General features: G+C 40.7%; 3 protein-coding genes and 1 non-coding gene across 4 annotated transcripts; 1 reads left to right on the plus strand and 3 right to left on the minus strand.

Annotated features, from left to right (window-relative positions):
- Positions 1 to 10,970: 10,970 nt before the first annotated feature.
- Positions 10,971 to 21,816, minus strand: LOC127028983 (myotubularin-related protein 12-like). Its single transcript, XM_050914664.1, has 7 exons — positions 21,695 to 21,816; positions 21,442 to 21,566; positions 17,231 to 17,309; positions 15,497 to 15,567; positions 14,681 to 14,707; positions 13,062 to 13,252; positions 10,971 to 11,574 (listed from the first exon to the last, which is right to left on the minus strand). The coding sequence occupies exons 1-7, from the start codon at positions 21,814 to 21,816 to the stop codon at positions 10,999 to 11,001; spliced, it is 1,191 nt and encodes a 396-aa protein (XP_050770621.1). The 3' UTR covers positions 10,971 to 10,998.
- Positions 21,817 to 35,178: 13,362 nt separating this feature from the next.
- Positions 35,179 to 79,415, minus strand: LOC127028984 (zinc finger RNA-binding protein-like). The gene is made up of 20 exons (XM_050914665.1): positions 79,379 to 79,415; positions 79,006 to 79,090; positions 64,687 to 64,969; positions 62,096 to 62,240; positions 60,506 to 60,724; positions 59,003 to 59,250; positions 57,803 to 57,994; positions 54,710 to 54,995; positions 53,578 to 53,771; positions 51,605 to 51,724; positions 50,479 to 50,624; positions 49,949 to 50,111; positions 48,068 to 48,273; positions 47,675 to 47,825; positions 45,991 to 46,132; positions 40,866 to 40,963; positions 39,936 to 40,031; positions 36,774 to 36,885; positions 36,566 to 36,663; positions 35,179 to 35,727 (listed from the first exon to the last, which is right to left on the minus strand). The coding sequence occupies exons 1-20, from the start codon at positions 79,413 to 79,415 to the stop codon at positions 35,548 to 35,550; spliced, it is 3,201 nt and encodes a 1,066-aa protein (XP_050770622.1). The 3' UTR covers positions 35,179 to 35,547.
- On the minus strand, positions 67,006 to 67,142 carry LOC127028991 (small nucleolar RNA SNORA66). Its single transcript, XR_007768104.1, has one exon. It is a non-coding gene; the product is annotated as a small nucleolar RNA SNORA66 (small nucleolar RNA).
- Positions 79,416 to 89,566: 10,151 nt separating the features above from the next.
- Positions 89,567 to 103,671, plus strand: LOC127028987 (activated RNA polymerase II transcriptional coactivator p15-like). Its single transcript, XM_050914668.1, has 4 exons — positions 89,567 to 89,638; positions 91,416 to 91,535; positions 97,608 to 97,716; positions 100,169 to 103,671. Exons 1-4 carry the CDS (start codon positions 89,567 to 89,569, stop codon positions 100,246 to 100,248), a joined length of 381 nt encoding a protein of 126 aa, XP_050770625.1. The 3' UTR covers positions 100,249 to 103,671.
- Positions 103,672 to 144,179: the final 40,508 nt, after the last annotated feature.

Genomic DNA, 144,179 nt, shown 5'->3' on the forward strand with positions numbered 1-144,179 from the left:
TAATCTCTTCTCAGTCTTCGTAACAAGTTTAAAACTGACACTTTAAAGTCAAACTTACCTCCCAAGCAAGCCTCTCTGGGACTCAGAACTGTTTGCAGTCTCTACCACGTTCTTCTAACACAGCCTGAACAGCCTCATTTCTACTCCCTTTGTATTCAATGTGGAGGTGCCCTCCCAAAAAATTGTTTCTCCAGCTCAACTTTTCAAGTGTATACTGGGCAGTAAATAATGCATATGAAGTTTCCAGCTACAGACTAGAATGAAGGTAATCTCTGGTGTGACAAAAGTAACCCATCATAAGACTGTCCTGGTTTCGGCTGGGACAGAGTTAATTTTCTTCTTAGTAGCTGCTACAGTGCTGGGTTTTGGATTTAGGGTGAGAATGATGTTGATAACACGCTGATGGTTTAGTTGTTGCTAAGGAGCGCTTATCTTAAGCCAAGGACTTTCCAGTCTCCCATGCTCTGCCAGCAAGCAGGTGTGCAAGAAGCTGGGAGGGAGCATGGCCAGGGCAGCTGACCCCAACTAGCCAAAGGGCTATTCCATGCCATGGAACCTCATGCCCAGTATATAAACAGGGGGGAGTTGGCCGGGAGGGGCGGATCGCGGCTCGGGAACTAACTGGGCATCGGTCAACGAGTGGTGAGCAATTGCATTGTGCACCACTTGCTTTGTATAGTTTAATTCTTTTAGTATTGCTATTGTCATATTATTATTATTATCATTATCATTGTTTTTCCTTCCTTTCTGTCCTATTAAACTGTCTTTATCTCAACTCACGAGGTTTTTTTTTTTCCTGATTCTCTCCCCCATCCCAGGGGTGGGGGGGCAGTGAACGAGCGGCTGCGTGGTGCTTAGCTGCCGGCTGGGGTGAAACCACGACAGTCCTTTTTGGCGCCCAACGTGGGGCTCGACGGGTTGAGATAACGACAAATCTGACTGGAATGTGTTAGAACAAATTTGTTATAAACATTCATTATATTAGTTCAATAGTTGCTGGTCACAATGTTGATGTATTTGCTCTCAAAGTTGGTGCACTTGTTCTTAAAGGTGCGTTATGTGATACCTTACTTGCAGTATATGCTCCCTGCTGTGCTGTTTATCACCCGTGGGAACTGGGCCAGAGTTATCATGGTGTTCTACTTTGTAACACTGGCTTATGATACGATAGAATTGCTGGTCGTGGAACTAATCTGGTATTTGTACTCAGCATTGCCGTCACCTCCGTACTTCGGGAGCCGTCTATCAGAAACTATTAATAATTACACCTTGGACCTTTTCTCATCGGAGAGCCAAGCCACAGGGGAGACACATTTCTTCACCTTCCCCTTCTCCTCCAGGCAAATTACAGTGGCTCTTGAGAATTTTGAATATCCTTGGGATGTTCAAACCAGCATGTTCCTATTGTTATGTCTCCTGAATGTGTTCCAGGCCTTGTTTAAGGTTAAACAACTGTTTAAGAATACCTTTCGGAAATCTGCCCCGAGGCTTAATAACCATGGGTGGCAAGGCATGTGGGAGAATATGGGCAGGTATCTAGAGAACTTCTCACCTCCAATGGTTTGGAACTTCACTCCCGAACAACTACAGGACCCTGATAAAATGATAGATTATCTGAAAGGAAAATGCTGTGGCGATTCCAAAGAGGCACAACTTATCGCACTGTGCTGGGCCCTGGCTAGTATCTACCAAACACTGCTCGATACTGTGCAGCACCCTCAGGGGGAAGGGAGGGAAAACAGACCGACAGATACTGCAGCTACTCCAGCCCCCACAACAGACACTGCAGCTACTGCAACCCTAGCGACAGGCAAGGCGGCTACTCCAGCCCCGACAACAGACACTGCGGCTACTCCAACCCCTGCGACAGGCACTGCGGCTACTCCGACCCCTGCAACAGGCGCTGCAGCTACTCCGACCCCTGCGACAGGCGCTGCGGCTACTCCGACCCCCACGACAGGTGCTGCGGCTGAACCAGAGAACCAACCTGTGCCGGTATCAGTCGCCCCTATACAGAAGAAGAAATATACAAAAAAATCAGCTCGTGTAGCGAAGGATGAAGATGAACCAGGGCCATCACGAGAACAGGAGGAAGAGGCAGAACCAGAGGTAATCACCCGATCTCTATCCCTGAGTGAGCTGCGGGATATGCGAAAAGATTTCAGCCGTCATCCAGGTGAGCACATTATCACCTGGCTGCTCCGCTGCTGGGACAATGGGGCTAGTAGCCTGGAATTAGAGGGTAGGGAAGCCAAGCAGCTGGGATCCCTTTCTAGGGAAGGGGGCATTGACAAGGCGATTGGAAAAGGGACACAAGCCCTCAGCCTCTGGAGGCGACTCCTGTCAGGTGTGAAGGAAAGGTACCCCTTCAAGGAAGACGTTATATGTCACCCAGGCAAGTGGACCACCATGGAAAGAGGTATTCAGTACCTGAGGGAATTAGCCGTGCTAGAGATGATTTTTTATGACCTGGACAGTTTACAATTACCCAAAGATCCAGATGAAGTTCAATGCACATGACCCATGTGGCGGAAGTTTGTACGGAGCGCACCATCATCGTATGCCAACCCATTGGCAGTACTAACTTGGAAAGACGAAGAGGCACCGACAGTGGATGAAATGGCTCGCCAACTCCGGCAATATGAAGAAAATCTCTCTTCATCCCTACGAGCCTGTGTCTCGGCTGTGGAAAAACTGTCCGAAAAGTCCGAAGAACTGATCGAACTGATCAAAACCTCCTACTCCCCACCTGTACAGACCAATATCTCAGCTATTAGGAGTGAGCGTTCCTCTGATCAAGAGAGAGAATATAGAAGGTATACACCACGGGGTACCCTGTGGTTTTACCTGCGTGACCACGGAGAGGACATGAGGAAGTGGGATAGAAAACCCACCTCGGTCCTAGATGCACGGGTACGTGAATTGAAAGGAAAAACAACCAGAAAAGGGGATTCTTCCAGGAAAGATGCCGCTCCGGTTTCCAGACAAAGTAGAAGGGCTTCTGACCCTCTTGAAGGGACCTCTAAGTCATTTTTACAAGAAGTGAGTAACAAATACTCTGACCAGGACTAGAGGGGCCCTGCCTCCAGCCAGGCGGAGGAAGGGGACAACCGGGTTTACTGGACTGTGTGGATCCGATGGCCTGGCACATCAGACCCACAGGAGTACAAGGCTCTAGTGGACACCGGGGCACAGTGTACTCTAATGCCATCAAGCTATAAAGGGGCAGAACCCATCTGTATTTCTGGGGTGACAGGGGGATCCCAACAGCTCACTGTATTGGAGGCTGAAGTGAGCCTAACTGGGAATGAGTGGCAGAAACACCCCATTGTGACTGGCCCAGAGGCCCCATGCATCCTTGGCATAGGTTATCTCCGGAGAGGGTATTTCAAGGACCCAACGGGGTACCGGCGGGCCTTTGGTATGGCTGCCTTGGAGACGGAGGGAATTGAACAGTTGTCCACCTTGCCCGGTCTCTCGGAGGACCCTTCGGTTGTGGGGTTGCTGAGGGTCAAAGAACAACGGGTGCCGATCGCTACCACAACGGTGCACCGGCGGCAATATCGCACCAGCCGAGACTCCCTGATTCCCATCCATACGCTGATTCGTCGACTGGAGAGCCAAGGGGTGATCAGCAGGACTCGCTCACCCTTTAACAGCCCCATTTGGCCAGTGCGAAAGTCTAACGGAGAGCGGAGACTAACAGTAGGCTATCGTGGCCTGAATGAAGTCACGCCGCCGCTGAGTGCGGCCGTGCCAGGCATGCTGGAACTTCAATACGAACTGGAGTCAAAGGCAGCCAAGTGGTACGCCACAACTGATATCGCTAATGCATTTTTCTCAATCCCTTTGGCAGCAGAGTGCCGGCCGCAGTTTGCTTTCGCTTGGAGGGGCGTCCAGTACACCTGGAATCGACCGCCCAGGGGTGGAAACACAGCCCCACCATTTGCCATGGACTGATCCAGACTGCACTGGAACAGGGTGAAGCTCCGGAACACCTGCAGTACATTGATGACATCATCGTGTGGGGCAACACAGCAGAAGAAGTTTTTGAGAAAGGGGAGAAAATAATCCAAATCCTTCTGAAAGCCGGTTTTGCCATAAAACAGAGTAAGGTGAAGGGACCCGCACAGGAGATCCAGTTTTTAGGAATGAAATGGCAAGATGGACGTCGTCACATCCCAATGGATGTGATCAACAAAATAGCAGCTACGTCTCCACCGACTAGTAAACAGGAAACGCAAGCTTTCTTAGGGGTTGTGGGTTTTTGGAGAATGCACATTCCAAATTACAGTCTGATTGTAAGCCCTCTCTATCAAGTGACCCGGAAGAGGAACGATTTCAAATGGGGCCCTGAGCAACAACAAGCCTTTGAACAGATTAAACGGGAGACAGTTCATGCAGTAGCCCTTGGGCCGGTCCGGGCAGGACCAGATGAGAAAAATGTGCTCTACACCGCAGCCGGGGAGAATGGCCCTACCTGGAGTCTCTGGCAGAAAGCACCCGGGGAGACCCGAGGCCGACCCCTAGGGTTTTGGAGTCGGGGATATCGGGGATCTGAGGCCCGCTATACTCCAACTGAAAAGGAGATACTGGCAGCATATGAAGGAGTTCGAGCTGCCTCGGAAGCGGTTGGTACTGAAGCACAGCTCCTGTTAGCACCCCGACTGCCGGTGCTGGGCTGGGTGTTCAAAGGGAAGGTTCCCTTCTACACATCATGCAACTGATGCCACCTGGAGTAAGTGGGTTGCACTGATCACACAACGAAGTCGACCAGGAAACCCCAGGCGCCCGGGAATTTTGGAAGTGATCACGGACTGGCCAGAAGGCAAAGATGTTGGAATATCGCCAGAGGAGGAGGTGACGCGTGCTGAAGAGGCCCCACTGTATAATAAACTGCCAGAAAGTGAGAGGCAATATGCCCTGTTCACTGATGGGTCCTGTCGCATTGTGGGAAAGCATCGGAGGTGGAAGGCGGCTGTATGGAGTCCTATATGACAAGCAACCACCGGCTGGCTGGGAACATATCCCGTGCCCCATGCCACCGCCCGGAACGCTATCCTGGGCCTTGAGAAGCAAGTCTTATGGCGACATGGCACCCCAGAAAGGATCGAGTCAGACAAGGGGACTCATTTCCGAAACCACCTCATAGACACCTGGGCCAAAGAGCACGGCACTGAGTGGGTATATCACATCCCCTGTCATGCCTCCGGGAAAATCGAGCGATACAATGGGTTGTTAAAGACTACATTGAGAGCAATGGGGGCTGGGACCTTCAGACATTGGGACACACATCTAGCAAAGGCCCCCTGGTTAGTCAACACTAGAGGATCTGCCAATCGGGCTGGCCCCGCCCAATCAGAACTTTTACGGGCTGTAGAAGGGGATAACGTCCCTGTGGCGCACATGAAAAATATGCTAGGGAAAACAGTCTGGGTCACTCCTGCCTCAGGCAAAGGCAAACCCATTCGTGGGATCGCTTTTGCTCAAGGGCCTGGGTGCACTTGGTGGGTGATGCGGAAGGATGGGGAAGTCCGATGTGTGCCTCAAGGGGATTTGGTTTTAGGTGAGAACAGCCAATAGATTAAATGGTATGATGTTGATTGCTAAATAACCCTGCCACCGTGTGTCGTCACTGCTATAGTTGCTATATCAATGGTATTACAGGAAGAATCACCCAAATTAATGAAGGATGAACTTTGATAAAACCGAGCGAAGCGCAGTAGTGATGGAACCAGGACTGACTGCAGCATGCAACAATCCAACACCACACACCATCCTCCTGCTGCGCCCAATGTCACCCGCCCGCCGCACCACACCGAAGCCCGATCCTGCTCTGCCGACTGAGCGGACTTTGCACCATCCCTCCTGCCCAGACAGACTGTTATGACAGATGGAGCCCAAAGTCATGGACTGAATGAACTCAACAGACATTGGATAGAGATGGCCCATAGACCGCGGGAATGATATCTGTGTGTATATATTAGAAGACAGGAAAGGTGATGGTGATTAATTGGAAATGTATTGGAAAGTGTGGGATCTGGGCATAACGTAAATGGTATAGAATAAGGGGTGGATATTGTCCCGGTTTCGGCTGGGACAGAGTTAACTCTCTTCTTAGTACCTGGTACAGTGCTGGGTTTTGGATTTAGTGTGAGAATGATGTTGATAACACGCTGATGGTTTAGTTGTTGCTAAGGAGCGCTTATCTTAAGCCAAGGACTTTCCAGTTTCCCATGCTCTGCCAGCAAGCAGGTGTGCAAGAAGCTGGGAGGCAGCAGAGCCGGGGCAGCTGACTTGAACTAGCCAAAGGGGTATTCCATACCATGGAACGTCATGCCCAGTATATAAACAGGGGGAGTTGGCCGGGAGGGGCGGATCGCGGCTCGGGAACTAACTGGGCATCGGTCAACGAGTGGTGAGCAATTGCATTGTGCACCACTTGCTTTGTATAGTTTAATTCTTTTAGTATTGCTATTGTCATATTATTATTATTATCATTATCATTGTTTTTCATTCCTTTCTGTCCTATTAAACTGTCTTTATCTCAACTCACGAGTTTTTTTTTCCTGATTCTCTCCCCCATCCCAGGGGTGGGGGGGCAGTGAGCGAGCGGCTGCGTGGTGCTTAGCTGCCGGCTGGGGTTAAACCACGACAGACATCCACTACAGAAAGTATACTACTACCTGCTGAAGAATTTATGCTTCCATGCTTTGAGCATGAATAGAAAAAGCTTTAGCTGGAGCAAGAGATCAGGAGGCCAAGTTGGCTGTAAGTACCTTTATAAAGTACATGTTTACATTCCGATATGGTATACATCAATGGCTGAAAATTTTCACTACAGTGAATGCAGTCTTAAATCAAAGCCAAGCGGTCAAAGTACACTCACTGATCTTTAGAAGATGTGGGTGAGGCAGAGGCACACCTTGTGTTACAACATGTCCCAGCACTTCACAGCTGCATAAGTTATTACTGTATGAGACTTCAAGAACAAGTCTGTCACAGTCTTGTAACATTCTCTTTAGGAAATATGCAAAGTGGCATGATTTTTGAAGGTGTGATTTGTGCTAGTGCTGTTTTCATGCAGATGCTAGTAACTTGTAATATCTGGAAAAAAATTAGATGTTTTTCATTTGTACTCTATGGTTTACTGTGACAATCTCCCAATCCATGCTCAATACACATTTGGTTTGAGAAATACTCTGCTGTAGTAATTTCAAGAAGTTGCTTAGTTTAATACTGTAAGAACAGCATTCCCCCTTGAAATGAGGGAAAGACAAGTACATTGCTAAGACTGACATAAACAGTGTTTAATAAACCCCAAATACTGACATTCAGCAGACACTTTCTAGACCACCTTAGTAACTTCCCATAATCATCCTACTACATTGCACTGAACTTTCCTCTTTCCTGAACTGACAGCACCTCTCCAATAAGCATAGCCAGGTCAAAACTGCACAGCTTCCTCCTCATTACAGTCTGTAAATACCCAGTATATAACTAGAAAAGCCTTGTGTATTGGGTTTGCGTGGCAAGGTTTTGGTAGCGGGGGGGCTACAGGGGTGGCTTCTGTGAGAAGATGCCGGAAGCTTCCCCTATGTCCGATGGAGCCAGTGCCAGCTGGTTCCAGGATGGACCCACCGCTGGCCAAGGCCGAGCCCATCAGCGATGGTGGTAGCGCCTCTGGGATAACAGATTTAAGAAAGGGAAAAAGTTACTGCGCAGCAGCAACTGCAGCTGGGAGAGAGGAGTGAGAAGATGTGAGAGGAACAACTCTGCAGACACCAAGGTCAGGGAAGAAGGAGGGGGAGGAGGTGCTCCAGGCGCTGGAGCAGAGATTCCCCTGCAGCCTGTGGTGAAGACCATGGTGAGGCAGGCTGTCCCCCTGCAGCCCATGGAGGTCCACGGTGGAGCAGATATCCACCTGCAGCCTGTGGAGGACCCCACGCCGGAGCAGGGGGATGCCCGAAGGACGCTGTGACCCCGTGGGAAGCCCGCGCTGGAGCAGGCTCCTGGCAGGACCTGTGGCCCCATGGAGAGGGGAGCCCAGGCTGGAGCAGGTTTGCTGGCAGGACTTGTGACCCCATGGGGGACCCATGCTGGAGCAGTCTGTTCCTGAAGGACTGCACCCCGTGGAAGGGACCCATGCTGGAGCAGTTCGGGAAGAACTGCAGCCCGTGGGAAGGACTCACATTGGAGAAGTTCATGGAGGACTGTCTCCCGTGGGAGGGACCCCATGCTGGAGCAGGGGAAGAGTGTGAGTCCTCCTCCCCCTGAGGAGGAAGGAGCAGCAGAGACAACGTGTGATGAACTGACCCAAACCCCCATTCCCCGTCCCCTGCGTCGCTCGGGGGGAGGAGGTAGAGAAAATCGGGAGTAAAGTTAAGCCCGGGAAGAAGGGAGGGGTGGGGGAAAGGTGTTTTTAAGATTTGGTTTTATTTCTCATTATCCTGCTCTAATTTGACTAGCAATAAATTAAACTAGTTTTTCCCCAAGTCGAGTCTGTTTTGCCGGTGAAGGTAATTGGTGAGTGATCTCCCTGTCCTTATCTCGACCCACGAGCCTTTCGTTATATTTTCTCTCCCCTGTCCAGCTGAGGAGGGGAGTGAGGGAGCGGCTTTGGTGGGCACCTGGCAGCCAGCCAGGGTCAACCCGCCACACCTTGTCACTGCAGATTATAGTTTGCTATGATTTAAAGCATCATTTGCAAAATATGAGCTTAAACATACATTCTCATTTCATTACAAATACGTTGAAGTATATTTTATTGACAGTCTCCAAACAGCCCACTAGAGAGAAATAACAGTATTAAAAAAAAACCCACAACAACAACAACCTGTAAAGCTTCTAGCTTGCATTCAGTGTAAAAACTTGGAGATATAAACAGAAGCCTGGAGTAAAAATATTAAGTACATTTCCAATCCCACAGTGCAGAAAACCAATAACAATGGTATTTACATTAGAGGTGTTCCCATATTCAATTCCATATATATATTTCTCCTCTATATAAACTTCTGATAACTTATGTACAAATAAGATGTCCAACATCTGTTCTTTAATATAAATATGTAATCTTAATGACTGAAACGTTACAACAGTTTGATCAAAAGTATAGAAAAATCCATTTAATATTTTAATAGTTTTTCTAATGGAAGTGTTTAAAAAACCTTTGAACCCAAATGACCTTAGAATGACAGGCGTTTCTTCCCCATAAAAATGCATTGCTCATTCAACATGCAAAGTATTATTGCATACATGAGTCACTTGAATTACAATAATAAAGTCTGAAGGACATGTGCTGGACAGCCCATTCTAGCAAGTGCTAGCTGTAAGATCATACATATCACAGAAGAAAGCATAAGTGCTAGTGCATTTTTAAATAAAATGCTACAAACTCAAGTATTGTCCTCGCACTACTAAGACTTAAGGCAATCAAGAGTCAAGAAGCTTCAGTTTGGCATAGAGTTGCATTAAGCTCTCCCCCTTGCCCCATTAATACATTTATTCTAACATGTTAATTTATTTTGAGGTCTGATGATAAATTTTTGCTATACATATTAACTACAATTCAGTGTGAAGTGATCCATTTTAATATACCTGACTACACTGAGCTGATTTAATTTAAGCAACAGTTTCTCCACCACCTGAATTTTCCAGCATGGATTTCTAAATTGGTATGAGAATAGAGAAAGTATTCAATGTCTACCCTCACTGTAACCGATGTTATGACTTGCATCCATTCTTGGGGCATTCTAGAATTTAAGGGTTCAAAATAGATTTGACAGTCAAATAATATTCAACTTTACAAAGGACAATTATTTGCAGTAAAAATACTTTGTGTATGTTTATATATACAGTAGATCAAAGTCAACAGGCATTTCTTTATGGCTTTTTTCACTGAGGTACTGTTATAACATCCAGCAACAGGATGCAAGTGTTCATATGGTATGAACACCACATTCATAAGCTGTACCACCAACTCATGACAAGTGGCAACAGACTGCAAATCCAGCTTCATTGTAGGATTACAGAAAAAAAAAAAAAAGTCTTCCCTTCTATGTGGAGGGTTTCAGTGCAAGCTACAGAAAGCTTCAAAGGCAACTGGCATAAATGGGGAAGTCAGAATGAAAATCTCACTCTATTAAAAGGAGAAAAAATACTCATGGCAAATTAGAGTCTCACAGTTGGGCCATTTCTTACAATTAACGGCAAACATTTGGGACTTAATATTCCAAGACAGCAAGGGCATATAGCACAGCAGCCACACAATAAGACTTGTAATGCGTAGTTAAGCTCTTGCATCCGATCCTTAAGTTAAGCACATACACAGGCTTAGAGCAGCCAAGCTGCTATTATAATACCACACAAGGTGAAGTTCCACAAGCCAAAAGATGAACACTGTCAGAAAAGATGAGGTTGACAAGCACATAACTTCAGTTGATGCCACAGTAGACAGAAAACCCCTGGTGACCACAAATTTATTCCTCAGCTGTAAAAAGCTTATTTTTAAATGCACATTTAGTTGCACCTTCCCCTGTTTATTTTACATGGGGGGGAATGCAGATGCATTAACAGTTCCTAGTCACAGTACTTCCAATCCTAGTATTCTTAACATAAGGGGAAGAGGGTTTATGTTAAAATAGTGATTGTTGCTGTATGTATTTAGTATTCCACCTTTAAATCAGAAAAGAATGTGGTGTTTTCTTTTTTTTTTTTGAACAAAGTTTCCATATGGCTACTCCAGCCTAGACTTCTGTTTTTATTACATCTATGCTAAAAATGTGTTTCTGCAATAAATACTGTTAAGAGTGAAATGGAAGTTCAAAATATGCTCAGTTAATCATGGCAAGTAGTTCTTTCCAACCAAGATTTTTTTTAACCTCACAAACCCATTAAACAGGCTGCAGATGCTCAAGTGAGTTCCTTATATTAGGATACAGCACAACATGTAAAACTCAGCTTAGCCACATACAATTCATACTTTAATTTATATACACTTTATGACATATCACCACTTAGATCAACAAATTCATCATCCCTCTTGACCAAGTCATCTTCATCTTCCAAGTCTTTCCAGGTGCTAGTGGGTAAAGCTGGTTTGATAGACTGTCTCTTAAGTAAAGCAAATGGAAACAAGGATGACAAACAGGCAGAATTTCTCAGCATTGGAACAGCATGTACATCTCCGGAAATAGCTTGACTATGTTCTTCATTCATTTTCACCTGCAAGCTTTGCACTTCCTCCATCAAGTCTGAAATCTTGGCAGCTGTGGCTATTGTACCACCACCATGAAGCTGGGCCTCAGGAATCCATTGTAAATACCGTTGTGCCCAGACTTTGATTTCAGGGCCATCAATGCGAGGTAACAGAAGACTGTGATAGTCAACAGGTTTACTATGCCAGCTATCATAAAATTCCCTGAAGCTATTAGGAGGTTCATCTGAAGAATTTATAAACTTACCAATTCTTTTACCCAGAACGTTTTTAATTAAATGATCTGTTTCCTCCCTGAAAAATCCTCTCTTCGGGGAAGATTTTGTTTGTGTCAATGGCAAAGAAAGTTGCCGTTGATGCTTTAAGAGGAAAGAAAGGAAAAATATACTGAGATAAATACTGATGGGACTTTAGAAAACATCTTAAAAGAAGAAAAAAAAACATAACTTGTATTCAGAAAATACTTACAAGCAAAAGTCACTTAAACACAGCCACTGCTTTGTTATATAGTCTAAAACTGTTACTCTTCAATAGCTAATACACCAAATACTTCACACAGCATAATTAGTATTCCAAGATACCTTCCCTGCACTGTAACTATAGCAATGAAGTAACAATGAATAAAGCATTTTTCTTTGAAAAAGGAGAATTCTTTGCATGCATTCAAGTATTAGACTTCCATGTTTAGTTTAAGCTAGCCACACAAGTCAAGGAGCGCTTGATTTAGAAGTTTTTATCCAATGCTTCCTCATTGCTTTCTACCACATAATAGTTCCCTGATTAATGCTGTAGATCATACTGACAGTGTCTCACCTGAGAATGCTTTGTACAGAAGAGAATTTAACCAACAAAACAGGGAGATTACAATCGAAAAAGGCTACCCCAAACAAAACTTTTCTTACTGAATTTGTGCTACTTTCCAGTAATGAGGTGGTCCACTCATAATCCTCCATACTCTGGACAGTTGGGTTTTTTTGTTGTTGGTGGTGGTTCCCCCTCCACCTGCCCCTCAGCACAGGAAAGACATGGACCTGTTGGAGCGAGTCCAGAGGAGGGCCATGAAGATGATCAGGGGGCTGGAGCACCTCTCCTATGAGGACAGGCTGAGAGAGTTGGGGTTGTTCAGCCTGGAGAAGAGAAGGCTCTGGGGAGACCTTATAGCAGCCTTCCAGTACCTAAAGGGGGCCTACAAGAAAGGCGGAGAGGGACTTTTTACAAGGGCATGTAGTGATAGGACAAGGGGCAATGGTTTTAAACTGAAAGAGGGAAGATTCAGACTAGATATAAGGAAGAAATTGTTTACAATGAGGGTGGTGAGACACTGGCACAGGTTGCCCAGAGAGGTGGGAGATGCCCCATCCCTGGAAACATTCAGGGTCAGGTTGGACAGGGCTCTGAGCAACCTGATCTAGTAGAAGATGTCCCTGCCCATGGCAGGGGGGTTGGACTAGATGACCTTTATCTTATCAGATTAAGTACCTAACCTTAGAACAACAAAATAAACTCACTTCAAACATGTCAGTGCAACTCACCTGGATGGTAAGTCCCATGAGGAAGTTATCACTACACTTGCACAAAAGTACGAAGAAAAAAGAAAAAAAACAACACACACACAAACAAAAAACTTAAGTTCACAGCTATGCACAGTAACTGTAAAACAGTGATTTATAACTGAGGTGGGTGCAAATTGCATTCTTAAGACCCAGGCGAGTCTGAGATGTACATGTATTTTGTCAATTAAAACTTTGCACCAATGCTTCCACTGTAAGTACGTTTGAAGTATGACTGAGTTGTGCAAAATATATTTATCATTTAAAAAATACAAGTTAAGCAGCACATATCTTACTTTCAATCGTGCAGTTTTCCATTGACTTTTATCTGGTTTTGGCTTCTCTGCATAAAGAGGGTTGTTCAGGAAATCCTGGGCCTTGGGGTCAAACTGCACAGACCAGTCCCACACAGTAAGAAATCTGAAAGGACCGCTTTGTGTCTTGAGGCTTTCACCAGTCTGCCAAAACAAACAGGTCACATTTAAGACTGCTAGAAAAGAATTCTGACCAAGTCAAGGTGAAATTAAGAAATTGGCTTTTCATAGAAGAGGCCACAGAGTTGCAACGACACTACTCATGATTTCTATATGTTCAATAGCTGAACAACATTATTAGATGCAAGTGAGTACAGACATGAAGGCTATCTATATAGTATTCTATCTATATAGTATTCTATATAGTATCTCTGTAACTTCTATCTATATAGTATTCTCTGTAACTTCAGACAGTATTTCATTTCAACAGTGCAATTAGACAGCACCAAGAATGCCTTTGTGGTGGGTTGACCCTGGCTGGCTGCCAGGTGCCCACCAAAGCTGCTCTCTCACTCCCCCTCCTCAGCTGGACAGGGGAGAGAAAATATAAGAAAAGGCTCGTGGGTCGAGATAAGGACAGGGAGATCACTCAGCAATTACCGTCACAGGCAAAACAGACTCGACTTGGGGAAAAATTAGTTTAATTTATTACTAGTCAAATCAGAGCAGGATAATGAGAAATAAAACCAAATCTTAAAAACACCTTCCCCCACCCCTCCCTTCTTCCCGGGCTTAACTTTACTCCCGATTTTCTCTACCTCCTCCCCCTCCGAGCAGCGCAGGGGGACGGGGAATGGGGGTTGTGGTCAGTTCATCACATGTTGTCTCTGCCGCTCCTTCCTCCTCAGGGGGAGGACTCCTCACACTCTTCCCCTGCTCCAGCGTGGGGTCCCTCCCACAGGAGACAGTCCTCCACGAGCTTCTCCAATGTGAGTCCTTCCCACGGGCTGCAGTTCTTCCCGAACTGCTCCAGCGTGGGTCCCATCCACGGGGTGCAGTCCTTCAGGAACAGACTGCTCCAGCGTGGGTCCCCCATGGGGTCACAAGCCCTGCCAGCAAACCTGCTCCAGCCTGGGCTCCTCTCTCCACGGGGTCACAGGTCCTGCCAGGAGCCTGCTCCAGTGCAGGCTTCCCACGGGGTCACAGTCTCCTTCGGGCACATCCCCCTGCTCCGGCGTGGGGTCCTCCCCGGGCTGCAGGTGGATATCTGCTCCACCTTGGACCTCCATGGGCTGCAGGGGGACAGCCTGCCCCACCATGGTCTTCCCCACGGGCTGCAGGGGAATCTCTGCTCCGGCGCCTGGAGCACCTCCTCCCCCTCCTTCTTCCCTGACCTTGGTGTCGGCAGAGCTGTTCCTCTCACATCTTCTCACTCCTCTCTCCCAGCTGCTGTTGTGCAGGTTTTTTCCCCCCTTCTTAAATCTGTTATCCCAGAGGCGCTACCACCGTCGCTGATGGGCTCGGCCTTGGCCAGCGGCGGGTCCATCTTGGAGCCAGCTGGCATTGGCTCTATCCGACATAGGGAAAGCTTCTGGCATCTTCTCACAGAAGCCACCCCTGTAGCCCCCCACTACCAAAACCTTGCCACGCAAACCCAATACAACAGCACAGATCAGTAGTACTCTCTTCTACAGAAGAGAACAGAAACCACATTGTCTACTAAGCCATTCCTAAAATTTTGGGTAAGAAAGCAAAGTATTGCTAGCTTCACATAAACAAACAAAATTGTATTTCAAGCTCAGAGAAGCTCACAATTTCTTACAAGTGTTATACCATCAGAGAGAAGTTAATCCATGTTTCCAATACTTCTTTTTGTGAAAACTTAAGGTTTCTTGTACACTTATACTAGGATAATACTTTGACAATAAAGCCGCAAAAAGCAAACTTTTACTACAACAACCTTGATGCCTACACCCTTCAGTCTCCCACAGTCTGCCCCTCTTGCCCCATGCTACCAGGCTAGTTATCCACCCTTACCCTTCCTATCCTGCATGCATCTTTTCACAAGGTGTGAAATTGCCTCCTCATGCAACATGCATTCTTCACCCTTCAGGTGCCTTCTAGAAACATCTCCTCCCCATACTAGGTTTCTCAAATGGCAGTGTGTGTGTGTGGGGAAAAAGAAAAAACAACACCAAACCTAAATCACTAATTCAAAAATAGCTTAATGGTTAACATTAAGTTTGGTTTTCCATGTGATTACTTAATCTAGGAAAATAAACTGCTCTATGTGTACAATAAGCATATTCTTTCATGTATTTTTAATAAAGAGACTTCATAGTATTCAGTGTGTATCTAGAACATAAAAATATCCTTTCAGAAAAGTTTTCATGCTCCATATTCTGCAGCTTAAGCTACATCTAAAGAAATTAAAAAAATATATATATACATATAGGATAATCTCATGAAATTCTTACCTATAAGGAGAACGTTTGTATGCTGTCTTTCCAGACACTCAGCAACTTCTATTGCTTTCTTCAAGACTTGCCTGTTGTGGTACAGGAAAAGATAAGCAAACATTTTCATAGCATTTTTACGGTTAAGTTTCTTACATTAGTGTGTCCCCTAAAAGTGGTTAGAACTTCAGACTACTGAAACTTGCCTAGTCCTTTAAAACAACAAAAATCATGCTCAACTTCTGTAAATGAATAATAAGTGTTTAGCCTCAAGAGCAAACTTTCAAGAAGTATCTTTATTTGTCCATTATTCATGCATTTCCAGTTGTTATCTTTGTACATTTGTAATACAATACTTTATTATGGATCAATACCAGCCATCACACACACTAAAGTATTACAATTGCTAAGAGCCAGATCTTTATCCTGGAAAGAGTCAACATCACCACACTTATGTTCTAATCAACTACATGGTATATTTCTCCCATAATCTGGTTTTGAGAGGCAGAGGGAAGGATCAGCAATCAGATCTTGTAAACATGCAGACAAAATTTATTCAGAGATTATCATTACACAAGGGAGACTGAGTGGAATTAAAAGTCACAAACCCAGATGTAACACTGTTGGTTTCCAGACCTAACTCTTCATAAAGTTTGTATTTTCAGCAAAAGTTTGCACACAAACTAGGATTCTTGCAACTGCTTAGGTCACTAATAGAAGCTGACAGTTTATTTCGTAAGTATGGAGTTGTCAGATTCTTTGTTCTAGCATCTAGAATAGCTGAGAAGGCATTCCTACTGACTGCAAGAGCCAAGAAGAGGCTGATCCAGGAAGCAACTGGATCCAAGCATGGAAATGACCAGTCTCAAAACAACATAAGGCTAGGAACTTGGGCTGGCATTTAAACTACTTGTAATCTTGGTTATGTCAATGCATTTCTCAACATATGATCTTCGCTAGAACCTCTCATTCAACATACATTTACATTCTGGAATAAGGAATGAATAACTATCAGTATTTATTGATTGTTATTCAGACTAGAAAGAATTGAAGCTGACTGCAGAAAACTGCAGCAGCACTTCATGGTAACAAGCTAATCACAGAATAAACTGGCAAACAGAGCTAGCATAAAGTAACACTGAAAAATAAAAACCCTCAACATTCCACTATAACAAGCCTTAAGTTAGCCAACACCATACCAATACTTACTCACTGTGGACTGCTGAGATAAGAAAAAAGAACTTGAGGAACAATCAGGAGAGGAAGGGGACAAAACTGAGAACAACTGTCTTCTAAATCTTTGGTAGGCTAACATCTCGAATACTGCAGTTCATCCCATCCTAAAGGGTATTGCAGAAGTAGAGAGTACAGAGAAGAATGGCAAGGCTAGTCAGAGACACAGAATAGGTTTCATGCAAGAAACAAATAAGATTCTTCAGTTTGGAAAGAAGGTGACTAAGTGCAGGAGGGAAATTACTGGATCTATAGTTTTAATAGGTTTGCTGGAAGAGTTGTAGTTGGAAAGATCTGCTGCTTCTCACATCCTTTAATGCGGGAGGCTTAACACAATTCTGCGCTGTAAAAATACTGTCTCAAGTTGTAGAAATAAGAGATATAAATGGGACCATAAGCCTGTCTTAATTTTTTTCCTACTGGAGGTAAAGAATGTCTTCATATTTCAAGAAACTAGCTAGAAAACCCATTACAAATGCATTTAACAGCAATTTGAAACCCGGACAGTTAGATATAGCAAACCTGATTATCTCTAGCCAGTTTGTGCTCTCCAATAATGAAAACCATTTCACATCAGTTGCCCAGAAGTCTGTATTATTATCTGCAAAAAAAACCCCAACAAAACCAAAAATTGGTTTACTCACATATATAGTGCTACTTAATAGTCATCCATTGTATTACCCTTCAGTTATGAAGGATTATAAGACAGCCAATACCAAGGAGTCAGTAAATCCTAATCACTGTTAAAGTCAACACCTTATAACTAAATGAGGAAGTAAAGTAGTCCTACAAACACCAGTAAAGTTTTGTAGCACCACAGACTTTTAGAAAAAGTATGCTGTAGGTTCATAGCAACCAAACCAAGTAAATAAATCTGCTGACAAAATGGGAAAGGAAAAGAAAAGGTTTAATCAGAGGAGATGGAATTCTTACTTCCAAGTTTCACTTGCCTTAACTCTAAAGCATGATCTAAAGCTTAACATAAGAAGGAGGCTGGATTTTGAAACTCATTACTATTAGAGTCAGAAACACAAATGGGTTTTAGAAGGGGGTTACACAAATTTATGGGATGTAAGAATACCTGAAAAAGTTTTAAACAGTTTTCACTGCAACTGAAGAGAAGCATTAAAATACATCAAAAAAGGGAATAACTAAGATAAACCAGGAGGCCAGTGCAATACTACAAAGTCATTAAACTGTTATAAATTTCACTAGGATTTTTGTAGCCGGTTGTCCTGGTTTCAGCTGGGATAGAGTTAATTTTCTTCTTAGTAGCTGGTACAGTGCTGGGTTTTGGATTTGGTGTGAGAATGATGTTGATAACACGCTGATGGTTTAGTTGTTGCTAAGGAGCGCTTATCTTAAGCCAAGGACTTTCCAGTTTCCCATGCTCTGCCAGCAAGCAGGTGTGCAAGAAGCTGGGAGGGAGCATGGCCAGGGCAGCTGACCCCAACTAGCCAAAGGGCTATTCCATGCCATGGAACCTCATGCCCAGTATATAAACTGGGGGGAGTTGGCCGGGAGGCGCAGATCACGGCTCGGGCATCGGTCAGCGGGTGGTGAGCAATTGCATTGTGCATCACTAGGGTTTTTTCCTTTTTTTTTCCCCTCTTCTTTTTTTGTTATATTCCTTTTCATTACTATTATTATTATTATTATTATATTTCATTATTACTATTGTTAGTATTATATTTTACTTTAGTTATTAAACTGTTCTTATCTCAACCCACAAGTTTTACCTTCTTTCCCGATTCTCCTCCCCATCCCACTGGGAGTGGGGGGGAATGAAGGAGCAGCTGCGTGGTGCTTGGCTGCTGGCTGGGGTTAAACCATGACACTGGTTAAATGCAACCTAAATCTCTATTGCTTTTATTTCTATCAAAGCCAGTATTCAGAAACTGGAAAACTCTCAAGCTGATATGGTCAATTAAAACCAGAACAGATCACCTTTCCTGCATAAGACATAAACCTTGAAGCCCAAGGTCTACGACAGTTCTACTACTGAGAAACAACTGAGATATACCACACTTCCTCCCTTCCCTACCCTACAGCTTGCATCTATGATTCTCAAGTGCACAAGCATATATCTATTGATTTTGTTCCTGTAGCTGTTCTGCCTCCATGCCTGCTCATGCCCCCCATTCTGTTCATTACACATTTAAAAAAAAAAAAGTCTTTCTTTCCCTGATTCATTTCACCCTGGCCACAGAAACAAGTTCTCCACAACTTAAGCATTAGAATGCATCTTCAAAGCTCCCTAGTCAGTTCTGTTTACATTAGATGTAGTTTTCTCCAATCTTTTCTGATTAACATCTTCAAATTCACTTCCAACCTTTAAGTATGATACCCTTTAAAGTACATACATTACAGCACTTCTAGTAAGATACCCTTTACTCCCCAGTTCACCCTCTTTCCATGAGTTTTAGAATATTCCCTTGTACCCAAATCTCATGTTCCATTTAGCCTGCCATCACTATTTGAAAGACCTCTGTCCATTCTGAACCAAGGCAAAATTATAGTACCAATTTCCAGTCCTTTAAAACCACCCAAAACCCATGATACCTGTCTTTTTTTCCTGTAGAAATAACAGGCTTTCACCCATAGCAATGACATTTATATTCCATACTGAAGTGTTCTTTAGTTCTCTTACATTACAAACAGCATAGAACTCAGTTTTACTCCAAAAAGTTGAGTAGCCACATTGAGTGTGGCTGTTTGTTTGTTCTGTTCAATTGTGCTGATTAGACTCAACCACTTGTATGCAGACCTCTATAAACAATTGCTTGGTCTAGCAGTTCTCCCCCAGCCAAAGTCATCTCCAAGTCAAAACAGGAACTTCTTTTTAAAGGCACAACAAAACACTTCCAGCTTGTTTTACCCCTTAATCAAGGTATTTTGCTTAATAACATCACAATAGAGAGAAAGCTTTCCCTTCCTCCCTATCTTCTAGGACAATGAAGAAATACTCCACTAGGATTTGAAAACTGAAATGTTTAAGTCTCATTTAAGGCATGTGGGGAAATGGCAAACACTGAGACTTGTGAGCAGTCTAGCAAAATCAGCATCTGCCTTTGTAACATTTCAAATAAGAGGAACAATTTAAGAGGATCCAAACTTTCCCCATCAAAAATCCTCTTTCAAGCAGCTACCTACTATTGTGGTTTCTACTTTACTTAATGAGGATTTTTATAACTGAAACTTCTTTTCAGTTTGGGCATGTATTCAGGAAATTTAAGTCACACTGAAAGTTACCCAAATCAAATTAACTAGGCATGTATAGAACAAAAAATAATGGTTAATGTGTTCAGGCTTTGAAGAATAGTTGTAAGGTAGTCAATTCCTGTAAGATCTTAATACTTCTGCAAGAAGTTACCTGAATGGTTTTCTCAGACTGCTAGTGCATAGTGCTATAGTCTACTAACAAAGCTTATTTAAAATGCTGTAAGACAAAAACACTTACTGGAATGCAGTTTTAACATATTCCCTTTTGTTTCAAGTAATGACAGACAGTAATACAATTACACCATTGAAATACACAGCGTTTCCTGAGAGATGTTAAATGACTTAAATTCAAGCTTTGGCCTTTTTCCTATAGGAGGATAAGTTACCAGAATCTACATGAAAATACAGGTAATTATTTTTAGCTCCTAAGTAGTATGAAAGATTAACTGTGGATTTGACAGTGTATTCTAGAAAAAATCCTCAATGTGAAACTCTGCCAAATACCTCATATATCCTAGACTTCTCTTCAGCATCACCAAAATCTTTACTGCATATTTACCAGAAGCCATTCATACTAATTTGCAATCAACATCAGTTTACCAGCTAAATTCCAAGTATAAAACCAATATGACTTAGATACTGTCTGTAGGCTACACTGCAAATATACAGTTCCTCAGTGATTATCAGTTCCATTATGTCCAACGTCAATAGCCATAGGTGAACTGCCCCAGTGTTCAGCATGCCACCAAACAGGTTATTGCAACATTTACCCTCATTATCTTGTAGAAGACCCACTGTCCAAAACAGCCTAATGGCACGCTGTACAGTTGCAAGGTGGCGTGGAGCCTTTTTTCTGCCAAGAGGTGAGGTCAAAGTACTGTTTCATGACAGCAAAATAGTTAAGGAGTCCCAGAAAAGAGCTTGAAAGCCTAGATTATACTTTCACATGGCTCCCATTTTTATTCCTTTTAAGTGGACTTGCTATTTACAGTAGTTAAGTTTAGCTCTACAGCCAGAGTGACAGAATTTTAAGCAAGCTCACACTTCATGTTTTGAGATGTGACAAATTTGTAACAAAAGCTAAGGCAAAAAATAATTAGCATTTAGCCTCAACTCTTGACATAGCCCAAAGGCTTAAAAAAACCCTTAACACTTAACATTCAATTTCAATGGACAAGAGAAGACTGAAAAATCTCTCACATAAGTTTCAATCCAGTTAATTTATTCCAACTAACATTTAAACTCCAATCATAGTCACTCTCTTTAAAAGTCATTTTCAGATACTGAGATTGCTTAGCAAGAGGTAGTAAGTCTAAGAACTACAAATCTCCATTAACGTGCCAGTCATAAGCACAGTCTTCAGTTACATATTTAAAAGTCTGCTTTTAACCACAGTCAAAAGCAAGACACCAATCAAGACAAGGACTGCATTCATGAGACAAAACAGCATTGTTATGCTTTGCATCTCAGTCACTTTAGAGATGAAAGACTACTTTAAAAGTTTGACTTACCTATCAAAAACAGCTGCTTAAATCTTGTGTACACAGTCTGGATATCTTTCAGAGATGGAAGGCTGCTTGACAAGTCATCCGTCTTCAGGAGTTCATAGGGAGGTTTGCTAATTGTCTTATAGATTCTAAATCAAATCATCAAGAGATTAAAGCCTTCTGCTTCACAAGTCAAATAATGCACCAACTATTATCTCTGAAGACAAAGTTAATAGGCATGGTTTGGGAAACAGCTGTAAGACCAAAAGATATATACCCTGGAAAGCTGATGACCTCCATGCATTTTGAAATACTGGCTGGAAGCTTGCCTACAAGCTTCTGCTTATGACAAGTTTTGCTGCTCTTAACTGTTTCACCGATAAAGTGATATTCATGCATATTTGCACAGTTATGAATATTACAAGCATTACTTGATTTTTACTACTGCTTCTTTAGTAAGTATTGTCTTCACTACACACACCAAAATTACTTTACTAGCTATTTAAAAGTGAATCCAGAAAGAGGAGATGGATAGAAACACCCAAACCTCCCAGCAGACACTTATAATTTTTCTTGACTTTTACCAACCAAATTACATTCTGATACCTAGCTGCCAGGTTTGCTCATAAAACACGTGAGTAAAAGAAAGAAGAAACAATTTGGACTCAAACAAGACAGTATACCTGCCTTATACTTCCCTAAATATCTGCTAATTTTTTCTCTAGGAGGGGAGAAAAAAAATACCAGGCCCGATGAAGCTTTGGTTTGCACCCAGAATGTCCCCCCTCATTCAGGCTCCAGAGCTCAGATGAGCATCAGCTTAGTAAATACCTCTCTTGTCATGTTGGCTTTTTATTGTCAAGATTTGGGAAAAGCTGTTCTAGCTCATACTTCAGAAGTGAAGCCTTGCAGGCACTTGCCCAGTATACGACAAAGTATTTTGTTTCCTGTATGTTGTAGCACAGAAGCCTGCTTTAAGTGAGAACTACAGGAGTCCACATCAGAAATGCAGATCACTAGACCAACTGGAGGATGCGTCAGATAAGAGAATTGAGGGAAAGCAATCATTTGTCAATTATGATACTTCTTCCAAATTGAAGTAAAAAATTTGTTCTAGGAGATCTGGCTCTAAACAAGCCTTTTCAATAAAAGAAGCTGTTAATTGTAAACATCTGCTGTGTGGTTGAGTTCAGACTACTATTACAATGGCATGTTAACACACTCTTATGGACAATTTGTAGCTATATTTTTAAATATTAGTGGTTAACCACCAGTACTCCATAGCAAAGAAAACCACCAATACTGCCCCAAGTTCAGATGGCCACAGACAAGGGATCAGAATATCAGCTGATACCTTGTTACAGCTTACTGCTAGTTTTACTTACTTTCACATTATGAAATAGCATTAAGAGCTACAAATCATGTAAACTTCCACATTTCCAGGGGAAACATTAGAGAATCTGAGGGAAGGGTCAAAAGCCTCTCCCATGCAAGTATAATTAATTTTAAAAACAAAAGAGGTTTTTAAGAGCCTAATCAAGCTATCACCTGTTAACTCTGTGTGATTAACAGGCTCTCCATCTATGAGGAACAAGGAGCTAACTGTGAAGCAGTACAAACTGTACATACTGGCCTGATCTAATAGCTTGCTGCTAAGAGAGAAGTTCTCTCCAGGACATCCAATAAGTTAAAAAGCCAGGGGGAAAAAAAAATAAAAAAGCAACAAGTCATTGCCATAACTCCCAGCCAGGCAGCTGAGCTCTTCCCCTTATGTTAACTTTGGCATTTTTCAGACTGCTGAGCTAATTCAGCTCACTAACTCAGCTGAAACAAAGTGCTGCCTGCCATCACATCTGAAAGCAGCAGTAGTGAACTGCTAGACTGTCTCAGCCATTTTAGGTCACTTTATCTAAAGTCATTTAAGAACACAAATCTAGTTCTGAGAAGACAGCAGTCTGTGGAGATTTAACACTCAGCTTGCAAGTTCATGTTTAGAGATGAAGAGTCTGGACTTCACCTACATGCAAACACTATTGAGCCCATCAGTTAATGATACTTTAACTGTACTTAAGACCTACAGGGTTTGGTGCTGCTTTACTTAATAATATGCCACAGTTTGTACAGAGATTCATCTGATATTGTCGTGGTTTAACCCCAGCCAGCAACTCAGCACCACGCAGCCGCTTCCCCCTTCCCCCTCCCAGTGGGGTGAGGAGGAGGAAAGAGGGGAAAAAAAAAAAGTAAAACTCGTGGGTTGAGATAAGAACAGTTTAATAACTAAAGTAAAATATAATACTAACAATAGTAATAATGAAATATAATAATAATAATAGTAATGAAAAGGAATATAACAAAAAAAGGAAGGGGGGGGGAAGAAAAAAACCACTGATGCACAATGCAATTGCTCACCACCCGCTGACCGATGCCCAGTTAGTTCCCGAGCCGCGATCCGCCCCTCCCGGCCAACTCCCCCCAGTTTATATACTGGGCATGAGGTTCCATGGTATGGAATAGCCCTTTGGCTAGTTGGGGTCAGCTGCCCTGGCCATGCTCCCTCCCAGCTTCTTGCACACCTGCTTGCTGGCAGAGCATGGGAAACTGGAAAGTCCTTGGCTTAAGATAAGCGCTCCTTAGCAACAACTAAACCATCAGCGTGTTATCAACATCATTCTCACACTAAATCCAAAACCCAGCACTGTACCAGGTACTAAGAAGAGAGTTAACTCTGTCCCAGCCGAAACCGGGACAATATCCACCCCTTATTCTATACCATTTACGTTATGCCCAGATCCCACACTTTCCAATACATTTCCAATTAATCACCACCACTTTTCCTGTCTTCTAATATATACACACAGATATCATTCCCGCGGTCTATGGGCCATCTCTATCCAATGTCTGTTGAGTTCATTCAGTCCATGACTTTGGGCTCCATCTGTCATAACAGTCTGTCTGGGCAGGAGGGATGGTGCAAAGTCCGCTCAGTCGGCAGAGCAGGATCGGGCTTCGGTGTGGTGCGGCGGGCGGGTGACATTGGGCGCAGCAGGAGGATGGTGTGTGGTGTTGGATTGTTGCATGCTGCAGTCAGTCCTGGTTCCATCACTACTGCGCTTCGCTCGGTTTTATCAAAGTTCATCCTTCATTAATTTGGGTGATTCTTCCTGTAATACCATTGATATAGCAACTATAGCAGTGACGACACACGGTGGCAGGGTTATTTAGCAATCAACATCATACCATTTAATCTATTGGCTGTTCTCACCTAAAACCAAATCCCCTTGAGGCACACATCGGACTTCCCCATCCTTCCGCATCACCCACCAAGTGCACCCAGGCCCTTGAGCAAAAGCGATCCCACGAATGGGTTTGCCTTTGCCTGAGGCAGGAGTGACCCAGACTGTTTTCCCTAGCATATTTTTCATGTGCGCCACAGGGACGTTATCCCCTTCTACAGCCCGTAAAAGTTCTGATTGGGCGGGGCCAGCCCGATTGGCAGATCCTCTAGTGTTGACTAACCAGGGGGCCTTTGCTAGATGTGTGTCCCAATGTCTGAAGGTCCCAGCCCCCATTGCTCTCAATGTAGTCTTTAACAACCCATTGTATCGCTCGATTTTCCCGGAGGCATGACAGGGGATGTGATATACCCACTCAGTGCCGTGCTCTTTGGCCCAGGTGTCTATGAGGTGGTTTCGGAAATGAGTCCCCTTGTCTGACTCGATCCTTTCTGGGGTGCCATGTCGCCATAAGACTTGCTTCTCAAGGCCCAGGATAGCGTTCCGGGCGGTGGCATGGGGCACGGGATATGTTCCCAGCCAGCCGGTGGTTGCTTGTCATATAGGACTCCATACAGCCGCCTTCCACCTCCGATGCTTTCCCACAATGCGACAGGACCCATCAGTGAACAGGGCATATTGCCTCTCACTTTCTGGCAGTTTATTATACAGTGGGGCCTCTTCAGCACGCGTCACCTCCTCCTCTGGCGATATTCCAACATCTTTGCCTTCTGGCCAGTCCGTGATCACTTCCAAAATTCCCGGGCGCCTGGGGTTTCCTGGTCGACTTCGTTGTGTGATCAGTGCAACCCACTTACTCCAGGTGGCATCAGTTGCATGATGTGTAGAAGGGAACCTTCCCTTTGAACACCCAGCCCAGCACCGGCAGTCGGGGTGCTAACAGGAGCTGTGCTTCAGTACCAACCGCTTCCGAGGCAGCTCGAACTCCTTCATATGCTGCCAGTATCTCCTTTTCAGTTGGAGTATAGCGGGCCTCAGATCCCCGATATCCCCGACTCCAAAACCCTAGGGGTCGGCCTCGGGTCTCCCCGGGTGCTTTCTGCCAGAGACTCCAGGTAGGGCCATTCTCCCCGGCTGCGGTGTAGAGCACATTTTTCTCATCTGGTCCTGCCCGGACCGGCCCAAGGGCTACTGCATGAACTGTCTCCCGTTTAATCTGTTCAAAGGCTTGTTGTTGCTCAGGGCCCCATTTGAAATCGTTCCTCTTCCGGGTCACTTGATAGAGAGGGCTTACAATCAGACTGTAATTTGGAATGTGCATTCTCCAAAAACCCACAACCCCTAAGAAAGCTTGCGTTTCCTGTTTACTAGTCGGTGGAGACGTAGCTGCTATTTTGTTGATCACATCCATTGGGATGTGACGACGTCCATCTTGCCATTTCATTCCTAAAAACTGGATCTCCTGTGCGGGTCCCTTCACCTTACTCTGTTTTATGGCAAAACCGGCTTTCAGAAGGATTTGGATTATTTTCTCCCCTTTCTCAAAAACGTCTTCTGCTGTGTTGCCCCACACGATGATGTCATCAATGTACTGCAGGTGTTCCGGAGCTTCACCCTGTTCCAGTGCAGTCTGGATCAGTCCATGGCAAATGGTGGGGCTGTGTTTCTGCCCCTGGGGCATTGACAAAGTGATTGGAAAAAAGACACAAGCCCTCAGCCTCTGGAGGCGACTCCTGTCAGGTGTGAGGGAAAGGTATCCCTTCAAGGAAGATGTTGTATGTCACCCAGGCAAGTGGACCACCATGGAGAGAGGTATCCAGTACCTGAGGGAATTAGCTGTGCGGGAGATGGTTTATTATGACCCAGACAATGGGCAGTTACCCACAGATCCAGACGAAGTCCAATGTGCACGACCCATGTGGCGGAAGTTTACACAGAGCGCACCATTGTCCTATGCCAATGTATTGGCAGTAATGGACTGGAAAGACGAGGAGGGACCAACAGTAGATGAATTGGCTCGCCGACTTCGGCAATACGAAGAAAGTCTCACTTCCTCCCTCGTCGTGGCTGTGGAGAAACTGCCAGACATAATAGCAGAGAAACTGTCCCAAGAGTTCCAGCGATTTGAGGATAAGTTCTGCCTCCCACCTGTACGGACCAATATCTCAGCTATTAGGAATAAGCTTCCCTCTGCTCAAGAGAGAGGAGATAGAAGGTACACACCACGGGGTACCCTGTGGTCTTACCTGCGTGACCACGGAGAGGATATGATGAAGTGGGATGGAAAACCTACCTCGGTCCTAGATGCACGGGTACGTGAACTGCAAGGAAAAACAAACACAAATGAGGGTTCTTTCAGGACAGCTGGGTGGTGGAAAAAGCTGCCAAGGGGTCCTTGCTGGAGTTACTGGGTGGCCCTGATTCTTTCTGCCCAAGTAACTTCTCCAAACATAATGTGGATGGAAAGTCCTTGGGGAAGATTTCCAGCTATCCATCACCAGCTAGGAGTCTGGTCCATCTAGCTAAATAGCTGTTCCTCATAGGACTCTTCCTACTGGCCATGAGGACTCCTGCTCTAGGAGGAGAGAAGCCAGTGAGAACCATCCAGCATCTGAGTCACACGGTACAGGACAGGCAGGTTCCAGTGTATCCATAGGGAGAAATACTTGGTATTAGGCCTAGACAGTAGCCTCTTCTCTTTGTAAAGTACGTATAGAGACTTGAAGCTTTTGCTAGCGATGTCCTGTCTCTTCTGTTCTTTCCTTTAGCGGTGAAAATTGTATCTAGCATGACTGAAGTAAAATGTGTTTGTTTTACTTTGCCTACCAGGCCCTTGACATATTCTTGCCTTTGATTTCCTAATGAAAAATGCACGTGTGACTCACTAATCATGTATCTGGGGTATTGACAGAAGCCATCCAGCTAAATGCTCATGCTGTCATCCTCAGTTCCCATACAGTTGCTGTAACTAAAAATTGCAGCCCAGATAATTTAAGAAACAGGCACAAACCCACCCATTAAAGAAAGCTACGTGCTCTTTAGTAGAAACTAATGGTAAAACACAAATGTGAGTCTAGAGGCTGGCTTTAGCTTCCCATTTTTGTCCCTGACTCCAAAAAGACCTTTGTCTAAGCAAGGTAAACCTTTATTTGGCTAAGACAAATGAATCTTTGAAGCAGCAAACTTTATAGAAGCAGCAAATCTTGTTAAAGAAATCTCATAAAACCATGTATTCTTCCCTGTTAGCAACTGTCTTTGATTTGCTAGAACATTTTTCTCCAGAATTGTTGTGGTTTTCGGTTCCAGGCCTTTGGAAAGTTTCTTGACCAAACTTTCTAGAATTAAAACATGTTCATGCTGATGCCTGCACGGGAGTTTGGCACACCTGAATGTCGGATGGGTATTTTGAAACGTTCGTCTTGGGGACTCCAGAACCCACCTGTGCTTCCAGAACTCCAGAACGTTTTTCCAGGGAAATAAATTATTTTAAATCTTCTGTTCTTGTCTGATGCGTGGGTGACATTTGTAGAGGGACTGTTCCTCAGGGAGAATACATAAAACAGCAGAGGGTTGGTGGAAGTTTCTTGTGTGGACTTTGTTCCAAGCCCTTGGCTTTCAGGTCTGTTTTCTCTCACTCTGCTTCATTGCTCCTTGGGAAACACTTCAGCCCTGGCTACTTCTGTAATACAAGCTCTGAATTGGTGTCACAGCTTGTAAATTAACACATCTTATGCCTTTGGATATGCTGGAGAACATGCTGGGGACGTTAGTTAAAGCATCCAGAATCCTGGTTTATGATTTACCACTGCCATATGAGGAATGCTTATCCTGAATCTATTACCCTGAAATCATCCCTGGCAGCAGGAGAGGCAGACAACACAGCTGCAAGAATTTTCGTAAGAAATGGATGCAAGAAAGCAAAAATGCACACTATCTCCTCACACAAGAATTATATCTGAAACATCTTTCTTCTCCTGTTCCCAATGATTTGCCAGATATACTCTTCTGACACATTTTCTCAAGTCTTTCTTTATAACCTTTTTCTCAGGTTGCCTTCCTCAGCAGGAATCGTTACCTGGGAGAACTTCTATAGCTCATTTCTTCTTTGCAGCCCCCCAGTGAGTCTGGACAAATTGAATCTCTCTTCTCCCTTCTCCTATGTCTACTCTCTGAAACGTTTAATTTCTTTACCCCAAAAAGTATTTACTTTTAATTTATTAATGAAATAATCCTAATTGTGTTTTTAACCACTGCGCTCTTCTTATGCAGTAGCAGAGATTTTATATTGGATTTTGCTGCCATGGCAACTTTACTGCATCAGGGGCTTGGTTTTTTGGTGGTGTTCGTTTGTTTTTTTGTTTTTTTAAGTGCATCCTTTGGCAATAGAGAGGAACGCTGGAGTAGCTCAAACATCACCTTTTTCACTTTGTGCTTGTCACAGCAATGTGAAAATTAACTCTGCCTTTCCAAATGGAAGCTGCTGCTAACGACACAGCGCTCTCTGCTGTTGTAAGCAGACAGATTCGTTTCAAATATCAGCCCAGCTGAGCCTGTTGATTTGCTGCATAAAACTGCACTTTTTTTTGGCTGTGCAGCATTTTGATTTCCAAGTGTTTGGAGATGTGTGCTCACAGACTCTCCAACATTCTCCTCTTCATTCAAATGTAACGGAGCAAGGCATGAACACTAGATGTACAGTTTTGTCTGTTAAGTAGGATAGATGCATTAAAGATCAGTCCCTTCTCTTTATCTTTCACTTCACCTTTCCTCCCAGCTCATTTGCAGTGACATTTCATGTAACATTTACAAGCACCACAGCTCTGCTGCCCTAAATCATTTCAGTCTCAACCTCCTAAATCACCTGGCACTTCTTTTTTCTTCTATGTTTTTGTGGAGCACTGCAGTTGCTGCATGTGTGGCTGTTGTGGAAGGTGGCAAAGCTGAGCTACATGAGCATGCGGACCACACCCGAACGAGATGTAAACAGCACATGGCAATAATGGGATAAGATTGTGAGGCTATAACAGCACAGGAATGGATATAAGTTATAGAGGCTGTTAATATGTTTTGGAGAGCTTTAAGGACTTTGTTTAGCTGCTTAAAAGTAGTCATTCATGATAAAGCAGAACTCATAGCTTGCTTAATGCTTACCTATTCCCTGATTCAAGCCCCACGTTGGGCACCACAAAGGACTATGGTGGGTTGGCCTTGGCTGGCTGCCAGGTGCCCACCAAGCCGCTCTATCACTCACCCTCTCAAGGGGAGAGAAAATAAGATGGAAAAGAACTCGTGGGTCGAGATAAGGACAGGGAGATCACTCAGCAATTACCGGCACAGGTAAAACAGACTCGACTTGGGGAAATTAATTACCAATCAAATCAGAGTAGGATAATGAGAAATAAGAACAAATCTTAAAAACACCTTCCCCCACCCCTCCCTTCTTCCTGGGCTCAACTTCACTCCCAATTTCTCTACCTCCTCCTCCCCCCAAGCAGTGCAGGGGGACAGGGAATGGGGGTTGCAGTCATGACGTTCATCACGCATTCTCTCTGCTGCTCCTTCCTCCTCATGCTCTTCCTCTGCTCCAGCAGCGTGGGGTCCCACCCATGGGAGAGTCCTCCACAAACTTCTCCAACATAGGTCCCACCCACGGGCTGCAGTTCTTCCCGAACTGCTCCAGCATGGGTCCCTTCCACGGGGTGCAGTCCTTCAGGAACAGACTGCTCCAGCGTGGGTCCCCCATGGGGTCACAAGTCCTGCCAGCAAATCTGCTCCAGCCTGGGCTCCTCTCTCCACGGGGTCACAGGTCCTGCCAGGAGCCTGCTCCAGCATGGGCTCTCCATGGGGTCACAGCCTCCTTTGGGCATCCCCCTGCTCTGGCGTGGGGTCCTCCACGGGCTGCAGGTGGATATCTGCTCCACCGTGGACCTCCATGGGCTGCAGGGGGACAGCCTGCCTCACCATGGTCTTCCCCATGGGCTGCAGGGGAATCTCTGCTCTGGCGCCTGGAGCACCTCCTCCCCCTCCTTCCCTGACCTTGGTGTCTGCAGAGTTGTTCCTCTCACATCTTCTCACTCCTCTCTCCCAGCTGCTGTTGTGCAGGTTTTTTTCCCCCTTCTTAAATCTGTTATCCCAGAGGCGCTACCACCGTCGCTGATGGGCTCGGCCTTGGCCAGCGGCGGGTCCGTCTTGGAGCTGGCTGGCACTGGCTCTGTCTGACATGGGGGCAGCTTCTGGCATCTTCTCACAGAAGCCACCCCTGTAGCCCCCCCACTACCAAAACCTTGCCATGCAAACCCATTACAAAGGGGCTGGCAGATATGGGCCTGGGCCTCTGAGAAACCTGTCCTCCTTTTTTTGGCGGGGGGGGGGGGGGGGGGGGGGGGGGGGGGGGGGGGGGGGGGGGGGGGGGGGGGGGGGGAAGAGGAGCCTATAAAATGGCAGTAAATCCCTGTATTCAGGCACCTTCATCTCTCCCATATTGTTCTCACATTGTTAGCAATGCAGCTCAGCTTACTGTCTTACTAAGAAAACATTAATTTGTGTAACTAGCAAATTAATGACAAATCTAAATGTGTGCCAGAAGTTAAGTCTGTGATAAGGGTGTCTTACATATTCTGGACAGAACTCTTCCTAATCATATGCATACATATATGCATGCAATTAATACAAACATGATGCAGCATGTAGAAAAGGAAAGTGAAAAGCTTACATAAGGAGCAAGGTTTGTGATTCTCATGTAGAAACAAGAGGCTTTTTGTCTCCCTTTTAAAGTAACCTTTTACTGTAGAAAGTGTGATTTGTTTTCTCTTTGTCAGCTATTCCATTCCAAAATCTTTGGGGTTTTTTAAATATAGGAAACTTCAAAAATCCATAGAGGTTTCTTGATACCATTCTATGTTTCTTTGGATTTAGGATATCAACCTGAAATAGGATTGATGTAGAATATATGTGAAAGTATTTAAGCTAGGCTGAGCCTCTAAAAGCTGATAGGCTTTAAACTATCCTGCAATAAACGAATCACTGGCTTCAGAATAAATATTAATGGCCCTGGCTTTGCAAAATAGTTTAAGAAAACACACATATTAAAGATGACAACCCTTAATGAGGACCTTTGCTAATGCAGATATGTTAAGGCTATGTTAAGTGGGAAAGTGTGCACTGTGCAGGATAAAAATCCCCAGCAATAACTGCCAACCAGGTATCCATGAAAAACAATGAACTTTACCCTGTTAGGAACTTTACACTTGCCACATATTATTAGGGCAGCATTTCTTAAAATGCAAACTCTAAAACATCAGAAAGCAGTCCAATAACCATAAATTTTCTCAATACTAGGAATACATATACAACATTTGCACATTTTCATAAATCCAAATGAGAAAATGGAACAAAATGGGAGAGTACAAATTAACAGATATTAACAGAATTAAGCCTGATTTTTATTTGGATGTAAATCAAAACCATTGTGATAACACTGTAGATGACACTCCTTGGATTTTTTTTTTTTCTTCCTCAAAAGACTAGGTGTCTTTCATTTTAAAAAGGCTGAGGAATACCACACTGCAGGAAAAGAGAACTCTTGAGAAGATTTATAAAAGAATCTCAGAAGAAATTTAATTTGCTAGCCTTTTTGGCTAGGAAAGCTCTTTGGCTTACAGCTTTCAGAGGAAAAACACCAAACAAACAAAAACACACAACACCCCCACCCCCCCAAAAAAAAAAAAACCAAACCAGAATGAACACAGATGTTTTGGTTGAATCTATCACTGTACTTTGTAAACCTACGATGCAAGTGGAAAAAAAAAAAAAAAAGATTGCAAATTATGCCTCCTAATTTCTTTTTTTTTCTTCTATTACTAGTGCTATGCTGATAAAATCTATTTGGGTAGTCCAAACAAGTCTTAATTGTTTAAATAAAGAAATTAATTTGGCATTGTGTGAATACTTAACAGACTAATCATCAGCAGATATTCAACAAGCAACAAGAACGTTAAATATTTCTACAACAATTTGTATGCATATTTAAAGTTGATTTCAAGTCTCAGAAAGTTACTAGGTACAGTAATTTTAAGTACTATTAAATCACTTCTGAGTAGTGAAATAGGTCTAAAAATAGAAGCAGCAAATGAACCCATCACATTCAATAGCTCTATAAGATTAACAGTTCATATAGAATTTTATAATAGGGCAAGAAGTTGATGGACTGTGTCCAACAGTCTTGCATTTCTACCAATGCCTCTATACAGGAACACATGTGAAACCACACTGCTCACAGACAGGACATACTTAAAAACTAGGCAGACAAGTCAAAGCTTGAAAAAGCTTCAAAACAAAACAGCTCTCTTTTTACCAAATTGTTCCTCTAAAGTGAGCACTGAGGGGAAAATTCTTGCTGTGTACATTTCTCTTTTGTGTATTATGACTATAGTGTCTGGCACTGAGATTTAACACACCAGCATTGCTGAATAAAAAAGGCAAACACTGCTTATTAGTAAATCACTAGCATTATCACATAGGATATTAAAATTATTACTTGTTTGTAAATTGATTACTTGGTCTTAGTTTTGTCTTCCTAAGCGCACAATGTAATATTTAAAATCAAAGCTAGCTCTGTACTTTTTAAAACCTTGTTTTTCCATTCTTAGCTTAACAAGAGTCAGAAGTTACGTAGTTAAAATAGCCTGTTAAAATGGGCAGGAAAAACAGAAACAAACTGCAAATTCACTCTTCACCACACAGCGCAAAAATCATGGTCACAGCTTCATATTTAATGTGGAATCACTTTAAGTATACAATAGTTCAAGAGATCCAGAAACTGGTTAAGAGTTAAAAGCCAGTAGAACAAAAATACAGGAAATCCAAAATACATCTTTGACCTTTTTAATCCTAAATTTTAGGGTCACATGCCTGAATAGACAAGTTTGCTTTATGAGGAAAGAAACTTTGGTATGGAGTTGAACTAGCCACATGAATAGCACCTGTAGCTTTCAAAAGAAATAGTAATGGCTAACTAGACACCATGGCAGCAAGATATCCTCTTAAAAAAAGACTAAGAACAAGCACATGCTTGGAGCTATGCATCAAGGCTGGACAACAGAAACTAGTGTAATCTTTTTTTAAAGTAATTTTAAAGCGCACATTAATTATTGTATTTCTGATGCTGAAATTGGTAAGAAATCTTTCCTACAATGAGAAAGCTTTCCTTTTATTTGCTAACCACTAATAACCACTCCTTTTAAAATTGCAATCTGATGCTTGAAGAACACTGTATTAAAATTTTTCTTTAAGACTCCCTCTATTTTTCTAAAATATTGTATTTTTATTCCACAGGCCCATGCTGTCAGCAGTAGGTGTTGCAAACAAAAACATCCCCCTACTCCAAGAGCTATTTATTAAAAAGGTCAAAGATTTTTTCAACCTCAAAATGGAACAAAAGGGTTTTTTTAATAAATTGTACCAGAAATAACAAATGATCTTTGTAATGTGTGCAACAAAGCATAACACACATTGAACAGAATGAGTGAAACTTCAGTTTCCAGTGTATAATGAATTTTAGTAATTTAATACATTTTAGTTTTTATTTGCATATTCCACCGTAGTGCTGTGACAACAAATCACACCTATGTACCAGAGCATACATCAACAGTATGATGTAACTTTACTACACCACTGCTATATTTAGCTTTTTGAAAGAGACATAAGCATACACTATGGCCACATCAAATAATTTTCTGGTTTTTTTTTTTTTTCTTCGATAACCTTCACTTTTTCAGTAATACTTCACTTTTTAAAATTTGAATTATTGAAAAAAAAAATCACAGAAAGTTTATACAGGAATAGCTATAAGGAATAACCTCACAGGCACTGATATAACAAACATTTATTTTAAGGGCTGAGAGACATTAATATCCTATCGACAAAGTTGACTGAAAAGAATGACTAACTTTGTCTAAATGGGAAATGCCCGCTTCTGCTCGTATGTTGAGAAAAGAAATTCAGAAAGTTATTTTTTGGCCTTGCTATGTCACAAAGTCAATCATACAAAGACCTACGCATTTAACCTAAAGTGATAGTTTTAAAAGTCCTTCTATTAAAAACAAAAACATCATGCAAAACTTTGATCAATTATGTAATTGCTTTAAAAATGTTGCAAGACCATACTGTATATATTAGCTTTTATACTGCTAATGCACAACTAACAGCAATCTTGATTAGATTAACACAAATTTGTCTTAATTACACCGTTATATCACACTAAGGAGACAAATGCCACAAGATTGGCAAAAACATTTAATTCTGAGCACTCAAATGGCAGGATAATTACGTGTTGTAATCCCTTCACATTTAGGAAAAAAAACCCCCATACTCCTGCAGTCTCACTTTACAAAATAAAGTTCTGTAAAATATTAATTGGGAGGGGAACAGTTTATACTATCTAACACAAAGTAACTTATACAACTAGTGTCAAAGGCAAACAAAAAAACTTCTAAATAAAAAGTCAAAATACACATAGCAACAGAAGCACAAATGCTGCATTAAATACAATCAAGATAAGATGACAATGCACTTAAAGACAAAAAAAGATAAAAAAAGAAGAAAAGTTACTAAAGTTAGCAACACATTTAAAGAAAATGCAATAAGGAAAAAACCCTCAAACTATTTTTTCCAATGACAACAGAGTTTCCATTTGCAGTCTTTCCATCCATAATTTGTCTGATACAGTACATCCATTAAAATATTCAGAATCTCACAGAAGAGCTAGGTTGTTCTCTTCCAAATCTAATTACCGAGTTGGTTTTGGATGTTTTAAACAGACATTATTATGTCTGTTTAAAAGCAAGGCAACAAATGGACTTTTTATCACCTTTGATCTTAGCACTGATGACAAACATTTTTAAAAGTTATCATAATCTTTTTTGTCTTTTTTCCCCTCTGCTTCAAATCCATCAACCCCATCACTGTCCCTTCTCCTTTTACGATTATTATGGATGTTGAAGCGTTGATTCATCTGTGGTAACGTATCCATTCCTAAAACTTTGTGTATTTGACGGAATGCAAGGAGTCTCAGTGCAAACTAGAAAAATGGTAGAAAGAAGATATTTCTGTTAGAAACAAATGTCAATTTCGAGTACTTTGTCAAACAATTAATGAAGAACATTAGTGGTGTATATTATCCTTAGCTCTTATTATTCCCTCTTCCTTCCCCCAAAGTCACAATAAAATGCACATAATAAATAAAACGCACAATAAAATGCACAATAAAATGTGTATGTCACATTTGCTGCTTCTGTACAAAGTACATCATCTTAGCTTAAAAATAATATACATGTGTTTTAGCTGCTGGACTTGCACTGAAGCAGACAAGGCTTGTGACATGTCCCATTACGCATTAGTAATCTTTAGCAAAAGGATCAAATGAAGAGGTAGGGGCAGTAACCTCTTAGGCTGCAAGCGTGAATGGTCAATACTGTAAGTGGATACAATAAATATTAAAAATTAAAATTACACAGATTTATTTATAAAATATTAAATGCCAATGTAATTTTAAATCTAATAACATACTACTGTAGAGTGAGCATCTTTACAGATATATATACATAGGATGGGAGTGCTTCAAACTTTTCAGGAAAATACGTTAATTTTAGTGCAAAAATGAACACTATTATACATTCTCTGTTGTGACATTTTCATTGCCTAGCTTAAGACTGATCATCTGAAAGACTGGACTATATTCTAATAAAGGAAAATTCATGTCCACCATATAGCTCCATTTAAAAAAAAAAAAAAAAAAAACAAACAAAAAACCAAAAAACCCCAAACAAACAAAAAAAAAAACCCCCAAAAAACCCCCAAAAAACCACCTCACCCAAAAAACCAGCCATCAAATTTAGTTCACACATACTTTTCCTTACCTGCGCACTTGAAGTAATATCCTCTCGTTGCTGATCTGTCATTACAGCAAGCGTATCAAAAGGATCTTTCTCACAAGGGTCCAGAAGGCCAGGACCACCTACAACGGTTAGGCTAATTAGTAGCACATCTCTACCTTATTTCAACCAAGATTACAGATTTTACATTAGTTAAGCATAAGTATACAGACACTGATCAAATGCAACTTGCCTTTAAGGATAATTCCTGAAGATATACACTCAAAAACTCTTCTCAGTGCATCCCCAGGACTCTGTGGTCCAGTAGCACTGCTAATTGCTTTTTCCACAAGCAACTCCATAGCCTAGACCAACAATAAGAAAATCCAGCCAATTTAGAAGATTGATTAAAACAAACAAACAAACCAACCAACCTACTACTGTTGTTCAATACAGAACTTTTGATACTGGAATTTTGAAGAACATTACACATCACAGAATGCTTTCAGTTAAAATGGAAAAAAATCAGATAACTATGAATAAAAAGAAAGCTGCTGCAAGATTAACATTGAGTACTGATACTGATATGCTTCTTCTCATCACAAGTTGTTCAAAAGTTTTGTAGAAATTTATACAGTAGTAGCCTACATATGCAGGTAGACAACTTGTCCAGCCATTTTTTGAGAGAGCATGAAACATGGTGGGTCACTGGAATCTGTCAGCCACATGAATAAACAGCACACAGTATGAAATTATGAATTTCATTCATCTAATGAAATTAACAGGATGCTACAGAGAAATTATTTTTTTCTACAAGAATACAGAAACTTAAAGCATCAAAAATTTAATGACCTTTTAACATTTAAGTGGTTACTAGTTCTTCAGTTTAGTAAAACTGAAGTTCACAGCAAGTTTTTTCCTGGATATAGGCTAACACTAACTCAGATGTTAAACAAGTGTAAAAAAACCTTGATGATAAACGGGTTTTCTAAAATTTACACATTATTTGATATTAGTTAAAATGGTTTAAGTGATTAGCTGTATTTTAAATATTGTTTTTTTCTGTGAATATTTCCATTGTTTACTTTTATTAGGCTCTATTTTTTCCAGAAAAACCTATAAAAGATATTTGCAAAAGTAAAGAATAGCTTTCCTTAGCTTTTTCAGCATTAAATGGATGTTTCAATACCACCTCTTTGGCAAGTTTCATTTTCAAACAATGTGTGCCTCTTGTTTTTTGGTGGGGTTTTTTGGGAGTTTGTTTTTTGGTTCCTCTCCCAAGTTTACAGTTGTTCAAATGTTGCCTTTTATTTTTATTTTCCAAGAATAAATGCCTATTCTAATGCATGCAAGTAACTATAGGCAGTGTTGATTACAATCCTTCACTAAGGGTGCCCATTCCTTTCTATTTTAGCTCAATTTAACTGACAAATTTCAATTCTTGAGCATGGTATTTCTGTACTCCCGCTGTATCACTCAGGATCAAGCTTTTGAGTTTTAGCAACAGTAATTTAGTTGTTTTCAAGTATGAAACAAAATACAGCAGGAAAGAAAAAAAGCAGTTCATGTTATTGCATTTATTCAAGTCTAGTTCTTTTGGATCCTCATACTAAAGTCCACAACTTAATCCTAGGAAAATGTGAATTATGATGCCCTGCTGTTTATGTGCACGAAAAGCTGGATTTCAAGTTTGGGGGGGGGGGGGGGGGGGAATAATCAACCTTGAAATATTAGTTCCTTCTAACTTTTAGGAACTTGACAAAATTCTTCTAATTTAGTTTTTATTTTTAGGTATATAAAGAGGTTGATACTAATGTCTGTGTTTAGACTTCCTAATATTTTCTATTATTACAACTACTTAGGCTCTTTTTGAAAAGCTCTGGCAGCTCTTTGGCTTGTAACAGACTTCTAGCATACAGGTCAGAAGTTCTGTATCCAGAAAAATATATTTCTTTGATCTACAAAATTTCATCTGTGACTATCAGAAATTACATATCTTTAAAATCACCATTTTCATTCTGTCATTGTTTTCGTCAGTAAGACTTTGCCAACAGGCCAAAAGAACAACTGACTACACAGACTTCAATGTTGATTCACGTCACTGGCAATGCATCAAGTACCAGGAGCAAGCCAGGAAGCACTTTTGGAGAGGACTGAGACACAGCTAGGCCTGACAATGCTTCATAACTCTCTTCCCTTCTGACTGTGCCTTAGAACAGATATTATGAGAAATAAAAAAAAAACATTCCTTGTTCTTCATCTGTGTGCTGCAATAGTTCTAAGGATGCTTTTCTAAAAGTATGCCAGGGTTTATTCTTTGGCAACTCAGTATCATAGTGATATTGAGGGCACTTACATACTACTAAGCTTCTTTTAAGCTATATTTGTACAGTGTATCTTTCATGAAGTATAGCACAGAAACTGGAACTTTTTTTTTTACTTTAAATATTGAATAAATATTATCAGAAGTAATTTAATAAAATTGTCTGCAAGCTTAGTACAGTTGTAAAACATTTCTCATTGAAATAATGCCAACTACTGTAACTGTCTTGACAATGTTAGCACTCTTCCTGCCAAAACTGAAAAGTCTACATTAGGAAGCAGCACAGTGCAACAGGATTTGGTCTATGAAACAAAACAGTCAGAGCTGAGTTTACCTCCACATATATACATTTCAGAGATTTTGTTTCAGACTAACTTTGTCCAGTCCACAGATTGAACATCTGTTATAATATTTGGAGCACAAGTTGCACTCCTGGAGAGCATCATTTAAGATAGTCAATATAAAAGGAATGCTCCAAGAACACTCGGCTGCAAGAATTGAGAGAGGTAACTGGGTACAACCTAGAGATCTGTTTCTAAGTGACACTGATTAAAATGGTAATGGTGACACATCCACAGACTAGTACTGTGGTATTTCATCTTGCAGAAAGGATATATTAATGAACGCAGGAATTACTGTGATTTATTCTTTCAAGTAGCATTTCTGTTATCACAGAGCTATCTGGGTACAGCTGACATTATTTTCAATCAGTTTCAGTAAAGTCCAAGCAACTCAGAGTAGGTGGTTAGAAAAAAAATAGATTCTTTTATACAGAGTAAATGAAAAAATGCTAAAAATGAATAAGAATAAGAATGCTGAAAAAGAATGCTGCCCACAAAGAATTCAAAAGAACAAGAAAATTCCTTTTGAAAAAAAATTCCAGCTCCAAATGACAAAACCTCAGAAAATTAAGTTTTTAGAGGGAATCTGGATCATTTGTTGGGGGGGGGGGGGGGGAACCCAAAAACCCCAAACAAAACCCTACATTACTCCTTGAAAAAGTCTACATTTTAAAACTGTAGTAACGCTTTCCTATGCTTTACTTGCAGTACCATGTGCATTAAAAGACTCATTCAAAAGAACATTACTCACCCAGCTTGGAAAATCAGACCAAGTTGGAACTCGTTGACAGAGATCACGAAGAATACGTATGATAACCACACAGGACTGCAGACCGTTAGCTCTAGCCTTGAGCGCAATGCAAAATCAAATTAATTAATCCCAACACCTACAGCAAATAGGACTTGTTGAAAGACTAAAACACCACTGGTTCAATGGAAGCTCAGATACAAGATTGAAACAAATCATTCTACAACTTTATTCCATGAGCTGCCATTTACAGCAGTATTTTATACAAGGTTAGTAATTTAAGGTGGTAGAAATCAAAGTGCACACAGGTTATACAAGAATAATATTTCTTGATCCCCTGTACACTTTGACCTATGTTCACTTGTAACAATAAATACAGTATCTTTCTATATTAGAAATAAAAAGAATAAAGGTCTAAGAAATAGGTATAGAGACTGAAAGGTCAAGGGAATCTGTTTGGTTTCTTTATTGTGCCTTTGCCAGAACGCAAAGTCACTAAACCAAACAGTTGCTTCTCGCCTTTCATTCCCTACACTTAATACACTTAAAGAAATAGGGAAAAAAGTCTTAAATCTAAACACAAAGCTTTAAACACATATTCCATTATTTAAAGAAAAGTTACTCTGCAGCCTTATGGAATATATAACAAATATACAACATTAATCACCCCAAGCGAGTCAAGCTTTCAACATCGCCTTCTCAATGACCGGGGGGGGTGGGGTGGGGTGGGGTGGTATCATGTCAAATGAGCAATAACCGCATAAAGCAGTTCCTCCATACTCAACCTTCTACATTTAAATTTAGGGACCAGAAAAATATTAAGTATTATTAGCATGAACAACGCTGAGTGTTTTCACACAGTTAAACATTTATATTGCAACTGAACTAATCTCTCATAAGGCTACAAGAAGAAAGTAAAATGATGTTCCGAACCTGGAACCACTTAGCGTGGCGTAGAGCAGCCAGAGCGTCAAGGCATTTTTGCCTGTCCAAGACGTCCGGTGGGTCTTTCACCATACCCGAGGTTACATCTAAAATGGATTGAATTGGCAAAATGCAGTGAGGAATGGGTGTTTGACCAGGTGAGCAAGACACTTCCTTAAAGTAGCTTCAATGTCACACATGCCATTTAAAGTTTAAACACTTGAACAACAACTGTAAATGTTCAATAAAAGCCATTCAATTAGGATTAGGGCATCAACCCAGTATGAAGATCAAGAGCATATTATACTTTAGCTCTCAGGTTGTTTTCAAATGCATTGCAGATTATGCAATGCATAGTACTTCTTTATTTAAGCTAACACCGGAAAAACACATATCCCCTAAAATTAAATAGTGAAGGAAGGATGGTTGGACACAGTGCACCAGCACAGAGAACACAAGACAGAAGGAACACAAAAATCCACTTTAACCAAGTAGAAACATTCAAACTTAGTTTCTTGTAAATTTTAATGGTCACACGTTACTTGGGACCTACTCTTTAAAAGAAAAAGTATAAAAAAAAAAAATCTTAAAAGTACTAGATGTTTAGTAATTATGTTATTTTTAATCATACCTTAAACTTAAAATGGAAATGATTTTGCTTTAAAAAAACCCGACTAAAGGAATGTGAAATGCTCTTCAGTATTAGAGTTCCATTACTTTCTAGTACCCTCTCTCTTACTCATATAAGTAAATTCCTCAGCCCATGATATACGTGCTCCAATATCATTTAGGATGCAAGGAAGGATCTGAAAAGGGACTGCTTTACTTAAGACTCAGCAGGAAAAAGAAAAGCAAGAAATAGTTTAAAAAACAAAGCAGAATGTCTGAAAGATAAAGAAAATACAGTAGATCTTGTATATTTAAATGTTCAGAAAAGGATTAATTAAATTACCAAGCTGATTACTTTGTTACCAAAAAGGAAAAGACCACAAGGCCTTTTTGGAAGTGGTTTAATCAATGAAACTGGAACCACTGAACAATATGAAATGGTATCTTTGGGTTACTTAAAAATTATAGGGATATAATGCAATGATCAGCTTTAAAAGTTCTTTGTTTTACTAATTATGAAAATGGCTATTGTGACTAGTGACAAAGTATATTGGTAGCATAACTGGTGATACACCAGATACGACGAAAGAAAAAGCCCTCGCTCAATGGCATTCATTTCACAGGAGCTGGCTGTATGGAACAATATAGTTTACTTCAGCAAGATATAAATTTAGGTAAGTCTGAGAATAAAATTTTTTATATATATATATATATAAAAAAAATATGAAACATGCCAGCAAGGAGAAGCTTCTAGGGATGCTGCAGAGACACAGCTCTGAAACCACCTATTTATACACAAATGTAAAATAAATAGTAGGATACTTTACAGAGAACTAAAAAGCCATGAATGAACATGGTGCTACAACTTTGCAACATAATCATTAAATTTAATCTGAAGTACTACATTCATATTTGGGTTTTTTTTTTTTTTTTATAGGATAGTCCCATTGCTCTGCACAGGGCTAAAAGGGGGAGGATTTCAAAATAAGAACAAAGCTGTGAAGAACATTGGTATCTTCTCACACAGCTATTCAATCTTATGAACTATATTTTAAAGTGGAAAGAAGAAAAACTGCACTAACAAGGCATTTACAGAGCAAATGAAGACATTTAAAGTGGTATTTCATTTAAAATAAAACAAAAAAAACCTCAAACCTATACAAGAGAGGTGCCAGGTAAGATAACTGATGAAACAAGTACAACTTGGATATAAAAGACAAGGAGTACATTTAGAGAAAACCCACAGCAGGTAAAAAGAGGCAAAGAAAGGTTGAGAAATTAAAAATAAAAATATGGGTCTGTTGGGTCTAGTAGCCTAATCAGTCATTTTTTTTACATTCTTCTAAAACTAATATGCAAATAGGTGACACTGCAAACTTTTATCACAATAATTCACTACATAATTTGAAACTCCAGTTACTTCTAGCTCTGAAAAACTTCAATTTGGAAAATAATTTTACTAAAAAGAATTACAGTTTAAGTGCACAGAAGAGAATCTTAGTGCTGGAAATGTCGATCTAAAATGTGCTACTAATAGATATCATATGAATACCCTTGAAACTTAAAAAGACTAAGTCAGAAGTTGCAATGCACCTATTGCACTGAGAATACATTGACTGAAAAAATGTATCAAGGAAACTCTTGTAATACTTAATCTGTGGATTTTTGCATCTGTTTCACATTTCAGGATTAACCCCTTAAAGACTATTTAACTAAATTCAGATGCCTAACCTACCACTCTGTCAAAGCTAAGACAAAAAAACTGAATTAATTTACAGAACACAAACACGAATTCTTACCCTATATAACTTAATTTATTACTAACCTAAATATAAGGGGTTAATCTTCAGTTAGACATGCTGTGTCCACACTACCTCTTCATTAAAAGTTAACAGGTATATCAATTTTGGTAAGTTTTATTACGTGAAATACATTTTACCCAGTCAACTATTTCAAGACTAGTGTGAACACTGCTTAATATTAGGAGAGAGACAAAGACAAAAAGAAGGAAAAAAAAAAAACCACACAAAAGAACAGTAGATGCTAGGACTATGCATCCAAACCCCCTCCTTTGTAAAGCATGGCAGGTGTGACACTGAGCTTTAGAAAACCTTGGTCAAAAATCCTTCCGATGTCTTGGCAGCAACCCCTGACAGGAATCAAGTCCCTCTGCTAGAAGGCTTTGGACCGGGGCTGTTAGCTAAGGATTAAAAAAAAAAGACACACGCGCACACATATATGCGTTTATAAGTATGTACATTTTGTTTGCTGAAGGAAAGATTCCACAGCAGGGGTTAGAGCACTTTGAATATATCAGATTCAGTAAACTGTCAAACGCACAATACTGTAAGGAACAGTAGCTATGCAGTTACCAATTTTATTTCGCACTGTATTTTTTTTTTTTTTAGCCTTTTATCATGTAATGGGATTATTACACATCAAACATGATTCTACTCCACATGCAAATCTTAGTCTCATCTTTACTCAAACTGATTCTTCCGGTAAAGCCTTCCTTAACACCTGAACTAGCTCCCCAAGCAGGCTAAAAAAACCCCAAACAAACAAAAAAAAAACCAAACAAAAAAACACCAAACAACTTTAAACCATTGTAAGACACAGAGCATGAGAAGCTGCAGTAAGAAAACACACAAACACATACTATTACTCTGCAGCAAAAAATAAGCAGCAGTCTTCATAAGGCCTTCTTTGCTGCAATAATTTGCAATTCAGTCTTCTATTTGCTCTAGTTTCAAAAGTGAACTTTTCTGCACATCCATTTTATACTGCTCAGTGTCTTGAAGAGAAATCTAACTTGATTTTGCTTGCCTAGAGGCAGTACTGCATTCAGCAGTGAATAAACTCAATGATAATTTTAACTCAAGTGTGGGTCAGATAAAAATACAGATTTGTTTCCTTTAGGTGACATAAATTAAGGGATGGATCGTAGTAATTTGAAATTTATTTTCTTTTTACTCTACATCATAGAATTTTAGGCCAGAAAATTGAAATTGAGTATTGTGGCAGGAATCAATATTGCACTTTTGCACAGTACATTAAGAAATAAACATGGTGTTTAAGGTTAACTTCATTTAATGGTTAACATAATTTAATAATCAAATCTTTTAAGTTAAGTATTCTTTATGAACTTAAATAATATGTGAAGTCTGATTCAGCACAGACAAACCGAGAGTCACGTTACACAGATTGTCAAAAAACAAGTAGAATTGGTCGGGTGTGACAGTACACATACAAAGTCTTTATAGCTAGGAATAATATGCACAGCTTAAAAATCATGTACAAAGCACTCAAAGACTCTTCAGAAGTCATCCAAACTAAAGAATGTATCTTGAAATTTTTCTTTCCAATTATGTAGGACGACTTTGTTAACACAGCTTGCTTACAATGCACTAGTCATAGCTACAGAACATTTACTAATGCAATATAAAAACCTCAAGTATTTTAGAGGACATGTAATGATGAGATGAAATAAAAAAGCCTCTGTGGCTTATATAAATACATATATACACAAGCACATGAATATATACAACATACAATTTTTTCAACCTGCATATGAGAAGTGTTAAGATAGCCTTAGATTTCCTATCTGTAGGTTCACTGTCAAACACCAGAACCCTGTTTGCCATGATCTCTTTCAACTATGAAAATACAGGATTAAAAGGAAACAAAAGTTAATTTTATCTGACCCGTAAACAAAAAGAACCAATGTACTGCAGACATTAATCATGCTTGTTGGCTTAAAAGCTTTTGGAGCTTTGAAAGTGTTACAGAACAGACCCTAAAGCAACACTGCTGGCACCAGAGAAACTGTGAACTTCAGAAAGGTAATTTGATTTACAAGCTCCACCTTCTGCTTCAGCTCAGCGACAAAGCCATTTCTTATGGTACTAGTCTGGGTTTGCCAGTTGGATAGAAGACTGATTGTAATACCAGGAGCCTAAATATACTCAAAAAGCACTCCAGACCAAAAAGCAACCTCAGAGAGCTGGAAAAAAATTGCATCGTCTTTTAAAGTTAGAAGCACTGTTACCATCAAAAGTATTATAAAAGTGCATTTTAAGTGGCACTGCTATTTGGAATGTGTAAGTGATGGTAATACTGATCCAGTTTAAACCCAAAACCCTGTGATTTTTCTAAAACCATACAATCTTTCTCCTAGGGCAAGACTGCTCTAGAAAGCCAGTTTATAGCCATTTGCTATAAAATACTTAGTTTTCCACATAATTTTATGGGGGGGGGGGGGGGGGGGGAAGTCAAGTTTGTACCTTTTCCAGAAAGCTGAGGTTGGACATAAAGTTAGAATTTTTAAAAATTAAACACATCATATAAGCATTTATTTTAACCAACTGTTCTCTACCAAGACTGGTTGTTGAAAAACAAGGTTTCGATCAAATACATTAGTTGTGCCAGCATGTTGCCTTCTAGGACCTTAATGCCATCTTAAGCAGAAGAGATAAACATATAAACACAGGTGAGAAAGAAGTAACATCTTTAACAACTTCCCAACCTCCATCTCTCATGTTCTCCTCCCGAATGACTGGAGATGTCAGTGTGATAGTAACTTGCATTTTGGGTTCCACACATGAATTCAAAATTATCGCTGCTTCTGGGACTGCACACTTGATATCGTATTTCTCAGGACTTATTACCTAAATATCGAGAAACAGAAATTTCTATTAGCATGTGGCCAAGAAAAGTATGGGGAAGAAAACTGATTTCAACATAGTCTTTTTAATAGAAAGACAGAAACACAATATAATTATATGAAGCAGATACCTCTGTATTCAAAGAAACAACAGTATACACAATTAAGATATATATGGACTTCATACTGTTTCCAAATCATTAATGAAAATACACAGCAGTCACCAAGCATGCAAAAGAAAAAAATCTACCCATAAAGGAAATTCATATACTAAGTAAATTACATAACAAGAATCTTGACAGTGTTTGAGATAAAGAAAAGCCTCGGTGCCACTTAAAATGCCAATTGGATATGTTTCTCATTGGAACACAGGAGCCTTTAAAAAGCACAAAGATGCAGTGGTGGTTCTTCAAGCTCGCAGTTACAGGATGGGTACTGCTAGGCACATTCTATACTTGGCTGTCACAACATCCTCCGATGAGAGCAAAGTGCAAGATAAACACCGGGGGGGAGAAGTAAGAGTAACAAGGTGGTTATTCAGAATTGCTTCTTGCAACTAGATTTAATAATTCTAAATACCCCCAAAAGGAAGCTGTAGGCACCTCTGTCACCTTCTTCCACAAACTACAGGGACAAGTGACTTCTCCACAAAGCCGGACCAAGATGTGCAGTTTTTAATTTTTCTTCTGTTCTGTTATTTCAAACAAGAGCAAACCCAAGATTGTTTTCTAATTAATCTGGATCCTGCTAATGCTTCTACCATGCCACTGATTCTGCCGAGCATTTTACCAGACTGCATTGAAATACTAATGCTGTGACAAGCATTCTATAATGATGGTGGACAGGTTTTGTTCAGTAGAGAGCACCGGAGCTAAAGACTTTATTTTGTAATTTCATTTCTTGTAGAAATACAGCAAATGGTTTATATGAATTCTGCTGAATGGTCTAAGACTGCATGTACTTTTGGGTTGGTTTTTTTTTTTTTTAAAGTGCCAAATTAAAAAAAACAAAACAAAACAAAAACAAAAACAAAACAAAAACATCCCACCCAAACAAACAAAAAAACCCCACCCAAAAAAACCAAACCACAAGACTTAGTTAACTAATTGCGGGACTACAAAGCACTGACACATACAAATTGGAACCAAGACATAAGTACAAACAGACTGGCATTAATGGAGAACTTTGACCTTCAGGCAGTGCAAGCTTCCTGTAACACTGCACAAATTACCTCTATCACTTCTGGTAATTGGATAATAGTCTTTCTTCTGCTCATTTCTATTTCCCAGTTAAATTAAATCTATTAAATGATGATTGATACTACACCACTAGCATAAACACCTAGACACTTGTATAGACACAATATACAGAAAGCAAAACATGCAGCATAGTCCCTGAATTCAGACAGAAACACTCAGAAAATGAAAAGAAACTGAACCTGAGCTATGAAATGCAGCACAGTCAGCCCTGCAGACATTTGACTTGAGGACAGATTTTTACAGTATCTTTACAAAAATTCAAATCCAAAAATCTAAATACTACTTACTGCAAGTTGTTTGGGAAGACTTTCAGCAATACGACCAAGTAACATCTTTGAAGGCTTCTCAGCACATAACAAAACAAGATTGACATTTCGGTCTCCACGGAGTAGCAAACCTTTAGCCAAAACGCCTACCCGTAAAACTCCTTTCAAAGCTCTGTGAATTATAGTTAAAAGTTGCATTTAAAATAATATAAAAACCATTAAACTAATCCTGAAGATAGAAAAGTGGAAAAAAGATAGGAGTATTCCATATACTCGAGGCCATAGTGACATATGTCATATCAAAACCCAAAGAGAACAGAATCCCTGGAAGCACTGATAACAGTGCAAGGAAAAACATAAAATGACTTCAGAAACAAGTGATGAAATTTTTAAAAAATAATAAGAAAAAAATACCTGTCTTTACTGCCATCTTTTTTGTCATCTCCCTCTTTGCTCTTACTTTTTTCGTGGTCAGTCATATTGTCAGAAACAAGTTTCAAAGCACGCTCAGTAATAGAAACAATTTTTTGGACTGCTTGAAGTTCCTCCTCTGTTGGATATATAGCTGCATGTTTGGTCATCACATAGCGGTCATCAGAGGAGTCAGGGCGGCGTAGAGGCTAAACAGACAAAAAAGCACAGTTCTGAAATTTGGGTACACTTTCAAGTTCACAGATGATATGTGACCAAAAACCAAACATGTAGCTAAACAACAGAATATTCAAACCTCAAATCATTGAAATGTAACAAAACATGAACTGAAGTGTCCTTAACAACTTACACTGGTCACAATCAATCATGTCTGAAAAAAACATGAAATGTATCAAAAATAAACAAATTATGAAATCCCAGGATCAAAAGTACCTCCCCAACATAAATATCTATTGTCTTTCTGTTAACTGGGAAATACTTGCATACTGCTGCAAAATAAAGTATCCATGATTGCTTTCATAGAATCACAGAAGAATTCAAATAGGAAGGGACCTCAGGAGGTCCTCTAGTCCAACCTCCTGTGCAAACCATGGTCAGCTATAAGACCATATCATGTTGCTCAGGGCTTTATCCAGTCGGTTCTTGAAAACCGCCAAAGATGGAAGCTGCACAATGTCTGTGTGAAAAAAAAAAAAAAAAAATTCCTGTATTCAGTCTGAACCTCTTTTGTCTCAGCTTAAGCTGGTTGTATCTCGCCCCCTCACAACTGTAAAGAGCCTGGCTCCACTGTCTTTATAATGCACAGGTATTAGAAGGCTATTACGTCCCACTGAAGCGCGCTCTTCTCCAGGCTGAACAAGCCCAGATCCCTCAAGTCTCTCCTCACAGGGCACGCACTCCAGACCCCTGACCATCCTGGTAGCCCCACACCGAACCTGCTATGGTTTATCAGTATCTTTCTTGTACTGGAAAGCCCAAAACTGAATGCAGTATTGCAATTTGGGTCTAATGAAAGCTGATCACTTCCCTTTATCTACTGATTATGCTCCTGTTAATATCGCCCAGGATGCTGTTGGCCTTCCTTGCTGCCAGGGCACACGGTTGGCTCATGTTCAGCTTGCTATCTGCCAAGAACCCCAGGTCCCTTTCAGCAGGGCTGCTACCTAGCCTATCACTCCCCAGCCCCTCAGTGCAAGGGGTTATACCTTCCCAAGTGCAGCATTAGGCATTTGTCCTTGCAGAATTCTATAAAGTTTCTGTTGGTCCATTCCTCTAGTCTGCCTAGGTCCCTCTGGATGGCAGCCCTGCCCTCAAAGGTATCAACTGTTCTCCCCACCCTGAACCAATTCAGTTTTGTGTCAGCTGCAAAACTGATGAGCGTGCACTCACTCCATCACCTTTCAGATCATTGATAAGGTGCTAATGAGACAAATCCCAGGATAAACCCATGTGGTACCACACTTGTTACTGACCTCCAGGTAGAGTACAACCCACCACTAACCATTATCCTCTGGGACTGATGATCCAATCACTTTTTATCCATACATTTGTCCACAATTAGATAAATGAAGTATAATGCAATTAAATAAAATAAAAAGTAGTACACAAATCCAGTGTGACTTGTATTTCAGAAGAAACAATATTTGTCTTCAAGGCATCCTTTCGTCATATAAGTGGACTTATTTTGGAAGACAGATCCATCTACACAGTTTCATTAGTATATAATTTTTTCTTCACTTTTCCAAATCCTTTATTAAGAAACACTAGAGACAACTGAAGTAGCACTGAATAATTTATAGTTCTTAACTGTGTCTCCTGGTAAGTATGATTCTTCCCCCCCCCCCCCCAAGTTAAGAAACTCACAGCTGGTCCTTGGGACTGAGGAGGCATTCCTGGTCTAACTCCCAGCAGGCCTAGAGGTCCCGGAGGACCATGAGGATAGCCTCCATCTGGTATTCTGCGACGGTCATCCCAGTGATGCTGCTCTTCCTCCATTCTCCTCCAGTACATATCCTCTTCATATCGCCTGAAGTGCATCAAAGTGTTCTCTTTATATAGCAGTTAATACTTCCAACCATTCTAAATAAATTCTTGGATGTCCTCACTAACTCATTTCTAGTAGTCATGAGCCAGTGAACTCCAGAGGGTAACTAAAATGAATGGTTATTTTGAAAGTGGGCCTGAATTTATAGCAAATAATTCTAGTAAGTCTACATTCCTCAGAGGGATTGAACACTAACAAATAAAAAACCCAGAGGGATAACAACTTAATTTAAAACAAGACAGTACAGAGTTCCCAAAACAAGTATTCAAAATAACTACAGAAGCAGAGTTAGTTTTAGATAATTTGACTGCACCTTTGTCTCATTCATTGATAAAACAGAACGCATTACCTCATTTCCATCCTCCAGCGTTCTTCCTCTTCTCGCCTTCTCCAGTATTCTTCTTTCTGCATCTGTTTCCTCATCTTCTCTTCTTGAATTTTTCTTGCTCGAATACTGGGCTTTACTTCTACTTGTAAGTCTGGGTTTACTTTTTTCTAGTTCAGAAAAATAATGAATGAAATGTTGGTTTGCCTCTTGTCATCTCAAGGTTACGTAGTTCTTCTGACATGTTTAACACACACTACTGGTCTACGATAAAATCAAGGGGAGTAAAATGCAGTTTTAGAACTGCACTGAATGAATAGTTGAAGAAGAAAAATCTGCATCCAGTATTTTAAAGGAAAGAAATAGCAACGTATTACAAATAGCATGAATTCCCTCTTCAACTATGAGAACAAAGCAATTTAAGATTAAAATGTTACATGAAATACTAAGCAATTTGCTGTTCATTCTGTAGCAGGATGACTACTCTATAGCCTGAAAAAAAACATTTCATCTTAACTACAATGTGCTTCCTGATGCCCTGTTCCTGAAGGGTCCCTCATACATGGGCATAATCATGAGTTACTGAATACATTTTTCTGGCAATTTTTTCTCTTCTTTCATCCCTTTCATGATTATGCAGGCTCATTGTATCTCCTGTGACCACAGTAGATTCTTCCTATATAATCTTATAATAATCAAAATGCACACCATATGTCAGTATAGGTGTCTCTCCATTCATGACTAAAAAGTCTGCAACACTTGTTTCTCAAATGTCTCCACAAAGGATTTATGTGGTTTATTCTGCCAAAAACATCGAGCACTACTATTTTACACTATTTGAAATTCATTGTAAACAACATAAAGCACCTACTGTTGCTTGCATACGTTGTACAATATTTTAATGTTGCAAAGGTTGCCTGAAAGCAATGTTCAAAATGTTTAAAAAATAAAACCAAACCAAAAAGCAGTTTCACAGGGAGTATAGTCTTTAAAGTAGTAATGCAGACTAAGAAATATATTTCTCTAGCTTTTTTTATATGCTGTTTACTCAGAGTACCTACTTTTGACTAGTCTTTAAATGTAAGAACGTGTAATCAGTCAGCTGACATCCGGTGGATTTTCAGATAGAAGCATTAGCATTTCTACTAACCTTATACTGAAGTCTGTGCCGTCTCCCTTTTAAGTGCATCTCCTTGGCATTAGGATCATTAAAACTGCATTCACAAAGTTTACAGTGAAAGCGGATCACCTTTCCTTCATCATTTCTTACCTGGAAAATAAAGTTATAACACATTGTTTTTAAAAAAAAAAAAAAAAAGCCAAAGCTGATGTAAAAATTAATCTAATTCAGTGACACTGGATAATGTCTACCCATCTCAAAACATGCTAAAAAGTTCACACAGTAACTGAAAGAAGGCAAAATAGAACTTTCAATTCTGACAGACACACCACTGTGTTTGGTAAAGAACAAAGTTCTTCCATTCCAAAGAGTACACAGCTTTAAACTCAAGCCTGAACATATTGAGTTGAATAATTACAAACGATGAAAAATTTACATCAGACTTCATCCACATATATCATGCCACCCACATGAAGAATGCCCCACTGAGCTCAAGAAACATGCACAATACAAGAATGTAAACATATGCACAAGCCTTTACAGGTTCAATGCCTTGTCACTCTTATCTTCAAGGAGGACCCAGGGAATTACAGGCCAGTCAGCCTCACCTCAATCCCTGGGAAGGTGATGGAGCAGCTAATCCTGGAAACCATTTCCAGGCACATTAAGGACAAGAAAATCATCATCAGTAGTCAGTATGGCTTCACCAAGGGGATGTTGTGCTTGATCAACTTGATAAACTTCTGCGATAAAATGACTGGCCTGGTAGATGAGGGGAGAGCAGTTGATATTGTCTACCTGGACTTCAGTAAGGCCTTTGACACAGTCTCACCATAATATCCTCATAGAGAAGCTGTTGATGTATGGGCTGGATAAGCATACAGTGAGGTTGATTGAAAGTTGGCTGAACGGCAAGGCCCAGAGGCTGGTGATCAGTAGAACAAAACCTAGTTGGAGGCTAGTAACAAGCAGTGTACCCCAGGGGTCAATACTGGGTCCAGTCCTGTTCAACATCTTCATTAATGATCTGGATGACAGGGCAGAGTGTACCCTCAGCAAGTTTGCTGATGACACAAAACTGGGAGCAGTGGCTGATATGCCAGAGGGTTGTGCTGCTATCCAGAGAGAGAGATCTCAACAGGCTGGAGAAATGGGCTGACGGGAACCTCATGAAGTTCAACAGGGGGAAGTGCCAAGTCCTGCACCTGGGGAGGAACAACCCCATGCACCAATATATGCTGGGGGCCACCCAGCTGGAAAGCAGCTTGGCAGAAAAGGACCTGGGGGGTCCTGGTGAACACCAAGTTGAACTTGAGCCAACAATGTGCCCTTGCCGCAAAGGCGGCGAATGGCATCCTGGGCTGCATTAGACAAAGTATTGCCAGCAGGTCGAGGGAGCTGATCCTTCCTCTCTAACCCAGCGCTGGTGAGGCCACACCTGGAGTCCTGTGTCCAGTTCTGGGCTCCCCAGTGCAAGAGAGACGTGGACATGCTGGAGAGAGTCCAGCGAAGGGCCACAAAGATGATGAAGGGACTGGAGCCTCTCTCTCCTCTGAGGAAAGGCTGAGAGAGCTGGGACTGTTTAGCCTACAGATGAGAAGGCTCAGGGGGGATCTTATTGATGTATATAAATACCTGAAGGGAGGGTGCAAAGAGGACAGAGCCAGGCTCTTTACAGTGGTGCCCAGTGACAGGACCAGAGGCAATGGGCACAAACTGAAACACAGGAGGTTCCCCTCTGAACATCAGGAAACACTTTTTCTTTTTTTTACTGTGACTGAGCACTGGTACAGGTTGCCCAGGGAACTTGTGGAATCTCCCTCCTTGGAGATATTCAACAGCTGTCTGGACATGGCCCTGGGCAACTGGCTCTAGGTGGCCCTGCTTGAACGGGGTTGGACCCCCAGAGGTCCCTTCCAATCTCAACCATTCTGTGATTGTTTCATGTTGAATAAGTTTTCACTAAAATAGTTAAAAAATAATCCACATTTTCATATCAATACCTCCTCTACATAGTCATGGCCCACTGGCTGGACATCACTTTGCAAGGCAGCAAGAGCTGTAGGAGTCACTGGTTCAGTTGCTATGTCTGGTTTTACTTCCTGTGTTTGTACTGTAGCAGCAGTTGTTGTTTTAACACTTTCAGCTGATTTCATTTCTTCCAGTTTACTTCCTGTTGTCTGAAGCTTATTACCACCTACAAATCAAAAAAGTTAAATTGTTAACTTTCATAAAATGAGAATATGATTACACATGATGTGCAAACTGAAGACTTTCTTTGTAAATATCAATGTTCTGGCCAAAGCATTATCAGTCTTTTAAAATTAGTTAAAACTTAAACATATTTTAAATACAGTTAAAGGTTTTTTTAAAAAAGTTTAACAAAAAGTTATTTAAACAGTTTTTTATTTTAGCAAGAAAAACTTTTGCTTTATATAGTTGCAATTTTCACCATTCACTTTCATGCTTTTTCAAAAGAGATAGGACTGAATGGGAACAACTCAGCAAATATATTTTAATCTTTTTTTTGTCATCAGATTATTTTTTTTTGTAAATGGATCCAAAAAAGTACTTCAAAACCTTATAATATTTGTACTAACAAAGGTAGTATACTCTCAGTGTTGCAACTGCATAGGTCTTTCCTTCAAGAGCAGGATAGCTTATTGTTGAACAACTGCTTCCTATCTCTAAATGTCTGTCATGCTTATTTCAAAAGTTTCCACTGTTAGATTTCCAGTGTTACAAGGATGTTTCAGTTGCCCAGTTATCAACTGCCAACCTACTGCAGGTTGCCTTAACAGCCCATGCTGTAAACTGAAATTAGGACCAACTGGACTATAAACTGCAATACTCCAACAGCTACTACATAAGAAACCAAAGGTGGAAGGCTTCTTATGAAGGTGGGAGAAGCCTCCAAGAGAGGTCAGGTGGAGACAACAGGGCAGAAAACACCATAAATTGTGAAGCAAAACTTTTATATACATTCTTATTTTCACCTATCAGTAATTCTCTTAAACACAACAGAGTTACTCATGCATAAAGTTAACTAAATACATTTGTATTTGTTGCACTAAGATCTTTAAAAAAAAATAGAATAGGTTAGGTTTCAAAATAAAGACTGACTTCTGTACTTGCCAACAAAGTTTATTTTCGGTGTAGATATTTTCTTTACAGCTATATTAGCAGAGGTTGAAGATGTTTTGTTGTTGGACACCGTGTTAAGTGGTGCATTTGCCGTGGGAGTAAGAATTTTCACTGCAGAGGATACAACAGAGGAGTTCACAGTACTGCTAGTTGCTATATTTGAAGCAGAGGCAGTTGGTTTGGAAGCAGATGTGGATGTTGAGGAAGTAGCTTGGGTAATCACATTTGGTTCAGTTGAAGGAATGGGTTTGCCAAGTTTTGTGTGCAACTTTACTACCTATAATAAAGAGAAATTCATAATATGATCTCCCTGGGATAATTATAAAAAACAAACTTGTTATAGGTTATGGAAGCTTTAACAGAAACATCAATATCAGTAAAAAAAAATTAAAATAAATCAATATAACTAAAAAGTTATTGCTTCTTTACAAAAAGTGATCTTGGGGGAGAGGGGAAGGGACATGTAAAAGTTCTTGTCATCTGTAACAAGGAAATAGTTAATAGTTATCTCAGATTGCTTATTTCCATTAGAAATTCAGACATTTACTCCAAAAGCTTGTGTAGATGAGAACAGAAAGCCAATAAACTCACAAGCCAGTAAAACTCAAGGAAACATTTTGCTCAAACTGTTTCAACGTGACTGTTTTGTTGCCTGGTTGCTTTTTATTCTCCCTCCAAAAATTGTAGTACATTGAACTACTTTGGTTCCAAATAACATTTGTAAATAAGAGTTATTTAATTCAGATTCAACAACACTGTCTCTTTTGATCACTACATTTTAAGAGTATTTATATTGAAAGACTTTCCAGGTTACCTAGCAAAACTGAAGATATTCCTTAGACAAAGGTTTGGTTTTTTTTTTTTTTTTTAAGGCACATCTGCAGAGACAGTTAAGGAGGATGCAAGAGGTATATTTCAGAGCTCTTTAGTATCTCATAGAAAGTGAAGAGGTACATGCTTATTCTTAGAAGTAATAAGCAGAGGCCTTTTCACAACATACTTGAGATAGAATACTACTTTTTGGTGACAGCTGACCATCACCTGAAAAAGCAATGCATGTAATCCATAAGAACAAAACATGCAAAATGAAAACTAAAGACTGGGTTTGAAAGTAGCAGTAAAAAAAAAAAACCAAAAACACAAACCACAACAAAAAACAAACCAAACAAACAAAAACAACAAAAAAACCCCACCCAAATCTGCTAGACATGCCTTTAATGCAAACACATGTACACAATCATGATATGCACACAACTGTATACATACACATCTTCGTTTTTTGTTCTTATTTTTTAAGCATGTTCCCCATCAGAATACAGACATGTTAATGTCACATAATACTATAAATTTAAGTTCAAGCAACTCTTCAAAATTACTTTTTTCCAGTAGAATGCACAAGATTCTTCAGTGTACCAAAGAAATAGAGTCCTTTGAGATTTCATTTACACACTGATGACAACCTAAATTAGCATTAGTTAGTGACTATCTATGAGGAAGACAAAGCGACATCCAAATATATAAAGATAATATATACCATACTCCATATACCTATGGAGTTACTGGGCACAACCCAAAAATTTAATGGCTCAACTTCATTAATGAAAGAACGAACACTAGGCAAGTCTATCTAAATTATAATTTTTGTTCTTGTACTAACAAAAGATAATATCGGGAAAATTGTTTTAAATTTACTATGAGATTTATTTATTTTAATAGGAATGATGTTACCGATGCCACTTTGTACAGTGTTCTGAGATACAAAGAGCTATAAAAGCTGAATATTAATACTGTATCTGTTACTGACATTAATCTTTCCAGGGTTATGAGGAAAATCTATAATATCTAAACACACATTCTACACTGCCATTCCATTTACTATTGTATGGTCAAATTTAAAACCTAAGTCACAGGGGTTCACAGTGCAGCCCACAGTCTTTATTTGACAATGCCCACCTAACTGCACCCAGACAGTAGGGAAAGCATGCTTATCAAAACTCTTCCAAACATACTCATTATAAAGTCTACTACAGGACATTGTTCCCTGCTCCCATATGCCAATTTTCTTTGCAAGACATACCAAAAGCGATGCATAATAGTCCCGTCCCTTGGCACTGACTCAGCTTACAGTGTTTCAAAGCGCACCGAGAGCTTCACAGCACCAGACAAATAAGAAGAATGTCAAGAAAAATCTTGAAAAGAGTTAGGGGGCATAAGCACGCTACTGCATGTCCTCAGTGACGCTTTTCCCCATCTTACTCTACACCTTCTTCCTATGATTTACATACTTTCCCCAATACATCCTCTTCTCATTGATGTCGTGGCAATATTTTTTCCCCCCTTTCTCCCAACGAGGCCCTTCTAATAGTGAGCTTAAAGATAAGTTTGAAACTGTCCTGATTTCGGCTGGGATAGAGTTAACTCTCTTCTTAGTACCTGGTACAGTGCTGGGTTTTGGATTTAGTGTGAGAATACTGTTGATAACACGCTGATGGTTTAGTTGTTGCTAAGGAGCGCTTATCTTAAGCCAAGGACTTTCCAGTCTCCCATGCTCTGCCAGCAAGCAGGTGTGCAAGAAGCTGGGAGGGAGCATGGCCAGGGCAGCTGACCCCAACTAGCCAAAGGGCTATTCCATACCATGGAATGTCATGCCCAGTATATAAACAGGAGGGGAGAGTTGGCCAGGAGGGGCGGATTGCTGCTGGGGCATCGGTCAGTGGGTGGTGAGCAATTGCATTGTGCATCACTGGGTTTTTTTCCTTTTTTTCCCCCTCTTCTTTTTTTGTTATATTCCTTTTCATTACTATTATATTTCATTATTATTATATTTTACTTTAGTCATCAATTCTCCTCCCCATCCCACCAGAAGCGGGGGGGGGGGGGGGGAAGTGAGGGAGCAGCCACATGGTGCTTGGCTGCTGACTGGGGTTAAACCACGACAGTAACAAAAAGCAGAACTAAACATCTTTAAACAAAATAATTCAAATTATATTGTTTCTGCGTATTTTCTCCTCTTTAAGATGAGAAAAAATGATGGGAAGAAATATACTACTGACTTGTATAATAAGGACAAGAGAAAGTTCTTACTTTCTGATGCTTGGCTCCACGGATATGGGCAGCATAAGCATCTGCTCCTGTACAAGACACATCACAAAGCTCACAGCGCAACTGATTCTGAGTTCCACGAGCAGAAGTGCTGCTGTTATTGGTGTTCTGGGAAGCTTTTAATGCTGCTTCTTTCTTTTTGTGTTTCTGGCCTTCTAAGTGTTCTTTATAAGTCTGTTTAAATAAACAATACACACACAATAAGCTGTCTTTATACTGCTCGTTCATCATTCATGTGAATACATGTAATATAGAACATAGCATAAAACACGTTTTGTACGAGAAATACTTCCTACACTGAACATTTCTTCCATATGACATGCTCTAAGGCATAAGCAGGTCACTTCTAAGACCAAGAAATTTTCTTCACCACCAGGATTCCACTTTTAAGTAATACAATATGGTCTTTTCTCCTCTACCTTCTCACTTCCTCAATCAAGTACTGGTCAACAGATATTACCATTGAAAGCTTGATAAGATCAGAAAACTGCAACTGAGATGCAGTTTTCTGCATTGCATTGAATTATTCTTGATTTTGAATTTTCCTCAAACTGCAAGACCACAGTTATTAAATGTATCCAGAGAACAAAAAAAAATAAATTCAAAAGAAGTTAGTGCATAAATAAAGTTGTGCTGAAAATGAAATGCAGAAGTTGCTATTTGTTCCTATATCAACACTGGCAATCTATAGAGCAGACAGGGTGGGGAAATTATGACAAATTTACCTAAAGAGTAAGAACTGTTTTGCCACACACACACACACAAACACTCTGCATGAATTGATATCTACTTTTTATGCACTTGTACCCACTGTGAAACTAAACTGGGATGCTGGAATACAATGAAAAATAAATTTTCAGGCTTACCATTCACAAAGTTTTGAAAAAAGTATTTTCTAAGAAGTTTGCTATGCTAAAAAAGCAAATCAAATTCAAAGTTTAGAATACTTCTGGAGTCCAAAGCACAGCTGAAGCTTCTCTGTACAAGCTAAGGGGATGCATCTTTTTTTCTTCTCATAGGACCTCTTTCTATAACAGCACACATTTTCATTTAATTATTCCTTTAGTAAAAGTATAGAATCAGGTCTTTAAAAATTAACAAATGTTCTTAAAGGGGTCTTTTTTTTAGCTGAAAAAAAATTATGACTCAAGTGTATAGCAGAATATTACATAATACAGGTACCTGTGGTCCAGCACAGCTGATCTTACAAACATCACAGTAGTGGATCTGGGGCGGTTTGGGAGGTTGCTTTGGTTTCAGTTGCTTATTTTGGAATGGTGCCTTTTTAGTAAAGGTGGTCCCTGTCCAAGCAGCTGTTGCAGCAGCAGCAGCAGCTGCTGCTGCTGCCTGTTTCTGTTGCTGCTGCTGCTGCTGGTAATAGGACGATGCAGCTGAATACACTGCTGCTTCATAGCCAGAATAAGAGGTACCTCAAAGATCAAAATAAAATAAATGTTACATCACTGTACATCATGTATCAATTACATAATACACTAATTCCAAGCATGCTGCATGACAGAGTTGGGTGGGGGCAGGGCAGGATATAAACGATTTGAGATCTTGTTAGGCAGTCTGAATTTTTCTTGATGTTTCACAGTATACAAATACATAGCATACCACTTGTATCAGGAATATATTTGATTTTAGACAAATCTTTGCAGACACGCAGTTATGTTAGATATATCAAAGCATCCCTAAAGAATGTTTGAAATTTCCTGGTACATCCGGTAAGACCGAGTATGATGTAACAAGAATTTTAATAAAAGATTTATCAAAGGCCACTTGAAGTAAGCAGTCTTCCAAAATGAAAAGGAGGACAGATATTGGGGGGGGGGGGGAAGATAAGACAGAATGGCTAGTGCTATTACATTCTATTTCACTGATTTAAATTGTTTTAGTGCAGAGAAGCTGCTTGCCCGCTAAAACCTCTGCAGCACACCCTGTCTACACACTCCTTGATTTCTAGTATCAAAGTTGAATAAATCAAGGAAACTGGGCTTTCATACCTTTGAGCCAGTTTTCCCATAAACTTTCTACATCTACTAGTTCAACTATTTTAATCTTCTGATTAGGCTCTGTTTCAAGGAAGTCTTAAAATCCCTTTTTAAACAGAAAACAAAACAAAACAAAAAAGTTCAAGGTAGCTATAATATGCCAGTTGATTACCATCTGGCCATAAAGTTAACATCTTTTCATCTTTAACTACTTTTTGGATTTCTAATGTTTGAAGGAAAGTCTTTTTCTTAGAACCCATTCTCCTCCCATTTTGGGTCAAGACAACCCAAACTTACAAGATTTATATTGGACTGCTCCTCCCTGTCTCTGTAACTGCTGTTTGATGGCAGCATGCTCCCAATTTCCCTGGGTTATATTTGTGTGGATGTTTCCTTATTTTTTCTATCCCCCATCTTTTCTCTCCAAACCTTACAGTAAGTCACAAAACACCGTGCACGTAGCAATGCCAAAGCTTTGTATATTCTCACATGTAACAAAATAGGCACATACAAACATCAAACCTCTTTTAAAGATAAATCATAATAATGGCAAAATATTTTGATGTAACTGGTTGATACTTCTCAGTAGACAATGATGTAATCGAACACAAACTGCTAAAATTCTGAGTATTTAAATCCTCTCCTGTAACAATTGCAAAGATGGCAGCAACATAATATGCAAAATTCTTACCAGAGTAAGTAACCGCTGTTGTACTGTACGTTGCACTTTGAGTGTAGGATGGAACAACAGTAGCTGCAGCTGCTACTGGCTGCACAGTAGAGGATACCGGATAGATAGAAAACGTAGTTGTTGCTGGACTTGGGGTTGCAGGTTTTATAGCTGTCACTTGTCGTGTTTGCTGGGCTTGGGTATACTGAGTTGCCCCTTGGCTATATCCTGCTTTTGGAGCTAATTAGGATAGAAAATAGAAGTGTACAAACATTGATATGCTTTAGTTGAATGAAATGCAAACCATATTAAGTGATACTTAATGATATGCTGGGGAATAAACACATAACGAGTGGTTTTTGTTTTAGTTTGGTTGTTTGTTTGGGTTTTTTGTTGGTTTTTTTTTTTTTTTTTTTTTTACAGTAATGGTTATGCATCACCTACCATATTCACACAACTGTTTATTGTGTCACAGCTCACACTAGTAAGCCTCAGATTTATTTATGTATTTTTAACTATGCTGCCATGTTTTTAAACAACCTTCTCATTCAATACTTTTACTAGAGTACACTAAACCAAAGTACATCTAAACTTTCCTATTATTCCTAATTATAGTAAAAAAAGCAAATAGGATTTATGCTTTGTAGCATTCATGATACCAATAATTAAAGAACTGCATACATGTCATGGTTTAACCCCAGCCAGCAACTAAACATCGCGCAGCCACTCCCTCACTCCTCCCTGCTCCCAGTGGGATGTGGAAGAGCATCGGGAAAGAAGGTAAAACTCGTGGGTTGAGATAAGAACAGTTTAATAACTAAAGTAAAATAAAATACTAACAACAATAATAATGAAATATAATAATAATAATAGTAGTAATGAAAAGGAATATAACAAAAAAGAGAAATAAAACCCAAGAAAAGACAAGTGATGCACAATGCAATTGCTCACCACCCACTGACCGATGCCCCAGCAGCAATCCGCCCCTCCTGGCCAACTCCCCCCCAGTTTATATACTGGGCATGAGGTTCCATGGCATGGAATAGCCCTTTGGCTAGTTGGGGTCAGCTGCCCTGGCCATGCTCCCTCCCAGCTCCTTGCACACCTGCTTGCTGGCAGAGCATGGGAAACTGGAAAGTCCTTGGCTTAAGATAAGCGCTCCTTAGCAACAACTAAACCATCAGCGTGTTATCAACATCATTCTCACCCTAAATCCAAAACCCAGCACTGTACCAGCTACTAAGAAGAAAATTAACTATCCCAGCCGAAACCAGGACAATACATTAAGTAACTAAAGATTTAAAAAGTCTTTCTAACCAAGTTATCATCTGAACCCACCATTGACTTTTTGAACCTACTTCAGCAAAAAGGTTTGCCTAGAAGTACGTTTTGAATGTATTTAATAACAATCCAAACCTCAAAGATAGTTACTTATGGCAATGTCACAATAACGTTCAAGTTCTAGGTGCAGCAAATTTTTCTACACATTGACAGGAATTACATGTCAAAACAAAAAAAAAATCTGGATAATGTGAAATATTCAAAGACATATTTTTAAGGTATTAAAGTAGTACACAGACTGTGTATAATGACAGGAATCATGCCACCCACCTGTCTGGTAGTACGATTCAGCTACTGAAGGTTGAGGCTGGGCGGCAGCAGCCACAGCCGCAGCAGTTGCTGTTGGTTGTTGATAGTATTGTTTGCTGTCATAAGCTACAGCTGGGGCAGTAGATCGAACATAAGAATAGGAATCCTAAAAATTCAAAAAAGAAAAACCAGCAAATTTCTCCTTAAGTATATATCTGGAGTAATAGAAATCATTAGCAGAGTCAAAGAATTTTCTTCTATTCTAATAAAGTAGATTTTAAAAAGTATTTACAGATACAGTATATACTAATATATGCATTAAAGAAATTAAATTTATGTTTAGATACTTCAGGCCTGAAGACAACCCTGATGGTCTTTTTCAGATTTAATATAGGAATTAACCTCATGCTATTAAATCACTTTCCCTTCCAAATTATTTTTGTTACCGAAAAGCAACTATTCTCACTAGTTTTTCATGACGACTGTATCAGATTACACTCCTGTAAAATATGAAGGAAAAAACCACCACAGATCTCCACAAACCACAATAAATTCACAAGTTTACAAACATGACCCTTTATTGGCTTTAAAAATCCCATCATCAACAATACTTTTCTTGGTTATATTTTTTAGAGTATGAAAGTGATACTTTTAAAGCCTTCTTTACTTTTTGGTGTATCAACTATTCCATTAGGGAACCATATCTAGTTTATAAGGGCAAGGCAATTAGCCCATTCAAAACCTCCAGAACTCAGGAGATGGTTAGTAAGCTTAGAAGGGGAGGGCTTGGAAGATACTATATGCATGTACATATATTCTCCCATCCTCACCATATTTATGGTAAAGCATAAAGAGTTAATCAACTGAGAGGTAGCAAGGCATGAACTACATTAGCTGAAATATAATAATGTATACAATTTCTTTTTATTTCAAAGAAATATAACAATAAAATCTCTTTTCCATCCAACCTGTGTAAAGCAGAATTATTTTTCTTTAGTTTAGGGGACTCTTTTCTGTCTGAATGCATCTAATAACTGACTAGTTTAATGACCTCATAATTATGAGTAAACATGCTACTGGAAAGACTCCTATGTTTCGATTCATTACCATATGTAACAAATTACAAAAGCCATACAAAGGAATTTATAACATACAGCAACAGTATAGTCCTTTTAAACAAAAATACTAATTAGAATCTAGATAATGCCTTGATAAGTTTAGGACTAAAAAGTTAAAGAATTGTTACAAGGGAAATACTATTTCAATGTCCTCTCTCTCATAGTAAATGCACATTTTAACTATGAGCCACGCCATAAGAGTTTGATAACTCTTGTGCATAAACACACCAGCCTAGAAATATCCACTGAAGACTGACTAACAAATGCTAATGTAGCAAAAAAGCTGATGAAAATACAAATAAAGCTCATATTTCCAATGGGAAACTACCTGGCCATGTAAAACCCCTCATCTTTCTGTATCTAAGCTGTCTGATTGAAACCAATGGGCTAGGGTTACTGATGTGCATATATGCTTGCATTGTGTGAATCTAGACAGACAGGAAAAACTGCAACTTCTCACTCTTTCTTAAAAACTGAACAGGAGTAAACACTTATGTTAGATAAGTCCCAAGATAGCCTCTACAGACTGAAATCTTCCAACTGCAAAACCGATGCAGCACTCTGATTTGTACTGCTAAGTTTCTTTATTCCTGAACTGAAGAGGAATACAAGTCACTGACAGGATGTTGTTTCATAGGACATTTAAGCCAGCGTAAGAATGGGAAGTTGTCTGAGGTACCACCACATCTCTCCTCACAGCCCTACACGATCCCACCTCCATCTCCTGCATTGGCATCACAACTGTGCAGAACCAAGCAAATCCTGCAGAAGCCTGTCAATCCTGTGGAAAGCTGCTACTCCTTTTTTGGTTGGTTAGTTTTCTGTGGGATCCTTATCCTGAACTGACCCACCCAAATGCTGACAACTGCTAGATTCAACGCAAGGAAGTGTCAGCAAAGGTCAGGGCAAGATGAAAACAGACAACAGTTCCCTTTTGTAGAAGCCTGTAGCCACACAAGGTTAGGCAGTGGTCTCACAAAGGGTACCCAAAACCTACCCAAAGGGTAGTTCCTCTCCTAGGGTAATCTTCTATCCTCTTACGTTTGGTACTAGAGCTCCTGTGGCACCCAGGAATCTGACAAGGGAACTATTTCTATCTCCCACTGAAAATTTTTATTGGAACAGTTTTTTCATCTAAATTAGTTCCATGACCCAGTTTACTGCATGCCACTTGAACATTTAGGCTAGCTGAGACAAGTATTTCAGCAGTAGTTCACAAAATCATTTGGAGACAAATGTCAATTCATTGCTTATTGTGTGAATGTCTAAATCTTAGCTCCTGCAGTACTACTGCTGATAATCCTCTGTATGTGCCATATGAGACTGCAGTCACTTCACATTCTATCAGTTTTAGCTACTAAGTAATTTGAGTTGCATTCAAACTGTGATTCATGGAAGAAAAAAAAATATAAATATCATCACATTCTCTTATCCAAACAGGCCTCCTCCTCTTAACATATAATTTAAAAATCACACAATTTTTTTTTAACACACCTGGTAATTCTGCGTAGTGACAGGTGGTGGTGGTGGTGGAGCTTCTTGTTGCCTCTGTGTATAACCATAATCTGTAGCTGTGTGTGCTGTAGGATAGCCTCCATAAGCAGCAGCTGTTGCAGCAGCTGCAACAGCTACTGGAGCAGGCCTGGCTACTGCAACTGTAGCTGCTGCTGGAGCATAGGCCGCAGTAACAGTGTGCGCAGCGACTGGTGCCTGGTGGACAGTGTAGCTAGCAACTGTAGTTGGATGGGAATAGGCTACACCCGAAGCTGGCTGCTGGCTATATTGGAAAAAGACAGTAAGTAAATAATTAGATTAATTCAACATACTAAGCTAATGCCTAAACATTTCAAAATCCCAGATTTGATTAATATTTGTCTGTTCTACAAACAGACCTGGAGCAGCTATCATACACTTTAATGGCTTTTATTACCTCTCTTCCACCCCCATTAAAAAGGCTGTATCATTTTGAAGTTTCTGTGGATGCAGACATATCATGCAGGTGATGACTTTCTTCTTAGCAAGGATGGGGTGGGGGGTGTTGTGTTCCACTGCTTGAAAAGAACCCAAGTCTTTCATTCAAAATAATACAGAAGTCTTACACTGTTATCTTTTCATGACCGATAAGTTTAAGTGTTTTAGTAGTTCTTCAATAAAACTGACATACCTGTCAAGTTAAGAAAAATACTACTTTTCTGTGAGAGCTCATTACTGACCTGCACTCGCATGATGTTTTTCAGTAAACCATATTAAAGTAATGAGATTTTAAAGACTTCTGTGAAAATTAGCTCAGAACTCTTAAATTTAAGGCAGAGACACTTTAAATATACACCTCTGATAAGGGACTTTTCCCACAAAAATTTAGAATTGTAAAAGCTGGCCCCACTCACTCATATAGAAGTCCACTGCCTCACAACACAAAGCATCAAAAGAACAGTCAGATCAAGCAAGACTGCTACCAGAGCTCTGGCAATCTTCCAGGCACATGCTGAGACTAATCTGCTTCTCTTAAATTTGCAGGTAGGACATTAATATGTGGCTATTTACTAAGAACAAATAAATATTAACAGCGGAAAAAAAATTATTTTTATTTTTAAACAAAAAGTGAACTGGGCAAAATATCACTATCTGGAACAATGATATGAAATGGGGATTGAGTGATTATTCTGAAATTTTTAGTACACTTCCTGCACTGCTTTTCAATAATATTTAAGAATCTCTATAGGGTTTCACATCTCCATAACACTATTAAAAGATAATTCAAAACCAATTCCATGCCTATCAAGGAGGTAGTATCCCCTATTTTTTAGAAGAAAATAGAAAAATGAAATCTCACTGGAAGCAAACATACTCAGTGGCAAAGTGGAATTGCAGCATGGTTATGCTCAAAACCAAAAGGAACAAGAAGTTACAATATTTTTTTTCCTAAAGACTGCAATATTCTCTCTGACATAACTACCAGAAACAAAGCACCTTTTAACTATAGATACTATTATTTTTGCAAAAGACATTTCCATAACTCCCTTGTGTTTAGTAAATTTTTTTTAAGAAAAACTGATTTTGTCATTTTAATTACAGCAGAACCCATTAACTTCAATATATTAAAAAATCCCAAACATTCTTACAGCAGAAACACAGAGAAAATGTTGTTATTATTATTGGACTTACATGCCTGGACTCTACCTTCTTCCCATCTTAGGCCCCTGATTGCTTAAAAGACCACTTGCATTCCATCCAAATTTAATTCAGTTGTGAGTTTAATTCAGTTTGGCACACCAAACCTGGCTATGCCATCCTATTCCATCCCTAGTGCTAGTTCTGCTACTTGTCAAGCTATTCAGTGCACTGATTTAACTCATTAATTTAGCAGAAAACTATGAGAATTTTTTTTTTTTGCTGGTCTCATTTTCTAACATGGTAGAAATGTTAGAAACATTGGAGCTCACAAAACAGTCTGCTGAGTACCAGAACCCACATAAGTTATACATATGGAAGCAGGGGAAAAAAATGGGAGGGAGAGAAAGAACAGGGACCTGTCCAGGAAGCATTAACTTGGCTTTTCAAGTTTCATGAAACCATGCTTAAGTTACTATTACAAAATACAGTACAGTGTTCACAACACACTATGAGGTAACAGTATCAGTCAATTTATCAAAGAAAATGCTTTTCTTCTCAGAATATATATATGATTAAAGCTGCCTGACAGTTTTCAGTATTTAATATTGTGAAGAGATTGTGATCATTATGAGCAGGACTATTAACAAGATTCTGCTACAGACAGTTTCATTTCTTCTGTGCTATTTTTGTATCAAACTTCCTTATCATGGTATAGAATTAACAGCCCCAATCATTTGATTTCTAAGGCTAATATAGTTCTATGACCATGTTTACTTTAGCAAATCTGTTCCCCTTGCTTCTGCAACATCATGCAGAGCTAGTGATCAAGTTTGCAAGACTACAAGAAAAATATTCTAGAATTGACTGCTTCTTCCTTTTTAAAAGTTATGTTACACTATGTTACAGAAATTCACAGTGACATCTTTTCTAAATTTATGTTTCTTTTTCTCCCCATGGTCTTACTAAGAACCTTTTAACATTAAGATGACCAGACACTTTCATGTAATTAATTTATATCAAAAGATTTTTGTGCCAACTTCATTTAACTTACAAGAGTTTTTAATCCTTGTTTGGTGATTAGTGCCTCATCACATTTGCTGAGATGAACTTACCTCCTTCCAGACTATTTTGCCAGACTCCCTATTTCACTGATCTTTCTTGCAGTTGTTCTTTGCACCTATCCTAGTATTATCTACTCTTCTTTCTTTACTACAGATGGCAAGAACTGTATGCATCATTTCAGATGAAGTTTCAGCTGTGCTACCCACTCTGCTCCAGACTGCTTTCTTTCCAGTCTAGCTTCCTCAGAGCAGCTTCTTGTAAAGTTACCTGTGTATTGACAATATTTCCCTTGCATCAAATATCACAACACACCATACTAATATAAATACTAAGTAAGACTCAAGACCAATCCCTAGGGTACTCCACTGCAATTATTCCTATTTGATAATCACTCTTCTAATTCTACTAACCACCTCTACCAGCTCCTTCTCTACAATTCTTTTAATAATTTCTACCTTAAGTAATAATTTTCCATACTGCACCACATCAAGTATTTCAACTTAGTCCCAATAAATAAGACTCCAAAAGACTTAGACACCTGATCAAGTTATTAGAGCAACAATGAAATACAGTATGTCAGCTGAGCTATGGTAACAAACCACACATGTGTTCTTCACCACAACAAATTAATTCAGTTTAGCTTAATTCCCCAACACAATGGGAAAAAGTTGAACCAAATTACAAGTGGACAGAGAAGCTAACTGATTGACCTGGTAACTTAGCAAGTTTTCTTTGTAGGTCAATTCTTCTCTTCCCCAAAATAAATTCTAATATCCTTATTAGCATCTTTGAGTTCAAGGAATTCTAGCGCTCTTCATATGAAAAGATACGCAGTCCAACTGGCTTTACTAACTAGGCAGAGCTTAAAAATCACAGAATAATTTAGGCTGAAAGAAAGATTGAGGTCATCTGTTCTAACCCTGTGCTCAAAGCACAGCTAATTTCAAAGTTACATTAGGTTTCTCAGGGCTTTGTGTCCAGTCAGGTTCCAATCATCTCCAAGAATAGAGATTGCAAGACTGCTCTAGAAAACCTGTTCCAGTGTCTGAGCACCCTCACTGTCAAGAATTTTTTCCTTAGTTTATAAAAGATTCAGTTTCAAAAGCAAATGAGTTCTAGACCAACATTTACTTAAAGCAAATCCAGTTTGTGAACATTTAATTCAAGGTAACTTCATATTACAATTCTTACAGTGTTTTAACTTACTATCAAAATAAACACCATTCTTTGATTTAAGAAGTTACAGGCAAAGGACTTGGAAGTTTCAAATCTTACTCTGCTGTATTGCTCTAATAATACCTCTTCAGCCAGAGATTTTCATTAAAAAAAGAATATATTTTATTCATACCACACCTATTTCTTTAGCTGATCATAATAGTAACAGTACTTCCTCACCAAGCTCACTTTAATTTCTATTTTCTAGGAACAACACACATTCTTCAATACTTATCTTCCGGCTCGGATTTCTCTTTCACTGTGTTGTCACTATCCCAGCCACAGCCAGTTTACAGTCTACATGTTACACTCAATTGTTTTGCTCCAGGTTCTGTAGATGTATGTTTCAGCCAACTACAGGTCATTTCCAGCACCTTGCCTAATGTTTTTTGTCTCTCCCTACCTGCCCTAAACTGCTGCATGCATATCCCTATTTCCCCATGCTCTTTGCTTCCTCCTCCCAAATAAGCTTGCTTCTATTCAAAAGTTTTACACTCCAGTGTATACCTAGCTTGCTCTCATCTTCCACATCTTACCTAAGGAACCTCAAGATCAAGAGAATTAATTCTTTACACGCAATTATTGTACTACAGTGCATGAGAAAAGTAAACCACCTTTGACTCAAATCTTTGGATAACAACTATACTAATTTCTACTGACATTAGTGATGGAAAATACTAATCTTTCTGATGCATTAGTATCAGAAAAAGTGCCACATATTATGAAATACCACTATGATATTAAACCTCCTAGATAAGACTGACTGCAGTGAGCTGTGACTGTGTATCTTTCTCCACACTGATCTCCAAATCCATGTCAATCTGATTTTCTGGGGAGTGAAGGGCCACACTGGCTCACAATCTTGCAGAATTCATCCCAGAGCAAAGGCCACAGCAAAAATTAGCCTTGTCCATGTTGCTGTCTGGTGTACAAAACTCCTTTCACCAAGTGAAATGAAGTTTTCCCAAGACAGATACATGTTTTGCTTTGATACTTTGCAAGCTGGACATAAGACTAACTGCAGCTACTTTCATGGCATCAATGTTTAATATTGCTGTGTACACTCAGAACTGTGATTCTGGAACAGTATAACATGTAAAAATATTTTTCCCATTTGCAAATTCTAAGTCCCCATTCCAAAACACTAAGGCATCAAAGAGTTATTAAGATCTCCCTGTCCAATTCTACACCACAAATTAAGCTATAGTATAGCTTATAAAATCAATTAAACTATAGTATAGCTTTAAAAAAAAATATATATATAATTCTAGGTAGGTATTTAGCCTGGAGAAGTCCAGCCTGAACACTTACATTTGGCTAAGTTGTATTAAAACATCAGCAACAAAAAGCCCACACCCTGAGAACAAGCTCTCAAAAAGGTGTTAGCCATCACTACTCCACATTAATTATGAAATAATTAATCTAGTTATTTTAATATTTCTGTTAGTAATTTTTGTTCCCCTTTTCAAAACCCAAAATATTCAAGAAGCAATTAAAAATCTTTTCTGAACTGTACAAAGATCTTCAACAAGGAAACTGTAGCAGTGTTTTTTATATAGAAAAAGAAATATGGGCTTCCAAAGTGAAAAAAGATGGCAGCACACCTAAAATGATTTTAAGTCAGAAGCTGGCTAGGAGGCAGAAAGTGCTGATCAATAGCAATTAAGTATTGGTGTCCACTTAGCAAAACATTGTTCTCCAGTTCCAAAAACACACAGGTTTGTCTAATTTAAATAGCTATTTAATATAGGTTTGCAAACGAGCAACATTCTTCCACAAAAAAAAAAAGCTTAGATGAGAACTTGTATTATAATTAGATCTAAAGTAGCAGAATCTTCACTTGTTAATTACTTTTATATAGTGACACTGATAGAAGGTCTGGATTTCCTGTTTTATCAGCCCAAGAATGACAGAGAATTAAGAGCATTTAAATTTAAGAAACAAATACTAAATTATCTTCTGGAGAACACTTTGCTCTTGTCCTTTTTAATTTCCAACTATTGGCCTTTTCTAGTAAAAAAGCGTTGAGGTTTTTTTTGTAAAAAAAAAAATAAATTGAAGGTAGAAAGCTTTATTTATTTATTGCACATTAACAATATCAAAAAAATGCAACACTTTGATATAATGCTATCTATTTTGCCAGGTAATAACTTCAGGCGACTTAAGATTGTAAGATATTTTATTTTCCACATTAGGATATTTGTGGAGTAAGTCATGTGTTAAGAAACTTAATAAGGTATCTGTAGCAATTATTGTCAGAGGAATACACTTTCAGAAAAACGCAGTCTATTTCCATATAAGATATATAGCACGTAAAAGGTATATATATATGAGGAAAGCACATAAAAGATTCCCTATAAGCCTTGCTTTTCATCACACTGACTGATTTAATTTAAAAACAAAAGTGAATTGTAATTCATGTGCACATAAGCCAAAGGAATACAAAAATGTTGATCTCCAGTGCATCTCTGTACTAACAACCAACACACATTAACGCTGCTGCTATTCCAGCTCCGTTTAGGGCAATGAACACTGAAAACTCTCTTCCTAGAGGCAAAGGACATTTAATTTTTTTTTTAGTTTTCTGAAGAGTGCTATTTTGATATAGAGTTACAATCAGGACTAAAACCAATTTTGTCTCTACCCAAACTACCAGCTTCCTCAGAAATGACAACTTCTAAAACATATTTCTTGCAGGTATTTTTGCATGCAAATGCAGAACTGATTTTCAGGCTAGCTTAGCACAACACTTAAGCTACTCTTAAAAATAATTTTAAAAATACAAATATCTTGAACTAAAAAAAAACCCCCACACTAATTAAGCTTTATTTCTCAAATTCTAACTTTTAGGAATATTTGAACATTTTAGCATTAAGGAAACCATATTTGTTGAGACCTAACTGCCAGATTTCTCAAATTTTCATAGACTACTCTATTAGTCAAAATAGCAAAAAATACAATTTTGCAGTTTTTCTTTCAGGGATATGAAGACTGAAACAAGTATGCCCTAACTCTCCAAAAACTGAAAGAAGCACTACAATCTACTGCTGCTTCAGTTTCTAACCTAGGAAGAGGCACTACTGAGTAACTGGTCAGATAAAGTTTCAGGTGTGTTAATGGAACCTGGGCAGAGTAAAGTAAAAACAAAATAATAATAATTAAAAAAATCAAATGAGCTTTTTTCTCCTAAACACACTTGACAATAAACAGCATAAAATGGTGAAATGAAATATCGCACTACAGTAAGTTGTATTTTAGAAGAGACTTCTGTTTTTCTAGAGCCTGTCACTCACTATAGGCATAAAACTTTGCAGACTGAATTTATCTTTTTAGAACTTGAATGAAAATTATTTCCTATTATTACAACTTTGTGAACAGAACATTGTTTGTAACGCAATTCACTAGACCTGAAGGCATGCACATGTGCAATCCTCTCTTGAATTCTGTTAAATTTTAACAGTCCCTGGTAACATATTCTATGTTTTAACTACACACAGCCTAAAAAAGACAGTTCTCTAGTAATTTTGAGTTTCCCTTCCTCTTCCTTGTTTCTAAAAACATCCTTGTGTCATTCCATTAAAAACAAAAAATACCGATTGCAATGGATAGCTAAACAATATACTATCAATAACTCATCTCAAAGATGAATATCCTCATGTTTTCAATACACCCTTACTGCTTTGTTCATCTTCACATTTAGTCTCACAACCTGATTTAAATCCAATCAAATTCTGCAATGTTTTCCTCACTGTACATCACAACATAACTGCAAGGATCTGTAACAGTGATGCAAATATATGCTCTGTATCTACCTCTCTTTACTCAGTCGCACACAACGGACAGCTCAATGCCTATACCACTTCCTTCATTATCAAAACATTTATTTTATTCAAGTCTAGTTAACAGCCATGTTCACAATGATAATGCAAGACAAAAAGAACTGAGCTTGAGATGTTACGTCTGCCTGAAAAAGTATCAACTACTAACATTTTCCCTGTTAAAAAACACAGAATCAAAGAATGGCTGAGGTTGGAAGGGACCTCTGGAGGTCATCTGGGGGTCCAACCCCGTTCAAGCAGGGCCACCTAGAGCCAGTTGCCCAGGGCCATGTCCAGACAGCTGTTGAATATCTCCAAGGAGGGAGATTCCACAAGTTCCCTGGGCAACCTGTACCAGTGCTCAGTCACAGTAAAAAAAAGAAAAAGTGTTTCCTGATGTTCAGAGGGGAACCTCCTGTGTTTCAGTTTGTGCCCATTGCCTCTGGTCCTGTCACTGGGCACCACTGTAAAGAGCCTGGCTCTGTCCTCTTTGCACCCTCCCTTCAGGTATTTATATACATCAATAAGATCCCCCCTGAGCCTTCTCATCTGTAGGCTAAACAGTCCCAGCTCTCTCAGCCTTTCCTCAGAGGAGAGAGAGGCTCCAGTCCCTTCATCATCTTTGTGGCCCTTCGCTGGACTCTCTCCAGCATGTCCACGTCTCTCTTGCACTGGGGAGCCCAGAACTGGACACAGGACTCCAGGTGTGGCCTCACCAGCGCTGGGTTAGAGAGGAAGGATCAGCTCCCTCGACCTGCTGGCAATACTTTGTCTAATGCAGCCCAGGATGCCATTCGCCGCCTTTGCGGCAAGGGCACATTGTTGGCTCAAGTTCAACTTGGTGTTCACCAGGACCCCCCAGGTCCTTTTCTGCCAAGCTGCTTTCCAGCTGGGTGGCCCCCAGCATATATTGGTGCATGGGGTTGTTCCTCCCCAGGTGCAGGACTTGGCACTTCCCCCTGTTGAACTTCATGAGGTTCCCGTCAGCCCATTTCTCCAGCCTGTTGAGATCTCTCTCTCTGGATAGCAGCACAACCCTCTGGCATATCAGCCACTGCTCCCAGTTTTGTGTCATCAGCAAACTTGCTGAGGGTACACTCTGCCCTGTCATCCAGATCATTAATGAAGATGTTAAACAGAAAAAAAATGCTAAAATTGGCAAGTTCTCTATAAAGGAAAGAAACTTCACTAGTATGGAAAATTGTATTCAATTCTTAAAACATTCTATATTTCCTGCCTTAAGCTAGTACTTTGCTTTTCTAGGTACCAATAATGTAACTACACTTTAACCTACCATTGTTGCATTTAAGCAGCAGACAAAATTTTACACATAATTTAACACCCCAGAGTTAAGCCTACAACCATCAATCCATTTCAAGGTTACAACTACAAAGGATATAACTATACCATTAACAGAAAAGCTTCCCCAAGTGCTCAGTTCCTAAAGACATGAGCCTGTTGCAAATTTAAACCAGTTGGCAGACTTCCCTCCTAAAAATGACAAAGGCTCCTCTGATTAGTGAGGCACCTTTCCTCCCCAATTACCACCACCTCCTCCGTCTCCCCATCATTAGTCAACTGCAATACTAGTATACAGCCCATGTTAATAAACCCAGAGCCCCTTATTGCCTTTCTAATGTTGGCATATCTCCTTTGAGAGTGGGACCTCACTGATTTGAAAATAAGTCTATCAAAATCTTTTTATAAACAGCAGTAACTTACTGGAGGCTTCCTGTGTACATTAAGCTAGAACAGCATGTTTAAGATAGCACTTAAGACTAACATAGATTGAACAAAGGAGAACCAGCACCATGCAGCTCAATCCTATTCAGTGAAGTCCCTTTTGCTAAAAGTGCATATCCTTTAAGATGCGATGCAACTCAAGATAGCATGGGCATAAAATTCACAGAAAGAAAGCATTTGGAGTTTTTACACTATGATATATGTACATCCATCCTATGATAAAACTATGATTATAGAATGGGGTGCATATAACAATACTGTAAGATGAATATATGTTTTTCTTAACATAAGTTTAAGTCTAGTGGCACATTTTCACTTCAGAATAAGCCTTAAGTCCTACTCAACATTGTCCCTATCTTCCTGTTGTCCACCAGTACAAGTCTGAATTATGTTTAGTGATACTTTAAGCTTGGGCTAGTAGGCCTGTGTGGATTACAGCCCTAACATCTCTGAAAGACTGAATACTTTTGAAACCAGTATCTAGTTGAAGAAGAGGTAACTGGGGCAGACACCGAAGACAAAAGTAAAGTTAATTAGAAGTACTAGCAAATGTGAAAAAACACTCCACCCCCAAACAATTCTCAATAGCCAACTTATCCATCCACAGCATTTCACCTTCCTTTGCTGTTCTGCACCAGTCTCAAATATCCTGTAACATCGTGCACTGCACTTGAATGCCAAACTAGCTATAATTGCAAGAGTTTACTTCCATATGGCTGCATCTTAACCTAAACTCACAGGCACTGTGATTGGCTCTGGACTAACTGCTACAATTGCCTTTATCTGTGAAGGCTCACCACACCTAGTAATATTCACACTACTTGATAGCAATTCAAAGTTAACAAATCACTCCTAACTACCCAAAAATCTCCCATCTGTGACCTGTCTCATTAGAGCAGGGACACAGTATGAACATCACTAAGATGAAACTCAGACACTCAAAGATTCTTTATCTTCTTAACAGAAACCAAAATCTTAACACAAGGTTGAGACCACCACATTTGCACACTTCTCTGTCCAAACATTTCTCAATGTCCCTATCTCTCCATCAGCATCCCCACATTTCAGTCAGCCAACTTTAAAATAAAAGCATAACTATGCCTCTTCTCCAGCACTGAATCAAGAATGCTAATATTTTTTACACATGAAAGACAAGCCAATATTAGGTTGTTCATTTCAAACTGAATAGACACACAGTGGTTCAGATGGCCTACAGAGCACACGCACGCACACAAAGAGGACTAGTATCACCAAATTCCACATTTATTTCAGGCTCCTAAATAGATGGATTAATACAGTTACTTAAATAAGTAACAGATGAGTTTTGCATTGCACACAGGTTTATAACCTTAGGCCCCAATACCACCACTAGCAGAAAGTACAAAGGTATTGCAATATTCAGAGAAATTTCCTGTATCAGTATTTGCATAATCTAATGCTTCTCTCATTAAGTCATGATGTTATTACTGGGTAGTGCACACAAAGAATTTTGAATGAGCGGGGCAGCAGGAAATTTTATGCAGTGACAACACTGAAAGGAACAAGAATGCTTCTAATCCATTATTTATAGGTTTAAAGGGCACTTAGCTCTTTTGCTGCCTTTGATTAAATATGAAACAAGTTAAGATTTCAAATGTGCTTTATGAAAACTAGTATTTATGAACTAATAAAGACAGACATCTATTCCCCTTCTAATCTAGTCAATTCAGGGAACTATACTGCTTACACTGTTACAACACTAAATACATTATCAACTCCTGCACACACTACTCATGAATTTCCCAAATCCAAGATCTAACATCTGAGCAGCTACCAATCTGGCCTTTATAACTGCTTCAAATATCAGTATTTAATGTTAAGACTATATTCCTTGGACAAATTTTAATTTATCCTTCATGTGAAGGACGAGGGAGTATTTAAATGATCCACCACAGCCACACGTAAACTAGAATCACAGGAAGACACAGTGATTTCTATGCCAATAATAGCTTCATCATCTTTTCAATTGTTGATTTTAAGAAGCTATTTCCTTGAACTCAATAGTTCTAATACATTGTCCCTTCACTACTATTAATGCAAATTAGACTATTGTCATTTTGAGAAACTGGAATTCCAACAGGGTTTATACTGGTCTACAAGAAGTCTAGAATTAAATATGGAAAACCTTTACTACAAGCACCTTTCAAATATTTAGTTAGTATAGCAGATTTTTCTCCTTTGAAATTATTTATCAGAAACTATTTAGACTCTCTTCTTTCTGATGCAAAGTTGTTTTTGTTCTCCTGCACGTCTCCAGCTGAAGATTTAAGTTTCATACTTTGAGATATTCTAAGAAAGGCTTGTATCCTAAAAAGAATTGCACAGATTTTTTGCACTTAGCTGAAGTGCTGAAATCAACAGAATTCAGAATATTATCATTAGGGAGCACTGACTGAGATTCCTTTAAAGTTGCAGCCTAAAGTTCTCCCAGTGCATCAGAATTTTTGACAGCCATTTTGTCAAGAGAGAACCCAAAAAAATGTGACTAATAATGTGTTTATTATGAAAGTTTCTGTTACTTGCTATAAAAACTACAGCACTAGGACTTGTAAATGGCATATATCAAAAAACTAAGGTCTTCAGTTTCAAGTGTCTGATTTGCCCTCCTAAAACAACTTGCTATTTTGAGCAACTTTTTTTTAAAATCCATGGATTCATCCTGTGGCCAGAAACTTTTTTTTTTTTTGGTAGATTTATGAGACTCACCTATGTATTAACTATGCAGATAAACATCCATTTGTATTCTCTATTATCCTAGTTTCTAATGACACAGGAATTTTGTTATTCTATAAACTGTTACTTTGAATACTGGTAACAATCTTAGAGGACTTGTTGCAATATTAAATCTTTTATTATCTTCCCCTGCCACCAACATCTCTTTCAAATATAGTGGAGTGGAATATACATTTTGTAGCACTCCGTAAACAAGCTACTAAGGACCTGCCAAATCTGCTTCATGAGGGTAAGCTCCCTTTTAGACAATTTAAGTGACTCCTGTGTTTTCTGCTCAAAATATTAAATTCATTCTTATGAAAGGACTGCTTTAACACTGACTGCTGTCTCTTCACTTTCAAATGTGGTAAATATACAAACCATTTCTAGGATGCAGAGTCTTTTACTGATACGCAAATGGAATAGTATCTTGCGCTTGTGATAGCAAAGGAAAAAGCTTCTTTCAATCAGTTTTTCCATTTTCTCAAGAACACATTTAGGATTAACTATGAAAACAGTTTTGAACTTGAACTTTATTACAATTATATGTTTTTATATTGCAATTCAAAAGGAAGTTTCAAATGAGTTGTTCAGGTTCTTAAGTCTATAGACCACCTCAGCTCCACAATAAAAGGAATAATAATTTTAAAAAATTAATCTCCACTTCAAAACTGCAGATATATGGATCTCAGTTTATTATTCACTTAAAGATTGTTTACTTACAAAAAAAAAATTGCTCTATGCTATTTAGAAACTCCTTCATACCCCATAACGACCCAGTTTCAAATTTCACTATAACTGTCAAGTAAAACATAAACATACTGTGAGCACTTAATCTTAAAAGAACAAGAAGATGAGCTAAGTTTAATCCTCTCCTCTAACTATTACACATTGGAGTAAATAAAAATGAATGTACTTTATGTCCATTTCCAGGAAAGAATAGATTGGGAGTCATTCCAAGACCCCCATAAAACTGTATATTCCTGAAAGTATGTCAGGTATGCAATTTTGATTAGCTAGTTAACAGTAGCACACATCTGCATTCGTTTGTTAATAACCCCTCATATATTTGCTTTATTCTTCTGTTTTTCCCATTAACCAAGACTTAGGAGTCAAGGAAGGTCTTTATTACAGATTTATGAAATGAATAATGTAGATTCAAATGTGGACTTCAAGGTGCTACTCCAATACAAGCCAAAAATGTGAATATGTTCCTGATTGTATCTAGGTTTTGCTAAATTAAGTAATTTGATTTCAGAAAAAGTGAGATAATAGATGCTACCAATTACTTTTTAACACTCTGATACACAATTTGGATGCATAGAGAGTACAAAGATACAAAGATTTAAGGCAGTATGTCTATACAAGATGTACAGTTACAGGTCCCTGAGCTCCACTAAGACCTGCTCCTGGTCTTAGATATCCAAGTAGGAAATCTTTTTAAGAGGTGCCTGGCCCTGAAAGTACCTTCTCTACTTTCCGAGAGACATTAATTATAACATTGCTTCAGTGGAATGAGATGGTCCCCTGTATTTTCTGGTGTTTCAGCTCTTCCCTTATCCATCCAGTCTCCCATAGGTTGGGTTGGTGTAATTTTAACCTATGTTAAAAAGGATTCCATCCTCCCACGCTGACATATTGGGAGGCAAAGACTTGGGGAGCAAGCCCCATCTTCCCTGAAGCTGAAGGAGAAGGGCCCGGGGGCGGCAGACAGTAACTCGCTGGTGTTGTTGACTGCAAGTGGCCATTTTAATTTAAGGGCCTTGGGACCTGATGCTGCCGCTGATTCTCCTCCTCCTCCGTGGTGCCCAGCTCCACCTCCCCACCCTCACACCACTGGGGATACAGGGAGGCCCTTACCAGGAGGACAAGAAAATACAGCCGCGGGCGGGGCAGACAAGCAGAAGGGTCCCAAGCATAACCATCCCGGAGGAGCGGGGTGCAGAAGATGCCCCCACACGGGTCGGGGGATGGGAGCAGTCCCGAGCACCAACACCCGAGGGGGCGGGGAGATCCCGGTCAGGGACACGGGACCGGAGGCAAGAGGGGAGAGGTGGCTCCGGGCCCGGACAGAGGGAGGGGCAGGGCAGGGAGGGGTCGCGGCGGTTACCTATACTGGGCAGCAGCCCCGCTATGGGTGAAACCAAAGTAGTTGCCGGTGGCCATTTTGGCATCTTCTCCCAGCCGGCTGGGCACTGTGGCGACGATAACCAAGAGGCGGCGGCAGCGGCGGTGGTCGGGGCCATGACAGGAGGCCCAGCAGGAGGAGGGGGAGAAGAAGGCGGGGGGGAGGGGGGGAGGAAGAGAAGGGGACAAACAGACAAGAGACAGAAAGAGCGCGCGAGCGCCAGGTCAGACACGGCGCCTCAGGACCCCCCTCCCCGTTCCCCCGCCCCGCGCGCGCGAGCCGCATCCCCTCCCCCTCACCACCGCCCCCCCCCCGCGCGCACAGACACACATAAACACCGAGCGCTGTTACTTACCATAGGTGAACGAAACTACCGGGCATATAGGAATCATGAGTCCAAACTGGCAGCGACAACGGCAGCTGAACTCTCAACTCTCACCCCCTCCTCCCCCCTCCTCACCACCGCGCTCGCTCCCTTCCCCCCCACACACCTACGGCGACAACGGCGGAGTGCGGCTGGGCCGGGGCCGTGCGCACGCGCGAGATGCGTGAGGGGCCGCTGGGAGCTGTAGGCCAGCCCATGACTACGCCCCCTCCCCTCCACCCGCAGAAGAGCGCGCTTGGTACCGTGGGAGCCGCTGCCACGCTTGAGGCGCGAATCCTCATGTGCGGGATGTGCAAAGGCTCTTGGGAGCTGTAGTCCCCCTCCCTGAGGCTCAGGCGTGAGGGAGAGCTGCTCTCAGAGGAGCGCTGCACGTACCGCCCACCCCCTTCCTCCCTCCATTATCCCGTGTTCTGCACCTGCAGTCACACCGCACCTGTACTCGTGGACTCATATTGCAAAGATAGGGTCGGTTTCTCATTCTTGCCTGCAAAGGCACAACACACCGCAGTAGGTAGCTCAAGTAACAGAAATCTAGGTGAAATGGGTCACCACCACCCTTGCCACATACTGGTGTTTGTCCCCACACGCATACTGCACGTGTCGGTATTTACCAGCTTTCCCACACAAGCACATTGTCAGCTGAAAACTGACATACACAGCAGGTACCTAGTTAGCACTCTTGCAAGGCCACGGAGCTAGAAGGCAGCACCTGCAGCTAGTGCACATGCGCAGGGTTCACAGCAAGACCTAGGACTTGTCTAACCTTGCAACAAGTTTTAGATTCACCTGGGCCCCGGGGTGTACCACCACAACCACACACATGAAGAGCAACGTAGCTGTCATCCAGCTAAAGCCATGTGCACATTGTCTGACCTGTCCCCAAGGTGCCACAGCTGATGCATGTCCACAAATAAATTGTGCAATAGTTCCCATGTGCTTATTGTACATGTGAGGTAAAGCCTCACCCATACAGGGCCCATTTATCTGAAGTTTCTAGGAACCAGCAGTCCATCAGATTGCTCCTAAAACCTGTTGGGCAGTATATTACAATCAGTGCAATAACCTCCCATTCAAAGTGACTGAATTTGCATCTGTTCCCCATGATGCTTCTCAAAGGTCTGAACAAAGCAAAACTTAAATCCTTAAATACTTGCATCTCATTTGTGTACTTTGTCCTCACTATGATGTGCACTTTTCTAATCATCTAAACTAATCAAGACTCATAAAACTCACTCCTGGATTAATTCAAAAGTGATCATTTTAGAAGTATTTCTTTTCCATAAGCCACATCTATTCAAAACATCCCTGCTTGGGATCTCCCACAATCTTCACAAAAGCACGGGTTTCCCTTATCCCACAGTACCAGCAATCATCTTAGACAGTAAGACTTCAACAAAGATATTTTTGTTCATAAAACAAACGAGAAGAGGAAAGTCATTTATCATCTAAAGCTTACATTATTACAGCTTGTATTGGGTTTACATGGCAAGGGTTTTTTTTTTGGGGGGGGGGGGCTGCAGGGGTGGCTTCTGTGAGAAGATGCCAGAAGCTGCCCCCATGTCAGACAGAGCCAGTGCCAGCCAGCTGCAAGACAGACCCACTGCTGGCCAAGGCCGAGCCCATCAGCGACGGTGGTAGCGCCTCTGGGATAACAGATTTAAGAAGGGGGGAAAAAACCTGCGCAACTGCAGCCGGAGAGAGGAGTGAGAAGATGTGAGAGGAACAACTCTGCAGACACCAAGGTCAGGGAAGAAGGAGGGGGAGGAGGTGCTCCAGGTGCCGGAGCAGAGATTCCCCTGCAGCCCGTGGGGAAGACCATGGTGGGGCAGGCTGTCCCCCTGCAGCCCATGGAGGTCCACGGTGGAGCAGATATCCACCTGCAGCCCGGGGAGGACCCCATGCCGGAGCAGGGGGATGCCTGAAGGAGGCTGTGACCCCGTGGGAAGGACCCACGTTGGAGCAGATCATGGAGGACTGCAGCCCGTGGGAAGGACCCTCATTGGAGCAGTTTGTGGAGGACTGTAGCCCGTGGGAAGGACCCTCATTGGAGCAGTTTGTGGAGGACTGTCTCCTGTGGGTGGGACCCCACACTGGAGCAGGGGAAGAGTGTGAGGAGGAAGGAGCAGCAGAAACAGCGTGTGATGAACTGACCCAAACCCCCATTCCCCATCCCTCTGCACCACTCGGGGGGGGGGGGGGGGGGGGGGGGAGGAGGAGGAGGAAGAGAAATCAGGAGAGAAGTTGAGCCCAGGAAGAAGGGAGGGGTGGGGGAAGGTGTTTTAAGATTTGTTCTTATTTCTCATTATCCTACTCTGTTGTTAATCGGCAATAAATTAAATTAATTTCCCCAAGTCAGTTCTGTTTTGCCCGTGACTGTAATTGCTGAGTGATCTCCCTGTCCTTATCTCAACCCACAAGCCTTTCGTTATATTTTCTCTCCCCTGTCCAGTTGAAGAGGGGGAGTGATAGAGCAGCTTGGTGGGCACCTGGCAGCCAGTCAAGGTCAACCCACCACACAGCTACATATTAAGTATAGCAACTTAAGATGCCAAACATCCTTGCCAATTCACTGAACATAATTTATTGGTCATTATTATTAGCTTTGCATAGGAACTAAATAGTACTGTACCTCTTGTTCTTTCTTATCCTAATTTACCACAATAGGAAAAGGATCCTGCATGGGAAAAGGAATAAGTTTCCAACTTCTGAGGTGCACTTTCAAAGTGCTTTTCTGTGAAGAAAGCAGCTATTAGGTGAAGACATTTAATTGCTATTGCTTAGAAAAACAAAAGCCCTAATCCTGAAGCTATATACAAGAGTACTTCAGGAGAGGGCTCTACACAAATCTTCTATAGAAGAACTTACAGGGCATGACCTCTGCCACCACAAGAACCTCAGTGGACTCGGGATACATAAATGAGATATCTATACTCTCCTCTCCTTGTTTTTATGAAAAATTGTTCACAATTGGACCACTGGACATAGTACTTGGACAAAAAGGAAATGGAAGTTTTCTTTGTTCCAGTCTTTCAAGTTTTTTCAGTTATAAACCTTCCAATATACTGATAAATATACATATTCAATACACATTTCATTAAAAATTACAATTTCATTAAAAAAGCATCTATATACACACACAGACATTCACACACCTTTTAACACTGTACCACTAAAGTTATATTTTGCAAGTGGGTAGGCCTGCAATTGCCTATTCCTTCTGGATTGATGAGGTTGAATTTGGAATATTTACCCTCTTTTCAATCTTTGGCTCCAAAAGCCGAGTTAAAAAAAAAAAGCTTTCTTTTTCATAATACAGATTTCTGTCATAGGTTTCATAACTTCTTTCATCCAAGTAATTTCTAGTCATTCTAATTCAAATATTCCACCCTATATCTTGTGATTTCAGCCCTGCATATGTCTGCACATAAATATGTCCTGTTTGGCAGCCCAATTCAGCTGCAATTTCAGCAGAAGTTTCAGATTACTTTTCCAGTTGAATTTTTCATATCGAATCTTCAGTGCATATATCACTTTAAAAAGATTACAACGTTTTATGAGAAGTCACACTTACTAAGTGTGACAAAAAAAAAATTAAGGTTTCCCATTTTCTTGGAAAAAAAAAAAACCCAGTGGTATTATGCAAGTCTTTCCCTCAGCAGTTTCCCAATAAGAATCTGATGCTTCCTGGTGACTTTGTGAACCATTACATAACATCTATTTACGTTACTACTAGCTCGCAGGATCAGATTCATAGTCTATACTTAAAAAAACCTCAGTGGGTTATAAAACAAGATTGCATCTCTGTAAGACGTGTATCAGATTTGCTTCAAAATGAAACCATAATAAATTCAGATTAGATCCTTTAGGGCATTTTGAACTTTACCTATTTCTGTACCCATAAGTGGAAGGAAAATAAATGGAGTGATAAAGTATAAATCATGTGGCAAAGAAAGTCAGAAAAACTTTAGTGAAACATTCAAAAGATTTTTTTTTTTAATAGGAAAAAAAACTTCTCCATCTCTGTTCCTATTAAGATTACAGAAGAATAGCCAAGAATTTCCAGAATTAAAAAATACACTGGAACGCAAAACTTTAATTTGGGATTAAATAGTACAGCTACTCTATTTGTCCAAAGTTCAATGCATCTAAAAATTATCACAGACAAAAATGGCAAGCTAGCATTCAGAAAAACAAATCTTTGACCTTCATTTCATCTGTATGAAAGGAGATCTCCAAAATATGGTGAGAAGAAGAAAGCATCAAATAACATGCATTGTCATCAATCCTACTAATTTACTTTAACGTCCAAGACGCACGTCTCAGCTGCTACCAGTGTGCCTTTGTGTGACCACCAGAGGGCAGATGCAGCAGATTAAAGCTTTCCTACACAGTAAGTACAGAACATGTTAACAAAAGCTGCACTTTTATTTCCCGAAAAGGTAATTTAATACTTAGTGCTCTCTTTGTAAAAGCCCTAGATAGGAGTTTTTTTTAAAATCAGTATAAGGAGTCCAATGCTACCTTCTCACCTGGAAATTATTTCATATAGCTACACAGAGACAAGACATTCATCAGCTTATCAGCCTTCTTATTTTAAAGTGAAATTACATTTTTTTTAAGCAGTGAAGACAAAGACCAGATGTTTTCACCAAAGTTTTAAGTGATTAAAGCAAAAAAGTGTTACCTTTTAACAACAGGGTTTAGACATTGAGCAGTGACCATATCAACAGAAGTGTTAATAAAATAATTTATTAAATCATACATGGAAGTTATCAGTGTTTATAATACCAAATTGCAACAGAAAAAAAAACCAAACCCCCAACAAAACCCCAAAACCCAACGTCCTAACACTCAAGCATAATACAAAGTTACACAAGCATTAATGCAAACTCAAATTACACATCATATACACACGGTAAATGAACCAGTTACAGCACACAAGCAAAAACACTGCCTAGCAATATCCCTTACACTTTCTTTCCTGACACTTTAATAAAATTAGCATCTGTATTATAGGCTAACCTTCCCTTGCTCAGCCAATTTCTTCACCCACCTTTTAAACTAGTAAGCACTGATTACTAAAACTTTATCTTAAAGAGCTGTCCCTCATTCTGCCTGCCCCAAAATGTGTTTCCTACCAGCTCTACTATTTGTAACAAGAGGACTCAACAACTGCAGTTAATAATTGCTATGTAATCAGAAGCATAAGCTTGTATTTTTCAGCATTCCCATTCAAATCTGCATGCTAAAATTTCTCTTTGAAGAAAAAGCTAATACTTCAACATTCTTCTCAGCCAAAGACATGTGTGATATGAAATGAGGCAATCAGGCTGTAACTAGAAGAATTTAAGTCCTTTTAAGGCAGCTACAGAAGGAAAGTGTCTGATGAGGGAACAAACCCATTACAAAAATCTATTTTAAGAGCTCAGAAAGTAAACTATAACCCTCGGGTGGATAGATGACTCGGAAAGTAACAGAAGAAATTTACCTTGAAAAATTAAGGCTCCTTCCCCACTTTTCTAAAGCCAGCATATTTTCTTAATATCTTCTTTTCAAACAGAATAAAATATAGTAAGGGTAATTTACCAAAAAGCTCAAACAGCCACTAAGCTCAACTACCAGAATAATTCTTAAAAGAAACCCATCATTACAGAAAAACATAACATGAAATCCCCAGTCCTAGCAAACACTCCCTCCCCTCACTGACCTGTTATTTGGGAATTCAGCTGTAAAAATAAACTTGGTGCTTGCTTTGGTGGAAACACTGCAGGTGGGAGAGGTTAACTCATTAAGATCCAGCAGAAAAAATCTCTTTCTTTTAGTCATTTTGATTTATTTCAAGGCTGAAGGACTTGATTAAAAATGCATAAAGAATTGCTGATTTGAATGTGATGCTCCTAAAACCTTAGCATTCTTTGTGTACCAGGTATTGACCTATAAGAAAGCAAAGCAGATAGGGATTACAAAGACCTGAACTGCCATTACTATTCTAATATGAAAAGTTAGTAAAAGCCTTGAAAAGAATAGCTATGTTTTTTCAAATTAATATTCCATATGTGGAGACTATCTTGTGTGGAATAGGTTTGTTTGTTTTGTTCCCCCCCCCCCCCCCCCCCCCCGGAGTTAAGCATTAAGTATTAAAAGATCATCTTTCATCTTCCACAATTATGTGGCTTGACAAGCTTGATATTTGCACAGTGGTGATAATTACTATATTTACACACATATGATTTACTGTGCTTTGATTCTGTGTAAACAACCATAGTTTTATTTTCCAAAGGCCAGGAATGTAGTAAGAACTATATATTTTTCTATTTTTCTTTTTGTTTTGCAAGATAATAACATTATGAAACAGCCAATTTCCAAAAATTAGTTAAAAGAGTGCACTTTTAATTTCTGGTATTAACTTCCTGTTTTCCTGCTACTAAAGTGAAAAAGGGTCATACTGAGAGCCAGTTTACCTCAATTCATAGTGAGGACTGTGCAGACCTCGTGGATCCCTTCTAAAAACCTCTTCTCCCACCTCCCATAAGTATTTTTTCAGAAATTGCTTAGGACTTGCAGCCGCTCATGCTGACTTTTGGGGATTATCCCCACTTCAAACATGATGTTTATCTTCCTGGCCCATGTTAATGAACAGGGATCTTTGGAATTTAGAAAGCCCAAGACTTTTGATTTTAAATACTTTATTAAGAGGTGTTTGTTCTTGGAACTACAGAGGCCAATCACCCACCACCCCACTACCATCTGTACCAACAATAGCTTTATCTGGAAGCTAGGATTGGGACTAGAGTCCACTTCCTATTTCTGATAGTTTGTTTACACTTTTTACAAAAAGCTTGCATTGTCATGGTAGCAAAAGCACAGGTCTAGAGGTAATAATGAGAAAAGGTCTAAACTAAACTGATAACAGGTATCTGAAGCACTTGCATCCTGCCATGCTTACAGCACAACTACATGACCTATTGGCACAGTGATAAGCAAACAATGACAGGCTGCGTTAGTTTTGTGTGAAGTTGTATTGACTACGATAATATTTTAATGTTAATAAATCTCATCATAAACTGAAAGAAAGTACAGGCTCAAATATGTAACACAGGAAGACAGAACATGAAACCACTCATGCTCCAACAGCATGCTTGGCCTATTGCAGTTTGTAAAGGCTGCTAAAAGTCTTCTCCTTTCACAAAGATGGGGGCAGGGGAACCTTTCCCCACCTCCCCTCCAAAGAGGTGTCATTTTGGTTTATCTCAGAAGCTGTTGCATACTTGTTTAGATGAACTAAACCTACTGCCATAGTAGGCAGTACTATCGTCAGATTATATTTTCAAGGGTTTTTTTTGCTTGGAGGGCTTTTAAAAAGTAAGTGTTTAGAACAGAAGCTGAGGGTTTTTTTTTTTTTTAACCTTCTGTCCCCAGCACTTCAGACCTGCACTTGACCCAAGGTGACTGCCAAGATGGGAGCCATAAGGCTCACCCGCCCCCCAACCGCAAAGCCCGTCAGGAAGAAAACAAAACTCAAGTCACCCGGTGAAAGAAAGGGGAACCGGCACTTTCCTGAACAGCGCCTCAGGTGTCGCGGTTTCAGTATGCAAAGTCAACGCAGCTACCTCACAGCGTTTCCTCTCCTTCCCTCGGGCGCGGCTGCTGGCGGGGTGGCTCTAAACGAGATCGAGGAACCGCTGCAGTGTGCAAAAGAAAACAACAATTTACAGATTTTTTTTTTTTTTTTAAGGGTTCCTTTTATTTATTAAGGGCCCTCCTCCCGGCCCCCTCTCACAGCCCCTCAGCGGAGGGCAGGCAGCTGATGAAGGCCCGGCCTCGGCGGCGTCTCCCCTCAGCGGGGCCGCAGCCCCGGCGGGACCTGGCTCCAGGCTGGGCTGCGGGCAGAGCCCAGCCGTCAGCCCCACAGACCTCCCTCGATTGGCGTGAAGCGGCGGATGCAGGGACTAGCCCCATGGGAGACATATTTTCATTTCCATTTCCACTTCCCCCCCCCGCAGCCCCAGCCAGGGCAGAGGAGGTAGGAACGAGTAATAAAGCGACGCGTCCCCTTTAAACACCTCTCCCCCGCCCCCTCCCACGTGGTGCAGGGCAAGGGCGGGGATTCCGCGATGCGTCACTTCTGTTTCTCTCGTGGTGTAGAGGAGCCGCGTGTGGAGTAGGAGGTGAGTATTGGGATTCTCTCTCGTGTCTAGTCGGGGCCGCTGCCATTTTCTTCATCCCCCATCCCTAGCTGTCGGGGGCTCGGCACCTCCCGGCCTGGTGCAGGAGAGGCGCGTTGGGTAATCGTGTGGCGAGGCTTCCCCTTTTCCTCGAGTGCCTGCTGTGCCCTGCGGGAGGAATGCCTGGCCGTGGAGCGGGTATAGGGCGGGAGGAAGAGCCGCTGCCATGTTGGGGGGGCAAAGAGGATTTGAGTGAGGGAGAAAATGGTGGTGGGGAACCGCCCGGCTCCGTTCCCCCCACGCCGGGATCTGACCATGCCCACTGACGACCCCCGACCCTTTTTTTTTTTTGTTTGTTTGGGGTTTTTTTTGGTTTTTTTTTTTTTTTTTTTTTTGTGCGTGTGTTGCCTTTTCTCTCCGCCGCCGCCGGTAACCTGCACCCCTCTTGCTGCCACCCTGCCCCGGGAGGACCTGGGCATCCTTGCTCGCGCCCCCCTATCGGGCCCTCGCTCCTTTCCCCTGGGGGGCAACACGAGCCGTAGAAAAGAGGAAGAGGGGAGGAAAATGGCGGCTGGGATCCGCCTACCTGGTGTTCCTAGCTCGTACTCGTTTGTCTTTCTCATCTTCCTTTCCCTTGTCCTCGCTTGGCCCGCCTCATTCCACCCTCGCTCTCCCCGGTGCTTCGGTGTCTCCTCACGCTCTGCCTGCCAGCTTCTCCCGAGGGGCACCCACCACCCCCTATTTCTTTTTCCTCCGGTTTCCGCCCCCACCTTCCTCCATATTCTTACTCCCTCATCCTGATGCGGACTCTGGGGTTATCCTCTGCTGGTGCCCCCGCCCCCTGCGTATCAGACTTCTTGTTCGGCTTCCCGATTTCATGTCATCGCTGTGCTTATCTTTGCATTGTCCCGTTCCAGCTCTCCTCTGCCTCCATCCTGCAGCGTGGCTTATGTGTGCTTCCCATACCCTGTTTCATTTTCAGTGCTACAGCTTCTATCGTTGTGCTTCAAACTATTACGACAGAATTTGCCCTACTTTAGAATCACATTGATCCATTAGCATTATTCAGACTCCGTTTTGTTCTTTGCATGTGGTTTATTTCATTGCCAGTTTAAAAACACTACTATTCCTTTTTCTTTCCTGAGATATGATTCTTTAATCTTTTATTAGCCTTTCCTAGCTGTAGTTTATTTTATACAGTTTCTCCCTGCGATGCTTATTTTTATTCTGAAAGAACAAATGAGCTATTTATTTGTTACAAAGAGTTTCTAGTAGCAGACAAGATGTTCGACTACTATATCTAACCACATGTTTGCATACTAGAGTGATGTAGAAGCACACCTGGCAGCACGCATTCAAGGAAAGTTGAATGTCCGCTTGTCTGGCAAATTAATAGACTCTAGTGACTGATGTGGTAAAACTGCAGTGGAAATATTAATTGCAATACTATAGTTCACTGTAACTAAGATGTTTTTTCAGACTCTTGTATTATTGATGGGAACTTTAGCTTCATGTATGATGATTATGCAGCTGTTGCTTACAAATTCAACTAGGCGGAATGCCCATGTAAGAATATAGATAATGCTGGGGCCTTAATCGTTTATATTTATGAATGTAATATTGAGAATTCAGCTGGAGGACAGTATTGTATTTTTTTACATTATGGTTTCTACCATACCCGGGGGTATGTGAAACTGGTGAAAAATTGTCCCTTTGTAAACAGTTCAGAATCTAAAACACTGCATTTAAGGCAGTTGCAGCAAAAAGGGGAAGAGATATAAGAGGGAAGGGTATTTGAGATCACATCTACAACGTGTATTAAAGCTTATATGAAAAGGCAGTGTCCTGGTTTCAGCTGGGATAGAGTTAAGGAAAGTCTTCGGGAGGGTTTTTTATAAGATGAGCCTTTACAAACAGGTTTGAAGATGGCTTTCTAGCCATAATGGAACATATTCATTGTATAGTGTTCTAATGTTATCTTTCTCTTCCTAGAATGCCCAAGTCAAAGGAACTTGTGTCTTCAAGCTCATCTGCCAGTGATTCAGATAGTGAAGTTGACAAAAAGGTGAACATTATATGCAGTTTATAACTACTGTATTAACTCTTATATTTCAGGCTGGGGTTAAGGAATTAGGTGAGCATTATGTCACAAAATGCACATCATTCCATATGATTTATCAGACACTTAAAAAAAAAAAACCCCACCCCAAAACAACAACAACAAAAACCAATAAACCCCACCCCCAAATCCCTCAAGATTAGGGTTTGGGTGGATGCTTTTTGCTTTGCAGTAAACTTTTTTTCTTAAGTTGCATTTTGCTTTCTTCAGGATTTTCCATATGGTATATCTAGCCACAAGTTTCCTGGAATTCTTTGCTGCTTTGTGGCAAGTGATAGAAGGATTCTGTATAAGCTGCCCCTGGTGGCAAGAATTTGGATTAATTTTGAGGACACACACCACCCCACCCGTCCCCCCTGTCCCCCATCCTGTCCCCCTTCATTTTGGTATCTGGATTACTTGCAAGTCCAAAACAAAAACCTCCACTTGCCCTGTCACCCGTGTGCCACTTGCTTATCTTGTTTGCATGTTCTTTTTCTCTGTTTCAGATTCTTACATTTACTGTAATACCATCTGCTAGTTTCTCACTTAAAAGCTGAGCCAACCTGAATGTCTTTGAGTTGATAATTTTAACGTTAACTGTTTTAAATGCATAAATTTAGTGTTCTCGTTTATTTTTAATAGTTATTTAATTTATAAGTTTGTGCAGCTGTACCAGTCATTACGAACAAAAATTGAATACAACAGTGAATTTATCTTTTTAAGAAATGCTAGGTGGTAATGCAGACATCAGGTCTTTTAGTGCAGTATGTGAAGAGACTCGGTCTGCTTTACTGAATTGGTTCAAATGTGACTTGGTTGCACTTAGCAAATTAGGTGTTTTGTCAAATCTTAATATAAGAGAAAATGGTCAGGTGATTTTTTTTTTTTTTGTTGTTGTTAGGGGAATGTATTCCTGAAAAGACATAGTCTAACAGTCTGCTTCAGTGGGCAGTAAGGTTTGTTTTTTTTCTGTGACAACCTCCCATATTTGTTGGAACTGTTTGTCTTTTAAAAGAGGTTATCTACAATATGATTCTAGCAGGTGAGACTAATTTTTTGGTATCTTTGTATTACTCTTTCCTTGGGGCGGGCATGATTACTATATAACCATTAGTAGAAATAGTAACTTTGTAGCATCTGCTAGCAAAGTAATCTGATTTACAGGTGATATCGTCTGAATGTTTTAAAAACATGTTTAATTTATTATGCTATGGACAGAGATTGGACTCAGATTTAAAAAACAAAACAAAAAAACCCCACCAAACCAAAAAAAACCCTCTTCTGTTGGATTTGATTTCCAGATCCTTTCTTCATTACCTCATCTATTATTTTTTCTTTTTTAGAAGAGTTGTTAACTGTCCTGCATTTTTCATTGCACTCAGTGGAAAGGAAGGTGAAACTTCCATCAGACTTTAAGATTTTAATTAAAACTACTGAACTGACAATATTACTGCACAAAAAGAGTAGGCTTTTTGAAACGTATTTTGATCTAATTCAGTTCTCTTTAAAGCCAAAGTATTATGGTAAACTTCACTGGGAACAGAAATAGGCTCATTTGAAGATTATTTTTTTTTTTTTTAAATTCCACTCTAAATGTACAGTATTGGATTCCTGCCTTCACAGAAGGAAGATGATAATGTGTATTGCATAGTAGTAGTTTGTGACCTCTAACGTAAACTTTTTTGTAACTTATAAAAGGAGTTGTGGTTCATGCATTTCTTTTTTTTATTCTTGTTCCAAGGCAAAGCGGAAAAAGCAAGCAGCTCCAGAAAAGCCTGTAAAGAAACAAAAGACTGGTGAAAGTTCAAAAGGTGCAGCTGCTTCTAAGCAAAGCAGTAACAGAGATGAGAATATGTTTCAGGTAAAATTGATGACTCTTAGAGCCTGGTTAAGGTAACCATTTACATCATATACAGTATAAATTTTATGAGGCGATTTGAATATCTTGATAGCATAGTGCTTGGTCTCCTGAAGCCTTGGCCAAAGGGGATTATGATGCTAGCATGCAGATGAGATGCTCAGAAAAAGTGTTGTCAGGTTTCAGCAGAGTAAAAGAATCTTAAGTTGTGGCAATTGATTCTAACCCTCATGTCTTTGCCCATGGTAACTCTCTGGGTAGTCATTTTGTCTGTAAATATAGCACTTACCATGAGTATACTGTAAATATTAGATCAGGACAGTCTCTACATGGAAATGTTTTTTAATCAGGGATCTTGAAAGAAAGGTTCTTGGAAACCAAAGTATGGACTCTTCATTCCTGTTTAACTAGGTCAAGGGCAACTTGGCTTCTGTCTTATAAGACAGTGTCTTGGAATAAGTTTTGCTTGTTCCTTTATGATGCAGGTTTTTATCGCTGAACATCTAAAAAGATTGCAATTTTTGACATTGTCCTTATTTTTAAGATGGGATGAATGTACGTTTTTCAGTAGCAAGAAGCATTTGTGAATTCAGGGTATTGCAGTTCCTGGGGTTAGCTGAGGCAGTAGCAGTGTGCGCTGAAAGCTGTGCAACAATATACGTAGTTCAGAATTACCTGTTTTAGGGGCGTGGATCAAGACTTATTAAACGTCTGTGATTAGCTGGCTTGAAAGGGGCAGGGGATAGGAAAGGAACTTAAATTCTTGGAGACTTTGATTCTTAATTTTGTGAAAGGATATGAGAGCGGTGCCTAATAAGATGGTCCCAACACCGAGTAAGGCAAAATAAATGGTTTTGGGCTGTAGCTGTGCAAAGTAATATGGCGCAAAAAAAAAAAAAAATTTCTAGAGAGACCTGCTTAACTGATACTGTAATACAGGACAGTTATTTTTAATGTATCAATTCTCACTTTACTCTTCATGTATAGTTAGAGGGAGAGCTTCAATTTAAGACACCGGGCATCAATGCCTGGACTTCCCTATCGAAGGAAGAATATAATATTTTTAGTTCTGTTGGGGTGTGCTTTGATCCATGTAGGAAAAATGAGATAGAATCTTCTACACCTAATGAGGTGAACTGCAGTTAGAACTCAAAAAACCCCTACATATAGGCTTTATGCTATGTTTGTAATAGGTTCAGAAATTCCAGCCTTGGGGAAAAAGGTTAAAATTTTTAATGCTCTCCCGATGAAGAAAAGAAAGAAAAAAAAAAAAAACCCCACCCCAAAAAAACCACCTACAAAAAAAACCCCAAAACACCAACCCTTTCAAATAAAAGCAAAAGTATTTGTGTGCTCTGATTTCTTTCAACCTTTTTGACCTAAGATAATAAAAAGTTACTAAAAACAGACAGTAGAGGACTCATATTAGTCTGATAAGAGCAGGATTCTTCCAGTGTTGAGTATAATACAGAAAAAATATTTCAATATCACCTTGACCTAAACTATCAGTGTTCCTTAGTCTCTGCCTGCCTTTTAATTACTCAACAACAAAAGGTTTTTTAGATTGCTTATTATGTGAAGCATTGTGGGTTTTTTCATGCTACGTCAGCTTATGTGCGTTAACTAAGATGCAACTGTTTCAGTGTAGAAATAGCACTGTAGGTCTGAGGATACTTCCCCCTACCCAGGAGAGCATGCTAGAAGATCTAGCTGCATGTTAATTTTTTAGGTATGGTTTTGTTTGTTCTAGGACTATTAGTAATACTAGAAACTCTTCTTTCTGCTTCCCCACGGTAGTAAAATGATCTCTGTGCAAGTGACTTTGCAGTATAACTTACAAGTGTGGCTTCAATTGATGGAAATCAGGCTGTAAAGCATTCATAGGATAGTCAGAAGTTCTGTGGTGTCCATATTGTGTGTGGGAGTGGCAGCAAATGATGTGAAACTTAGTGGTTTGCTGTTCTACACCTTTGGGCTGTGTTCGTAAAGTATACAGCTTCCCTTAATATTGAGCTCATTGTGACTGCTGTATTCAGAAGATTCAGCATTTTCATAAAGATCTATGTTTTATTATCTTTGTTTGAAACTAATGTTGGTGTAATGGTATTCTTGAAACAAATTATGAAGAATAGAATAATTGTAAGTAGAAGGGAATTAATTCATTATGAGAGACCAAGTGTATTTTATTTATTTACATGTATTGGCCTTTTTAGGTTTTATAGGTGGCCTAGTATACTTTAGAATTTGTTAAAGGATTTGGGTGCAGAAATTTATTTTACTCCCATTTGTAATGTATTACTAGAGGCCCTAAGGACAAGCATTATTCATGTTAATGTGGAAGGGTTTAGTGTTGATACATTAGATTCCTGTCTGTGACTTCGAGCCAACATGAGTTCTGCATCATGTGCTTTGGTTAGTTTGACAAATCCTGTCATCTACCTATGCCTAATTTGGATAAGGTTTGTTAATGCTGTCAGGATACAGTATTAATGACTATCCAGAGTGGAACCACATGATGTGATCAGGCATTTCACAGAAATTGTTACTTCAAAAGTAGTTTGCCTGTTGTCCCATTCCCCCCCTTTTTTTTTATTTATTTAAGTTTGGGTCAAATTTGCTTTTTGACTTGTGAGAAATAAGTTTTTCAGTTTCCCAGTGTAATGTCTTTACCTATCGTAGGCTCCTGAAAGTAGATAAATATATGTTTGTGATGCTCTGGAAGGTGATTGATTGTGAAATGCATCAGTGACCACCTAAGTTTCAGAATTAATGTGCTAAACCAATTTGCTGTGTTGCAGATCTCGGCTGTTTACAGTACTCTCTATTCTAGGAGTTTATTTTAGCTTATTGTGCTGCTTCTAATGCGATACATATAGTTATCAGCTAAGAAAGAAGGATGCTTTTTTTGCTGTTTCTACTTCCACGGTGTGTATACAGTTTAATCAAGGCAAACTGGAAATAGGAGGAAAAATGGTGAAGGTGGTTGCTGAAACTCATACAGGAAGTCAGTTGCATAGCTGTGAAAGAAACCTAGACACAGTTCAGTGCATTTTATTCTAAGAAATGGAAACCTGGAAATAATATTTTTAATGTCTTCTGATTTATTTAATTCAATAGAATAGTATATCTAAGGAGCTGTGATATTTAATAAAAAGCATATGAACTTGTCTGTGAAGGTTGAATTGCAGTAACTACCCTGCTATAAATCAATACAGCCCTTGGAACACTAATGTGATTACAGAGATACAAAGGTGTCTTAGATCAGTGTGTCGTGGTTTAACCCCAACCGGCAACTAAGCACCACGCAGCCGCTCCCTCACTCCCCCCACCCAGTGGGATGGGGGAGAGAATTGGGGAAAAAAAAAAAACTTGTGGGTTGAGATAAAGACAGTTTAATAGGACAGAAAGAAAGGAAAATGATGATGATAATAAAATGACAATAATAATACTCAAAGAATTAGACTATACAAAACCAGTGATGCACAAGGCAATTGCTCACCACTCACCGACCGATGCCTAGTTAGTTCCCGAGCAGCGATCTGCCCCTCCCGGCCAACTCCCCCCAGTTTATATACTGGGCATGATGTCATATGGTATGGAACAGCCCTTTGGCCAGTTTGGGTCAGCTGTCCTGGCTGTGTCCCCTCCCAGCTTCTTGTGCCCCTCCAGCCTTCTTGCTGGCTGGGCGTGAGAAGCTGAAAAATCCTTGACTTAGGATAAACACTACTTAGCAACAACTGAAAACATCAGTGTGTTATCAACAGTATTCTCATACTAAATCCAAAACCCAGCACTGTACCAGCTACTGGGAAGAAAATTAACTCTGTCCCAGCCAAAACCAGGACACAGTGAAATTATTCTAGGACTATCAGCTGCTGTGTGAACAAAGAATTGTTCAGAAATGACTCAATGCCAGAATTGCAGGTTACTGAACTTCAAGAAACATTTACTTAAATAAATCTAAATTTTGGTTGAGGTTTTTAAACTATACTTTAGAAGCCTATTTAAAGCTTTTAGCGGTGGCAACTGTTTTGCATAGAGTTCAACTAAACATTTGAAATTTAATGTGAGCATTCAGCTGAAATCTAGACAGTGATGTAAAACCTAAATTTCAGCATTTTCATATGGAACTGTTTACATTTAAGGTAGACTTACTGACTAAATGATGTGTACTCTCTATTATTGCCCCTCGCCTTACTGTAGTTGAATTAAGACATGTAGTCTTATCTTTAATAGTCAAATCCTAAACCTTTTTACTGTATTTGCAGCTATAATCTGCTATATTGTATCAGTTTTTATTTCTTAGAGCAAATCTGGAATTACTTGACAATGCACTAATATTCTTTGATAGACCTGGAAAAAAAGATGTTATGGAGTACTACTACTTGAAGCTGGTTTACAGGTGACCTTAAATGTCACTGAAGCGTTATAGGGTAAAACCAAGAAATGTTCATGTAGGCTATTTAGGATATCCTTTGCCAGCAGTGCTGACGGACTTGGGCATGGTACCAAGTTTGGTCTGAAAGAACTCAGCTACCGTGACATCATACCTTATTTTTGAATGTTAAATTTGTAGTACTGTGAAAGTATTTATAAGATAGTATTTTGTGATTGATTTAGTAAATACTTTCACAGTACTATCTTATAAACTTGTTCATTTTAAAGGATGCTTTGAAGTAGGAAAACAACTGCTTCAGGCTTATGGTATCTAAAGATGTCCCAATTGTTTTAAAATAAATTTTAGAGTTAATTTAGCATGATCTGTATAAGAAGAAAAATTACTTTAAGCAAACAGAAAGCATACTTGTTTATATATATTTTGTGAAATAACAGCTTTTATGACTTAAACATCTGTGGATGATTTTAGTTGATTGGAGAGTTGTTCATGCTTTCTGGTCAGACTTAATGCTAGTAAGATGTGTTTGGCCCCCTGTTAAATTATGTCAAAGTGCAAGATGCATAAATTAAGTAAGTTGAAAACTAAAACTAATGTTTTATCAGGAAGGAATATTCTATTTTTAAAATTGCTTACTTTATAATGTGTTCTTTCTTCATAAAGTGTATCCAGAAAGCGCATACAGAATACTAAGAATTTCTTACATGAGTTGTATTTGACTGTGTTTTTATTATCTAATTTCTGATTCTCAAATTCACATTATGCTTTGAATTTATGTGAATGAATAGTTTTTTATTAAACTTGGAAAAATTTTATAAAGCCTAAATATGTAGCGTAATGCATAGTTGTCAGTGTGCATGTTGTCTCTCTTCCCTTCCCCCTCCCCCTTTTTTTTTTTTCTTGTCCTAAGAAAAAAGAAGCCTTCATAATTCAGTTAAGTCACTGTGGTGTGAAATTATGAAATTCCAAAGCCATTTCATACTGTGCTACATGCTGGTAAACTTAAAGGATTTGGATGGTTTTTTTTGAACACTTGATACAGTGTGATAGTCTTTTAACCACACTTTCAATGAAGTGCCATGAGAACTTGGGAGCAGGCATGGGACAGTCGGTGACTTACTTTCGTTTCCATCTGTATTTACTGTTTTTAAAAAAAGAAAAAGGAGGAAGAAAAAAAAAAAAGGGAGGGGGAAAAAAAAACCCCAAACAAAACCCCTCTAGAAATTGTGCTTATCTCATGTGAATATCTAATTTGATTTCTGTACATATGGAATGGACTAAAATTTAGATTTGGGAGTAGAGCTCCCTCTTCCCTCTTTGTTTACAACTGCTACTAACAAAGATGGTTATAATAGAGGCAAAATTTTATTTCAGAAAACAGTAAATTAGTGGGTTTTGTAAGAGCTAAGCTTGTTAAGAATATAGGTATTTTTATTCTAGGAGAGCCACTTTTGCATTGAGCATTGAATGCTCAACTGGTTTTAAGTTGTTCATCCATTTATATTGTCATTACTTATTTGCCTACTGACTACGCTGGATTAAGCTCTTGAACTAGTTGTTTCTCTGGTGTCTAAAGCTGCGGCGTGCAATGTCACATGTCCAAGTCTGATACTGCTGGGAAAAGTGAATGCTGTAATATGTAAAATATCTAAAAGATATTCTTATATGTGTTTTGACAGATTGGCAAAATGAGGTATGTCAGTGTTCGTGACTTTAAAGGGAAAGTCTTAATTGATATTAGAGAATATTGGATGGATCAAGAAGGTGAAATGAAGCCTGGCAGAAAAGGTATTGTTCTGCTTCATGTTATTTCATATTAAAACATTGTCTGCAGTTTGCTGGAGAACTTTGTGTATTGGATTTTTATACTTTGTTACTACATGGTATTTTTAGAGTAATATTTTTACTTTTTTATAATTTATATTTTAACAAATGATTAGTTTTATCTGTAGATTATAAACAAAAGCAAAGTGGTTTCGTTGGCCTGAGTCTGTTTTCCTAAATGAATCCCCCATGATTTATGGAAAACAAGGCATCAAATACAAGCAAATTTGGTATGGGAATTATATACATAGCCATACATTTTTCCCATTGATTAACTTAACTCCATTTCTTGCTTTTATTACAATTGGATTTCTTATTTCAAAAGTCACTGAAAAGATTTAAGTTAATTTGTAATAAGATGTTAATTTCTTTAAAACAATGATGATTTTCAATTTCTGTCAAATTTTAGATTAAAATAATTAAAATATTTAATGTGACTAATTTTGTAAAAAATATTTTAACATTTTAGTTCAGGTGAAAATACCTCAAGTGTTCAAGTTTTGGTACTGTGCTTCTAATCTGCAACACAGCATAAGCCATTGTACCTTTAATTGCTACTCCCATACCTACTTTTTATGGCATGCCTTCACCGAACCATTTTCAGAACTTTGCCACCTGCAAGATGGGGATGCGATGATAGTTGCAGTAGTAGTGCTTTCCTTAATGTCACGTTGCTTCTGTTAGAAAAGCTTACTTTTAATAATTTTTCATATTGCACCAAGGAAAGAGGTAAGTATGAAACGTCCTGGAGATTGAAGACATTTAACGTAGAATCAGCATAAGGTTTGTTACATTCTCCTAGCGTGTCCAGGAGCAAATAGACATTTGGAAAGCTTGAGAAACGTTTTCAACAGCTCTTAAATAACCACTGAGAATAGGTTTGTATGAACAGGTGTACTAGTACTGTACAGGAAAATTTCTTGGTTTGGATGTGTTGCTGCTACTTAACAAAAAAGATTACTCCAACTTCTAAGGATTTTAAACTGCTGTGTTTTGAGGTGGAAATCAAAAGTATATGCAGTTTGAGTGGTAAACCACAATGAAACTTGATGGGTATGCCAAGTGACAAAAATTACGTGATGTAGATAGAAATGTTTATCAATGTGGCAAAAGGATCTGAATTTTATTAGGATAAAATTAATAATAATTAATTTTATTAATTAATCAGCATGTGAGTCTAATGTTCCATTGATGCACTTATGAGCCCCTTATCTAGCTATCCTAAAACCAGTATGAACAGTTGAAATTGTGTAATAAAATATAGACACACACACACCCCCACCTCCCTCAACAGTTTAGAATTGTTGTGTCAGATTGTTTCCAACAGCAGATCTGAACTGCATGCAGTTTATCTGATATGTTGTTCGGGGCATCTTGATGACATTTGGTCCCCTAATAATGGTTAGCACACCTGGCCTAACTGTTTTCAAAAGAAACCTGCCCTCTAAAGACTGGTGGAAAACTGCTTAGAATAGCTCTGTGCAGACTGCTTGCTGCTCTGATAAGACAGTGATGACAGAAGGAGAAGAAGAAAAAAAAAAAAAAAGATGAGCCCCAAAAATGGAATTCAAAATTTCACCTGTCTTCAGGTCCTGCTCCACCTACAGGGAGAAAGCAATGAAGGAAGCCTGATTACTGAGGGGGAGAGTGGGGGTAAATAGTAGAAGAGCCTGGCTGGAGAGAGTATGAGAGGTAGGCCTGTGAGTCTGTACTTGCATAGAGATTTTAGGGGAAGAATGAGGAGACTAAAGCACAAAGGAAACGTGTGCCTGGACTTGAACTTGAGGAAGTACAAATTTAGAACTGAGGAGATGGGTTGTGGGGCACTGAATAATTATTGATTAAATGTCACTAGAAGCTATAGTGAACTTGAAGTGAAAAAATAACTTCCATGTTGGTTTGTGAGTGCTAGGGAGTGGAGTAGAGTCTCTCCAAAATGTTACTTATAGTATATGTTATTCACAGTGCTTTAAGAAACAGGAGGGAAAAGAAACCCCCAGAATTATGGCACTTTAAAAGTGCATAGAAGTTCAGTCCACAGAGGTATGGCTTTTAGGAGTCAACAGGAATACAATTGATTTCCTACATTTCTCTTGTGCTGCCTTCTATCAAGGCCAGAGCTGTATTTCACTTCCTGTGTTTAGCCTAACACTTGTGAATGAATTTGTTATACTGCACTCGTTTTCTTTGTAAGTTTAACTTGTTTAGAGATAAGCTAAGGTCTAAAGTTAAACTGAAGTGTTCCAAATGAGTAGTTTAACTTTGTAACTGAGATGGTTGTTACGCTTGAGGTAGCTTAAGCATTAATAGTTGTGACATAGACTTTGTGTATGAAACCAGCCTTGACAGTAATTATGCAAGATCCTGCACTACAATTTTCTTTTTGTCCTAAGTATTTATTTTTAATGCATTTCAGGTATTTCTTTAAATCCAGAACAGTGGAATCAGCTGAAGGAACAGATTTCTGATATTGATGATGCAGTAAGAAAACTGTAAATACAGAGCTATACAGAAACCTTTATCATTTTAGTTAAGTGGTCTTTTTACATTGGCTTTTGTTTTCTAAAGTATTGTTTTCCAAGCTATTGTATATTTGGATTGCAAAACAATTTGTAAGATGAATACTTTTTTTATGTGCATTAAAAGTGTATTCTGAGTGAGGCTATTTGTGTATGCTTTATTAAAAGGAAATGTGTAGCTTTCACCTCATGGTATAAAATAAACAAATCAAATAATATGTAAAGCATAGGTGTTTATGGCCTTTTGACTGAAGGTGTTTGCTGATAAGGCCACCTAATAGCTTTGGTCTTTGTTTTAGTTTCAGTTTAGTTAACCGTTAATGTGAATTTGTTTTCTGAGGAGATTTCTTAAAATGTCTCCATTTAATTTTCTTTTTCTTTTATTTCATACTCTTTGGTATTGCCCTGACAGCTTTCTGCTTTAAGACTTGATACAAACAATGAATTCCTGGTAAAACACATTTTTGTAGATAATTTTAAATACTGTATTTGCTAATTTACTGTATTTATTCAGAGTTAAACAGTCCTGAGTATATAGACTTTTTTGCATTACTAGCATGAAGTGTTATGCTAAACAATAACACTTGAACACAAGCTGCACACTATTTCTTCCTGTTTTTCTATAGCTTACTTGACTTAGAAAATACAATAAGCCTTTATTCTTGGACCCTAGATTTTAGAATGTGATGCATAAACTTTTACAGTAATAGACATATACCTCAGAGTAAGATAGTATTTAAAAGCTCCGAAAATGGTTATTAGTTAGGTACCCTTTTCAAGCTTTGCATTAAATTCATTCTTGAACACATACTGACTAGTTAGTCTATAGAAAAGAACAGTTAACCTGTCTTTGTAGGGCTTTTGTTCGTTTGAGAGTATTGTGTAAACAACGATGCTTAAACTAGGCTGTAACACAGGTTACACAGTCAAACAGGGTTAAAATTGCTTCAGCCAAAACATCTGGCTATCATGCTTCCCTGCCCTGTCCACACTGCCTGCCCAAACCATTTAACTTGGCTTGCCTTGTGTGGCTTACATGTGCACAACTGTTTTATCTTTTGTACAGAAGATACTTAGTGCTTACAATGGAGTGCTGGTACATAGTGGATCGTGACTCTAGTGAACTTCGCTTGTCTACCAGTGTACTATTCTGGTAAGAGAAGCTTCTGTCCAGTGGAAGCTCTATTAGACTAGATGCTGCCCCAGTTGAAGGGCTTCTTGGTAGGTGTCACAAACTATGGAATGAAGAAGAGAGAATGTGATGGTTTAGTAGAACTTGGAGAAATAAGGGGCATGCCAGTACAGAAGTTAATGGTGAAAGATCAAAGTTAGCTGACACATAATAACTACAGTGAAGAAATGTATGTTAGCAGAATTGGAGAAGGGTTTTTCTGACTTAATTCAGTTAATCGAAGGAAGAAGATGAAACAACTTCATGAAAATTGACATTTCAAGACTATGTCGTGAATGTACAACTTATTGGTTCAGCTGTAATTTTCCCATTCGATGTTAAATTTAATGTATTTTTTTAACTTTTGTATACATAAACAGGATTTACTATTTGTTTAATTTTGAAATATCTTAATATAATTGTTTATATAGCAGAACAGGACTTCCATGCATGTCTGCAAAGTGCCATACACAGACTTTTCCTGTACTGCAGAGTTTATAATTCAATACAAATGGGTATTGAAGGGTGACTTCATCAAATTAAATATATATTTAATTTAAATATTATGTCAAATACCTCCACCTGCTTTTTAACTTATCCATTGCTGACATATTTCAAATAAAGTTAAGATCTGTTTTTGCATAGCTCAGGAAATCTGAGTTTTTAAGAACTGCTTGAGGGTGAATAAATGGGTGAAGAGATGTTTTGTGGTAGCAGCTGCATTTTTGGGCACAACGTTCTTTTTTGAGTGACTCTTAATGGCATGTAGGGGTATTTGGACCAAATAGAATAAATATGAAATATCTGCTAAAATTTTCACAGATGAATGAATGAAATAAATTGCTTCAGATCACTATCAACAAATTCTAGGTGGTTTTTTTTTATTTGCAGTATGTATATATGATTCCTTTTTCCCTTTAAATCTGAAATTTTGCAACCATATTTCACCCATTTTACCTCAACTTTCATGTGGCTACTTTAAAGTGCATGATTATCATAATAGAGGGAACATTGTCCTCACTTAGACTACTGTGGTAGCAGGTCATTGGATGGCAGTTGTGTATCAGAGTACAATATAATTGTGTTCAGGAAGGTGGAGAATTAAATTCATTCATTTTGGGGGAGTAAGTGAAAAAGTTTTAATATAATGATTAGTTCTCTTGTGGAAACTGATGGTAGAGATGTTCGAAGAAATTAGTATTTGTTAACCAAGAACTATTAGTTCCTCTTATAGATAACACCCTTGCTGAATTTGTGATGATAATTACTGGAGCTGTTTATCCCATTTTACTTGAGAAAACTTGGGGCAGTTTGATTTTTACTTAGCTAGTGTGTTTAAAAATAGTTTTCCATCTGCCAGTTATATTTCTGCATGTAATAATGATAAAATATCATATATTTTACCTGAGCCAGTCTTAACGTCTGCATGACTGTCCTACGAAAAAGGTAACTAATAAACTAGTTGGTTTCATAAATGAACTCAAAATGGGATGTGTTTAATCGTGAGGGAATTCATTGCACCTCAGATAACTGATGTGCTAGTTACTTGATAAAAATTTGACACATTCAATGTTATTTTGAAATAAATAGTTGATAGTGATTTGTCATGTAATTGTCTATGGCTGTAGTCTTTCTAATTTTGAGAAGAAAATTCAGATTTTTTTGAATAAAGATTATTTTCTTGCAGACAAAATGGTAGTTAGGGTACATGTAGAAGTGTCCATGGAAGAAAATTGTGCATGTATGAAAAGACTGTGTAATATGAGATAAAAACACTGCTCCCTTTCCCATTGAAGTGGCAAAAGAAAGATGCATTTGATTCTTGATATTTATGCTGGGCATATTAGCAATATGTTTTATAAATTAAACCTATTGTGGAGCTTAGGAGGAAAAATACATCACAGAGCTGCCAAAGTACCATATGTGTGCTAAATCAAACTGTCATGTACAATGTTGCTCTTATGTAGAGATGTTCAATATGAAGTTAAACAAATGCAGTACTAAGTTTGATATTTCTGTTAAAGGAAATGCCCCAGTTATGTACTTCATATGTGATCTGTTAGCAAAAAATTGATGATTGTAATTCTGGTAACTCAAATGTTGTATTGTTAACCATGTGGAATGTTTCATGTTTTGTTCTGGTGGTATCTACTGCAGAGAGGCCACTGGAAATATGCGCCCTCCAACTGTAATTATCTTAATGTTCAAATAAAAAGTAGTTAAATGGCATATGTGTAATAACAATTTGAACACTTGGAAATAAATGAAGACTTCTGTTGACATAGTGTTATTTTTAATAGAAATTTAGCTGCACTAAAACTTATTTTTTCTTAAATAGCTGTTTTCATAACAATTTGTTTCTTGCAACTTGTAATTTGGAGATTTGAAAACTTAATCATCTTATACTTGGTCCATGTTTTTGTGGGTGGGTAGTTGCTTGTGTTAGCCCAGAGGGATAGAAGTTTTTCGTTATGATAGAACAAGTGTAATGTGAATATGGAAGCAGCAGATATAAACACACTTTCAAACACCAAACAGAAGGAAAGTGCCTGATAAGTTGCTACTGTTAAGAAAATGGCTGATTATCTTTTGAGTGGAGTTTCTTTTTGATCTGACAATAAATGTAACGATAGATTAGATGAATAAATGGGTGAGAAGCTTTTTTCTATCATTGGTCATAGTTAGATTAGTGTAGGCTTCTTTAGGAAGGATATTTGTTTTTCACGTGCTTGCTGTGACTGATCTGTAGGGAGTGGATTAACTGACTGTAGACTTGAACCAAACAGATTTTTCTTCAAGTAATTTTGATTAGTTTAGCAATTTATAGCCACAGAATCAGAAATGACCTTGGCTCAAAGGGAAGAAATGCAGTTGATGGAGGGTCATCGTGTCCTACCTATTTCCCATTTACTGCCATCGACTTATTGGTAGGATTCATCTTTGACTATAGCTCTGGTGACTACATATGGAAGAGCAATCTGATATGCAATGTTTTTCCTGTTGTGAATCAAGCTTATTGTCCCCTGCTCTCAACTTAATATTGTTATGTAAAAATGTGAAGACACCTGCTGAAGAACTGAAATAAATGTTCCTTCGCTCAGTGATGGTTTATCAGGGAAGCTTAAATTGTGCTGTCTTGTGAGCAGAGGGACATGCCATTAGTTATGGGGATAACTTAAAAGCTGAGAACTTGGTGACACAGCTGTTCCCTTGGTATGGCGCTTCATTGAACAAAAATGTTATTTTTTGTAAGATCTGCTTAATTTGGTTTTCAATGTACTTTTTGATTTGAATGAATCCATATGTTCGTCATTGATGGGATGGCAACTGAGGTAGGAACTGAGGTTGGGTTGAGGAGTCAAGTTTTTAAAAACATTATTGTCCTTTGGAAGGAGGTGGGCTCTCCATAATCCTAAAGGTGAATAGAGTTTGCTGTAAAACTGCAAAAGTTGGTGCAATGCACAGACTATGTTCTTGGAAATCTCTAGGTATATTTGATAAGGCTAAATAAGAAAAACATTTTATGCCTCCTTGGCCAGCATGCCTAGTAGACTACTGTTAGGTATCAGTTCACTTGGGCAGAAGTTAATGAGGTAAAAACTGCTGAAGTAAAGAAATGGTAAGATTTTTACATAACCCTGTTACTTGTATAGAGAATAGCTATCTAAAGAACAACAGTTTCACACCTTAAATTTAAATGTTTTCTGCTTTCACTAATAGGCTAATGTGTCAGAATAATTTTCAGGCTGTTGAAAATAAAGTCCATTTCATCTTAAGAATGAAAAGACCTAAGTTGTTCTATTCACTAAAATATTGCACAATATGTCTGAGGGAGAGACGAATGACGTTGCATATATTAAGAACAAACTTGAGATTGAGGCAACCCTAACAATTAACTTGAAATTGAAACTTAGGTTGTATATAGCAATAAAACTTTGCAGTCTGCTTGTGGTGTTGATTTTATGTAATCTTTGAAGCTTTTTTGCTAGCTATCTCAATGTGAAATGGCCTCGCGGAGCTCTGCTGTTTCCTCTGCTTTCTATTTGCCATCCCTTACCTGAGACCTACAAACTGAGCACCTGTTGAAAAGAGATAGAAGTGTCTGTCAGGACTATAAAATTGCAAGCTTGAGATATGCCTTGTGAAAAGGTGAGGAGAGGGAAATGTGCAGCTAAAGAAATGATTTATTTTCTGAACTTTTTCAGGACATGTTCCAGAAACAATATTTTTCTCAAGCTGAAGGGAAAAACTAAATCCAAAATTTAAAAAATGCTAAGCTTAAATTTGGAACTGCTTCTATTAAAAGATTTTTTTTATGCCATATTTTTTAAAAAGTTAAAGCAGTGATTTTTAAAAAAAAAACTGTCTAGATAACACTATGTTTAGCACTACAACATTTTTAAAGCTAATTGAGTCTATAACAATATATAGTTTATAAGTGTTTTTATTTGTGCTTTTGATACTTTGAAGCATTCATCTTGACGGAGTAGGTGTGCTGAAAATACATTTCCTGTAGATTGTTCCAAACAAGTCCCTTGTTTTCTAATTTTTTGCTAAACTCACGGATGGAGTGGTTTGTCCATGGCTGTCCATGTGAATGCCCAGACCTATCAAACAGAGACGTGGGCAACAACCTACAGGAATGAGATGGAGTCACACTCTCTCTCTCTGCCATCTCATGAGCCCAGGTGTTAGAAAATGTTAGAAAAACATTAGAAAAAGGTGAATGGTATCACTGTGTGCTGGTTTTGGCTGGGACAGAGTTAATTTTCTTCACAGTAGCTAGTATGGGGCTAGGTTTTGGATTTGTGCTGGAAACAGTGTTGATAATGCAGGGGTGTGTTAGTTATTGCTGAGCTGTGCTTACACAGAGTCAAGGCCTTTGCTGCTCCTCACCCCACCCCACCAGCGAGGAGGCTGGGGGTGCACAAGAAGTGTTGTAGAAGAACTGAAAATCTACATGTGTACAGTCCATAATAACACTCCATTATTGGATTGGAATCCTTCACTCTGAAAGTATTTCTAAACCTCCTAGATACTTTCTGTACTTTGCTTGATCTTTAGAGGTTGGCCTCCTCCATGTTTTATGGAGGACTCTGTTGTGAAGGGAGTAAAGTGTGAAGCTGGCTCAGAGGGAGGTTATGATGGCAAATAGTTTTGAATAAAGCTTGTTTGAGTGTTCTGTACTGCTGGCTGCCAATAGTGCTGAGGCACTCGCAGCATTTAGAAATAAAACATCTGTTGGAGTGCTTTCCTCCACTTCTTGACACATGAACCTTTGGTCAATACTTTGACTTTGGTGGGACAAGGATTCGAGTCATTGTTTTCAAAGTAATGAGAGTTGAAATTAAAAGCATTGTCTTAAATAACACCCTCTTGTGTTAATGATGGGACTGGGGATATTAGAAAACAGTTGTCTTCAGTCCTCAGGAAAAATGTTCCTGTGTCAATTCCATTTGACTCAATTGGCCAATGTTTTGTAGACACATTTTTGTCTTGGTGTGACTACATTGAGCAATATGTTTGTGGTGGGTTGACCCTGGCTGGATGCCAGGTGCCCACCAAAGCCGCTCTCTCATTCCCCCTCCTCAGCTGGACAGGGGAGAGAAAATATAATGAAAGGCTCATGGGTCGAGATAAGGACAGGGAGATCACTCACCAATTACCGGCACAGGTAAAACAGCCTTGACTTAGGGAAAAATTAGTTTAATTTATTGCTAGTCAAATTAGAGCAGGATAATGAGAAATAAAACCAAATCTTAAAACACCTTCCCCCCACCCCTCCCTTCTTCCCAGGCTTAACTTTACTCCCGATTTTCTCTACCTCCTCCCCCCGAGCGGCACAGGGGGACGGGGAAGGGGGGTTGCGGTCAGTTCATCACATGTTGTCTCTGCCGCTCCTTCCTCCTCAGGGGGAGGACTCCTCACACTCTTCCCCTGCTCCAGCGTGGGGTCCCTCCCACGGGAGACAGTCCTCCACGAGCTTCTCCAACGTGAGTCCTTCCCACGGGCTGCAGTTCTTCACGAACTGCTCCAGCGTGGGTCCCATCCACGGGGTGCAGTCCTTCAGGAACAGACTGCTCCAGCGTGGGTCCCCCGCGGGGTCACAAGTCCTGCCAGCAAACCTGCTCCAGCCTGGGCTCCTCTCTCCACGGGGCCACAGGTCCACAGGTCCTGCCAGGAGCCTCTCCAGCACAGGCTTCCCACGGGGTCACAGCCTCCTTCGGGCACATCCCCCTGCTCTGGCGTGGGGTCCTCCCCGGGCTGCAGGTGGATATCTGCTCCACCGTGGACCTCCATGGGCTGCAGGGGGACAGCCTGCCTCACCATGGTCTTCCCCACGGGCTGCAGGGGTATCTCTGCTCCGGCACCTGGAGCACCTCCTCCCTCTCCTTCTTCCCTGACCTTGGTGTCTGCAGAGTTGTTCCTCTCACATCTTCTCACTCCTCTCTCTCTGGCTGCAACTGCCACTCCCCTATAACTTCTTTTCCCTTTCTTAAATATGCTATCCCAGAGGCGCTACCACCATCGCTGATGGGCTCAGCCTTGGCCAGCGGCGGGTCTGTCTTGGAACCCGCTGGCATTAACTTTATTGGACATAGGGGAAGCTTCTGGCATCTTCTCACAGAAGCCACCCCTGTAGCCCCCCCGCTACCAAAACCTTGCCACACAAACCCAATACAATGTTCAAACAAGACAATGTTCATTGTTCAAGATATTTAGAATAACATATGTGTTTACTTGTTGCTAAGAATTTTGTTTCAGCCTGTGGGAAAGGTTGCCAGAGCAATGAGATGAAAACCAGCACAGATCACGCTGGCCACATAGTGCCTCTATTGCCTTAGGACTTCACTATTTCAGACAGCACTGAGCACTTACTGCTGTAAAATATATGAAAATTTGAGGAGTCCTTTGCAAAATTTGTGAAGATGGATTACTGCATGTAGGCTTCTTGGCTTGTCCTCTGATGAGGTGGGCTCTGCTCATATCTGTTGTTCTGGTACTGAAATATGGGGTTTTTTTGTGACATGAAGTGTGAATTCATCTCTCTACTACATACAGGTTTTCCTGAATGATCAGCAACCTTACTATGGTCCTACCTTTTGTAATTCTCCCTAAAGTATCTTTCACCCTGTCAGCTTCTCAGTGCCAATGGGTATACCTCCTGGGATACTGGTAGCAGCAGTAATGGCACCTATGAGATCTTGCTGTCTGCTTTGGTACCTGTTATCTCCAGCACTCCTTGGCACTCAGAAAAGGAAAAAGGAGAATAGCCTTCCTCCACCAAAGTCTGCTCTGAAACGAGGCAAGGTACTGTTGCAAAGTACAGCAATGGTCTCTTTGGACTCTTATTAGGAAAAAAAATGCAAGAACAGCTGTATGAAGTGTATCTCTAGTCCAATAACTTGTTTCTAGACAACACACCTTACAGAGATGAGCCAGGGCTCCTGAGGTAATAGGAGCCAACAGGGAAACACCAGGGAAATACCTCAAAGGAACTAAGGGGTGTTCCTCTAAGAAGGTGACACGGCCGACAGCCCAGCTGAAGTGTCTCTACACCAATGCACGCAGCATGGGCAACTAACAGGAGGAGTTGGAAGCCACCGTGCTGCTAGAAAGCTACAACCTAGTTGCCATTACTGAAACTTGGCGGGACGAATCCCATGACTAGAGTGCAGCTATCGATGGCTAGAAGCTGTTCAGAAGGGACGGGCGAGGAAGGAGGGCGGAGGGGTTGCCCTCTTTGTCAAGAAATGGATAGATTGTGAAGAGCTGTCTCTGAAGAATAGCCACGAGCAGGTTGAAAGCTTATGGGTAAGAATTAGAGACTGAGGCAACAAAGGGAACCTTGTGGTTGGTGTTCACTACAGGCCACCGGATCAAGGGGAGCCTATTGATGAAGCCTTCTTACTCCAGCTACAGGAGGCATCGCACTCGCAGGCTCTCGTCCTGCTGGGGGACTTCAACCACCCTGACATCTGCTGGAAAAGTAGCACAGCCAGCTGTAGTCAATCCAGGAGACTCCTGGAGTGCATTGAGGATAACTTCTTAAGACAGCCCTACCAGAGGGGATGCGATACTGGACCTGATGGTCACCAACGCAAGTGAGCTAATCGGTGACATTGATTGGAAGCAGCCTGGGCTGCAGTGATCATGCACTGGTGGAGTTCGCAGTCCTGAGGGATATGGGTCAGGCGAAGAGTAAAGTCAGGACCCCGAATTTTAGGAAAGCAAACTTCCAGCTGTTCAAGGAGTTAGACAACGGGACCCCCTGGGAAACTGCCCTCAGGGACAAGGGAGCAGAACAGAGCTGGCTTCTTTATCTCTGCTGGTGATGCCCTTGTTGATGCAACCCAGCATCCTGTTGGCTTATTTTGCTGCAGCAGCACACTGTTCACTCATATTGAGCTGCTTGTCCACCAGGACCCCCAGGTCCCTTTCCACAGAGCTGCTCCCCAGCCAGGTAGATCCCAGCCTGTGCTGCACTCCTGGATTATGTTTTCCCAGGTGCAAGACCTTACATTTGTCCTTGTTGAACTTCATAAGGTTCTTGTTAGCCCACTCTTCCAGCCTATCCAGGTCTTGCAGGGTGGCTCTCCCTTCCGAAGTGTCCACTTCCCCACTCAGTTTAGTATCATTGGCAAACTTCATCAGGGTACACTTGATCCCATCATTCAGATCACTTATGAAGATATTAAACAGCGTTGGGCCCAATATCAATCCCTGGGGGACCCCACTTACAACATGTTGCCAGTTTGAAAAGGAGCTATTTACCACCACCCTCTGGGTGCGGCCTGTCAGCCAGTTCCCCACCCACTGCACAGACCACTTGTCTAGACCGTAAGGCATCAGTTTCTCTAGGAGGAGGCTGTGGGAAACTGTATCGAAAGCCTTGGAGAAATCTGGGTAGACAATGTCCACTGCTCGCCCCACGTCAACCAACCAGGTTAGTCATAGAAGGCGATCAGGTTTGTCAAGCACGATTTGCCCTTGGTGAATCCGTGCTGGCTTTTCCCAATCACATGCTTCATTTGACTTGTGATAGCCCCCAGGAGGATTCGTTCCATAACTTTCCCAGGGACTGAAGTAAGACTGATGGGCCTATAATTCCCTGGATCCTCCTTTAAGCCCTTCTTGTAGATGGGGGTGACATTAGCCTTCTTCCAGTCTTCTGGGACATCCCCTGATCTCCATGACTTCTCAAAGAGTATGGAGAGCGGCCTTGCAACGACATCACCCAGCTCTCTTAACGCCCTTGGGTGGATATTGTCAGGGCCCATCGATTTGTAGGGGTCAAGCTCCTGTAATAGTTCACATACCAACTCTTCCTTCACTGATGGTGGGTCTGTGTTTGCATCGACCTGGATTTTTGTTCCCAAGGCCTGGGGCCCAACAGTGCTGGTAAAGACAGAGGTGAAGAAAGTGTTGAGAACCTCTGCCTTTTCAGCATTGTTGGTGACTAATTCACCTCTCCTGTTTAACAGTAGGACAATATTTTCCTTCTGTTTCTGCTTGTTGTTCACGTACCTGAAGAACCCTTTTTGTAGTTTTTGACATCTCTGGCCAATTTCAATTCGAGCTGAGTTTTTGGTTTTCTAACTGCATCTCTGCACACCCTGGCAATGCCCTTGTAGTTCTCAACGGGTATTTGTCTGCTTTTCCATCTCTGGTATGCTTCTCTTTTGGTTTTGAGCAGACTCAGAAGCTCGCAGTTAAGCCAAGGGGGGGTCTCTTGCTCCGCCTACTTCCCTTACCTTTAAAGGGGACAAACTGTTTTTGTGCTTCCAGGAGAGCATTCTTGAAGAACTCCCAGCGCTCGCTAGCTCCTTTATCCTCCATGGAAGCTTCCTACAGAATCCCTCCCAATTGAGCTCTGAGCGAGCTGAAGTTTGCTCTTCTAAATCTAAAACCTTTGTCTTAGTACTAACCTTTAGCGTGCTCAGGAGGATCCCAAACTCCACAATATTGTGATCACTGCAGCCAAGGCTATCACTAACCGAGATATTACAAAGCAGGTTTTTCTTGGTTTGTGAGTAGCAAGTCCAGCAGTGCCTCATTCCTGGTTGGCACATCTAACATTTGTATGAGGAAGCAGTCTTCTACGTATTCCAGGAACTTGATGGATGACATGTGAGCTGCTGTATTGTTCTTCCAACAAATGTCTGGGTAGTTGAAGTCACCCATAAGAACCAGGTCCTGTTGACCTGAAGCTTGCTTAAGTGACCCAAATATTGCTTTGTTGGCCTTATCTTGGTTTGGAGGTCGGTAGCAGACGCCTACTGTAAGATCCCCCTTGGAGACAACCCCTCTGATCTTGACCCAGAGACGTTCAATAGGGCTTCCACAATCGCCGTAGTTGACTTCTATACATTCAAGGTTCTCCTTAACATAGAGCATGACTCCTCTTCCTCCTCTCCTTCCCTGCCTGTCTTTACAAAACAGCCTATAGCCATCCATCACGATCCTCCAATCATGTGAGTTGTCCCACCATGTTTCAGTTATTCCTATGATATCATAACTTTCTGACTGGGCGTGGAGCTCCAGTTCTTCCTGTTTGTTCCCCAGGCTGCGTGCATTGGTATACATACACTTGAGGTGGTTGGTCTTCTGGTTCTCATCTTGGGAGGCAGCTAAGGAACATTTGTCACTGCTCTGGTTGGCCTGGCTTATTCCCCAATTGGTTGCAATGGCGTGAGCATTGCCACTTTGGACCCCACCCCCCAAGTCCTTCAGTTTAAAGCCTGCCTCACCAAGTTGGCCAGCCTGCTGCCAAAGATGCCCTTGCCTCTTCTAGACAGGTGGATCCCATCCCTCCCTAACAGGCTATAGTCATTGAAGAATGTCCCGTTGTCATAAAAGCCAAAACCCTCATGATGGTACCAGCCACAAAGCCAGCAGTTGATTTGCATTATACATTTTTCTGGCTGCACCCTTTCCTCTAACTGGTAAAATGAAAGAAAAGATAACTTGGGCACCAATACTTTTTGCTTGCACCCCCAGGGCTTTGTAGTCTTCCTTGATTCTGCCCAGGTTCCAGCTTGCGGTATCATTCACGTCCACATGAAAGAGTAGCAATGGATAGTAGTCTGTGCTCTTGAGAAGTTGTGGCACCCTCTCAGCAACATCTTAGACCTTAGCTCCCGGAAGGCAGCGTACCTCTTGTGACTCCCTGTCAGGCCAGCAGATGGGCACCTCAGTGCCCCATAACAGAGAGTCACCCACTGTGAGCACTCATTGTTTCTTTTTGCAGTATCCACTGTGTGCTGCTGGTACAGTTTCTCCTTGCAGACCTTGCTCATGGGTGTCTACAGCTGTTAAAGCTTCATATCTGTTTTTGGTTGTAATGCTGGAGGGTGGGGACTGAAGTAGGGTCCTGCTTTTGTGGGTCACCAGGGTCCAAGGTGCCTCATTCTCTGTGGTGTCCACCACAGGAGCATGGTTCTGAAACTACTTATCTATCTCTGTCTTGGCCCCTCTAATACTGCACAGCCTTTTAACTGTTCCCTGCAACTCAGCCACCTGACACAACAGATCATCAGCCTGTGCAGATCTTTTGCAGGTACTTACCTTTTCTCCAGGAGAAGGGTCTGGGCACTCATTGCAACCTACCATCTGTACTGAAGTCTCCTTCCTTACCAGTTCCATCTGGGTGGAAGCATCAGACATCTCAGGGGCTTTCTCTGTAGAAACACTGGTTTTAACTCTGAGGCAAGTGCTCACCATCCTGGCAGAGACCTAGAGCACTTCCCTGGGCTGTGAGCCTACAAGCAGGGTGCACGGCCCTTCTCACGCGCCCTTCTGCGCGAATTGCTGCACCCTCGCAATCCCTGTTTGCAGCACTCCTGGTCGCTAGTGCTCCCTAGGGCCGTTTAAATCTCCCGCGGTTGCTCCTGGTAACGCCCAAGCCGCGTCAGCCTCTGTCGCGAGAGCTGCCGGCTCCTGGCGGAGCTCTCCGCTCTTTCTCGGGTTTCCCTGGCTCTGGGAGCCCCCCTGTACACCTCGATCTAGCGCTCAGCCACAGAACTTATCGTTGCCGCAGCTGCGTGCCTCGCCGACTGAGTCAAGTTTCCTGACAGCTCTTTCTTTTCTGGTAGGTATATCAGGAAAGTACAGGATTATCACTTTGTTGCTTGTTACAGACATAAGGCTGTGACCTACTGACAGAATTAGGAATACAGAGGCTGGTGAGTAGGATCATACCTTTCTCTTCAGGTGAGAATCTGCTAATTAGTCCTATAGCTTATTACACAAGTGTACAGTGTTGATACTGCTGCCTTTCTCATTTCATGTGCTGCAGAGCCAATGAGAATAATTCCAGAATTTAAAACCCTGTCTTAACTTGCTTAGTAGAGGACAAAACCATCCTCAATACAAATGAGAAGCACACCCTTTGGGGTAATATTTTTACATGCATTTTAATTTGTAATCACATCCATCCAAATCCCTGGATGTGTTTCTAATTTAAAACATTTTATAAACAATGTGCTCCCAACAAACCAAACTATTATTCCCACTGCCTCCTACCAACAAATGGCCACCCAGCTATTGAAAAAATCAGAGAAACAGCACATTAAGCAAGTACATTTTGCATTATTTTATTTTAAATCTGCCAGACCAGGCTCCAATGGAGCACAAAAGCATTGTATTTGAGCCAAGAGTAATGATGGGGAAAGGCAGGCTCTTTAACTTATCTGGGTTCAAGTCTAAGCAGAATTTTAAATTGCAGCCAGCTTCTTTACTACATAGAAAGACAACTGGACTGTTCCTGTAGCAGATTGTGCAGGGACACTAATTGTGATAATTGCAATAAAATCTGACAGATATAATTGCAAGGAGACCAATGGCATTTTCCTCATGTGTGTAATATATCAAAGGTTTCTGTAATGAATTGAAGGGCAGTTTATAACATTGTCCTAAGTGCTTCTGTTCCGATTTTTCTCTCCTTTTTTGGTAGACTTTGACCACTTCAGGATGCACAAGAAATAAAATGATTCAACTATTTTGCAGGCCTCATTTAGAACATGTGAGGACTCAGTTCTTCCTTCATCTTATTCAGACTAAACATTTAATAACAAGCTACATAAAATTCCTACTCGGGAATTTTAGCAAGGGAAGTTGGTTTACAATGTCCTGCTTACACCTTATAAAGACATATGTTAAATCTTGTAAGGCTTGATGCACTGTATCTCATTTATTTATTTTGTCTAAAGCAAGTGCCTGAATGTTTGTTTGTTTCTTAGCTTTATAGAAACAAGCACTTAAATTAATTTCTCTGTAAAAAGAGTTTACAATCCTTGCATCATTTTATATCTTCATAATTGGCTAAGACCATCTGAAAATTCAAAGCAGCTGAGGGAACAGACTTGCAGCCAGAAAAACTAGAGAGATGGGATTGTGGCTCCCTTCTGAGGCATGTTGAATAACCACAATAATTAACTTAGTATTTCTCGAGTTATTTTTTTTTTAAAGCCTACAAACACTGAGGGGAATAGCAATCACCTGGAACACATGAGCATTGAAATTAAACCATGGATGTCAGAATGGGAAATGGGGTGTCTTCTTTCTTTTCTCAGTGCCAGAGGACAGACTCTACATTTTGCCCAGAGGTCTCAGGGAGGACCTCCCTTCCTACTGAGTCCTCCACAGAGTCTCCTACATGATGAGGTTTGGCTCCACACCCCTCCTGCTGGAAACCTGCCCCCAGAACTAGAAAATTCTGAGGCATCATCAGCCAGTGCCCTCTGCATTGCCCAAGCTGCATCCTGCGAGCCCTTTCCTGCTGTCGGGGCAATGTCTGCTGGATGCTCCACAGGATCGGTCCAAGCAAACTCCTACTCCATGGTGCATGGTGAATGGTCAGCCCTGCTCCACAGTGGGAGGAGAACTGCGAGGTATTATGTACAATGTACAGCTGTACGGGGTCTGGACCCTCTCCTATGCGGTTACTGCAGAGTAGCCAGTGTGGGGTAAGCTGTTCCTGGGGTGGCTGCTGGTGATTCCTGCATAAATCTGCCCTGTGCTGCTGGGTAAATTTGGGGGAGGAGGGGAGGCAATACAGCATAAGGATGCTTCATGGGCAGAAAGAAAGTGGCCAAAAGAGGGACATGGAGTGGAGATTGGACAGGTCTATATGGGGAAGACAGACTGCCCATATACACAGTTTCAAAAATAATATATGTATATGTTCATATACATATATGTTTATATTTGTATATATGTATATATTTATATTACACATGTAGAGTTTTAAAACTTTATATAGGGGATGATTTAGTACTCCCCTTCTGAATCTGGTTTAGGGCCCACTGTTTCCCATGCCAGGCCTTTCCTTGGGAATCTACTTCTCCCCTCTGTGTCGCAGCCCTATTAACTCCTCTACCAGCACTGGAGGGATCTTGGGAGAGAGACTGTAGAAAACTTAATGCACACTGAGCCTCTGCAAAGCCGCCTGGGGCCAGGAGTGAACAAGGGGTGGTGTGCTCCCCCATCACTCCATCCACCCACATTCTCCCACCCCCAAAGTGGTGGACAGGCTGAGTTAGGAAGGCAGGAATTACACTGTAAAGACACTTAACTCCCTCTGGTAGAAAGAAATCATCAGTATTGAACTCTGTAAGAGACAGCGTATGTATATGCAAGGATATATATAGCATTTCATTGACCAATGCAAACAATAGACCTCAACTTGCCTGTTTTAGAGAAGACCTTTTCAGCCATAAACATCAGTATTAGCTTTCATTTTTATCAAAAGTGGACTGTAAATTTTGAAGATATTTAGACTGTGACATTCTCTGTGCTTGTATGAGACCAGTTAAAGCTTCTTTATTAATGGTTTTTGAAATTCCTTATGAAGACTTACTGTAAGTTAAAGGCAAAGCATGAATAATATTTCAGTCAGCAGGAATAAAGGTTTTCAGAATTGCAGGTCAGACTGAAGCATCCTGAGGCAAAAGGTAATCACGTGGGGTGCTGAATCAAGAGTGCTGCCTTCAGAGGTGATCTTCAGAAGATTAACTTTTACGCCAGACATCCTCCCATACCACAGCACATCAAAAAACCACTATAACAAAGTGAAGTCCCAGCAGCAAGACCACAAGATACAATTATAATGTAATTTTGGAAGAGAACAGGAGCAATCTGGACCATCCAGAAGAACTGCTCTGAAGAGCTCGCTCATTTTTTTCCACAGCAGAGCAGAAGTACATGAGCCTATGGCAGAGAATTAAAGGAATGTTCAGTAATAACTGGGATTCAGTATAAATAATGAAGGGGTGTAAAGAATGTATATGACTGGAATGTACAACCATAGAAGATTAAAAAAAACTAAAAAGAAAATGAAAGCCGATACGAATTTTGCAGGGACTACATTCTTGGCACCATCCTTTAGAGGGAAAATTAGGAAAGGAAAACCATTACATGATAAGGAGGGTAGGTAGGTAAAGGGGAATGTAGGTATTGAAAATAAAACCAAAAACTTTTAGAGATATGAGCTAAGAAATGTACACAAGAGCTACAGGAAGAAGGAAACATTCTAAGTCAAATGATTGTGGTTTCTCCTTTGTCTGGAGAATTATACAGCATTCTCCTGACTCCAAGTGGGCATTGCATCAAAAATTTAGTAGGAGAGACTGTGTTTTCAGCTTGTGCTTTATAGGTAGTTAAGCATTTTCTTATTGGGACAATAGTGGCAAGGACAGGTTCACTGATGGTTTGAAACAATCTGGGATTTGTAATTTTATTCTAGAACTGCTGGGTTAGAAATAATCTCCTATAAAGGCATGGGGAACACGTATTTGGCCTTTGCAAAGAGGATAAGGGGAAGTATGCTAGGAGCCCTCCTCTCCTTATGTGTATCACATGAGGCCAGGATGGTTGCAGCTCTGCTTTCTTTCATGTGGCAATTTGCCTGAACAGGAGCTGGACAGGCTCATGGTGTGCCTGGTGCCAGTCAGCAGTAAAGACCGTGTGCACTGTCCCAGCAACTGCCTGCAGGGGATTCAGAAAGGCCAAAGTGCTTTGGCGTTGAGTCTGTGTGCCTGAGGCACATCTTAAATGTCTCTTTTCTTAGAAAATTTGCTTGCATGAAATTCAGCTTTTCCCTGGAGCAGGATTCCTGGATTTCACAGGCACAGTGAGGACAGTGGTGGAGCATGGCTTGGGCATCCTGTCTAGCCACCAGTGCCTGTCCTCATGTTTGTAGGTTAAATCTTTGTAACCTGCTCCCTTATCTCCTGGGCCAGACAGTGGGAATAGTTTTGCGCCGTTTGAACTCCCATAGCTACCTAATGGGTATAAAACCCAATATGAACATTACCTTTATGAACCAAACCAGTGTATTTGCAGTGTTTCAGCAAAATATTCTCTTTGGCACAAATAGTGCCAGATTACAAAGGTGTTTAGGAGCTGCAGGTAAACACCTACTGGGATTTCAACAGTGCTGGTGTTGGCCAGGTGCCTAAAACCCAATTGGCTTCAATTCTTAATTACCTTTGCTATATGGGTCACATGGCTTTTAAAGATCCATACACACAGTAGGAAAGAGTTTCCTGAGTGTACATGCTGCAGTTCAAAGTGTACCAGTTCCTGGGCAGAAATTGCAGCTTCAAATAAGTGGAGTTGAAAGAAAGGTATAATTAATACATACATGCAGGAAGAGTTTGTGCAGGTGCCACTGTTTTGCAACTTTCTAATTACTGGCTTTGTTTTGCTACAAGTTTACATTAGAAATGCAAAAGCCAAATGAACCTGAAAAGGGGAACAGCTGTAAGGTATAGAAAGCAATTGCAAAAACAGACTGAGATTCAATGTTTCCTTTTGATGGCAGGGAGAGAGGCCCATGGAGGAAACAGTCTAAACAAGCTGCCAGATTGCAACTGGCTAAATTCTAAGGTGATTTTCTGTTTACAGATAAATCCTGAGGTCTAAATTGTTTTTAACAGGGCCAGATTCTGGTCCCCTTGTTCAAAACAAATATCCCTTCCTTCCTGCACACCGTTCATGGAAAGCTGAATGGGAATCAATTCTGGCATCAAACGCGTCCTGCAGTGCAAATGTGGGCACAAGGCTCTGCACCATGGAGAGCCTGTATCTGCTTGTACACCACCATGTGCTGCCTTTTTATTTTTGCTCTTTCCCAGTAAATAATGTACCATCTCATGTCTTAGCAGAGAGACTTCCTTTGGTTTGTTTTCCTTTTGTTTATAGTTTGCTGTTATCATAGATTACCTCAACGGGTGAAAAAATGAGTTTTTCTTTCAAGGGTTGTGTTGGAAAGTTGTCTGTAGGAAGTACTACAGGCCTTGGTGTCCTGCCAGTTCAGCACACTGAAGTGACCGCTTTCTCTTCGATGGGAAATCCTACTTCTTATTCCCAGAGGGTTGCTTTAACACTTAAAACTTTTTTTTTTTTAATAAATCTGAGAGTCTGAATTATATCCTTGTGGTTAGGAAGAAAGACATTTTACTAGGGAAGCATCTTGTTATGACCTTAGGTAAAATGCCAACTGCAATAAAAAGTACTTTCAAGTGTCATTTATATATTAAGCAAGATCTAAAGAGACACTAAAAAATATCTGGTTGTGTCTGCCAAAATCTATATAGCCTTTTATTCTCAGAGATAATGAGGTAAAATGTAGCTTGTCTCTTTCAAACTAATGATCTGATTTTTGTGGTCAATACACACTCAGTGGGAGTTTTTTTTCAAGAAAGCATGATGAGCTCAGGTTCTAAAATCAGACCTGATTATACCCCAGAGGTTTTTCTAGTTTCTCTTCAATGCAGAAGCTGGATCGTGACCAGCAAGCTTCACAACAGCTTTCCTCCATATTTTCCAAGGAGTTCACAAGGTGTTCTCATTTCCAAGAAGGGTGGGTGGGAGGGAAATGAATGAAATCCAAGGGAAGTCTGGGGATCCCAGAAGTGCATCTACAGGGAACACATATTGTTTCCCCATCAGCCTCATGGAGGCCATAGAAGAAAATAAGGATTAAGGCTTGTTTGCTCCCCTTCTGTTGCAAACCATCCTCTTTTTAAATGATGCTTGTGGGCTAGTCATTGCTACAGGGAGTCTCTGGTGTTGCACTGCAGGAGCAAATGCTGAGGATGTTCATTCCCCATCCTCTGGAGACTGGCAATGAGTCTTGTTGCCTTAAATCATGAAGTATCAGGAAAATCTCAGCTGTATTATAAAACAATTAAATATCTCTGAAATATCTCTTTTAAGCCTTTCTTTACCTTAAGCCACTCCCGAGTCTCTTACAAAACTCTGTCCTGATTTTCATTGCATAGTCCTGCTATCGTTGCTTGAATGACACAAGTGTTGAGTAAGCCAGAAGTTGCCCCTTCATGCTTTCTGTTCTGAGTCTGAGCCTGAAGCAGAAGCAATGCAATTTTAAACCAGTGAACTTTCTTTTTTTTAAAGACTTCTACTATTTATTAATATTAAATTGGATAAATAAAGAGGAGGCTAAAAAACCTGCATGCTAACAGCACTATCTGCACTCTAAACAAAATAGATGTCAAGCTATATTTAACTCCCCAGAAGAAAAAAACTATTGCTTTGCCATTTTGTTGTCTAATGCAGTCTTATGAAAGACGGTGAAGCTTTTGAATGATACATAAACAAGCTGAGATGTGAGGAACTGCTTTTATGTTTTTTTGGATCTCCACTTTGCTACCTGTTGGCTTAGCAACAAGGACCAAAATAAATAGCAGTTCAAGTCCAGAAATACCAGAAAGGGGTAAGAGGAAGGAAATGCTGTTTTTTAATTATATGTTTGTCCTTTTTCTCTAACACTCCTCACCCACAAGCAGGAAGTTAGTTTTAGTTTGGAAGCAAGAAATCCTCAGACATAGTTCGAGGTCATGACTGTATAATGAGACATCTCTTCCTCCACATGCTCCTCAGCTCTGGAGTTCAGCCCTTTGGCCTTTCCAGCCATTTATAAGGTTTTTCTCTGATTCCCCCTGACAGTTATTCATCCAAAACCCTGGCTGAATTCAAGGTCTATTCTGTGTTTTGACAATAGCTGTAGTAGACTGCACTATGCACCGAGTTACATACAGGACACTTCTTATCTTTTGAGGAATTTTATAATTAGAAATCACTTGAGCTTAGAGAACAGGCTCAGGAGTGGGTCTGCCTCTAATTAACTGAAATCCTTTTCCTTTCCTCTTTCACACATAAGGCAATTTTCGTTCACCTTTCCTCACATTGAGAGAGCGCATAAGCAAACACTCTTTGTGTCAGAATGCAGGATTTTTAACCAGTTGTTCTCAAGGACTTAACAAAAAAGTCAAGGCTCAAGGAGGTGGCACACAGGCACTGCCATGGCACATTACAGACACCTGAGGTCAGATCAAAATATTTGCAAAGCTGCGGAGAGAATAGGGGCTCATTCCTGGCTGAAGCTAAACAAATCGTTTGGTTTGGTACTTAAATAAAGCAGAATATACAAATCCTATACTTTTGACCCAAAACTATGTTGGACTTTTAGCTGTATTTTCAGCTCTCAGTCAATGTGCTAAAAAACATAGAAAAAGTAGGTCATATTGCATCAAATTGTAGCTGCTGAATGTATATATTCCATTATTAAAAGGAAAAAAACCCAAAAGGGAATACAAAGAAGAGAAAAGAGCCAAAACACAGAGGCAGGAAGACATTGATTTTTGCAACAAATGCTAGTGAAAGTAGTAGCAAATATCACAGCTGAGGCAAGCAGGATGCTTTTGAAAGTGTTATATAAATGTGTATTAACAAAGAATTAATATTAACTGAAATTAGGAAGAACAAGCTAGACAGGAAAAAGGCAGATGGTTTGAACATCCTTTATAACTTTAATTTCTCCTGGTCCCATAGATAGAAGACTTGGGTTACCTTTATACTGCTAAATAAAACAGGATGAGCATCTGTGCTCTGGCCCTGAGATCATTACAGATGCACTTCATCCATGTGTCACTTGGCTCTGTATCTCTCCGGGTCCCATGTAGGGTCCTTCCAGCCTTGAACATAGTTATTATTTTGTCTGTTTTTCCCTTCCATCTCCAAGTGCCTGAACTAAAGTGAGGACTATGTTATGGGCCACTGGTGGGGTACTCTCATTGCATTGCATGTAGGGCACAAGGGCATCCAGGGTGTCTGAGGGTGCTGAGTCCTCCAGGAGAGTGTTGGGGGACTGTGTTGAGGGGAGGGAGCCACATAAGGTGCAGTTTTACCCATACTCTTGTCTGGAAGGGGATAGTTGGCCTGGGCTGAGATGTGTTAACAGTGAGTCAGCCCAAGTGATCAGCAGTCCGGCACGCAAACTCACTCCCTGACCCTTTTTTATTTAGTGATACAGATGTAGCATAAATGTCTTTTAATTGCAAAAAAAAAAAGTCATTGGCCGTTTTACTGTACATCAAAAAGTCACTCCGTCAGTGAATTACAACATGTCTTTTTTGGCACTCAGTCATGACAATTGGGACCTCTCTCCATTATTTTTCAATGGTCTTGGGAATCTGGAGTCTGGAGAGGTCCCAGTTGACTGGAAGCTGGCAAATGTTGTCCCAGTTTTCAAGAAGGGTAAGAAGGAAGACCCTGGTAATTACAGGCCTGCCAGTCTCACTTCAGTGCCTGGTAAAATTATGGAGAAGGTTATTCTGGGAGTTATTGAAAAACACTTGAGAGACAATGCAGGCATTGGTCATAGCCAGCACGGGTTCACGAGGGGAAAGTCCTGCTTAACCAACTTAATTTCTCTTTATGACCAGGTCACCCATCTAGTTGACCAAGGGAAGCCAGTAGGTGTGGTTTCCTTTTGGATTTTAGCAAAGCTTTTGATGCTGTCTCTCACAGTATCCTTCTGGACAAAATGTCCAGCACACAGCTAGACAAGTCCATAATACATTGGGTGAGCGATTGGCTGATGGGTCGGGCTCCAAGAGTTATAGTAAATGGGGTTACATCAGGCTGGCGGACAGTCACCAGTGGGGTTCCCCAGGGCTCAATTTTAGGGCCAGTGCTCTTTAATGTTTTTATAAATGATCTCGATGCAGGAATCGAATGTACATTAACTAAGTAAGTTTGCTGACGATACTAAACTAGGAGGAGCTGTGGACTCCCTCGAGGGTAGAGAGGCCTTACAGAGAGATCTGGATAGACTAGAGAGCTGGGCAATCACCAACCGTATGAAATTTAACAAGAGCAAGTGCTGGATTCTCCACCTGGGACGGGGTAATCCTGGTTATACGTACAAATTGGGGGACGAGAGGCTGGAGAGCAGCCCTGTGGAAAGAGATCTGGGGTTTGGGTTGATGGCAAGTTGAACATGAGCCAACAGTGTGTCCTAGCAGCCAAAAGGGCCAACCGGGTCCTGGGGTGCATCAAGCTAGCATAGCTTGGGTGCATAGCTAGCCGGTCGAGAGAGGTGATTGTCCCACTCTCCACCGCACTGGTGCGGTCCCACCTCAAGTACTGTGTGCAGTTTTGGGTGCCTCAATATAAGAAGGACATCAAACTATTAGAGTGTGTCCAGAGGAGGGCGACCAAGATGGTGAAGGGTCTCGAGGGCAAGACTTATGAGGAGCGGCTGAGGTCACTTGGTTTGTTCAGCTTGGAGAAGAGAAGGCTGAGGGGTGACCTCATCACAGTCTACACCTTCCTCAAGGGGGGTGGCGGAGGGGGAGGTGCTGATCTCCTCTCTCTGGTGACCGGCGACAGGACACGAGGAAATGGAATGAAGCTGCGTCAGGGGAAGTTCAGATTGGACATTAGGAAAAGGTTCTTCGCTGAGAGGGTGGTCGGTCACTGGAACAGGCTCCCCAGGGAAGTGGTCAGGGCACCAAGCCTGTCAGAGTTCAAGGAGCATCTGGACGATGATCTTAGTCATATGGTTTAGTGTTAGGTAGTCCTGTGAGGAGCAGGGAGTTGGACTCGATGATCCTTATGGGTCCCTTCGAACTTGAGATATTCTATGATTCTATGAATTCAGCATGAGGACTAAGAGTACTGATGATTCTTGCTGTTGCATTTATGCTTGTGTCCCTATGTTTGTCAGCAGCAAAGGCTTGGCAGATTAAGGGAGAAGTCCTGTCTCATCTACCCCACTGTCTTCATCTGGAGCCTGTCCCAGCAGGCCTGAAATTTTTAGGAGGAATTTTCCTACTGACTCCAACAAAGCTGGGACCAGCCCCTTGTGCTCCTGGGTCTCCTCTGCACATGAAATGCATTTCTTGTTCAACAAGTGTGTGTTTTGCTCAAATGAGTAAAACCACAGCAGAAACATAGGTTTTGTTACCAGAATAGAGCTAGATAATCATGAACACAATCCATGATCAGTCTTTCTTAGCAAGATGTTCTTTCCATACAGCGCTGCTCTGGGTGAGAGCTATCCTGTGGCTTGCCATCAAGCAGATTCTGTGAGCATTCAGTTCATGTGCATTTTTCACACCTTGGAGTGTGAATGAAGAAAGTATTATTTTTGACTGATGCAAACACGATTTAACTCCTACTATCATCATTTAGGAAGATGTTTCTTTATGTGCAAAGAAATAGTTTACCGAACAATATGAGAATGCTATGAGCAAATGTTGATGCATTTCAGTGCAGCCTCTTGTTAACTTTGGCATGAAAATTCCAAGAGCTGGAATGGAGGCAGGGAGATTGCTATTCCCTGACCACAGTGGTCTGTGATAACAGGGATATTTCAGAGATGGTATCAGATCACCACTGTTGGTAGGACTTCTTCATGATGCCAAAACAAACAAGGCTGGAAAATTGCTAAAATCAACAGGATCTTGCCTTAATATTGCAGGCAAATGCTTGTCAAAAGTCCAAGTCTGATAGCGCTGGAAGTGAAATGCTGAGTTTACCCACACAACAAATGAAGCAGGGGAAGTGAGGCTTATTTCGGCCCTAAGGGGCTCTGTAGGGTAAAGCCTGACAGCTCCTCCTGCTGAAACTACACTCAGAGCTGCTACTTGTTTTTTGTGGTCCACTGAGATCCGGACAGTGATTGCAGAATGAAGGCCAACACATCTATGGTGCAGTCGCTGCCAAGTCACCAGGCTATAAAATGTGAAAAATGAATGCTCCTCCCTGGCTCCTGGGTGAAAGTCAGTGTGGGCAGATTCCATGGTACCATCACAGGTCAGCGTGGCTTTTCATTAAGCATAAAACCCCCTTTTCATTTGAAAGCTGAAAACTTGAAAAATTGAAACATTAAAGAAAAGATGAGGGCTCTATTCCTACCCTGCCCCTGTTCAAATAACTCCCAATATGGTCATCCAACACTGAATCACTGCAAGGAAGATTTGGTTTTTTATCCACTGATGCAAAACATCTTATTATAAGAGATCCATGTTGGTTGATAAGTCTTATTCCCATTTTCAGAAAGAGTCTGGCAGATTCGTCCCCTGAGAATACAGAGTTATTCTCCTCACCCGCAAAAGTAAGTTTCACAAAATTTGACTAAAGCGCAGTGAAGCACTTTAGAGTTAAATTTTGTACATAATCAGACTAAAAAAAAGATGCCAACAGAACATGTATTCTAATAGACAGTTACTGTCAGTCACTGCTCAGAAATAAATAAAGCCATTATGACTGAGTAACAGAGGTCATGTGCTCCCACTCCCTATTGTTACTTTAAAGAGGAGCTGTCAGTATTAAATGAGACTTTATTTAAAGGTAGCTGGGTTGTAATTGCGAAGAAGTAAAAGAGACAAACGTTAAAAAAAATTCAGATGCAGACAGGGTCTTCATGTGATGGGGGCAGAAGGGCTGTGCATCAGTCAGCTACAACCCTGTCATGTAATGTGGGATCTCAGTGATAACAGTGGGAGTAATGTCTCCTTTGCTTCCTCTTAAATCCATGCAAGAAGGACACTTCTGAACTATAGGGTTTAACTACGGCCACTTTCTTTGATGGGAGCTGAATATCATCAGCATTAAGACCTCCTGTCAGCAGGCCTGGGGACCTGCGAATACAGGGAGGGGCAGAGAAGGCAAAATGAAACCAGTGTGATGCTGGGTCCTGGGAACCGCCACTGCCCAGTCCATATCACAAGGGAAAAGAGGGCAGTCAGTTGACTGCTTTGCCTGCCTGAGAGTCCAGGCTGGGTTGTAGCCACCGCAGACCAGGAGAGGTCTGAGCCCCAGATCTTTGCCATCTGCTACTGCTTGCAGGTCCAGGCGGTGCAGGACACCTGAAGGATTAATTTGGCTTTACTAGTTAGTTCATAGAATTTAGTTTTTAGTATTTAAAATCTTGTATTATTATTATAGAAAGGGAAGAAGTAGGGAATTGTGCCTTTGAAGAGCACTGGCATGCACTGGTTGGAACTGGGTATTGTGTTATGCTGAACTTGTGCTATGGGACACTGACCAGAGGACAGCAGTATCCCAAGAAGCAGGTCTCTCTGGGACTCTGGCTCTGGCTGGTCATGTTTCCCATCACTTTTGAAACTTGTAAATTTCCCTATATTTGCATGATTTTAAACAGATTTTATCTCAGTAAATCAGCACGAACATGGCCAGTCTCACATTTCTTCTACCCACAAAGTTTCCATTCTGTTGCAGAACAGGAAATATAGTTTGAAGCTTCTCATTATTAGCAAGTCTCTCACAGGAGCCAGTACAAATGATTATGTGAGATCATACAAACTCACCAGCTAGATGACAACCAGACTACCGAGTGAGGTTACTGTCTCATATATGCTGATGTGATTGGATGATCCTAAAATTACTATGAAATTGGTGAGGCTGGCAAGCAAATAGTATCTGCCTTGGAAAAAATACTTATCTGTGCACAACCATATGGCTTTCTGAGTGCTGTGGGTTGTCCATCTACTGCTTGTCCCTGGCCAAAGAGGCAAGGATAAAAGCCAGCTGTGGAATGACCTTAGCCTTAGCCTTTGATTAGCTGTGGGCATTAGTGAGAATAGAAGTGAAGGAGTGATTTGATCTTGTCTCAGGGTGTGGTGGGTTGACCCTGGCTGGCTGCCAGGTGCCCACCAAAGCCGCTCTATCACTCCCCCTCCTCAGCTGGACAGGGGAGAGAAAATATGACGAAAGGCTCGTGGGTCGAGATAAGGACAGGGAGATCACTCACCAATTACCGTCACGGGCAAAACAGACTCGACTTGGGGGGAAAAAAATTAATTTATTTAATTTATTACCAGTCAAATCAGAGTAGGATAATGAGAAAATAAAAACTAAATCTTAAAACACCTTCCCCCCACCCCTCCCTTCTTCCCGGGCTCAACTTTACTCCCGATTTTCTCTACCTCCTCCCCCCGAGCGGCGCAGGGGGACGGGGAATGGGGGTTGCGGTCAGTTTATCACACGTTGTCTCTGCTGCTCCTTCCTCCTCAGGGGGAGGACTCCTCACACTCTTCCCCTGCTCCAGCATGGGGTCCCTCCCACAGGAGACAGTCCTCCACGAACTTCTCCAACGTGAGTCCTTCCCATGGGCTGCAGTTCTTCCCGAACTGCTCCAGCGTGGGTCCCATCCACGGGGTGCAGTCCTTCAGGAACAGACTGCTCCAGCGTGGGTCCCCCATGGGGTCACAAGCCCTGCCAGCAAACCTGCTTCAGCCTGGGCTCCTCTCTCCACGGGGTCACAGGTCCTGCCAGGAGCCTGCTCCAGCACGGGATTCCCATGGGGTCACAGCCTCCTTTAGGCGCATTCACCTGCTCCGGCGTGGGGTCCTCCACGGGCTGCAGGTGGATATCTGCTCCACCTTGGACGTCCATGGGCTGCCGGGGGACAGTCTGCCTCACCATGGTCTTCCCCATGGGCTGCAGGGGAATCTCTGCTCCAGCGCCTGGAGCACCTCCTCCCCCTCCTTCTTCCCTGACCTTGGTGTCTGCAGAGTTGTTCCTCTCACATCTTCTCACTCCTCTCTCCCAGCTGCAATTGCTGCTGTGCAGTAACTTTTTCCCCTTCTTAAATCTGTTATCCCAGAGGCGCTACCACCATCGCTGATGGGCTCAGCCTTGGCCAGCAGTGGGTCCGTCTTGGAGCCGGCTGGCATTGGCTCTATCGGACATAGGGGAAGCTTCTGGCATCTTCTCACAGAAGCCACCCCTGTAGCCCCCCCGCTACCAAAACCTTGTGACGCATACCAAATACACTCCTCATCCCTACGGGACAGCGCCTTGGCTGTTAGGGGCACCCCAAGGAGTCAGTCCCCTCCTGCCCCTGTCAGAGGGAAAGGGAGCCCCAGACGCATGCCGCGTGGTGCACTCTCGTTCTTCCTGCGTGACCAGGGGGAGGACATGAGGAAATGGGATGGTGAACCCACCTTTAAGCTGGAAGCCTGTGTACACGAACTGAGAGGGAAGACTGCTGTTAAGAAGGGGTCACCCAAGAAGTCTGTCAGCGTAGTTGCTGTAGAGACACAAGAAGGCAATCGGCGATCTCCCAGACATAGAAGAACTGAAATCACCTCCCTTGATTCTGGTGAGGGGACTTCTGGTCTGGCACTACAAGGGTCAGACAGTGAATACTCTGACCAGGAACAAGAATAGAGGGTCCCTGCCTTTGGCCAGGAGGAGGAAAGGGATGACCGGGTATACTGGACTGTGTGGATTCGATGGCCTGGCACATCAGACCCACAGAAGTATAAGGCTTTGGTAGACACGGGTGCACAGTGTACGCTGGTGCCATCAGGGTATAGGGGCACAGAACCCATCTGGATCTCTGGAGTGACAGGGGGATGCCAAGAATTGTCTGTATTGGAGGCTGAGGTGAGCTTAACAGGGGACAAGTGGGAAAAGCACCCCATTGTGACCGGCCCAGAGGCCCCTTGTATCCTTGGCATAGACTACCTCAGGAGAGGGTACTTCAAGGACCCAGAAGGGGTACCGATGGGCTTTTGGTGTAGCCACTGTGAACACAGAGAAGATCAAACAGCTATCTACCCTGCCTGGCCTCTTGGAAGATCCCTTCATTGTGGGATTGCTGCGAGTTGAAGAACAACAGGTGCCAATTGCTACCAGGACAGTGCACCGGCGACAATATCGCACCAACCAAGACTCCCTGATTCCCATCCATGAGCTGATTCATCAACTGGAGAGCCAAGAAGAGTGATTAGCAAGACTCACTCACCTTTTAATAGTCCCATATGGCCAGTGCAAAAGTCTGACGGAGGGTGGAGGTTAACAGTAGACTATCGTGGCCTGAACTAAGCGACACCACCACTGAGTGCTGCTGTACCAGACATGTTAGAGCTCCAATATGAACTGCAGTCGAAGGCGGCCAAGTGGTATGCTACAGTTGACATTGCCAATGCATTTTTCTCAATTCCTTTGGCAGCAGAGTGCCGGCCACAGTTTGCTTTCACGTGGAGAGGTGTTCAATACACCTGGAATCGACTGCCCCAGGGGTGGAAGCACAGCCCTACCATTTGTCATGGACTGATCCAGACTGCACTGGAACAGGGTGATGCCCCTGAACACCTGCAATACATCGATGACATCATTGTGTGGGGCAACAAGGCAGAAGAAGTGTTTGAGAAGGGAAAAAGAGTAATTCAGATTCTTCTGAAAGCTGGTTTTGCCATAAAGAAAAGCAAGGTCAAGGGACCTGCACAGGAGATTCAGTTCTTGGGAATAAAATGGCAGGATGGACGCCGTCATGTGCCTATGGACGTGGTCAACAAGATAGCAACTATGTCTCCACCAGCTAACAAGAAGGAAACACAAGCTTTCCTAGGCCTTGTGGGGTTCCAGAGAATGCATATTCCAGGTTATAGTCAGCTTGTGAGCCTTCTCTATCGAGTAACTCGAAAGAAGAACTATTTTGAGTGGGGCCTTGAGCAACAACAAGCCTTTGAGCATGTCAAACAGGAAATAGCTCGTGTGGTAGCTCTTGGGCCTGTCCGGACAGGACCAGCTGTGCAAAATGTACTCTACACTGCAGCTGGGGAGCATGGTCTCACCTGGAGCCTCTGGCAGAAAACATCAGGAGAAACCCGAGGTCAACCATTAGGGTTTTGGAGCCGGGGGTATCGAGGATCAGAAGCCCACTACACCCCGACTGAAAAAGAGATACTAGCAGCATATGAGGGGGTTGTTCTAGCTGCTTCAGAAGTTGTTGGTACAGAAGCATATCTCCTCTTGGCACCGCGATTGCCCGTGCTACACTGGATGTTCAAAGGAAACATCCCCTCTACACATCACGCAACCAGCACTACATGGAGTAAGTGGGTAGCGTTGATCACGCAACGAGCTCGACTGGGGAAACCCAACCACCCAGGAATCCTGGAAGAGATCATGGACTGGCCAGAAGGCACCACCATATAATGAGTTCTCAGAAGATGAAAGGCGTTATGCTTTGTTTACTGATGGATCCTGTCGTGTGGTAGGAAACCATCAGAAGTGGAAAGCTGCTGTGTGGAGTCCCACATGACAAGTCGTTGAGGCCACTGAAGGAGAAGGTGAGTCAAGTCAGTTTGCAGAAGTGAAAGCCATCCAACTAGCCCTAGAGATTGCTGAACGAGAAAAGTGGCCAGTACTCTATACTGACTCCAGGATGGTGGCTAATGCCCTATGGGGGTGGCTGCAGCAGTGGAAGAAGACCAATTGGCAGCACAGGGGGTAAACCCATCTGGGCTGCTGCATTATGGCAGGACATTGCTGCCTGGGTAGAAAACATGGCTCTAAAGGTACGTCATGTAGATGCTCACATGCCCAAAAGCCGCGCCACTGAAGAACATCGAAACAATCAACAGGTAGACAAAGCTGCCAAAATCAAAGTAGCTCAGGTGGACCTGGACTGGGAGCGTAAGGGTGAGCTATTTGTAGCTCGATGGGCCCACGAAACATCGGGACATCTAGGGAGAGATGCAACATACAGATGGGCTCGTGATCGAGGGGTGGACCTGACCATGGAGGCCATCACACAGGTCACTCATGAATGTGAAACGTGCTGCAATCAAGTGAGCCACACGAGTAAAATCTCCCTGGAACAGAGGGCGGTGGCTGGGTTTTCAATATGGCGAGGCCTGGCAAATTGACTATATTGGACCACTGCCACGAACACGCCAAGGCAAGCGCTACATACTCACCATGGTGGAAGCAACTACTGGCTGGCTAGAAACATACCCTGTAAACCATGCCACTGCCCGAAACACCATCGTAGGCCTCGAAAGGCAAATTTTGTGGTGACATGGTACCCCAGAAAGAATTGAATCAGACAATGGGACTCATTTCCGGAATAACTTCATAAACTCCTGGGCAAAGAAACACGGCACTGAGTGGGTGTATCACATCCCCTATCATCCACAAGCCTCTGGAAAGATTGAGAGATATAATGGACTGTTAAAGACTATGTTGAGAGCGCTGGGCAATGGGGCATGGAAGCACTGGGATACAAATTTAGCAGAAGCCACTTGGCTGGTTAACACCAGAGGATCTGCAAACCGTCCTGGTCCTGCCCAGACAAAACCCCTACATACTGTGGGAGGAGATAAGGTCCCCATAGTGCACATGGGGAAGTGGCTGGGGAAGGCGGTATGGATTGCTCCTCCCATGGGAAAAGGCAAACCCATTCGTGGGATTGTCTTTGCTCAAGGACCTGGGTGTACTTGGTGGGTAATGCGGAAGGATGGGGAGACCCAGTGTGTGCCTCAAGGAGATTTAACCTTGGGGGAAAAATAATCTGTGATGTGAGTTGTATGTTGTAGGAAGTAATGCAGCAGGAATGACCTGAACCGATGAAGAGTGAGCTTCACAAGGAACCGGGTGAGTGCAATGATGATCCAAACCAAGCCGGTGTTGGTGCCCAACAATCAAACATACTGCTTCTCCTGTCCTGAACATCCATCTGGACAGATGGGGCCCAAGTCATAGCCTGTTCTTATGAACATCTGGAGTGTCGTGGTTTAACCCCAGCCAGCAGCTAAGCACCATGCAGCCGCTTCCCCCTTCCCCTCCCAGTGGGGTGAGGAGGAGGAAAGGAAAAAAAAAAAAAAAAAGTAAAACTCGTGGGTTGAGATAAGAACAGTTTAATAACTAAAGTAAAATATAATACTAACAATAGTAATACTGAAATATAATAATAATAATAGTAATGAAAAGGAATATAACAAAAAAAGGGGGGGGGGGAGGGAAGAAAAAAAACCAGTGATGCACAATGCAATTGCTCACCACCTGCTGACCAATGCCAGAGCTGCGATCCGCGCCTCCCGGCCAACTCCCCCCAGTTTATATACTGGAAATTTGGGGATCGAACCCGCGACCTTTTTGCGTTATTAGCACCACGCTCTAACCAGCTGAGCTAACCACTGGGCATGACATTCCATGGCATGGAATAGCCCTTTGGCTAGTTGGGGTCAGCTGCCCCGGCCATGCTCCCTCCCAGCTTCTTGCACACCTGCTTGCTGGCAGAGCATGGGAGACTGGAAAGTCCTTGGCTTAAGATAAGCGCTCCTTAGCAACAACTAAACCATCAGCGTGTTATCAACATCATTCTCACCCTAAATCCAAAACCCAGCACTGTACCAGCTACTAAGAAAGAAGAGAGTTAACTCTGTCCCAGCCGAAACCAGGACATGGAGGAGTGGAGGAAGCCCGTGGAATGGGAGAGTAATATCTCTCTCTTAAAGGACAGGGGATAGTAGTTAATGAGAATGTATAAATCTGTATGTTGGGTATAAAGATGGTTTAAGTATGTAGTTTAAGTCGTAAGTGTTGGTAAGAAGGGATTTCAGTAATGAGAATTAAATACAATGGGATGGTTAGAAGATATATATATATGTGTATTAAATTATGTGGGACCTGAGCATGACGCAAATGGTATGGAATAAAGGGTGGAGATTGTATTGGGTCTGGCTGAGATGGAGTTAACTTTCCCCATAGCAGCCCTCATAGTGCTGTGCTCTGTATCGGCAGCTAGAACGGTGTGGATAACACACCAGGGTTTTGGCTACTGCTGAGCAGTGCTCCCACAGCATCAAGGCTCTCTCTCCAACATTCCCCCCCCACCAGCAGGCTGGGGGTGGGCAAGATCTTGGGAGGGGACAGAGCCAGGACAGCTGACCCAAACTGACCAAAGGGGTATTCCATACCATATGACGTCTGCTCAGCAATAAAAGCTAGGAGAAAGGCGGGGGAGGCATTCATTATTACGGCATTTGTCTTCCAGAGCAACCAATATGCATACTGAGGCCCTACTTCCCAGGAAGTGGCTGAACATCGCCTGCTGATGGGAAGTAGAGAATAAATCTTTTGTTTTCCTTTGCTTCAGCATGTGGCCTTTGCTTTTTTTTCTTTATTAAACTGCCCTTATCTCGACCCATGAGTTCTTTTTCATCTTGTTTTCTCCCCCTCTGTCCTGCTGAGGAGGGGGAATGATAAAGCAGCTTGGTGATCACCTGGTGGCCAGCCAAGGTCAACCCACCACATTTAGAAAGGGGGAAGGTGTTATTATTGCAGACAATTTAAAACCATAACAAAATGTGTGCTCCAGTTTAATTTGAGAACGGAAACCGAATGATATTGTAAAGCTTAATGTTTATAGGAAAGAATGCTTTTCCTTTTCAGCCTTTTTCTTAAGTCTGAAATTTGTTAGAGGAAGTTCAAAGAGGATATACACATTAGTTCCTACTTGGTTATTTTCCATATGTGAGGTCAGTAGATTTCAGTGGATTAGTTCGGGTTCCTGAACAGCTGAAAAGTTTTGAAAACACCTTCCTGAGGTTTTGAAGTAGGGTATTATAGTTTGCAAAGGAAAAGATCAGTTTGAGCAGGCTTCCTGCACTGCCTGTTTACTAAAAAAGTGAGAGTAGAGTTGTCTGAAATGGGAAATGAGTGTAATCAACATAATTTACAGCATCTTTTAAAGCACATCCATTATGGCAATGACTTAAAACTCATCAGGTTTTTTAATAACCAGCATACCTTTCAGTAGCCTTGAGACACTACCTCCTTCTACATTGCTGATTATAGTTGAAATCTTTTGGGAGAGGCTGTTTTAGGGCAATTTTCAGTATATCTAAACAAAAAGCTCACTTTAGTGGAACCTTTTTTTGTAAAGAAAAACAGACAGATAGAAATACATCTAAAAACAACTAGAATGACATTGTTGTTATTTCAAACTATTCTGTACATCAACATGTAAGTTTTTCAGTTCTACATAGTATTTTCTCTCAAAAGCAACAGTAATTAATCTAATGTTGAGAGGTTGCAAAGCAGTTTCCTCACAAAGACTTGGTTCAGGTTGCTAGAATTGGAAATATTCATGATTTGGGTTCAAATATGCTTTTCCCAGCTTTAGTTCAGAAGTGAACTGAAGTTTAAGTGAAGGGTCCTGATTTAATATTTACATAGATTTCTCTCCAAATCTGTAAGCAGATTTTCCCAAAGATTTGGAATTAAAAAGCAAACCTAACACAGAAGGTAGGTGCAGAAAAAGACAAGGGAATGGCAGTGAATCTAGTTTCACCAGTAATTTCTTACAGAAACACACTTCATATACATGGATATGATGGAGATGTTCTCAAGGGAAGCTTTGGGTTAATGTACGAAATCGTTCATTTCAAAATAATTAATCTGAAAGTTTTTGAAGATGCTCAGGCTGGCAGAAGTTCTGGGGATGTGTTCTGTAAATCAGGCTCTTCCCACTGTTGAAAATGAGCATGAATATATTTGAACTGACCTTCAGAGGAAAAGGTGAGGTTTGAAAGGTGCAATTTGGGTTTGAAATAGCTTTGAGTGCTGAGCAGTGTCTGGTTCTGCTCCAGGAAAAATAGGTGCTGAGTAGCCTCAGTTATGTGTAGTTGGTTAGGAGCACTATGTTTATTACCTTGCTTTCTTTTAAGGCCTGCAAATCCCAATCTCTTTTGCAATTTTCTCCTGCACATTATTCTGTTTCTTCTGAGTAATTTTTTGAGATACGTGACATCCAGTGTACTGGTGTACAGCACTATATGCTGAATGTTTGTAGAAAGAAATGTACTTTGCAATTAATATTGTATAATCTTATAATTGGTTTATTTATTAATATATAAACAAAGGAAAGGAAATTTAAAAATTCTTGTTAACCTTCCATTTCAACCCAGCAACACCCCTAAGGATATACCTAATTTGAAACCAGTAAGTCTACTCAAAGGCTTATTGTTAAGCCTGTAGTTGAGAATCTTTCTGGATCAGGGTTTAGCTTTGACAGCAGGAATGGTCTTTACCTCTGGCAAGCCAACTTTCTTTATGACCAGCTGTGCAAATTTTCTGCCTGCACATAAGAAGTCCCGCCTGATATTCACTACCTTCACAGCACAACTCCTTTGAACCTACACATAAGGTATGGCTAGTTTGCCCTTTAAATGTCATTAATATAGAGGTTTATGCATGTATATGAGCAGTAACATAAAAGCTATATTTGATCATCATAAGGAATTTTATAAATAATTCACAAGTTGTACTCATCTCAAATCAGAGATTGTATTATTGGTGTTATATGTGCATCTGCAGCTCAGTTCCATATGAGCTCTAGGCTCTTCTGTGGTAATAAATTGTAATTTATTAATGGTACAGTACAATCCAAAAGTGCCACTTAAAAGAGTTCTTGAGTTATTTAAATTTCTTGCTAGCAAGAGTTCAAATGTACAGTGTATAGAAAGCAAGGAGCAGAAATCCAGGTGTACCTCATTCAGCAGGGAAAATTGCAGTTTATTCCTTGTCTTCATAGGATAAAACATATCCCCCAAATTCTGCCTTCTCTTATGATCGTGCAGTTCATTTAACTGTGGACAGAAATTGCAAGAATTTTGCAAGAGTTTATGTCTTTTGGAGAAGCCTTAAGTCTTGCTAAAATCTCAGAGATTTTACACAGGAATTCAAATGCCACCACTTCAGTGGCAGATTAAACAGTCCTTTCTTGTGCTGGTTTTATTTGCATTGTTCCCAGTGCCACTGCCAAACTTAGGATTGTCTCTGAAAATGAAACTAAGAAGTGACAGTGACACTATGATTTACCTTTTTTCTTTTTTTCCTGTTCCTTAATGACTGCTGCTGAAATGCTTTCAGCTCACAGGTAAAAAAGAGTTTCCTTGTAACAGCCCTGCAAAGTCAGGGTTTAACTCTGGATGCCCAGATGGATTCTTTCTGTCTCAGATCTGGTCAGTGTGAAAATGTTGCAAAGGCAAATATAGAGAGTCATGGGCAGCATTTACCTTCTGTGCTTATGTTAGAAGCTGCTCTCCCAGACTTGACATGCCTTCAGTGGAGTGAGAAGAGCTCTTTCAGGTAGCGACTCACAGCACCTATGCTAAGATCTTGCTTTGTGAAGCTTTCCTTAAGCTCTTGCTCCTCCTGAAGGAGGAGCCTTCTTGTTTCCAGGAAAAATGGTGATGATTGATTGTCCCACTGTCCAAACTTCTGTCCATGGCAAACTAGCAAAGGAAGTGTTAGATGACAAAATGATCAAGAGCGTAGTGCAGATTGAAGCCTGGAGCAATACAGCGGTGCTGCTGCTTCCAGTGGCTGCAATCAGCTTTGGATCAGGCCATGAAACCGACCTGGACAAAACCTCCAGGAAAGTGTAAGGTTTTGTCTTTGTTCAAGCAACATTTGAATTGACTTCACTCACTGAGGGATTAGGCAGTTGGTTTTCCAATATATGTATTTGGAAACTTTTCTTTGAGGTTAAGAGATTAATGCAGAATATCTAAACCAAAAGAAATCAATTTCCAGGTCAGTGTAAAAGATATAAAAGTAATTTTCTTCCTGGTTCCCAGCTTCATCTGTACAAATGTCACATCCTTGGCCCAGACAGCAATTTGGCCAGCCCAAGTACAAAGCTATTTTTTTAAAAAAAGTGTACTGCATCTCCACAGTTACCATTCTCTTCCTAGAAGAGAACAGGTTTTTTGTGTCATTGTTGTCATCGGAGGAAATAGCACCAGGCTGCGAGACTTTATAAACTAGTTTCATTGATTCGGTTTTGTCAGTCCAACTGCTGTCTCCCAGCCCTGCTCTCCTTACCAACGTCAGTGCTCCCGTCACTCCAGTCTTCAAAGAAAGATAAAGATATCTTTTTTCTAAATAAGCATTCAGTTTCAGGGGATGAGTGTGTACATAGGATTCTGTCCAATTCAAATCAAGGTTTCACCTTGCATAGGATTGACTCATCTGTATAAACTCAGGTGTCACTGAGGGAGAATAAAAAGTACCCTATGGAATAAGTCTTATGAGAAAAAGACATTTCCCAGCATAAAAGAGTTTTAAAAAATGTTTATTTTTCTCCAAAACTTCTTCATAGAGTTGACAAAGAAAGGCAAGTTCAGCAGTAATACTAATGAAATTTATAGCCCTCTGTGTTCTTAATAGTATATTGAAAAGTATAAAGCTACTGGACTAAGTTATTCAGATGAAAACATTCCTGGATAGAGTAAATTAAAAAGACTGATAGTTAAAGTTGTGCCACTCAGCTATGCACTACTCTAAAATGCTGCTCTGTTTTCCTTGGAACGTGGCTTGCAACACTGGTGATGTATGATTGTTAAAAGAAGATTTGACATTTCTCTTTCCACACAGTTCTGTTGGATTCCAACAACAGGTCATAGTCTGAGCACATTTTGAACCTTTTTCATGAAGAGAAAAGCTAGATAAATTGTGCACAGTTATCCCATCTAATACAAGTGTACCAGGCCAGCTTCTCCTCTAGTTGTAATAAATGTTATATGCCTTTATTTCTAAATGAAGGACTGGATGGAAGAGACTTAGGAGGATTAAGTCTACATTAAGTTAAAAGATTTCCTCCTTATGATGGAAAGGTTGAATGTTTATGCACAACCAAAACAGAATTCTCCTAAGAGTGAATCTTTGGGTTTTTTCCCCCCCATTTGAAATTAAGCCACTGTAATGTAGAGCTGTACTGTGATTATCTGTTATGTTGAAAGCAAAGGCTCAATCTAAATAATTTTTTCCTATAGTTTTTGAAATGAAATTAGTTTGTGTGGAATCCAAATCCAGAAAGAATATTGTTTAGGGAAAATAGGCACTTTTTGTAGACTTCTTTCTTCATAAAACTCACTGCAGGTAACAAAATTTTGTTGTCTGTCTGCATTTTCAAAATGCATTAAAATGTTTCCTGCCTGTACTTAAAATGTAGTGTTATTATTTTTAAAATTTCTACAACTTGTAAATCTTGATTATTACTTCAGTTTCAAACATTCCTAATTGTTTTACAGTTTTTAGATGCTCTACACAACCATTCTGTTACAAACATTTAAATCATGTTTACATGATCTACTCACTCCACGTACAGACCACTTTCATTTGAAAATTCTTAAATTCTTCCCACTGGAAATTAAATATTACTTCTATGTTATTTCTTTATAAGGTTTGCTTTTTCAAATGTTTAACAACTACTGCATATGGTAATAATATAAACCATCAATCACTTATCACAAATATTCATGGAAAATCTGATTCTGTGCTGAGCTGTATTTTGTCAGCAACTTCGGTAGATGTTAAATTTTGTTTTCTTAACTGTAGCCAGGAAAATTAATGTCCACTTTAGAAATTCATTTGGAAGATTTGTTCCATGAATTATTTCTTTTGTCAAATTTCAGACATTGTAATTAGTTACTGATTAAACACTACTATTCTACTCATATGGACGTTTACTATTTCAAACAGATAGAAAAACACAATGAATTAATTTTAATTAAAAATCTAGCTTGACATCTTCCTTTACCTGAGGCCAGAACACACTAATATACAGACGATCTGCCAATACTGATTTTAATAATGATTAGTTTTGATTCTTCATGTTCTCAGGGGGAGATATGCATATGAACTAGGGGCAAACACTGTTGTTCGTGTTCATACTGTTTAGCACACATGTCCAGCTAATGATTTTACAGCTCTTGGTTAGACCTTGGGAAGTCTTCCCCTTATATGACATCCTTATGCACAAAAGCAGACTCACAAAGTCAGTGGAACACTTGCATGTATAAAAATTTTTGGTAGTTTGCCTAAGGGAGAATATAAGGACTAGCTCCAGCCTGATAAATGCAGTAGCTTCAGTTTAGTAGCTCATCCTTTGACTGACTTTTAGGCAAATGTGATTAACTGTACTTATTTTCTTTGTTAAGGATGCTGAGTTCTTCACCAAGAAGCTTGAAGAGCATATTTCGGTCTTTAAGGCAATGATAGCTTGCAGAGCCCATAGCACAGCTCCTTGACTGCTTGAAATCTGCTTAGGGCAGCACTGCTTTACTCTGAATAAGGGCAGCTGCTGTCTTATTTTCTCTGTCAAAAATCACATGAAAAATGATACACCTGTGACTAACTGCTACTGATGGATCTATCATCTGCTGGAAAGCTATAGGTGAGGGGCGAGCAAGAGATGTTTGTTCTAGCTTCAGAGGAGAACCACGTGGATGAGTTATATCGTGCTTTAAAGGGACTGCTCAGGCAAGGGCATGAGTACACTTCAGCCGTGGTTGCTGGAGAAATGACTTTTTCCCTGCTCAGAGCTGCTCCTTCCCCCTCCTGCTGCAGACAGTTGTTGCCTTGCCTTCCCTTCTCTTGGCTGGTGGCAACTCTGTAATGTTTCATTCAAAATGGGTGAATTTAGCAGAAGACCTGCCATTTAAATTACTTCAGCCTAACCCTGATTTCCTGCCTCTTAATCTCTCCACCTGGAGAGGGCTATCAGCTCTCTCGGTGAAAGTTCCCATCTCAGTGGTGGTGTTTTATTGGGATCCTTCTTCTCATTAATCTCTGAAAAGATCTGGTTTGTATGCCCGTGTTTTTGTTTGACCAAAATCGGCAATTCTTATTGAGTGGCTGGCACCTCCTTTTTAGGTTTGACTGGAAATAGAAAGCTAATGAAATCTGGCAGCTTTATAATGGAAGTGTTACAATTGGGGAAATTAGACAGCTCTTTATTAAAATAGATTCAGAATCTTAGATGTGTATTATTTATTGTTATTTATAGACATAATGGATTGACCAGTTACCTCTGTCCTTGGAGAATCTAAAATGCACAAAGCTGTTAAAGCGTTGTCACAGTCCGCCCTACAGGTAGTTGCATTTCAGGTGATAAATTCTTTTGGATGTGGACTTGATCTTCATTACATGTATTTGTGGCTGTGCAAACAACATGCCATAATTTAATCCATCTGTTTTACGGAGTATTTTGGAAAGCCTTTGTGAAGTACCTTATTAGTATAAGATGATGATTTGTTTTTATGGCTTCAGTGATGTTTATTTTGCTGTGTAGGAGCTGTGTGACATAATGGATGTTACAGGCTCCCTTGCAGCTTTGTGAATCCCTAGCGCTAGCCACTTCCTTGGGACCTGTACCATATAAATGGGGAATAAAACAAAGACCTCATTTTGGTTGGAATTTGATTTAATTAATAACATTAAACATATGAATAATTCCCTTGAAGTCTGTGGAAATACTCTCTGCTTTTAAACTTATAAACATGCTTAATTACCTCGCTAAAATAGTTACTTTACTAAATCAATTATTTTAATAATTCTGCGTATCAGGAATATAAAGGACAGTGAAGGTGCCCTTTAAATGGATCATGTAGCACCACTACATGTGGAAAAGACATGGGAAACAACCAGGCTGAAAATGTAGCCAAAGATAAAACAGTCCTCTGGTGATGTGTGGTGTTAGCTGAAGATATTCAGCATGTCATAGGATCAGGCTTTGTATGATTAAATTGCTGTACAAACCCATGGTAATAGATCCTTAAATAAAGTGAAAGGGGAGATAGGAAAGTTGGGTGAGAACAAAACTAACTCAGTGTGTTAGAAAGATTAGAGTTTCCAGTATTTAATGGCTGGGTTAGCAGTGCGGCGACTGAATTCGGCAGCAGCGTTGTTCTGGCCAGTTATTCAGTGGGAATGTCAACCTGAGCAACAACACTGTGGTATGTACAATTCAGGTCAGACATGTCTCTGATTTCTGACCACTTTTTTTCTCTTGAGTGGTGTTTATTTTCTTCCCAGAAAATATGGTAATATTTGGGTTTATTCAATCTTGTGGCAGTCTTGCACAGCTTATTCTAATGCCTCTTGTTGAACCTGACCCACATGTTATCCCTTCATGTAAATAATTCATTTAGACCTAAGACCTAAACCCTCTGCTTAAGGCTGAGTGAAATGGACTGAAGGAAAACAATATGTCCTCACGTGGAGCACAGTACAAATGTTCTTTGACCTTGAAGCAGCACTTGCCATGCTGGGTAGCATTGCCTCTCTTTGGAGGGTGCACACACAACTCATGTCCAGTTTCTTCCTTTCCTGAGTCCTGCGAGGAGGAGCAGCATGTGTCAGTGCTGCCGTGCTAGTGAGCAGGGGGCTGGTGGGGTGCGTGGAGCTTGGGCTTCTCTCCTGTTCTGCAACCTCATGCCTTACATGTTGGCAGTGTGTCGTGGTTTAACCTCAGTCAGCAACTAAGCCCCACGCAGCCGCTCGCTCACTCCCCCCACCCAGTGGGATGGGGGAGTGGATCAGAAGAGTAAAAGTGAGAAAACTCGTGGGTTGAGATAAAGACAGTTTAATAGGGAAAGCAAAAGCCGCGCACACAAGCAAAGCAAAACAAGGGATTCATTCACCACTTCCCATGGGCAGGCAGGTGTTCAGCCATCTCCAGGAAAGCAGGGCTCCATCATGCCTAATGGTTACTTGGGAAGACAAACGCCATCACTCCGAACATTTCTCCCCCCCCCCTTCTTCCCCCAGCTTTCTATGCTGAGCATGACGTCCTATGGTCTGGAATATCCCTTTGGGCAGTTGGGGTCAGCAGTCCCGGCTGTGTCCCCTCCCAGCTCCTTGCCCACCCCCAGCCTCCTCGCTGGTGGGGTGGGGTGAGGAGCAGCAAAGGCCTTGACTCTGTGTAAGCACAGCTCAGCAATAACTAAAACACCCCTGTGTTATCAACACTGTTTCCAGCACAAATCCAAAACCTAGCCCCATACTAGCTACTATGAAGAAAATTAACTCTGTCCCAGCCAAAACCAGCACACAGTGATACCATTCACCTTTTTCTAATGTTTTTCTAACATTTTCTAACACCTGGGCTCATGAGATGGCAGAGAGAGAGAGTGTGACTCCATCTCATTCCTGTAGGTTGTTGCCCACGTCTCTGTTTGATAGGTCTGGGCATTCACATGGACAGCCATGGACAAACCACTCCATCCGTGAGTTTAGCAAAAAATTAGAAAACAAGGGACTTGTTTGGAACAATCTACAGGAAATTTATTTGTTCTCTGTCAGAAATACAGTCTTTGTAGAGGGGATGGATGATAGGTATTGCAGTTTGGGTTCTTTCAGCAAGAGAGACTTTCCCCTCCCCCCAGAAATGTAGGAACAACCTCTCTCACAGGTAAGAAATTTTTTTATAGTAGATACAAAAAGAAAAAAACAGATTAAAACCATTTTGCAGGTAAACTTTCTTCCCTGTTATAAACTGTAATTTTTATCAGGCCATAAGTAATGCATCTTGGAGACACCGGGTCAAAGCAGTAATATTATTTCTACTTCTGTGGTGATGCCTGGAATCCTCAGACATAATTTAAGGCTTTTTGGTCTAGACACAATACATGTACACAATAGAAAGATGATTTCTCTCTCTAAATAATTACCTCTTTACCAACTTCAGAGCAACAACATTCCATCAGAAGGCAACCAGATTTGTGTGCTGGTTCTGCCTGTGTCTGCATGTTAAATGATGTGAGAAATTGCCAGGTGGTGACTTGCTGAAAAACCATGATAAATACAATTCAACTGTACAAATACACATTTACTACATTCATGCTAGTCAGATATTTTAGAAACTAATAATATTAATTCCCAGTTTATTGTGAGTCTTCTGATTCTTGCATATCTGATTCTAAAGCTAAAACTATTCTTGCAATTCTTTATGACAAGGTGATACATACATCTTTATGGTTTCTACTAATCCCTTTGCAAGCATACTTAAAATGTTTTAAATAATCATAACAATCTAAATGATTTAATCATAAAGAATGAAGTAAATATAAATGCTTAATATCTAGATTCCTAGTCTAGCTGCAGAGGTTACCAATAAGCATGTCCTCCTGAATCTGTTAAGTATGATATTTTGGAAGGTTTGCCACTGAACCCTTGTGAGGTGACACAGACCTTTGACCACAGTGGACCATTGGCTTGATGAAACATGCTCCCATTGACTTAGGCTAACGATGCACATCTATGCTCAGATGTATCAAACTGAGTCATTATCTCAAAATCTCTCAGTCATTAAACTCATCATGGAAGAAAAAATGCTCTTTACATGTGTGACCTAAGGCTCCAAATGATGCATGCTAATATATCAATATAAGGCAAAAATATAGAGCGCCCTGTGGATTATATGAAAGTTTAAGTGTTGTAATAGCCGCTGAATGACAACTCGGCCTAAAGATTTTCAGCAAAGAGCATGAGAATAGATGGTACTGATGTGAAGTGTGCAGTACATTAAAATGTATGCTTATGCAAATTGTGGTCAGATTCTTAGTATAAGAGCAATTTTGATATGTGGATCTCTTTCACTGCTGGCAATGAATAAGAAGTAGGGAAAGTTAGACATAAACCAGATATCACTATTTTGGTTTATGTGCTCAGATCAAGATTGCAGAGCCTGGTGTAATTTGCCATCAGCCCAATGACTTCAGATGAATTCTGGTAGCTCATAAGGACTGGAAGTGGCCCTGATGGTTTACTTTAATGTTGTCTACAGGTGAATCAACTTCTGAATCTGTCCTGGTTTTGGCTGGGACAGAGTTAACTCTCTTCTTAGTATTAGCAATAATAATAATAATATTGCATTATTATTATTGTTAGTATTATATTTTACTTTAGTTATTAAACTGTTCTTATCTCAACCCACGAGTTTTACTTTCTTTCCCGATTCTCCTCCCCATCCCACTGGGAGTGGGGACAGGGCAGGGGGGAGAGAGCGAGCAGCTGCGTGGTGCTTGGCTGCTGGCTGGGGTTAAACCATGACAGTCCTTTTTGGCGCCCAACGTGGGGCCCAAACGGTTGGGATAACAACAGATCTGACCAGTGCGTGTTAAAATGAATTTGTTATAAGCATTCATTGTATTAGTTTAGTAGTTGCTGGTCACAATGTTGGTTTATTGGCTCTTAGAGTTGTGGCAACTATAGCCATGGGGTCCTTTCCTGCAATACCATAGCCCAAGTGGAAGGTAACTGCAACAACAGGGAGAGACGGTGGTGTATTTTGGGACTCAGTGCGGCGTATTTTGAGGCTAACTGTAGGGATTGATTCACGGACTCTGGTGCGGGTAAAACCAAAGACCTTTATTGTTTACAAGTTTGTGCTTATATAGATTCATTAGCTGTCCACGCGCTCAGGCTTGTTCCATGATTAGTTAATACTTTCTGTTCACGCGCCGCGGCTAAGCTTCTGATTGGTGCTGTCGAGCAAGACACACGTCTTCTGGCTTCGGTCTCTTATCTGTGTTCCAAGTTGTTTCAGTCTTCAGCTTCTTTTCTGCACACCTGCTTTATCACTTACTTACTCCCTCATTCTATGTCTTTCAAGGCTATGTCTAATTGTTCAAGGCTGCTCGCAACACTCCCTGCGAATTCCCACAATTCCCCCTTTTTGTTTTTCTACCCAAAATGCAGTGTTTACCATCCTCTGCAGGGCCCTTCGCAGACAGGATAGCAAACACGGCGTGATGAGAAGGAGGCCACAAATAGCACACAATAAAATTAGCCCAATCTTTATCAAACCTTTAAGC

This window comes from Gymnogyps californianus, unplaced genomic scaffold, assembly GCF_018139145.2.
Source record: "Gymnogyps californianus isolate 813 unplaced genomic scaffold, ASM1813914v2 HiC_scaffold_54, whole genome shotgun sequence".
NCBI classification, from domain to species: Eukaryota; Metazoa; Chordata; class Aves; order Accipitriformes; family Cathartidae; genus Gymnogyps; species Gymnogyps californianus.

What these genes read in the sequence shown, in the direction of transcription:
- LOC127028987 (XM_050914668.1), top strand. Translation starts at nt 89,567, where the DNA reads ATGCCCAAGTCAAAGGAACTTGTGTCTTCAAGCTCATCTGCCAGTGAT. An exon ending in ATAGTGAAGTTGACAAAAAG is followed by an intron (nt 89,639 to 91,415) that starts GTGAACATTATA and finishes TCTTGTTCCAAG; the next exon opens with GCAAAGCGGAAAAAGCAAGC. An exon ending in AATGAAGCCTGGCAGAAAAG is followed by an intron (nt 97,717 to 100,168) that starts GTATTGTTCTGC and finishes AATGCATTTCAG; the next exon opens with GTATTTCTTTAAATCCAGAA.
- LOC127028984 (XM_050914665.1), bottom strand. Translation starts at nt 79,415, where the DNA reads ATGATTCCTATATGCCCGGTAGTTTCGTTCACCTATG. An exon ending in GGGGCTGCTGCCCAGTATAG is followed by an intron (nt 64,970 to 79,005) that starts GTAACCGCCGCG and finishes TTTCCAATATAG; the next exon opens with CCAGCAGCCAGCTTCGGGTG. An exon ending in TCACTACGCAGAATTACCAG is followed by an intron (nt 62,241 to 64,686) that starts GTGTGTTAAAAA and finishes TTGAATTTTTAG; the next exon opens with GATTCCTATTCTTATGTTCG.
- LOC127028983 (XM_050914664.1), bottom strand. Translation starts at nt 21,816, where the DNA reads ATGCATGAATATCACTTTATCGGTGAAACAGTTAAGAGCAGCAAAACT. An exon ending in GAGGTCATCAGCTTTCCAGG is followed by an intron (nt 21,567 to 21,694) that starts GTATATATCTTT and finishes GATTTGATTTAG; the next exon opens with AATCTATAAGACAATTAGCA. An exon ending in TAAGCAGCTGTTTTTGATAG is followed by an intron (nt 17,310 to 21,441) that starts GTAAGTCAAACT and finishes TTTTTTTTGCAG; the next exon opens with ATAATAATACAGACTTCTGG.